At 36.8% G+C, this 133,431-nt stretch overlaps 5 protein-coding genes across 14 annotated transcripts; 3 read left to right on the top strand and 2 right to left on the bottom strand.

The window, feature by feature from the left end:
- Positions 1-1,333: 1,333 nt before the first annotated feature.
- shisa9a (shisa family member 9a) lies at positions 1,334-35,336 on the bottom strand. The gene is made up of 4 exons (XM_058794369.1): positions 34,509-35,336; positions 33,199-33,305; positions 9,220-9,345; positions 1,334-2,883 (listed from the first exon to the last, which is right to left on the bottom strand). The coding sequence occupies exons 1-4, from the start codon at positions 35,024-35,026 to the stop codon at positions 2,480-2,482; spliced, it is 1,155 nt and encodes a 384-aa protein (XP_058650352.1). The 5' UTR covers positions 35,027-35,336; the 3' UTR covers positions 1,334-2,479.
- Positions 35,337-36,876: 1,540 nt separating this feature from the next.
- On the top strand, positions 36,877-65,505 carry cpped1 (calcineurin-like phosphoesterase domain containing 1). The gene is given in 5 exon segments (XM_058794370.1): positions 36,877-37,223; positions 41,402-41,620; positions 50,102-50,395; positions 50,398-50,523; positions 62,006-65,505. Coding segments are annotated over 5 exon segments (927 nt in total). The 5' UTR covers positions 36,877-37,159; the 3' UTR covers positions 62,230-65,505.
- An 8,050-nt stretch (positions 65,506-73,555) lies between these two features.
- On the top strand, positions 73,556-79,792 carry ercc4 (excision repair cross-complementation group 4). Its single transcript, XM_058793587.1, has 11 exons — positions 73,556-74,032; positions 75,046-75,226; positions 75,319-75,514; positions 75,614-75,821; positions 76,756-76,936; positions 77,049-77,168; positions 77,282-77,389; positions 77,459-78,023; positions 78,482-78,574; positions 78,683-78,795; positions 78,891-79,792. The coding sequence occupies exons 1-11, from the start codon at positions 73,856-73,858 to the stop codon at positions 79,628-79,630; spliced, it is 2,682 nt and encodes an 893-aa protein (XP_058649570.1). The 5' UTR covers positions 73,556-73,855; the 3' UTR covers positions 79,631-79,792.
- Positions 79,793-79,941: 149 nt separating this feature from the next.
- Positions 79,942-112,681, top strand: mrtfba (myocardin related transcription factor Ba). 5 transcript variants are annotated; one of them, XM_058793584.1, is made up of 16 exons: positions 79,942-81,114; positions 91,049-91,262; positions 100,076-100,141; positions 101,546-101,601; positions 101,868-101,943; positions 103,075-103,236; positions 103,534-103,703; positions 103,819-103,956; positions 104,044-104,294; positions 104,776-104,944; positions 105,756-106,544; positions 106,625-106,744; positions 108,598-108,765; positions 108,850-108,966; positions 110,684-110,744; positions 111,234-112,679. In XM_058793584.1, exons 2-16 carry the CDS (start codon positions 91,127-91,129, stop codon positions 111,725-111,727), a joined length of 2,973 nt encoding a protein of 990 aa, XP_058649567.1. In that variant the 5' UTR covers positions 79,942-81,114; positions 91,049-91,126; the 3' UTR covers positions 111,728-112,679. The 5 variants fall into 5 exon arrangements, with proteins under 5 accessions (XP_058649567.1, XP_058649566.1, XP_058649568.1 ...); XM_058793583.1 differs by having other exon boundaries at positions 103,075-103,272; positions 111,234-112,678; XM_058793581.1 differs by lacking the exons at positions 79,942-81,114; positions 91,049-91,262 and adding an exon at positions 94,032-95,660 and having other exon boundaries at positions 103,075-103,272.
- Positions 112,682-112,965: 284 nt separating this feature from the next.
- LOC131550739 (uncharacterized) lies at positions 112,966-124,869 on the bottom strand. 6 transcript variants are annotated; one of them, XM_058793112.1, is made up of 9 exons: positions 124,734-124,869; positions 124,300-124,450; positions 123,630-123,761; positions 122,832-122,915; positions 120,154-120,246; positions 120,012-120,038; positions 119,863-119,904; positions 119,572-119,713; positions 112,966-117,832 (listed from the first exon to the last, which is right to left on the bottom strand). In XM_058793112.1, the coding sequence occupies exons 2-9, from the start codon at positions 124,436-124,438 to the stop codon at positions 117,724-117,726; spliced, it is 768 nt and encodes a 255-aa protein (XP_058649095.1). In that variant the 5' UTR covers positions 124,439-124,450; positions 124,734-124,869; the 3' UTR covers positions 112,966-117,723. The 6 variants fall into 6 exon arrangements, with proteins under 6 accessions (XP_058649095.1, XP_058649096.1, XP_058649091.1 ...); XM_058793113.1 differs by having other exon boundaries at positions 124,713-124,769; XM_058793108.1 differs by lacking the exon at positions 124,734-124,869 and adding an exon at positions 124,532-124,703.
- Positions 124,870-133,431: the final 8,562 nt, after the last annotated feature.

The raw sequence follows: 133,431 nt of genomic DNA on the forward strand, positions 1-133,431 counted from the left end.
CCTAATCCTACCCAATACCAAATTCAACAACTACCTTACTAACTATTAATAAGCAGCAAATTAAGAGTTTATTAAGGCAAAAGTCATAGTTAATGGTTTGTTAGTAGCAGAAATTGGACCTTAAAATAAAGTGTGACCCTGTATTGTATTGCAGCACATATATTTGTCACCTTTTTTATGTTTTAACATTCCTCATTATAAGTCACTTTACTAAATGAATACAGTTAATCTAGCATATATATACTAGTCACTGGTTTTGTGTAATGTTTAATTCATGTGATGGGGTAACCTGGAATACATGACAATACTGTACATCCTATACATAGAGCCAGATAAGCCATATAAAGTAAATTTTCTGTAGAATAATATCTTTTTCTGTCCAGTTAAAGCCTTGGAAAAATTCAAGGCTCAGCCTGAGACCCCAGCAAACAAATGCAATCGACCACCCGCTCTCCTAATACTTTGTGCCTGTATGCCGAGCAGGCCGGTGCTGATTCGGTTAACTAGGTCACTCGCACCCTCGATCTTAATTCGCCGAGCAGAACTTTGATTTCTGGCAGCTCAACAAGGCCCCCACAGAAACGGGCTCATTCAGTCGCTGGCTGGAGATTTCCAGGCACCTGTTCAGAGGTGAATGCGTGCAGCTGAAGATTGGATTAGCTGACTTATTCTTGCTCAAAGTGCCTGAATCAAATCAATCAGAGCCCTTTCCTTCCCTGCTCCTCATCTGGGACTTCCTCGGAATTGCAGCAGATGAAAGACTTGCCTGCCTGTTCCCTGGCTATTTCTAACAAAACACCACAACAGCCTTTGATGGACCTCAGAATTTGGCAAGAGAGAGTGTGTTATCGGATGTTTAAATACTTTTCAGTGTATAGTTATACTCTATACTTCATTTATTCACATGATTCTCTTTATTTCAGCTTTAATGCATGATGGAAAAAAATGAAAACATAAAATTACCATGAATAAATCTGCAAAGGTGCAATTAGATTTCATGATGCACGAACAAGCAGTTATGGAACTGCTTACTGCTAATGCACACTACATACAACAAAATAAGCATGGAATAGATAGACATATTAACAGGCAGTGAGGCTGACAGGATCTGTCCTAGACTAGAGTTATTCCACATGATCTGGTTCCTCTGCAATCAGACGGAAGTGCAGGAGCGGGTCAAGTTCTTTGGGTTGATATTTCCAGGTTTACGCATTGCTGAATTAACTCAATTGGATACAACAAAGTTCATCGACCTGTTTACGAAAACCTCACAATGCAACATCCTGTTAGCATCAAAGACAGCAATGGAAGGGGAAAATAAAGATGAAGAGAATGAGGAAAGAAAAAGCTTGTTTTATTCCAGTTTAAAGTACATCTTCATCTCCAGAACTACCACTCCATTAGATAATGATGTTGCAACAGAAACATTTTCTCTCAAATACAGAAAATAAAGAAATATATTTAAATAAATAATGCTGAACACAACAACTTCAACCAGCTACTTCTTGGCACAATGTACTGTATAATTTGCATACATATATTGGCAATGGTATAAATATAGCCTACTTTATGGTCTTTTTTCATCATAAGTCGCATCGGTTTGGGGGGAAATAAATAAATAAATAAATAAATAAATAAAATGTACCTTCCACACGATACATTTGTAAAAGTGCAAAAAACCTTACAGTACATGTGGCAGCAGATACACCTACAGATGACATTTTGACAAATATTTCAACATGCTCGTATGCGTTTGAGAGTACACGTAAAAAAGTAATGCCGAATGTACGCAAATAGAGACCAAACACGTATTTCCAAAGACACAAGTTGTGCCCAAGTTTCCATGTTCTTTAACAGTGTTGCTCATGGCATGGCAATGCTACCTTCACTTGAAATATTCAGTACATGTGACCACCGCTGCTAATACTCCATATTTGAACTGATATCAGTTGTTTAGTTGCTTGACCGTGGTGCTTTATAATGACAAAACGAAAGGCACAGCCTCAGACCCAGTGTCTTTTACGCTGTCCTCATCAAATCAATATCACATCCGACAAAATTTCTGTATATTATTTCAGATAAGAGCATCACCCACTGTTTCATACTCCACGCCAGCCCTTTAATATCTGGGATCGATAATGCAGTATGTTTCATTTCTATAATGTCTCATCTCTTCATAGCCGTCTCTTTCGTACACGTTTATTAGATCTTATTGCTATTGATCTGAAACTTTTCATGTACCAATTCTTTACATCTGTTTACTTTTACCTTTTCATTGACGGAACACAAACACATCATTGTTACAGTGGATATAAATAGTGGTGAACATTTCCAAGTATCCCTGGCCTGACTGCCAGCTGACATGACATGCTCACCCCTGTTGTGCCTCCAGTCCACTAGGGGCAGAGTCTGGAGAGTCCTCTCATGACGATAATCACTTTTGGCTCTCTGCCGCTTGCTTCGAAACGTATTCAGCCTCTTACACAGTCACCTCTGTCTTACTGTTGGTTACAAAGTAGGGTTGCGTGGGTAGGTAATGATGGCTGCGGGCAGTGTGTAGCTCATTAACCTGCTCCACCGTGCACATCTTCCTAGGGCCGTAGGTTTTGCGTCGGCCCGCAGTGTCTGCAGCCTCCCAGCTCCTCAGCATGCCAGGGTTTGCGATGGTATTGGAGCTGTAGGCCATTGCGGGATGGGCCACGCTGGGTTTAATGCTCTTGGGCTTCTGTCCATTTTGCTTGAGGCATGGGACCTCTGTGACGTAGGAAGCTGTCGGCTCCACGCGCTCCATTCTGACTGGATGAAGTGGCAGGCTTCCCTTAGCCGCCAACTCGACCAAGTGGCGGTGTTGCTTGTTGAGGAAATCACCGTTGGCTTTGGCCGCTGATGGCAAGAAAGAGAGGAAGAGTGTTGAGATATCATGAGAAATAAATTTGTTTTTAGATACAAGAGGTTGATTTATACTCTATGCAGACCAAAAAATGCATTAATTGAAATTATGCTGCACAAATAAGCAGTCACTGGGAGGTATTGAGGAAGAAGTAATATAGATGCTATTATTCCTTAATGAAAAAAAAAAAAAAAATGAAATGAAACAGGACTGTTTTGATGCAACAAAACTGTATTTAAGGTGGACACTGTGTGCCAACTGTAATGGCTGTTTTTGGCTGAAAGAAAAACAATTCTAAAACAAAAACTATTGTGATGTCAATGAAGTCATGGCAATTATGATACAGATAAAAGTCATATCATAATTTGTAATTATTTATTAATAATGTGATAATAACTGTGTAACGCGTCATACCCAACTCTGGACATGATATATTAAAATTGCAATGTAAACGGAAGTAGCCACAGACATTTCTTTCCCATATTGTGACGAAAAAAATTATTATCTGTCATTTGTTGATTGGATAGTCAAATTTAAGAAAGCTTTTTATAATGATATAGTATATAGATTAGCCTATATAGAAAATATAGTAGGTCTCCTGTTTCAATGAAAGATAGAATTATGACATTTTTATGACAAATTATGAGCTTAAAACGTGTTCCATTGATGTGTTTTATTTTTTTAAAAGATCTATCTTTCTATTGTTCCCTGCTGGTGGAATGACCTGCCAAACTTGATTCGAGCAGCTGAGACTTTAGCCATCTTCACGAAATGGCTAAAAACACCATCTCTTCCATCTATACTTGACCCTCTCACACTAGCATTCTCTATTCTATTTCTATTCTATCTACTTGTTTTCTTTTTATTAATAAATAAAAATGGACCCCCTAACCCTAGCAAAAAAGTAATATATTTAAAATACATTTACAGTATTTCATATTAAGTATAGTTCAAATCTATTAACACATGTACTGACATATAGCTCAAGACTTACTGATATAAAAATTATAATTAAACTTTATTTGGAGTACTACTTGTGCACAATGCACATTTCATAATATAGAGCCTAAAATGTGTTTTAATGTCACTATTGATCAGGATTATATGATCTTTGAGTAATATCAGTCTATAAATGCAAGATATTTAAAGTGTATCTGAATTATAATTGCAATAGTTCCACTGTAGCACAATCAAATATACTTCAGTATATCTTTAGTTGGACTTCAGCACTACTTCCGCACAATTGAAGTGCATTAAGCACAAAATTAGCTGTTCCAATTTAGCGGACATCAGGTATACCAGGTTAGTATACTAAAAGTACAATTACAGGGTATTTTCATTAAGTACATAAATAGAATACTTAGCATGAAATAAATAAATTTTAGTATATTTATTTTTCACTAGGGAACACTAGCATTCTCTATTCTTTTTCTATTCTATCTACCTGTTTTCTTTTTATTTTATTATATAAAAATTGACCATCTAACACTAGCATTCTGTATTCTTTTTCTATTCTATCTACTTGTTTTCTTTTTATTTATTATTTTAAAACTTGGTGTGTGCACTGCATTAGTCACAGCACTTATACATTGTTGCTATTATGTTGGTTTGATTGCTTCTATTGTCCTCATTAGTAAGTCGCTTTGGATAAAAGCATCTGCTAAATGACTGAATGTAAATTAAAACGTAAAAAATAGAAATAAAACATATGCATGGATGAATCGTTCGCAATAAAAAACAGCTGGTACACAGTGCACTAATAAGGTCAGTGACCCACATTTCCTTCAGAAACATTAACAACTGAACGCATGTGTTTAGCACACAAGCAGTTAAGGTTTTCAATCTGTGGTCAGTTTGGCCTGTCACGCTCCTTTAGGAGATGCTTCCTTTTACCAGGTGATTCATGTTTGTAAAGGAATCATTACTCTTAGAGTACCAGGCATCCTAGTGTGACTTCCTCAGTCTGCTTTTGATGGTTGGCCGCTTTGACAACCTTGAAGATAAACTTTTCATGCTTAAAATGAGTTTGGTCTTCGGTGTGATAATAAATCTTATTTATCGCTCATCTGCCCCTGTGGGAGAAGACGAAGACGTCATGCACAGTGGACATTTTTCCACTGTTGCGCCACTCACTATATCAGATACACGGATCATCACAACAGACGGGTGAATCAATTACAGTGCCCAACAGTGCACATCCTCAAGAGCCATAATCAAGATGAATCGTGGTTTTGTAACTAGTGCCCCCAGACAGAGTTCAAATATCTATCGGCTCGCAACTCCACGCATGGAGTTAGTGCCACCAGGATCTCAAAGGTGTTTGGTGGGAGGATATTCTAGTACAGGCCTTTATTAGACGCTCCACTTCTCTATGTCGGGTGTAAATCCAATTCTGTGACCTTAGAGATGTGTTTGGGGACTGAGAGAGAAGTATTGATTTGCAGAATTGGGACTTATCAGCTCTAACAATTCTATACCTTTGAGAATTTTCATGGAGGAGGCAATTAAATAAGAAAAAATAACCATGACGCCAGAGGGTGAGTTTTTCTTAGTTCAATGATCTCATATGGTATATGTCATCCATGATGAGGTGAAATTAGAACATTTGGTCCCACTTTATATTAAGTGGCCTTAATTACTATGTACTTACATTTATATTAATAATTTGGTACAATGCACTTATTGTGTACATACATGTTTTTACATTGTACTTACATTTTTAAAAATACCTGCATGTAATTTCATCTGTAATTACATTTATAATTACACTGTTGACCCATCCCTTACACCTTAACCCACACTTAAACCTACCCGTACCACTAAACCTGTCCCTAGCCTAACCCATATCCCACCGCAATAGCAGCAAAAGTGTTTTGCAATACAATATGAACACAATAAGTACATTGTACTTATTTTTTGATGTAAGTACATAGTAATTAATGCCACTTAATATAAAGTGGGACCGAACATTTGGTAGGGGCAGGAAGGAAGCTTGAAGTTACTTCATAAATAGATCTCTATTTAATAATATTTAGTAATCCCTCAACCAGTTGAAAATCGATACAAATATGTGACGGATCAATTGGGTTGAGATTTTAAACAAATCGCAATGAAGTTGGGTGTGGAAGTTTATATGAATGTATCTCTGAGGGGAACTGACTGTCTTTAGAAAAGTTTAGATTGTATTTTCTTTTGGATTTGAATGAGTTTTTCTGAGTTTTCTATTTTGTTTAAATGTTAAAATATTTTATAGTTAAATTAATTTAGAATTTCACAGTCTAGTGCTATTGCTATCTGATGAAATGGTTAGGTTTAATTCAAGTGGGTTGCAAAGATTTCAAGTTAATACAAAAAGAAAATAATTTTTTTTCAATCAAATGTATTAGTATGATTTCAGTTTTTCATAGTTATGTTTTTTTTTCAGTAGCCTGTATACACTGTTTAAGTTTGGAGTCAGTAAGTTTTATTTTAATTTATTTTATCCAGCAATGACACATTAAATTGCTCAATAATGGCAGTAAAGACATTTATTGTTACAAAATATTTCTATTTCAAAAACATTTTGTTCTTTTTAACTTTGTATTTCCACAAAAAAAATATTAAGCGCATAATTTTAACACTGATAATACAACCCAAATTCTGGAAATGTTGGGACGTTTGTTTTTTTTATTTGAAAAAAATGAAAACTAAAAGAATTTCAAATCACATGAAATGTTTTTATTCACAATAAAACATAGATAACATAACAAATTTACAATTTTATGCACAAAATTTGCTCATTTCAAGTTTGATGCCTGCTACAGGTCTCAAAATAGTTGGGACGGGGGCATGTTTACCATGGTGTAGCATCTCCTCTTCTTTTCAAAACAGTTTGAAGATGTCTGGGCATCGAAGTTTCTGGACTTTTGGTGTTGGAATTTGGTCCCATTCTTACCTGATATAGGTTTCCAGCTGCTGAAAAGTTCATGTTCGTCTTTTGACGTATTTTTCATTTAATGATGTGCCAAATGTTTTCTATAGGTGAAAGATCTGGACTGCAGGCCAATTCAGCACCTGGACTCTTCTACTACGAAGCCATGCTGTTGTAATAGCTGCAGTGTGTGGTTTTGCATTATCCTGCTGAAATACACAAGGCCTTCCCTGAAATAGACGTCGTCTGGAGGGGAGCATATGTTGCTCTAAAACCTTTATATACCTTTCAGCATTCATAGTGCCTTCCAAAACATGCAAGGTGCCCATACCATATGCACTTATGCACCCCCATACCATCAGAGATGCTGGCTTTTGAACTGAACGCTGATAACATGCTGGAAGGGCTCCCTCCTCTTTAGCCTGGAGAACACGCCGTCCGTGATTTTCAACAAGAATGTCAAATTTGGACTCGTCTGACCATAGAACACTTTTCCACTTTGAAACAGTCCATTTTAAATGAGGCCCACAGGACACAACGGCTTTTCTGGACCATGTTCACATATGGCTTCCTGGTAACACTTTACTTGAAGGGGTGTGCATAAGACTGTCATGACACCTTCATAATCATGACATGACACATGTCATGAATATGAAGGAGGTTTTATGCATGTTTATGACAACTGTCATTAAGTGTCATTTGCTCAGTTATGTCATTTTTAATGCAAAGATGACATTATTTGACCTAACCCTAACCTACCCCTACCCCTACCCCTACCCTTACCCCTAACCCGAACCCTAACCCTAGCCCATAACAAAGACATCTCAAACAATGTCATCTTTGCATTAACTGAGCGAATGACACTTAATGACAATTGTCATAAACATGCATGAAACCCCTTCATATTCATGACATGTGTCATGTCATGATTATGAAGGTGTCATGTCAGTCTTATGCACACCCCTTCAAGTAAAGTGTAACCGGCTTCCTTTTTGCATGATAGAGCTTTAGTTGGCATCTGCAGATGGCACGGCGGATTGTGTTTATCGACAGTGGTTTCTGGAAGTATTCCTGGGCCCATTTAGCAATGTCAATGACAGAATCATGCCGATGAGTGATGCAGTGTCGTTTGAGGACCCGAAGAACACGGGCATCCAACAAATGTCTTGTCCCTTACGCACAGAGATTTCTCCAGTTTCTCTGAATCTTTTAAAGGTGTTATGCACTGTAGATGATGAGACTGGAAAAGCCTTTGCAATTTTACGTTGAGGAACGTTGTTTTTAAAGTATTCCACAATTTTTTCACGCACTCTTTCACAGATTGGAGAGCCTCTGCCCATCTTTACTTCTCAGAGACTCTGCCTCTCTAAGACATCCCTTTTATAGCTAATCATGTTACAGACCTGGGGCTAGTTGCATAAACTTCTCTATGTTCTAAACTTCTCTAAGTCCCTATGTTAAGACAGAGTCTTAAAAACTAATCTGACCAACTAGCAGTTAGCCAAGGGGTAATCTGTCTTACTTTTTGGATTCAATTTAGACTAATCTGTGTGTTTACGTAACTAAATAAAAAAATTATGACCATTCTTAAAGAAAGAAAATAGATGACTAACTTTTAAGACTAGTCTAAACCTTTATGTTAAACGCAACTGGCCCCTGATGTCAATTAACTTAATTAATTGCTAGATGTTCTCCCAGCTGAATCTTTTCAAAATTTCTTGCTTTTTCAGCCCTTTGTTGCCCCCGTGCCAACTTTTTTGAGACCTGTAGCAGGCATCAAATTTGAAATGAGCTCATTTGGTGGATATAAGTGTAAAATTTCTCAGTTTAAACATTTGTTATGTTCTCTATGTTCTATTGTGAATAAAATATTGGCTCATGTGATTTGAAAGTCTTTTAGTTTTTATTTTATTCAAATAAAAAAATAAAAAAAACGTCCTAACATTTCCGGAATTCAGGTTGTAATAAGAAATGTTTCTTGAACACCAATCATCATATTAAAATGATTTCTGAAGGATAATGTGACACTGAAGACTGGAGCAATGGCTGTTAAAATTAGATTTTAAGATGTATTCAAATAGAAAACCGTTTTATATATATATATATATATATATATATACACACACACACACACACACACACACATATGTTGAGTTTTGCTAATGAGATATTTTTTAAAGCTCCCAAGTGAATGCAGGTCAACTGTAACGAAGTACAGTGACTCCCCTTCAATACAAATCCAGTGATAAAACATCTCTCAAAGCCTCTCATTCTGGGATTCATTAATCATTTGTAAAATATTCTGCGGTAAATGCTATGTTCAATAAGAGGAATAATTTATGAGTTTTGCACAGGAAAGATCCACACGAGAGTATAACACCGTCATGCTAAAATTATCCTTTTGAGTGTACATCCTTACCCACAGCCTTCAGTGAGGCGTATTTGTTGAGCTCTTTTGCCGATTGCTGTTGCTCATAGACATGGGACAGCTGGCTGAGGGCTGGATACGGGTGCGTTTGCATCATGTTGTTTATCTGGCCGCCTTCTGCAAACAAAACAAAATATTGTTAAAGGGTTGCATCATTATTTTGTCTTAATTTACAGCATTTTCTTAGTCATCCCTAATAATATGTCTTGCTTGCTGCTGACTAACATTACTTGGGATTCGCTTGCCACTGATAACAAAAGAGAAACAGACAACTAAAGGCTCTAAAACTTTCTGTACATACAGGCAGATGAAAAAAGAATCAGACTGAACGGATCCAATAACGAGCTGTTTGATATGTGTATGCGGCTAGTGTCACAACCCGGTCCAATCTGCCTCCTGTGATGTGACAGTCAAAGAATAAGCAATGGTATGTATATACAACCGGTCCCATTGATTTCCTCCCTTGACTTCCTCTGGTTCATAGAGATGAATTGTCAGCGGTGAATGACGATCAAAGAGGTGTAACCTGCGTGGCAGAGCTGTCAGCGCAGAGCTCCTGTTGTGACTAATTAATCACTTAGCCCTGCAGCAGGGTTGCTGACACACGTCTGTACTGAGCGCGTGCAGTGAGTCATACCACACCAGACATCGCACAGATTACTGCTCAACAGAGCTTCAGAAAACACTATAGACTACTGTACACGCATTAGTGCTTGTGTTCTCTAATGTTTTTGTCAAATAAAAACAGATTATTTGTCTTTGTTTTGCCAAAGCGTGTGGAAAATATTGTTTATTTGCTAATAGTACATCATTATTTTCAGTTATGTAATGTTCAAAATTGGATGACTCGGGGAAAGAGATACTAAACGCTTTGAGTGCAAAGACTCGTACTGTGCAAACTTCACATGAAAGTCTTGACTGATGTACACTACAGTTCAAAAGATTTTTAAAAATAAAATTAATACTTTTATTCATAAAGCATGAATTTTTCTTGCTCAAATGATTTCAAAGTAATGTTTTAGATAAATGTTCTTTTAAACTTTCTATTCATCAAAGAATCCTGAAAAAAAAGATTATCATGGTTTCCACAAACATATTAAGCCGAACAACTGTTTTCAACATAATAAAAGCAGACCAGCATATTAGAATCATTGGTCACACTTTATATTAGGTGGCCTTAACTACTATGTACTTGTATCAAAAAATAAGTACAATGCATTTATTGTGGTCATATTGTATTGTAAAACACTTTTTCTGCTATTGCGGTGGGATAGGGGTAAGGTTAGGGGCAAGTTTGGTGATACGGGTAGGTTTAAGGATGGGTTAAGGTGTGAGGGATGGGTCAACAGTGTAATTATAAATGTAATTACAGAAATTAATTACAGATGTACTTACATAAAGGTATTTTTAAAAATATAAAGTACAATGTAAAAACATGTATGTACACAATAAGTGCATTGTACCAAATGATTAATTTAAATGTATGTACACAGTAGTTAAGGCCACCTAATATAAAGTGGGACCGAATCATTTCTGAAGGATCATATTACATCAGAGGAATAATTTGCATTGAAAAATATTTACATTAAGTGGCCTTAACTATTATGTACTTACATCAAAAAAATAAATAAATAAATAAGGTAACACTTTATTTTAAGGTGTCCTTGTTACACATTTTATATGTACTTACTATTATAATAACACTAAATTATGTGTAATTACATGCTAGTAACCCTAATCCTAACCCTAACCATATAGTAAGTACATGTAGTTAATTAATATTACTCAGTACTTAAATGCATAATTACACTGTAACAGGAATAAAGTGTAACCAAAATTAAAAAAATTAAAAAAGTATGATGTGCTTATTGTGTTCATATTGTATTGCAAAACACTTTTGCTGCTATTGAGTTGGGATACGGTTAGGGAGAGGTTTGGTGGTTATCTGAAACTAATTACGGATGTAATTACATTTAGGTATTTTTAAAATATATGTACAATGTAATGTATGTACACGATAATTACATTGTATCAAATGATTCATTTAAATGTAAGTACATAGAAGTTAAGGCCACTTAATATAAAATGGGACCAAATAAATTTAGCCTTGGTGAGCATAAGAGACTTATTTGAAAAACATGAAACTTTTGAACATTTATGTGATTCTTCAATTAGAGTCCCAATTCTGTCCACTTAAAATTATTTATCATTTAATTTTAATCTAGTTTTAAAAGACAGTTAGCTATAAACTTTTTTTTATCCAGTCTCTTTTAATTATAAATTTTCAATTACTGATTTGATTACTTTTTCTACTTTTTTTTATTAGTGTTACATTTGCCTGAATTTTGTTTCATTATTACTCTAAAAAAAGTCATATTGTCATTCATTTGGAATATATACAGTGAGGAAAATAAGTATTTGAACACCCTGCTATTTTGCAAGTTCTCCCACTTAGAAATCATGGAGGGGTCTGAAATTGTCATCGTAGGTGCATGTCCACTGTGAGAGACATAATCTAAAAAAAATCCAGAAATCACAATGTATGATTTTTAACTATTTATTTGTATGATACAGCTGCAAATAAGTATTTGAACACCTGTCTGTCAGCTAGAATTCTGACCCTCAAAGACCTGTTAGTCTGCCTTTAAAATGTCCACCTCCACTCCATTTATTATCCTAAATTAGATGCACCTGTTTGAGGTCGTTAGCTGCATAAAGACACCTGTCCACCCCATACAATCAGTAAGAATCCAACTACTAACATGGCCAAGACCAAAGAGCTGTCCAAAGACACTAGAGACAAAATTGTACACCTCCACAAGGCTGGAAAGGGCTATGGGAAATTGCCAAGCAGCTTGGTGAAAAAAGGTCCACTGTTGGAGCAATCATTAGAAAATGGAAGAAGCTAAACATGACTGTCAATCTCCCTCGGACTGGGGCTCCATGCAAGATCTCACCTCGTGGGGTCTCAATGATCCTAAGAAAGGTGAGAAATCAGCCCAGAACTACACGGGAGGAGCTGGTCAATGACCTGAAAAGAGCTGGGACCACCGCTTCCAAGGTTACTGTTGGTAATACACTAAGACGTCATGGTTTGAAATCATGCATGGCACGGAAGGTTCCCCTGCTTAAACCAGCACATGTCCAGGCCTGACTTAAGTTTGCCAATGACCATTTGGATGATCCAGAGGAGTCATGGGAGAAAGTCATGTGGTCAGATGAGACCAAAATAGAACTTTTTGGTCATAATTCCACTAAACGTGTTTGGAGGAAGAAGAATGATGAGTACCATCCCAAGAACACCATCCCTACTGTGAAGCATGGGGTGGTAGCATCATGCTTTGGGGTGTTTTTCTGCACATGGGACAGGGCGACTGCACTGTATTAAGGAGAGGATGACCGGGGCCATGTATTGCGAGATTTTGGGGAACAACCTCCTTCCCTCAGTTAGAGCATTGAAGATGGGTTGACCCGAAGCACACAGCCAGGATAACCAAGGAGTGGCTCTGTAAGAAGCATATCAAGGTTCTGGCGTGGCCAAGCCAGTCTCCAGACCTAAACCCAATAGAGAATCTTTGGAGGGAGCTCAAACTCCGTGTTTCTCAGCGACAGGCCAGAAACCTGACTGATCTAGAGAAGATCTGTGTGGAGGAGTGGGCCAAAATCCCTCCTGCAGTGTGTGCAAACCTGGTGAAAAACTACAGGAAACGTTTGACCTCTGTAATTGCAAACAAAGGCTACTGTACCAAATATTAACATTGATTTTCTCAGGTGTTCAAATACTTATTTGCAGCTGTATCATACAAATAAATAGTTAAAAAATCATACATTGTGATTTCTGGATTTTTATTTTTAGATTATGTCTCTCACAGTGGACATGCACCTACGATGACAATTTCAGACCCCTCCATGATTTCTAAGTGGGAGAACTTGCAAAATAGCAGGGTGTTCAAATACTTATTTTCCTCACTGTATATGTGTGTGTGTGTGTTTTGGCCATGTCTTAAAGTCTTACACTGCTACCATTAACATTTAATCTCTAACAGGCAAAGGTCAGTTGGACATTATTAAGTGGGCTAAGTGTCCTCGTCCCGGTCCTCAGATCTGTGACCTCTCACAGATCTGAGGTGGCAAGATCTGTGTGGCAAGATGAGCACATAATAGTGTCAGCAGTGGGCCATAGCACACCAAGTATGTATTTCAAGTTTGGTGAGGTCAAAAAACCAAATAAACTTCACAAACCCAGAAGAAGCACATATACAATAATAAAAACTGCATAAACACCTTTTTTTTGAACATTTGTTGGATTTTAGGCCAAAACGTTCCTGTTAACCATACATGCTGTTCATTTTGTACACCACAGATTTTGCGGCCTACTCTTTTGAAAATTTGACAGAAGTAGCAGATAAGTGGGAGTGATCCCATGCTTGGTTCTATTCAATTTCCTGGGTATCTTAGTGTTTGTTTTGTTTTGTGTAAGAAGCTGACTCATCTCCACTGGGAGAACTTCCTCCCAAGTGTTTGGTTGCAAATTGCCTTTACACCATCTTCTCCTTGTGCTATCGCTCTCGTCATGGCAACACAAGTGTTTGTGCTCTGTTTGCGGTGCATGCAGCCAGCCTCTTGTATGGTTTCCACCACCCACGTGCTATGAAAGCTCAGTGTTTGCAATTGATGGACCTTCGGTGTTTGTTCTTGTGTTTTTGAATACCCCATCTTTACTAGCCCGCCGAACGAGGAAACATTAACACGCATTAATTAGCAATTGTTATCTGCTGCTGAGGAGAAAGATGGTTTTGTTGGGATCGCATCCAACTTTGCAATTAGTGGACTGCAGTGTGATGGAGCGGGTTTAAATACAGGCATGTAAACGGCCTATCACAGCCCACAGAGGATAATCCCTGTCAAGTGGATCTAATACAGACCTGTAGGGGCGATTCTAAGATTTTAGTCTAAGTGCACTCAGCCTCCGACCTGAACATGAGCTCATGTAGCTCAGAGGAACTTTTCTCTCTTGAGGTTTGAGAGGTTGCGAGCATGAATCTTGCTCAACAATATGACAATATGTCAGCCAGTGTTTATGGGAGTATTTGTTTGTATTTTATTTTATTTTCTGTGACACATCACTAACAGCTGTATGATGTCACCTATATATCCAGGTCTGCTTTGACTGGAGGGAAGGAGGCTGGTGTGAAGTTTCATCCTGAAGAAAAGATTCAGCGAAATGACAGCTTACAGCAGTTGCTGTTTTCAGCAAATTTGAAGAGAGATAACAGATTTTTATAAGTGGTGACAGCTGAGTTTGTCACAGTTTTTGAGTGAGGTAATGAGTTAAAAGAATAAATATAGTCTATGCAAACTTGCCTGCTATATTTATCTAGTGGAAATGTATGCATGTATATAAATAATGCATACAACAATAAGACTAGTGTGCTGGCCCTGGAGAGTGTTTATGAATTTCTAATTAGATTTTGTATAATTTCTAGCTTTTGCTAATTTATTTTTTACAACTTTTTAAAAATAATTTAGAATTTCAGGAAGCTATTTTTTTTTTTTTAAAGAAAAATAAGTTAATACTTTACTATAGGGGCCAATTCTCACTATTAACAAGCTGTTGTCATGAATCCTGTCCGTGTTCTTCTGTCTGCTTTCCACCAGAGGTCGCCTTCCGATTACACTGATTCTCACACTACACAAACTGTTACACCTTGCCCTGGACTACATTTCCCATGCTCCATTGCACTGATTGCAGTCTCACCTGCAGGCAATCTCACACACTTTAAATAGGAGGCCCTAATCACTATTTTAGGGCTGAGTATTGTTTAGTGTTTATCGCCTATTGATAGTTACTTTACGGAGCCAGTTCCCTGTTCTAGTTTCTAGTTCTAATCTTAGTCTATGTAACTGGTCCTACTCGCCCCGTTCCGAGCAGGTTTCGAAACGGTCTCCGGCGTGGGAGGCGGGCACTCTAACAAGGAGGCTAAAGACCACGGCCACTAGCATTAGCTTTACACGCACAGCTCTTACTGGCCTACGACAGTTACATCTAGTCACATTGTGTTGCCTGATTGCCTGTTTCCTGATCATCTGCCTGTCTTGGATTAGTCTTTGTCTTGCCGTTTCGGACTCTGGTTGCCCCTCGTCTGGACTATAGTCCGTCTGTTGGATTTACCGTTTGCCTCACCCTTTGGATTACATTTGCCGTCGATTGACCCTTGCCTGTTTTCCGGACTACTCTTTGTCTTGTCTTCAACATACCTGTTTGTCATTGTCTGATCCATGCCTGTTTTTGACCACATCTTTTAATAAAAGCTTTGCATATGGATCCGCACGTCTCTCTCAGTCATTCCGTTACAGTTGTTTATAAGAATGCCTGTTATTAACATATTGGCTGTTTATTAGTACTTATAAAGCACATATTCTTCATGACCATATTCTACATCCCTAATAACAACTACCTTACCAACTATTAATAAGCAGCAAATTAGAAATTTGTTAATGGCGAGAATTGAACCTTAAAATAAAGTGTGACCAAAAATTGTAGAATCTGAAAAATGTTAATAATTTTACCAAAATAACAGATGTTTACATTAGCCCACAAAGGCAATATAATATAGCTGAATTTACACAGATGACCCCATTCAAAGGTTACCCATCTGTTATCTGGAAGTACTTTGGCCTACTGTTCTTCAGAAAATCTTCCAGATCCTGTACTGTCTTTGGTTGTCCAGCATATTCTGCATATTTAAACCCTTTCCAGCAGAGACTGCATGATTTAAAAAATCTTTTCACACTGAGAACAACATAGGGGACACAACTATTACAAAAAGTTGTAAACATTTACTGATGCTCAAGAAGGCAACACTGTGCATTAAAAGCTGGGGGTGAAAACTATTGAACAGGATGTATGTGTGTCATTTTGTTTAGTAAAAAGTAGTTTAAAATGTACTGTATTTCAATGACTGCATTTCAGAAGCTAAATAAGATGGATGTTTCCCAGAAGACAAATTAAGTACAATTTGCCCTGATCATTAAAAAAGGTTTCAGTCCTCTCCTCAGCTCTTAATGCATCATGTTGCTTTCTTGAGTATCAGTGAATGTTTGCTCCTTTTGTTAACAATAGATGTGTATGAATCAAACATATTTGAACTTTTCAATTGGTTTATTTGTATAAATTCAGTTATTTTGTCTTGTGGACTATATGTAAACATATGTTATGTGAAATAGCTTATGTGCAGTACTAAATAAAAAAAACAAACATGCTAAATTTTTTGATCCCTCTTAATTTCTTGAAATTATTAACATTTTGCAGAATCTGAACATATGACCACAACTATACTCTGTTTAAGTGGCAGGGGCACAATTTATTAAATTTATTTTGTGTTTTAACTGACTTGATTAACTTGACCAGCACTGTTTGGCACTATTAATAACACCCATTCAAACAGACAGATAGCAGCAGAGGTAGAATAGAAGTATAAGCTGCTCAGAGAAAGTTAGGTCACAATTCATTTTAAATGTGAGAAGATGGCACAATCCTGTGAAACTGCTGCGGATGAGCGATAGAGAAGCAGAGTGTGTGTATGAAAGCTGTTTGCTTCTATCAGGATCCGCTATTGTGCTCTAAATGGGCTGGCCTGAGGATGGCAGAACGTTTGCTTTCTTTAAAAATTAGGTCAAAGTGCACTTGATCATATAGGTTTGCTTTTAGTGCTGGACCTCTTGCCTTCTGTGTACAGCTACTCCACACTACCTGACACATGACAAGAGGAGAATGATAGTGTGTAATTTTATGTACACTTACTGGTCAAAAGTTTGGAATAATTAAGTCAATAAATGTCAATAAAATGAAGTCACTTATACTCACAAAGGCTGCATTTGATGAAAAATAAAGTAAAAATAGCATTACTGTGAAATGTCATTACAATTTAAATCAACCATTTTCTTTTTCAATATACATTAATTTATTTATTTTTAAATCTTAATTATTCCAAATTAATTTTTTTATATTTTGCTTTTTTTTTTTAATATGATGGCAAAGCTGAATTTTCATCAGCCATTACTCTAGTCTTCAGTATCTCATGAATACTGCAAAAAGAATCATGGTTTCCCAACATATTTGGCAAACAATAATAATAAGAACCATAATTAATAATTGAGCAACACTAAAAAATTCATAACTGAGCACCAAATCAACATATCAGAATAATTTCTGAAGGATCATATGAGACTAAAGACTGAAGTAATGACTGCTGAAAATTCTGCTTTGCTATCACAGAAAAAAATTACATTTTAAATTATATCAAAATAGAAAACGGTTATCAAGTTGTAATAATATTTCACAATATTGCCATTTTTTACATTTTGATCAAATAAATAAAAAAAAGACTTCTTTTAAAAACATTAAAAATGTATACATTGACATGATTCCACTTGACTATGACTGGAGGTTTAATTAACACGATCAAATAGATAAATACTGATAAAAAGAGATCAGTTTTTGCACAAAGGGTAAGACGACAATTCAGTATACAGTATAAACCTTATTAAATATCCATAAATTTGCCAACACTTTTAGAGCGTGTGAGATTGGACTGCTTGGTGTTATAAACACTGATGTCCTCATTATCCACTCCATATGTTTATTTGTTCACTAGTGCTCATTAGACATGCAGGATGCTGCCTCTCATGAGAGAACGCCACAGAAATCCACACAGAGTCATTACCAACAACCTACAAATGTCACCGTATTGTTGCATTTCAAACTGACAAAAGATGAAGCACGATATATTTCAGATCCACAGAGCTGATATGAGAAAAAGTGTGAATTAAAATTGAGAGACAGGCGGGCACTCAAAATGAGAAAAGCATGTGAAAATCTGATTGTAAATTTTTTCCTGCAAACTCACCACAAAAATGAAAAACAGTAGCAATTTATCAATATTTATTGTTATAATTATATTTATGTAAGTGAGTTTTTTCATTAAAAAAATATGTAACTGTAATTAGAAGTCCATTCTTATTCTGTGAAAATAATTCAGATCCATTGAAATTAAAACAAACGAATAAAACAACTTGTTTTGCACTTACTTGGAAAAAAAAAGAGATCCAAAATGTTTCAGGGTGCCTAACCCTTGAAAACATAATATCTTAATAAAATAAATGAATATATGCCTCTATAAACATCTGTCTAGATTTCAAGCAGACAAATGATCATTTTGATGGATGCTATGAGTGAAACAACATTGGATTTTGTCTTTACATACTGTATGTTCAAGGCCACATAATGGACGTAGGTTCTGAAGGTAATCTATTACAGGTTCAAAAAACAACTCCTCATATTATGAAAGGAAACATCCAGGCAACACCTGAACACCACTGATAGTCTAAATGCTCCACTGAGTCAGATAAAGAACCACCCAAATATCATTCAGCTAACTAAATCCCCTTGAAAATCACCCGTCTCTTTTGTAAGAATGCAAAGGTTTGCAGAACAGCGTTTGCCTCAGTCATGTCACCCTGTCTCGTTCCAGCACCCTAGTTAATACTTTATTGGCCTGAAAAATAAGGCTTTTATTAGATGTAGCACCTGAAGTTATGCATGGGTGTTTTCCTTCTCGTATCTGGGTCAGCAGCCTCTTGTGTGTCTAAAACAGCAGATAAACACTGCTAGACTTTCACTGCTGGACAGTGCTGTTATAATAGGCCTGAGGATATTAAAGAAAATGATTACACTTTCGTTTGGCAGCTTCTGCTATGCAATTTCTGATGAGAAAAGTCAAAATTGCTCTGCTCTCCAGGAAACACTTGAATCAAGAGGATAGCCATCAACTGAATGGGACAGCAGACACGTTGTATACATGCCCTATGTTCACTGCAGCTGTTGATTGGTAAAATGTCACCAGTTTGATTGGAGAGATCCATCAGTCCTTGTTAGATGCATGATGGATGGATTTGATCGCCCTTCCACCTTTGATTTGGGGTTTTGTGATAAAGGCGATGTTAAATGACACTCACAGAGGTAATGGGGGATCTATCTATCTATCTATCTATCTATCTATCTATCTATCTATCTATCTATCTATCTATCTATCTATCTATCTATCTATCTATCTATCTATCTATCTATCTATCTATCTATCTATCTGTCCATCTGTCTGTCTGTCTGTCTGTCTGTCTGTCTATCTACCTTTCTAGCCTTTCATTATGCTGGGGGTGCAAGCCCACTCCAATGAAATTGTGTCCATATTTTGACAGTCTTTTTTAATACTGTTTTGGATAAAAAAATCATCTTTACCTGCAGCATTGAGTCTTTCACAAGCTTTTTAAATGTTTTTAAAAACTTTCAAACAAGCTTTTGTCAGCATTCAAAGGTTTCATTGAATAATTTATTTGAGTTTATTTGAATTTTAGTTCATTTTAAATGCTTTTCCTTACATTTAAATTTGAACGGCAATTCTGCATCCGGTTCAGTTCAGTAAATCAGAGTTTAAAAGGCATTCTCAATTAATGTACACAAATATCCCTTACTCTGCCATCTGTGGGCATTGCTGACGTTAATAGCATCAGGCAAATAGTGCAGAATTTTGTGAATAAGATGCAATCTTATGCTTAATTTACATAGAAAGCGCGAGTTTTTTTCTGCTGAATAGAATGACAGTTTTTCAATTTAAATACTCACACCACAGCACTATTTAATAGAGCAGAGTATTTAATGGTTGGTTAAACTCTGTTGCACTGAAATGCCGTAAGTGATGCAAATGTGACGCAACAGTGACTTCGCCCCAGGATCTTGTTTACATTGCTAGACCAGAGTGAAAACCACAAAAATAGAAGATTTTGGGATTTCTGCAGGTGAAGAAAAAGGTGTTTGCATCTGCTTTACCATCTGTCTGTCAATCAAACCTATGCCATCTGTTTGATACCCCCATTTATTACTATTAATAAATTTACTAAGATTTATTTTTGTGTAGCCATCCGCTGCGTCTGCATCTGTCTGAATATCCCCAGACTCCTCGGAGTGTTTTGAGGTTAAATATGTCAAGGTTATCACAAAGCGCATAGACTGAGAACAAGTCAACAATGTGACTATAAGATACCTTTCGAGTTTCTCATTAAAGATGCAGGAGGGTATTTCGGGAGCTGCACATCCCTCTGGGATGGAAGCGGCAGAAGGGCATCTGAGCTTGCAAGTGATATCTTCTGCAAATCAGAGAGGACTATTCTCTGCGTGTCTCCCTCTTGCTCTTGACATTAGCAAAATGCAGCCATGGCAGGAAGAGGGAAGCACAGTGATTGCCAGATGTCAAGTATCGTTGCCTGTGAGGCACTCATTGCCCTTGCTGTGACACCAATGTTTTGGCGCTTTTGTTGTATGCTTTGGGTATGACTGAGGATGTGGACAGTGAGGTCATATAAGGCTATTGTTAATTAAGTCAAACTTTGCTTTTATCTTCAGGTGTTTGGGAAACTAGAAACATGACAATTAGAATGTGATGGATAAAGAATGCAGAAAATATTCTGGAATATAAAGCAATTTGGGCATGAAATAAACAACTGCATGTCAGATATTAAGAAAGTTCTGTTAACTGTTTATTTGCAATGTATGTTTTTGAAACTTTTTTATTTGCAATGGTCTTGGGTGAAATCTACAGTAAGAGTAAATATAGACAATTGTTACTCTAAGGTGATATTTCTAACTGATCTTACTCTTAAAAATGACTTTCATTGGTTTAAACTACTGCCTGATTTTTTTTTAAACTAAATAAATAAAATAAAAGGGCTGTGGCGCACTCTACTGTTTGCGAAATGGAGCTTTGTGCTCGTGTATCCTACCTCTTGTCATTTGGCACAAATCCAAATATTCCATAATATTTCCATATTTGCGATGTATCCGAATGCTAAACTATTATTTATTATGTAAATTATAGGCTTTGTACTTCAGTCGTGTTCCAACAGTGACACAGAGGTGGGAGCGCTGATGTTTGGTTCACTGTATTTTATTTTGATAAAGTACCAACTGTGCTGTCAAGTTAGCTATGCTGGAACTGATATGTTTTGTGTTTGTGTGAGTCGGTGCGATCACTTCAACTGTTTCCTTATACCAGCAGAATAATGCATCACTGTAAAAGGTCTACTTTTATTTATGTATACTCACAATGAAAACAAAACATTGTGCTTTTGTAAAATAATAAAAACAAATAGGATGCCGCTTTCTGCCATTTGAGTTTCCTATCTGTAAACAAATTAAGTCACAAAAATGAACTGAAACTCAGCATATAGGCTACGTTACATGTCACACTGTTTTTTCCCTTGTTTATCTGTAACTAAATCAAATATATTTCAAGTATTTATTCCTCTTATGTATATATGTACTGCAGATTTTATATATAGAACATTATAATTTAATATAATATTTAGTATTTTCACATTTAGGTGGAAAAATGGTCATTTCTACTACTGTCTGCTCAAAATAAATGAAAAGAAACCTAGCATAGTAGATTTGTTTTTTGTTTTTTCCTGTTGTAATGTAATCGTATTGAACTGTGACCCCCGAACCGAGGTAAGTACTGAACCGTGACATCTGTGTACCGTTACACCCCTAATATATATATTTATATTAGTGGTGGGCCGTTATCGGCATTAACGTGCTGCGTTAACGTGAGACTCTTATCGGGCGATAAAAAAAAATATCGCCGTTAATCTATCCTCAAAGTTGGGTTGGGAGCTGGGTCTATACTACGCAAGCTATGATGACTTTCACCTTGATATTTTAGCGCGGATGTATACCTAGCCGAATTGCACTGTAGGGGGCGAGAGCGAGTCTTCGAACCTGTGTGTATGTCTAATTACCACATCAAACGTGACGTGCTAACATGGATGCAGCTATGAAGCCGCCGGGTTTGCTTCAGGGAAAATTTATTTTTAAGAAACTTCCCAATGGAAATCGGCAAGTCATTTCTGTCTCTACGTTACATGGTCGCGCTCTCTGTATCGCGCGCACAGCGGAGTTCCGCCCCGGTTCGCCCCGGTTCGCACACACACACACACACACAAACGTAAGCGCACACACAAGTGAACACACTCCCACTCCTATTTGTAAATATTAAGCCGCAAAACGTCTATTTAAATATGACTTCTGTGTGTCTCTGTGTTAATGTATGGCGCAGACGCATGGGTTTGTTCACTACTCATACAGAAGCCCACGTGACGCTTGCAGCGATATTAACGTCTGTCGTCTCACTAAATGAGGACATAAATACATGAACAACATCTCAAGAACTGCTCTGAGAGTCACTTCATGAGCATTCGAGCGTTTCATTTGAGAAAAATTATCCTCACGGCAACCCGTCAAAATAAAAGTTCGGTTTCACTTGAAGACATTGGGCAGAACGTAATAGGCTACTACTACTAAAACTATTAAAACCTTATCTTTAAAGAATAATCATACAATGTCTTCAATGTTATTATCAATATTAAATTCTTGATGACTGCTAGTTGTTTACTACTAGTAGTGAATTTATTCTGATCTACTTGGCAGAATTCAAATGAGCCATTTTAATCTAGATTAATTCCAAGATTACAGTGAGATTAATCTAGATTAAAAAAATTAATCTATGCCCACCACTAATTTATATAAATTTTTTATCAAATATATTGTCGTGATCACATATTCACAAAGTCCAAAGTGCTCTATATATGCCTCTTCCAGACCTCGTCTCTTGGTCTCTCTTTATTTGGCATTATTTTCCAATAGAAGGATCATTCCCCGGAATGAGAAGAGGTGACAACAGCACTATTGAAGAAACGGTGCTGCAAGGCAATGGATCTCGTGCCGTTAAATGAAAAAAAACTGATGCCAAGGCACGTTGTTCTTCCAAGGGTGAAAAATCCTTGTAAAAGGTAATCTCATATGGAACCTCAATATCCCTTTGAGTAAAGTTTGAAGCTCTTTTGCCAATGGAGAGCACGAGAACATGAGAGTTCAAGAGATGAGAAGCTTATGAATATCATACATCACAGCAGGATTACAGTGAAACACACTGTCAGAAATAGCTTTACAAAAATCATCTGTTAATTGCATATATTAAAAAAATGTTATATGGAAATGTCATGTGACCTTGTGTTGGAAAAACATATAGTTTATGCTTAACTTTGTTTGCTGAGATAAGTTATACCAGTGGTGAGTCTCAACCCAAAAACTGGACATGGCATGTTATGTTCGCATGCCCTCATTAATTTTTTTTTAATTTTCTTTATTCCCTTTTGGTGTTTTTAAAAAGAAGTAGGACAGGAAACAAGCACAACAACTTAGGGGATATCCTAACTAATAGTGGACAGAGACTCGACCCTGATCGCAGGTCTGTTCTGAAAGCAATGCTATATTGAACATGCATAGTTAGGACAGCAAAATAAATGTGCTTTTAAAAAGGAAAATAAAATGCTTCACATATCTGTTGTTTTTAGCGTCAAAGGCTGTGTGTCCAATCAAACTCGGCACAGTATTTTGGCACAAATTAATTTGTCACTTGGCAACATGCTCTCATCCTTGGAAAAACAAGATCAAAACCCATGTAAAGAGAAACAAAAACATCAGATAAATCATTGCTTTTTTTTTGCATTTACAAAATTGTAATTTTTTCTGTTTTACACTGCTGCTCTAAAGTTTGGGATCAATAAGATATTTTTTAAATGTTTTTGCAATCTCTTATGCTCACCAAAGCTGCATTTATTTGATAAAAATACAGTAAAAACAGTAATATTGTGAAATATTATTACAATTTAAAATAACTAATTTCTATTTAAATATATTTTCAAATTTAATTTATTCCTGTGATGCAAAATTGAATTTTCAGCAGCCATTACTCCAGTCTTCAGTGTCACATGATCCTTCAGAAATCATAGTTTAGTTCCTGTTTGTCTTTATTTGGTTTAGTTCCTGTTCTAATCATTAGTTAATCATCGTTCATTCAGATCACCTGTGTTGTATCATTTATCTCGTTTGCTCATTAGTTTGCCGGTCTTTATAAGCCTTCTGTTTCTGTTCAGTCTTTGTCTCGGATTAATGTTGTTTAATGACAGAATCCGAGACCCAATAAAGAGAGTGTAAGCGGCGTTCCCTCTCCCCCGTGTTTAGTTTCCGTTTTTTGAAAAGTCTTTTGTTTTCCCATTTTGTTCATCCCTGCGGCGATGGAAATAGCCACGCGCTTTTCCGCCCTTGCCCGCTGAGATCTCCCGCTCATGGAGTATGCGCGGGAGTTCTGCGGGCTCACCATGATTACGCCGCTGGTCTAGATCGCCCCATGGACCTCCTAGACCTCCCATTGCCAAGGTGGCCAGGCCAAAGCCAAGGCCACGGAGGTTGCTCCGCCATGGCCTCTCGAGCTCCCTGCTCCGCCATGGTCCCCTGAACTCCCAGATCCGCCCTGGAGGCGCCCGCCCCCCTTCCCCCCTCCCCGGTGTAACTGTTACGGGGGGAGTACTGTCACATGTATGTTCCCGTTTAGTTCCAGTTTAGTTCACCTGTGTTGCATCATTCATCTTGTTTGCTCCTTAGTTTGCCGGTCTTTATAAGCCTTCTTTTTTCTGTTTTTACAAATATTTTACAAATATCTGTAATCCAATGAGTATCTGTAAATCTTTTGTAATGTGATACAATGTGATTTACTGTCACTTTTGATCAATTTAATCCATCCTTACTCAACTCAGTGACCCAAAACTTTTTAACAGTGGTGTATATTTGATTTTAAGTGAATTTTTATATTTACTTTTGTTCAGTTTTAATACTTTCAGTGCCCCATTTTAAAATATGGGTCCTGAAGCAAAACTAGTTGAAAGTCGCTGAGTTATACTGATTGAATGCATAATGATGCAGCTATAATGAACTTTGTTTAACTTATTATGCTCCTGAGACGACTGTGGGTCTCCGATCTCTCACACACACATCTACCCACAGGAGGTTATTAACAGCACTGTTTCAAACCGGCGATCATCAGATCCATAACACCTGTTTTACAATTAATGCCAGTCATTGCCTTCGGGGGAAATTTGCCATTACTATAATATTGGAATAACAATCGCTCATTATAAATTCCAACCTGGGTCCTGCCCCTGCTGTCTGGAATTACATTTAATGAGGGAGAAATCAATCATAAACACATCCTCGTTTTCACTGTGGCGTTTGATGGAGTGGCACTCATCCATGTTCACTGCATTAAACAAGCACATTCAATTTATCCTAACTTAATCTTGCCTGTAAAACTGCATTTGGATCTCACTTTGCCCTCTTGGGGAGCTGATTATTCGTTAGGGTCTCTACCGTGATAATGAAAGCTGGCTGTCCACTTAAAGCTGAAGTTGAACAGACAGAGGATGGAAATGATTCCCGTTTCTGTCATGTCAAGTGATAAACAGTCTGGAGTTGCTAAATGTTCTGCAGAAAATACATTAATCTGTCATTTCCCCTTGCTGCTGCGCGCTACATGAAATGAATTATGCATCGTTTTTGGGCAGTGGTGTGTTGATCTAAGGATTGGGGACTGTGTGTTTTTGTGCTAGCATGAGCGTGTCCACCATGACAACAGACCCAATCAGTCATGTAGGCAAAGAAGAGCCACAAGGAAGGATTCAAATCAATGCATACATGAATGACATATATAGGTGACAAAGGCAGTCTGGGATTGATGCGGCTCAATAGGCGCTAACAGGGGAAAACCCGTTCCAATGGAGCTACTGTCAACCCATGTGGGTTTTTGATTAAAAATGTTCTGTAACAGCAGAATTCAATTCTCTTTGGTGTCATTTCAGCATCTTCCACGTGTGTGTCATCTGTCCTAAACGGTGGCAGCTATCAGTTTGAAACAGGAGTGGGTTTTTTCTAGGCCGATGGACATCTCGGCAATGGCTATGGTGCAGTAAAGTGAAAAAGCAAAAGTGTTTTCTCCAGATTTCCTGCGTTGCTTGACCAGTGAGCAGATCAATAGCATTCGGACTGCTTTCCTTCCTGTCCATCCGTTTTCACTTCTTTAAATCTGCCCTTCACAAAAGCCTTCAGGATCAGCAAATCAAATTCTTGAGGTGTTCATAAGCCACTAAGTAACTGATAAGCTCTTGGTGTGATGCACAATACATGTTTTTAGATACTGACGTTTTAGATATCGAGTGTATTGCGATACCGAAATGGTACATTTGCATTTAGGTGCAAATATGAATAAGAATATCCACACCAGGATTAAAAATAAGAAAAAAACGTTGTGCCAAGTAGAAATGTACTGCTTTGAAAAACTTTTATGCCATTTTGAAGAAACATTTGAATATGCGTATACACATCTTAATCTTTAGTCTTTCAAACATTTAAAAAAATATAAAAATAAACATATATTTAGTCAAAATGTAAAACCAGTCTGCAGATATTAGGCAGTCTGAGTTGACACATTTTGCAGAAAATGTATGTGTTTGTATGATAGGTGCAGTTCTTCTGACAATTATTCTATTCAGTCGGAGGATATCAAACATGTTTGAAATTTTTAATAGATTTTAGAACATTGTTTTAATTTGTCCTGCATCTCCTAGCAATAAGGCTCATATTTCTGCATGAGTTTGTTATGTTCTGAATGACTTGAAAGTCGGGTTAGTGTGTAATCCTCAGTTGTTTAGATACCCAGGTTTTCTCTGCAACCAAGTCGACAACTGTATGATGCTTTGTATTTTAAAATCCATTCAGATTTTGCACCACTTAACAATTTATGTTTCTGCATGTTGGTAGCACCACAAAACTTCAAAATATGATAGGGATGAGTAACATGCAGACAAGTAATAAACATTGAACCAGTTTTGTATTTTTCTTTTCTTAGAAATTTAAAGATTTTGCCTCCCCCCTCCACCTAAATTTCTTTGTATCCATCCCAGTCGGCACCAAGCCTCAAACCCACAACCTTTGGGTTATAAGTCTGACTCTATAACCATTAGGCCATACAGCTGTCCCTTTTCCCCCAGTGTGCTGGAAGAAATAGGCTGCCAGCCTGTCCTCTGGGTGTGAAATCAGAGCCAAATCAATATGAATTTTAATTAGGGTTGCAAAAATGTGGAAAATTTCCAGTAAATTTGAGAAATATTTTTTAGTTTTTTTGGAATATTCCAGGGATTTTTGGAAAGTTTCCGGAAATTTACCGAAAAATTTTCCACCCCTTTGCAACCCTAATTTTAATACAGAAATAAAAAATATGCTGGTCATAGAAGAGGAGCATTCTAAAATGTATTGTGAGCAATACTTTCCATTTAGACCACCTTATGCCGCCCACACACTGCACGATTTTAGCACTGATTTTCACTCTACAACAGTTAATGGAGATTGTCGAAAAAGCACAAAATCTGAGGCAAAATGGTGCTTATTCACATGACTAACGATGTTTTTTTAATTACCAAAGACCTGAGAGAAGCGCTGATTTTTCACTGGCAAAAATTCAGTTATTTACAATCCATACGATCAGGAATTTAACATCAGGGTGAAAGATTTCAGGTTTATCAGGTAGGTTTCAGTTTGTCCCGCATTTGTTGCGTTGTCCAACAGACATCTGCTTGATTTGTGACTGACCTCTGTGTGCTTTATACATCACTGTTGACAACAGACCCATTTTTCCCACAAAATCTCTAATTTGACCGCACCTTACTATACAGTGGTGAGCCAAGCAAAGATTCAATTAACTTAATCTATTTCAATAATAAAACTATTCAGGAGATTCGCCATTTCCTTAGAATGAATTTTCCTTTTCTATTTTCTCTTGCAAAAAAGTATCTATTTTTATAATGCAAGCAGAGGCGTCATGTCCATTCAAAGTAAGGGGGCATGTTCCCCTCAGATTTTTGAGCCAAGTGGATTTTGAATGCAGCTTCCAAAAGACAAAAAAATAGCCGAATAATATTTTCTATATTTAATACAATCACACAGGCATGATTAGAACATTCAGTGCGTCATATCATCAGCTGCTAAATTCAAATCTGCGTTCGCTGGCTGGCGCTGAGCCAGAGACAGACGCGTTTTTACAGTGCTGCGCATTATAACCAATCACACACTATGCTGTTGAGCTTATGAATGCAATGACCAATCAGAGGCGTTCAGATGAGTCATCGCTAAAATGCCGGTGTTTTCTTCACTTGCTCGCTGACTGAATACCTCGTTCTGAAAAAAATGATTCATTGAATTTACTCAATTTTTTTAAGGTAAGTGGTTGCAATCAATTTATTTTAGCTACATTTAAATAAACAAATTTAGTTGACTAACTTTCAACATATTTTTTTTAATTAAATGTAGCTAAAATAAATTGTTTGCGACCACTTACCTTAAAAATTTTTTTTCAGTGTGGTGAATTCTCTCATAAGAAACAACAAAGTGCAAATGTGTGAACAAATCTGTAAGTAAGATATTCATTTCTTAGTGTAAACAGCTTCAGGGATTTTAATTGGAGTTTTTGAGAGTGCTTGAACTCTAGACTGTCAGTGAAAATGTCCTTTGATAATTTAAATGTTCTTTGCTTTCTTTCTGTACAATGAAAGTGTTATGATTAGTAGCCTAACTTACAATGTTTTTATTCACATTAACTTTGAATGTTAAATTCACATTAAGTATAAAGTCAGTCGTATTAAAAATATTATGGCATGACACCCATATCTGTTAATTACGTAAACAGACAGGTTTTTATGCATAGTTAATAGATTACGTTATTAGGTTACTTTGACCATCGCCCACTATAGATCTACTATAATCTATAAAGGTGAGAATCAAGATAATTTCATGATATAGACATAGGTAATGCGTTTGGGAATGTTTCGAATAAAAAGGAAAAAATAAATAAAACATAAGTGCTGTTGTGGCTGCTGTGTCACATGATGACCCCCCCACCCAACTCGTGCCCCCTCGAAAATAACGAGTGCATGACACCCCTGAATGCAAGAATTAAATCTCACATTTATTCTTTTTTTATTTTTTAAAAAATTTTAGGATTGGAGCATCAAAGGTGGTATTTACTTGTGACAATGGGCACCGTAGTTCTGCATGTGAAGCAAAATTAGCATTGGCATCAAGTAGCGGACCTGTATGAGCCTCGTTTCAGTGACGCACATCAGATGGCCACATGTCCCTCTTCCCCCAATGTGCTGGAAGAAATAGGCTGCCAGCCTGTCCTCTGGGTGTGAAATCAGAGCCAGTTCTCCTTGGTGGAGTTCTCTGAGCGTGGGGAGACCATGCTGACCTGAATGCAATCCTGGTGGGGGTTTCTGCCATTGTAGCATGGCAGCAATGGTGGCTATGGTCTCTGAGCCAACAGAAATATGCTGCTTGCCTCAAGGAGCGTGAACCGTGGCCCAGTAAATGGGATGGGATGGTGCCTCAGGTGGGGGGGCCGATATGTTGCACACACTCTTTTTCTTACACATAGCCAATACTTGCATCAGTCCAGAGAATGAAAAGGATGAAAAAGATTGCAAAAAACGTGGAGAAAATGGCTAACAACATAATTGTAATTTTAATATTTAATTATATTATCAAATTAATTTTGTGTAATTGCCATTAGAAAACACTGCACAATAAGACAAATTACTGAAGAAAAAAAAATACAACAAATGAACTAAAATTCAATTTGAAAATATAAAAATAAAAGCTAATTAAAAATATATTTTTTAAAAATGTAATAGTATATAAATTAAACTAAAATAACACTGTCTCCGAGCAACAGAGTAGCTGTTCCATTCCCAATTGAATCAGCATTTTTAATGAATCAGTTGAATAAATTATTCACTGACTCACTTATTAAGACCCCTTAGTGGTGTAATGTTGTAGCATGCAGAAAGAGTTACTGTTATTTTGTTTAAAGATTTAGGAGACAACAGAAGGAATAGACTCTTTATGTGTTTTAAAAGAATATTACATAAAGAGTTGGTTTTATATGGTTGTGGAGAGTTATGCTGGCTGTTTTAGCACTTCTGGTGGTGGCAAGAATAATGTGAACTTGTCAAATGAAAGTTTTAACTTTGGTAACACACTAGCATATGTGTTTCAGCATTTTAAAGGGCATTAGTGATATTCTCACACAACAAAATTTAATAATAGAATTTCAAAGAGTGATGATGAATCGCCCTGTCATATATAAAAAAGATTTCAGTATATTTTTTAGACATAAGTCTTTGGCTTTTATCAAAATAAAGCAGGAGTGAAATTAAAAGTTAGAGATCTATTTGATGGCTTAAAAGTTAACATGCCTCTAGACATCAAATCATCAGATTTTTTGCACTGAGAGAATCCTAGTACAAAGACATGCTTGAACTAGCAATGAACTAGGACAATTCGCTGTAAATGGACTTATTGCAAGTATATAGTGCCGACGGCAAGAATAATCACACAGATGAAGAATGCAATAGGTGAGCAGAAATTCATTCTGTTCTCTCCACTTTTTATTTTTTATTTAAAGTTACAGTGAGTTTGTTAAGGACAACAGACGGGTTTTACTCTCACTGATCTTTTAAGCCCATACAGCACATGCAGATGTGTCTTTAGCACCTGCGTATTTGCAAGCAGATCTTTGTTTCAGGTGTTTGCGATGGCACAAGGCTTAAAATAAATACAGCATAATAGATTTCTGCTGTTTCTTTTGGGAAACCCCATCAAGGCAATTAGTTTTAGCTGTGGCACTGGAAAAAGCTCCACTTCATCTGCAAGGTTCAGTTGCTCAGTGCGCTGTGGGAGGAAATGCTTTTGTTCCTCAATTCAGGTCACTGACATGCAGAATTTAACATCCTGTACTGTACAATGATTGAAATCACACTGGGCTAAAGTCTTAATTATTTCATGCCATGACCAAAAAAAGTACCATTCTGTATTCAATACTTCTTTTTTTCTATTTCTTTTTAAAGCCATGGGTACTCTCGTAATGCCAAACTGTGATGGTAATGGAGCACAGTATTGTATTCTCCAGAATCCTGGATCATTGTGAAAAAAAGGTCTAGTAATTTTGCACTTTCAGTGAGGTAACTAGACCTCTTTGATGGGATCATTCAGCACACGGTGGGTGAGCATCTGGATTGTCTGCGTCTTAGAGGAGGAATATCAAGAGATGAGAATACCAGAATACAGTTACTGCTTGATCGGTTTATGGGAAAAAATAATTTTCCACAAAGTCCATATGAGCATGAGCGAATCTGAATATGACAAGAATACAAAATAAGGAATGTATAACATATTTTCATCTTGTATGCCCTTAAATCTTTGAAACGTATCACATATGAGTGATTAGGTGGGAATCCAGTAGTGTAATCTAACTAGCTTTACATATTGAAATAATAACAGCAGTTAACCTACAGCACATGCAGAGTCTTTCTGTCGTCTCATGTTGAAAGAAATAATCGCACATCTGTCATTTAAGAGTGTATGAACTTCTATTATGACACATAAAGCAGATTTGATAATCTTCTGTGTTACAGCGTTCAAAAGACAGGAATCTTTATCAATAGACTTATGACCTGCCGCTCAGGTGTCAATACAGAAAACTCTCATATTAAGGTCCTCTGCATAATTGCTGGAATGACTTGCTCTTAGGTCTTGTTCTCTTGATTTCGGTTCAAATCATTATCTCATATGGAGTAACTCGGTGGACTGTGTATTAAATCGTTGGGGCCAGAGGTTAAAAGCAGTCCACGTAATTACACTCAGGTTTATGGATTAAAAGCCAGTACTGCAAGAATCATGATCGGGGAATAAGAGGTTAGCCAAAACGACTCTTTGAATGTCTTTTTGTGTAATAGAGGACAGAACTGACATTGTATTGATTTCATAGTTACATTTCTAAATCAAGCTTGTTAATGGTTGGTGTGACATTCCATATATAATGGTTGCCTGCATGTGAAACAAAACTTTCATCATCCACACACTATTAAAAATCTTTCTTTTTTGTTTTACTTGATTTTTTTTTTCTTTTTCAGTGCATCTTTTAAATTTAAGACACTACAGTGCAAGTGTAGAACAGGTGGATAAATAAAAAATAAAGTAAAACCCCTCCAGGCTCATATGAAAAGGCTCTTTCACAGCACCATTGAGGTTCTGTATAGCACTTTCAAAGCATAATTCTTCGTGCAACCAAAAAAAAGAGTTCTATTTAGCACCAAAAAGGGTTGTGCTACCGTTAAAACCAAAAAACCCTCACAAGTCTAGTGCTCTTACCATTTTCCTGAAACATATCTACATATTATTGCTCTTAGTCTTTGTTCATAATAAAGAAATGTAACATAAAAGTAATCTGAGTTTTCAAAAACTTCTGATGGAGATATCTACAATATGCATGGCAGTGAAGAAAGAGTGACATTATCTTTGCAATTAGATGAAAGGAAAATTTCTCGAGCTACTGACTCACATCCTCAGTGTCAACCAAAATGGATCCCTCTGAGGGGGGCTTTGATATTCTCACAGTATTTTGTGTTATTTCAACACAGATATATTTAGGGAGTTGATAACCACAGAAGGGGTGATGTAATCAGAATCGCAACAAATGAGAGTTTAAACATTTATGATAGGGCCATTCATTTCGAGCGGTACACACAACTGCAGCAGCAGCCCACGGCAGTGACCATAAATAGGCTTATTTCACAACAGCATTGTGCTCACAGCATCTCCTTTCTCTTACACATATCTGTATATGCTAAGCATAGAATAAGAAAATCAAAAATTGGTGCAGAACCAACAAAGTTTTGCACCGCAAGCAAAACTTTGAATACTTAATATGGTATATGTATCATTTATATCTACATGTGTAATTCAGTACACAAATGCATTGTATTGTGTAGATATTATGGTATATTGAGCACTCGAGCCAGAAGAAACATGCTTTTAGACTGTTTCAGACTATTTTCATACAAGCATAAATGTAGTGCATAGTTTATGCTGAGCTCGTGGGAAAAGAGAGGAAGTATAGTCTACAATCAACTTACGCATGTTGTTTGCTCTCGCCTGCACAGTGTCATAATGCTGTGTGTGCATTCCGATGGCCTCCTCGTGCTGACCCTGACGGGCGCCTTGCATGACACTCGCAACAGCTCTGTTGAGGAACAAGCATTTGTTAGCTTAGTATTCCATTGAATTGCCTTGCATTGTGTAATCGGCCTTTATTTAGATATCAAAGAACGGCACACAGTGATATAATGTCAGTAGACTGACATCTATTCAGTGCTATAGCTGCCGCTGTCCAGAGTGCTGATTCAAAGAGAGCAGGTTTTTCTGTGAGCTGCTCTTTCAGCAACCTGCACACTGTGGGCTGTGAAGCTCTCATCAGAGGTTTTGACCCACAGAATCAGTAGGAACAAGAGATTTCCACCTCCACCATTCAAGCTGAGTAACCAAAGGGTAAAAAACTGACAGCCGGATGTTATGCAATATAATGTAATATCTAAAATGGTTTGTACAGTTCTTGTGGTTTACATGTGCAAGTTAACCGTGTTTTCATGTGGATCTCTTGAGGTCTGTGATTCAAGAAAGCCTTTAAAAAGAGAGCTTGCATAACACAAATCCATGAATTTAGAAAGCTTAATGAAGATTCAAGGGATTGTTTTTGCTCTAATTAAGCATGAATATGCATGGAAAGAATAGGCACAACGGTAAATGCAGAGCTTTGACAACCAACACTCAAAAGCCACAAAAGATTGGGTTAGAGAGAAAATTCTTGGTTGGAGATTTTTTAATCCTTTCTTGCATGGAGTTATCAATTTTCACCCTTTTACTGTTTTTAAATTGCTTTTAATTGTTGGTCTACACACATGCATCAAACGGATATCTTTCACTGTTGCCATGCTGTTTTTCAGTGTCTCGCACCATGAGCGTTTTCCCTCTTTCTCCCTTTTATTTTCTCTGTCAAAGTTTAGTTAAATAATAAAATCTTTACAACAAAACGAAACATCGGAGATCTGTTGCATTCAGTTATGTCTAGCTATTTTTTTTTTTTTTTTTTTTTTTTTGAAGGACCTAGCAGGCAGTCACACACACACTGGAACGTTCTTACGTTCAAAAACAGAGAGATGCGTTTTAAAAAGTTAAAAACTTCTCTTAACTTGACAGCGACGAGTAAACGCAGAGCTCATGGCATAAGACGCGTGCAACATCAAAGACATCCATATAAGCAGGCATATTTACAAAAACCAAAAACGAATCAATGGCAAAGCACGCTGTTCTTACCATAAGCATTTTTGGTCAGATTCAAAAAGAAAATGAAGACTTCGTCAAGACATCATAACTATGAGTTACTCACCGAGACATGCTTTCTCTGTGAGGTCTGTGAGCCTTTTCTAGTCCAAGTTTGGTAAATATCCCGACCAGTGCCATGATTGCCACTACTCCACATATTATATACACAATCAAGTTTGTTTTATCCTTGGTTGGATCGTGTCTAGGGTCTAGGGTTTTCTTATAGGGTGTCTGTCCTGTTAGCCATACTGGTGTATCGTAATTTTTGCAGGTGCTCTGATCCAAACGAGAGTTTTTATAAGCGCAGCAAAATCTGAAGCCACAAGTGCCGCAACAGTATAAATAATTGCCAGTTTGGCAAACGAACGGCGGGTCCCACTGTCCCATGACATCATAGTAACCCCGACATCTGTCCTCAGTGTGTGGAGGTTCAGAAACGCTCTCCTCATCCCGGGACCCATTGGATCCTGAGAGCATTATAAAGCCCTCGAGCTGCTGCTGCTGCGCTTCCCCGACCGCGCTGCACAACAGCACCAGAACTTTGACCAAGAAGTATTCTAACAGCAAGACTGTCCATTTCATCCTGTAGTCTCCTGGAGGCTTTGTTTGGAGGACAAACTGAGACAGAGAAACGACTTGGTACTACCACTGACAGCAGGGCATAAATCCACACGAGTGAACAAAGCCATTCGGAGAGGTTTGCATTTTAAAAGAGGTAAATTAAGACCGTAGATATTTGTGAAGTCCACTCTGACAGCTGTTGATCTCAATCCCAATTGTTCTGTTGATTCTCAAGTACTTTTAGCGCTCTGAAAGCACTGCGCCAACTACCCTGAAGGCTGTCTTTGTTTGCGATGATGACAGGAGAGCTGAGGCAGAACTGTGGAGCGCGCGCGCTGAGAGTGGGAGAGACAGTGCGTAAGGGGAAGGAGGAGACATGGGAGGGATTGGACAAGAAAAAAGTGTTCTGAAGTAAAGAACCACCGGAAAAGTTGCCGTCTGACCTATGTTACTATATGCAACTTGCAAACGAATATCATTTCTTGGCGTGTAAAATACCTAGGCCTACTAAAGGCTCCTGTCTTAAAAAAAATATAATTGCAAAATAGCTACTGCAATCCTATACAGATCGCAAACCAGTTCAGTTAAGTGTCACTTGACTATACATGAGAAAACACCAATGCTAAATGGTTTGTGGTTTCTTTGCGCAGTGCGTGGGTCTGCGCAACCCCTTTGCGAGCGTCTCCAGTGCCTCTATTGTATAAAATCATCTAATTTAAATGTTCATGGTACTAGTAATTCATTTTCTGCTCGTTCAGTGAATAGAAAAGAGTTTGGTGAGAAGAGATACTTCATGCGTTTGGATATCAGCGAAAGGATTTGTCATTCGTCTAAAAGTAAAAGTAAGGTTTAAAACTTAGGGCTTTATTTTATAACCTTTTACAACATATTATTTTACAATCAGTACACTGGTAGAATAGGGAGCAGTGAGATCCATTGTGCCATTCCGTAGACTATAACAGATTTTGGATAGCATATGGTTTGTCTTTCCTTCTTTCTGCATTTTATTTTATTTATCTTAGCCTATTTTATTTTACAGCCGATCCCAATCCATTTTAATTGATAGAGAGCCACAGAGTAGGCTATGCAGGATACAATGTTCCCTATATGGTGTGAGAAATAATTAAGCTTTTTATATTACAGACATAGCCTACATATTTTTTTATGCCAAATAAGGTGGCCGAGAGAACTCAACGCGCTGCAACTTCAGAAAACACATGCAAATAGAAAAAGCATCAGCAAATCAAGAACGTCTTCATCAGATTCACAGCAGGTGGTGAAAATGCTCACAACGCAAACAAATAAAGAAACGCGCTGCAAATGCTCACAACACAACCAAATAAAGAATTTTATTTGCAGCGCTTTTCTTTGTTTGGTTGTGCTGTGAGTATTTGCAGCGCTTGTGTTGTCAAACTGATGAAGTTGTTTTCTTAATTTGCAGGTGTTTTTTTCTATTTGCAGCGCTTTGCGCTCTCTTGGCCACCTTAAAATGCGTCTTACCATATTTAGGACCACATTTACCTAATTTGATATGAACCTATTTTAAACTATAGGTTACCTGATTGATTTACAGTGGGGGTTCTATGTAGATAGGCATAAACATTGCATTGATATGCAAAAAAAAAAAAAAGCAACTTGAGAAAAACTAGAATTATTATAGAAAAAAAAAATTAAATTTCGACACTGCTAACACTATCAATCATCAAATATCACATTTATCGCGAAGGACGTGATCTCTATCGATTAAAATTCTGTCGAGTTAGCCCTACTGTATTTCACATTTTAATTTTGTTTTAGGCTACCTTGAAGTTTTTTTGGATGCTTGTTTTTATAAAAACTAGTGTAATATTGGTAGGCTACTGTGCATTTTGAAAGCAGTGTCATTGTCTTTCATTTTGTAAATCGTAAAATATATCCATATTGAGCATTAGAGCGACGACTTTTGATTCAGTCAGCCTGCCGTTGTCCACTTTGAACATTCCCAGACATTGCTAATACATCACCAAACGCATCGATTCACAAACACACTCATTAAGTAACCAATGACTTTGTCAGATTTCACAACGAACGTCCAAAACACGAAAAGGAAACGTACGAAATATAGGTTGAACGATTTAGTATCTTATACTAGGTAACGTTAGTGTACGCGTTTCAATGGCAGTGGACGAAAGTGTCTTTCTGAGAGCAAAGGATCGGAGTTATAAGGGGCTGACAGAAGGTACGGTTAGCTGAGGCTAGCTAGCGTCGATTTACATTATAGATAATGCTGTAACGCTTTGAATTATGACAATATGTTTTGGTTCAAGGTCTTGCGTGTGTTTTATGAACTCTGCTTGTAATCTAAGTTTACAGTCCTTTGTAAACTCGTTAGATGTTGACTGGTGTAGTATTCCAACAAGTCTTTGACAAGCACAGATTATCGACTTTACAGCTAAGTATTTGCTATGCCAGGAATAACAAACCACTTTGGCATTGAGCTGTAGATAGTTGCAATGTAGTTTAGATAGAAACTGACATGTCACATGACGTACACAAAACAAAGATAACCTAATAGGCCTATATTACAGCAAATAGGATAAAATGTGCTAAATCAGTAATTCAAACCCCTCTGATTTCATTTGGGTGGCAAATGGTCATCTAAGACCAAACCTATGTCCTTAAAACCAAAACCAGAAATAGTATGCAATATGCCCAATAATATGCAACTAAGTATGTGACTGGACAACAGCCTCTGACATTAACTGCAAATAATATGGGTAGCATGTCCTCTCTCTCTCTCTAAAAAAGTGAATGAAATAAATGAAATAAAAACAAACAAAAATTGTTACAATCCTGTAAGGTGCAATTAAATGTTTAAGTATGTAGCATTGTTTTTCCCTACTGTCCATGACCCTTCTATCAGAACAAAAGCCTCAGATGATTGCTCAGCTTAAATTCGCAGTGAATGTTGTGATGTAAATCATAGTGAAATGGATTAAAATAGCATTTTTGATGGAAAATTATGAAACCAAAATTATAAATAAACATTCATAGATAAATTGTTCACAATAACTTCAAAAAGATGCATTTAGAAAATAGATTTATAATTTTCAATTTGTGCCGAATTTAACCTTTGATTTAGTGTTTTTCATTGTGTAAGTGTTTTGTGTCCCTGTGTGCTTCCTCAGCTTGACTGTTTATGTAAATCCAGTCTGAAATCTTCATCTCAGACTAATTTCTTGCTTATTCTTTGCTTTGCACTGGCAGTGTTGACATCTGCAACTTTTTTCCTTTTTTTGTGTGTGAAAAACCTACAGCAGTGATTGTTAGTGGATGCTGTGAGTTGAGTTGATATTTTAATGCTTTATCACAGGAGGCTTTTATCTTGACTTATGATTAGGTTAGCAGTATTTGAAAGCTCTGGGAGTCATCTGAGATATCCCTCTGATTTATGTTTGCTGAAAGAGGCTTGTGCTTATCGGCTGTCATGGGAGCTTTGTCTGCTCCTCTCAATTCATGTTGTTTAAAGTTGCCTGAAAATAGTTTCCAGTCTCTGGGGACTGCACATGAAAGAGTTAGACAACAAACAAGATTCCCGGCAGCAGATGGTACATTTTAAATGCTTTCTGAGTTGGTCAGAAATCATGTGTTTTTATTTTATTTATTTATTTTAACCAGGTTTTGTGCTTTCCCAAAGAGATGCTCGAAGCATAGCAAACACTTCTTATTGTTAGAATGACAAAACGATCGGAACAACATGGTTGCTCCATAGGGACTGATGTTGAAACTTTGTGGGCTGCATTACTAATTAAAATGCAGCTCATTTGGAAATTAAAAAGGTTTTTAATAAAATGACACAATAGGTTTGGTATCTGAGAACTGATTCTTATTCAGAATTCCGTTTACAATTCTGATACATGGATTCTTCGACAATGCCAATGAAATACCATGCTGAAATACGCTGACAGAGTTTCTTGCGTTTTGTATTAAATGGTGCTGCAACATCACAGTGTAGTCCGATTATTGAACAAATGACACTTATGAGCCAGTTCTTTTAGTAAATCGGAAACATATATGCATCCAGTGTAGTCTGACTCCCTAACAAATGACATGTGGTAAACTTTTAATAAATCAAAAAGCATACACCACAACCAGTGTAGCCTGGCCACAGAATGAATGACTCTTATGAGCCACTTCTTTTTAGTGAATCAAAAAACATACACCACAGTCAGTGTAGCCCAGTCACCAAATGAATGAATCTTGAAACTGTTCTCTTTCAGTGAATCACAAACATACACCGCAAAAAAAAGCGTAGCCTGGCCTGATTGAAGACTCTAATGAGCCGGTTATATTAAGTGAATCTAAAACGTACTGTGTGCAACCAAGTCTGACTCCCCAACAAATGACTTTTAAGAGCCAGCTCTTTTAGTGAATCAAAAACACACTGCACAACCGGTGTTGTCTAACCCCCCAATGAATGACTCCTATAAGCCGGCTCTTTTTAATGAATCAAAAGCTCAGCATAAGCTGTGTAGTCTTAACTCCCCTATAAACTCCTGGGCCCGTATTCATGAAAAATCTTAGCGCTAAGAGTTTCTCCTAGTAACAAAATTCTAAGAAAATTCTTAGAAATGTGGGTGTTTCCCCTTAAAATTAAAGAAAAGATCCTAGTAAAGAAAAAAGTAATTCAGAAAGCATCTTAACCCTTAAAAGAGGTCTTAAGGTCCAAAACAGTTAGGAGTACGGACAAGGACTTTTAAGTGGCTTTAGAGTTTCTTTAGCAGAGGAGAAAATGGACGAAACATGAAGAGAGAGAAGAAATGTGTTGCACACAATGCATGACAGTGAGTTAATAAGACACTACACATTAGATGGTGCAGGGATCATGATCATGCAGCAGTGATGATCTGGGTCTGTCACAACCTTCTATAAGCAAAGTGATCACACAAACAATTACAGCACTTTCAGAACCTTATTGTGTGGATGTTCATTTCCTATAAAATATGTTAAGTATGTCAGCATGATGAATAAAAAATAAGAATATATATATATATATATATATATATATATACATATATAATGTGTGTGTGTGTGTGAGAGAGAGAGAGAGAGAGGATACGGTAAAACAGGAAAAAATACGCCTGTAATTTCAAAATGAAGGCTTTTAGTAGACCCTACTCTTAAAAGCGCTTTTATTTCCTTCTTGGACAACCAACCAATCACAGTCTTCAAAAGACTGTGTCATAGCTAGCAACGGGGTCAGCCCCGCCTCCTCACTGAGATAAAAGTTTTTGTCTTTTCCTCGCTCAGAGTTGCTCTCAGATTGGTCCTGAATCACTTTTAAGCTAAATTAGGAGCTCTCTGAGAGGATTCTTAGAATCTTTAAGAATACGGGCCCTGCTTCTTTTTAGTGAATCTAAACATATACTGCACAACCAGTGTAGTGTAGTCTGACTCCCCAGCAAATGAGTCTTAAGAGACAGTTCTTTTAGTGAATCAAAAACATACCGTGCAACCGAAGTAGTCTAATTCCCCAACATATGACTCCTATGAGCCAGTGCTTTTTAGTGAATCAGAAATCTATAGGACAAGCAGTGTAGTCCAACAGCCAATAAATGACTTTTTTTGCCGGTTCTTTTTAGTAATCAAAAACGTACTGCCCAACTGGCATAGCCCAACTCCACAACGATCAACTCTTACGGGCCAGTTCTTTTTAGTGAACCATACAATTTACAATTAATTGTGAGACATAAATCTTTGTGGTTACTGACTAGCTGTTCATATGACAATGTGTAGCTAAGGATAAATCAGAATCATAAAATTCTTTTCCCTACTAGGATGCACTGTCAGGATCAGATAGAAATTCTCTATTTTTCTTCTAGCTCTTGAGGCTTGCTGCTCTGTCAAAATCCTCTTCACACACTCGGTGTAAGTGAGTATAGTGGAAAGCAAAGACAAGACTTGTATGATGTTCCCAGCAGGGGTATCTTCTTCATTTATATTTTGACCAAGTTTTAATGCTGGAAGTTTCTCAAAGAATCATGGGTAAAAACTGATTCTGAGCTGTATTTGTGCTGTAAACCCTGAGGTGTGAAATTCGACTTTTTTCCTGCCGTTTTTGTTTCCTTGTAACACAAGAACTGCTGTGAAGGTGTTATATACAGCTGAAGTTTCTATACGACAAGCTAGACGAACGTTTCCACACGTTCCAGGTGTTTGAGCTGTGCCCTTAACTGACTCTCTCACTTGAGATAAAGATTTATATAAATACTTTAAACAGTTTGATTGTTAGCGTCTTATGTTATGTTTAAATATGCAAAACATTGTATGCATTTTCCACAAACACAGCATTAATAATTTAGATTTTTACAGTAGATGGTTTGTCAGCCTCAGGTTATTTTCTCCTGTCCTTCCCAGATGAACAGAAGGAGTGGAACGGGCCCTTTTACTTCATCCAGGCTGCAGACCCCCAGCTTGGCCTGATGAAGGCGTGGAGGATTGGTGACTGTGATTCAGGAGGGGATGAGTGGACTGAGGAGGTCCAGCTAACAAGACAAGCAGTCCAGGCAATCAACAAACTACAGCTTAGACCTCGCTTCCTGGTCCTGTGTGGAGACCTAGTCCATGCTATGCCTGGTAAGACATCTGTTCCTGTAATGGTGCCGATGGAATGCTAAAGGATATATTTCTCTTTGAATAATCTGAAGAACCATTTATTTTTTTATTTTTTTGTGCAATGGAAAGGTTCCATGGACGTTAAAGGGATAGTTCACCCAAAAATGTAAATTTGATGTTTATCTGCTTACCCCCAGGGCATCCAAGTTGTAGGTGACTTTGTTTCTTCAGTAGAACACAAACGAAGATTTTTAACTCAAACCTTTGCAGTCTGTCGGTCCTATAATGCAAGTCAATGGGCACACAATCTTTGAGAATAAAAAAAACATGCACAGACAAATCCAAATTAAACCCTGCGGCTCGTGACGATACATCGATGTCCTAAGACACGAAACGATCGGTTTGTGCGAGAAACTGAACAGTATTTTTATCATTTTTTACCTCTAATACACCACTATGTCCAACTGCCCTGAGCGCGTGCACGGCATCCGGTGTGTGACGTCTGTATGTGCTCTGGCGTAGTTTACGCAATTTGAAAAGTCAACACTCCCGGATGAGTTCGCGCGAGCAAACGTAATCTTTTAGGTTTAAGTCGGTTTGAACAATCAGGATAAGCCCAAGTAATTACCATTTTGATTAGCCGTCATACCCACAATCTCTGCGCACTGTGTAAACAATGAGTGACGTATACGCGCGACAGATCGCTTCCGGCACTTGCGTAAACTACGCCAGAGCACATACAGACGTCACGCACCGAATGCCGTGCACACACTCAGGGCAGTTGGACAAAATACCGTTCAGTTTCTCGCACAAACCGATCGTTTCGTGTCTTAGGACATCAATGTATCGTCACGAGCCGCAGGGTTTAATTTGGATTTGTCTGTGCATGTTTTTTTTATTCTCAAAGATTGTGTGCCCATTGACTTGCATTATAGGACTGACAGACTGCAACGGTTTGAGTTAAAAATCTTCGTTTGTGTTCTACTGAAGAAACGAAGTCACCTACATCTTGGATGCCCTGGGGGTAAGCAGATAAACATCAAATTTTCATTTTTGGGTGAACTATCCCTTTAAAGGTTCTTCATGGAACTCTCGATGCCATTAAAGAACCTTTATTTTACAGAGTCTTGGCAAAGTATTAATAGTAAACACAGTCTGTTGGGGTTTAAAGGGTTACTCCACCCCAAAATGAAAATTTTGTCATTAATCACTTCCAAACCTGTAAAAGCTTCGTTCGTCTTCGGAACACAATTTAAGATATTTTGGATGAAAACCAGGATGCTTGTGACTGTCCCATTGACTGCCAAGTAAATGACACTGTCAAGGCCCAGGAAAGTATGAAAAACATCGCCAAAATAGCCCATCTGCCATCAGTGGTTCAATCTGACTGTTATGAAGCGACTTTTTGAATACTTTTTGTACGCAAAGAAAATAAAAATAACGACTTTATTCAACAATTTGTCTCCTCTGCGTCAGCGTAGTGCCATTTTGGAGAATATCCGCTGGACGCAAACTGCACTGTAAACAAAAAAAAAGTTGAACTTAAAAAAAAATTTTTTTTACCAGCTTCAGCAGATTTTTGAGTTTGCTCAACTTATTTTTGTGGGAGATTCTCAAATTTTTGCTGTATAAACTTAAAACGACAAGTTGAGAAAACTCAAAAATCTGCTGAAGCTGGTTGCCTTAAAATTTTAAGTTGGGTCAACTTTTTTTGTGTGCACGCTGTTCTGTGTCAGCCACACCACACCGATACGCTGTTTTCGTTCAAATCAAAGCATAGAAAACGTATCCTTGTGGTGTAGCTGACACAGAATAGCATACGCTATTTGCAGTCGCTATCTTGAAAAAAATACTGTTTATTTAATTTCTACCTTTGTTTTTATTTGTTGTTGCTTAAAATTTGTTTCTATATTTCAAGTAATTATTCATCTAATAATTGTTTGATACACTTGTTTAATTTTTACTTGTGAAATGTTTGGATGTTACAATACATTGCATTTATTTAAATAATATTTAATTTAATACTTTTAACATTTGAAAAACGAAATACTATATTTTATATTACTATTTATATATGTTTTTATTATTAATATGATTATGATATTATTATTATTATTATTAATATAATATGAAGTGTGTTGAGTTGCATATTAATTATTTGAAATAAACATTGTGCAATGTAACTGGTATTGCTGTTGACTACTAACATTTTTGAATATAGGTAGATACTAGATCAATATAAAAGATTAGATTCAGGCTATAAATAAGATACAGGTTCACTTGAAGAACAAAAAGGATTGAATTTATTAGAGAAAAAGCACACCTTAAGGTTCATTTATTTTATTTGCTTCGAGTGTCTCGTTATTCTTCTGTCATCTCTAATCTTTGAGGTGGCTGTTATGAATTGGAGCTTGTGGAGCTGTGGACCACCTGCAATCTCGGCACTTATCTAATTGCCTCAGCTCAAAGCACACAGGGAAATAAAAAAATAACCTCTGAAGGCCAGGCAGCAGTTATTCTGCACATATGAATGTGTTGACTGGAAGTCATCTGTGAAGGTGACGAGAGTGTTTGTACATTAGGTTTCAAGTGTCGGGTCTCAATGTTTCTTGCGCTTGAATGTCTTGCACATGAGTGCTAGAATCAAAGTGACAGTGCATTTAAAGCTGTCATAAATGTTTCTCACCAAGTGAATTTAAATCACTCAAATGTTGACAGTAACTGGTTTTCCAATGGCTGACTTATCAGATTATCCCCTTTTAGGATCCGAGGGAACTCTGAAGTGTCATATTTGAATGATTTAATATGAGCCCAGGTTTGTGGCTTCCCTGCTGGATGTAATTTACAGGTCAGGTTATGATAAGCTGCCTGTAAAAGCACAGCTATGGAACTTTATGAGGTTTGGAGACCTTTAAACGGCCTGGCATCAACACCCATTAGTGTCAGGCCAGAAGAGCAGGCAGAGGATGCCATATGCATTACACGCCATGTCTGTCATACGGTGCGTTTTCCCTCTCTGCTCCGCACAGGCTTCACCAGACCTACGCCACTTCCTCCTCACCACTTCTTCATTAAGCGTTAGGGTTTGATTGCAGAAGTCAGTGAAAGAGTACAGCTCTCTCAAAGTTTTATTTGCCTTTTGCTCATCTTTGATCTTCAATCACAATAAAAATCACAGAAAAATAACAACACCCCAGCAGACAAATAAAAGAAAAGCAGGGGTGTGACTCTGATTTGACACTCTGTTGGGTGATGGTTGATTATATCTAGACAAGGCTGCAAACACATGTTTTGACAAAACTACTATAGCAATTTTCATTGTTGACTCAAAGAATGAATTTTTCATTTTTGATTCAAAAGTCCACTTTTCTTAGTACTTGTTTTCTCTAGAAATGGCTTTGTTAAATGTCAAGAATTTTAATATAGAGAATTTTCATTTAAAGTTTATTGCCAGTTTCCACCTCAGAGTAAATATATAAAATAAAATAAGGTGATGTTATTGTGAGATAAAAAAAGAAGAAATAAATACACATTTTTTAAGATGCAGTTACTAGTCTAAAATTGCAATTTGTGAGAAACATGACACATTGTGGGATATATAGGATAGTCACAATTCCAAGAAACAAAGTCGCAACTATTATTCTTTGTAAACAGGTGGCTTTCATATTATTATTATTATTATTATTATTTTTAGTTAGCACCTTACCTTTCACCTTAACATCTCCTAATTGTCATATTATTGATTATTTATTGTTAAATATCAAATCGGATACATGTACAAACTTTTACAGTAGATTTTTCTTTTTAAAATTTAATGACATTTTATACTGTATGCAAGCCAGTTTTTGCCTCAGAGAAAACAAACAAAAAAGTAAAGGGTTACCAATAAAATTTGAAAATTAAAACTCATATTTTAAGACGCAATTACAAAATATATAAAATCACAACTGCGAGTTATATGTCATACAATGAGATATTAAGTCACAATTAAGTCACAATGTTTACTTGTGAAATGCTTAGATGCTACAATACATTGCATTTATTCAAATAATATATTAAATAATATATAAATAATTTTTACATTTTAAAAAACAAAATACTATATTCTATATTCCTATTTGTATGTTTCTATTATTAATATGATTATTATGACTATTAAACTTACCACTCTATCCTGTCCCTTAAAATGTGCACAAAAATCACCCTATTATTCATTGTTTATTGAAGTTATACTTAAAATAATTACTCATTCAGCTGATGCACTGCCGAAAAGATGTTCTTGCCTACCCTGGTGTTAACAGCAGGTGCTGTTTTATAACCACTTGTAAACATTGCATAACCTACGGTTGGTGTCTTTTTAAAGTTATACACATGGCTGGGTGCTAAATAAACTCGTTGCCATGTCAAAAACAAACAAAAAATATAGTTAAAAATGAGAAGGTAGCAAATAAGTGTTAAAATTCTTCCACTACATGCAAAAGTGCAAGTGAAAATGATGTGGGTGTGCAAAGGAGAAATGATTATTGTATGATATTCTTCATCTGAGCGACCATAATAGCAATATGTATGTGTGATAAAGATCATATGTGCATTATAAAGTTTTCTGCTGTGTTGTTAGTGTTGCAGGCCCCTGGCAGAGTCCTCATTAAGTGTCTGCATAGCTTGGGTGTAGGAGCTCCTCCAAGAACCCCTCAGTATTGACCCCAAGGCTTTGCTAGGCTTTTCTGACTGCAGCAGTGAGAAGAAGCTGTTGTTTGGATGGCAGGGATCCGTAATGATTTTTTTGGCCTTAGTCTTGCTCTGCCTGGTGTGGTTATCCTGCAGGCTGGGCAGTATACCCTCTGTGATTCATTCAGACCATCACACCTTGTGCAGGTCTGGTGTGGTGCAGCTCACACAATAGACAGTAATACTGGCTGACAGGAGGCTATCAATAGTGCACCTGTAAAAGAATATCTGTATCTTGGGGGACATCCTGAACTTCTCCGGGGAATAGAGGCGTTGCTGTGTCTTTGTGATCGATTTTTTTTCTTTCGACTCACATGGAGCCGAAGCAGTCATCCTTGAATTCTGCAGTTTCGACTGGCTGGAAGCTTGCTGTATATTTTTGACTGAGCTTGTGGAGACATTCCACCATATTCCCCGATGGTGGAACATGTCAATGTGATATTTGCCATCTTTAAAGGGACATTTCACCCCAAAATGAAAATTCTGTCATCATTTACTTTGTCATTAAAGGCCATATGACCTACTTTATTCTGTGGAATGCAAAATGAGTTCTTTACACAGTGAAAGTGGATGGTGACCAAATGATTAAAGGTTAAACAAAAGTAGCACAAACAAAGTCTTCTCAAACCATATGTTAGCTTTGTGTGAGCAACATGTTTGTTAAATAAAAAATGTCATTCGCAAAGAAATCTACACAATTCTGAAAACCCTTTCGCATTCACATATGGTACTGTTTCAAAGAGGTTGGTAAGAGTTTTGTTTTTATGGTTTTGTCAAAAATACAATAAAAAATACAATAAAAGCAGTAATATTGTGAAATCATAATACAATTTAAAATAGCTATTTAAAAGTATTTTAGTATATTCTAAAATATAATGTGATGGCAAAACTGAATTTTCAGCAGCCATTACTTCTGTTACTAGTCTTCAGTGTCACATGATCCTTCAGAAATCATTCTAATGCTGATTTGGAGCTCAATGTTGATAACAGTTGTTACTTAATATCTTTATGGAAACTTTTTGTATCATTATGACTTAATTGTCATTTTTGATTAATGTATCCTTGCTCAAAAAAAGTATTATATTCTAAAAAAAAAAAATCTTATTGACCCCAAAATTTACAATGTACATTATGTCCTGTAACCGTTTGTGAGTTTAAATATGTGCATATTTACAGTAAATCACACTAATTAATCACTCAATTAATAATTGATGAATTTTCTCTTCTTTATGGCACTGGTCACCATGTACTTACATTAAATAGAAATGAGCAGCTGAAACATTCTGCCTAATATCTCTTTTTTGGTTTGTGGAAGAAAAATCACGACATGAGGTGTTAGTGAAAGAATTGTAATTCTTAGGTGAAGTATCCTTTTTTATGACCATTGTATTGGCAATCTCAGGGTTTAGGACAACCCTGTCAGTCAATATTTCCTTCATTAAACACGTGCTATGACTCTTCAAGCCTCATTGGCGACCAAATCTGATTTTATTTCAGCCGTTCTACCTCCTGCGTTCTGCCTGCTATAATGAACAGTGAGCGGCAGCGTGTTGGACAAGCAAAGTTCGGCTCGGTAATTGAAGGGCCGCTCCATGATATCGGCACAGAATCCTTGTGAGCTTTCCGGTTCAAGGACTTCTCCTGACTGGCAGCAGGAGAGATCATCGAGGGAGGTGATTAGATTTGGAGAGCACTGAACCTGATGCTTTCCTTATGGGGACTATAAAAACGTTTGCCTGCTGCCTGTTGCCTTGTGTGTGCTGTGGTAGGGGACATCTCAGAAGGTGAGGCGGCGGTTTTCTTATCCTTCTGTTTCCTCTTCCACATACGTTAGGCTTTTAATTGCTGTTGAAAGCGGATAAAAGTGAAGTTCTCTGAGGAGCAGCTGCACATCAGTGGGCTGACCAGAGGGAAATCAGCTCTGGAAGAGCCCTCTTTTCTCTGTATGTTTAGCTGATAGAGATCTCTTTTGGGAGAGATTTTAATAGGTTTCTGTGGGATTTGGCACTGCTGGGAGAAATTGGGGACCTGTTGAAATTGAATGTTACATAACTTGGAGAGAAAGTCAAAGTGAGGCTCAGATTCACAAATTGGGAAATGGCATTGATCACAAAGTAAGAGCAGTAATTGGCCTATTCACACCAAGAACACTTGCTTTTTTTTCAAAGAACAAAAAAGAAGTTGCTTATATAAATTTGATTCATTTATTTGAAAGCATAATAAAAAAATAATTTATTAATAAGTATTATTTATCATATATATATATATATATATATATTATTTTTGTATTTTTTTAAATTATATTAATCTATTTTTAAACCAGTTGTATGGACAATTTTTTTTGTTATTGTTGCCTTTTTTTTTTTTACTGTGGCTATAGAAATTATTAATCATTGTCACTTTGTCTAATGGAAAAGTTCTGTGTGACAATTACCTCTTTGTTTTGTGTAAACAGCTAAAATAATACATTATTCCAAACAATCGCCATAATGACACACTGTAAGAAAAAAAAAGTTGAGCCAACTTAACATTTTAAGGAATCAGAAGATTTTTGAGTTTGCTCAACTTGTTGTATAAACTTAAAACGACAAGTTGAGAAAACTCAAAAATCTGCTGAAGCTTTTTTTTTTTTTTTTTACAGTGCAGGAATTACCATTTGTATCTATAACATTTAAAATAACATTTACATCTAGCATACCAATTCTTTATGTTATCTCAGATTCTCTTGCATTCTGTCTTTGCATGTGTGTGAGAGAAAACAGTCATAGGGCACAACATACAGTAAAAATATATTTACTACTAAGACTATTCTTAGCCTCTAACTCAATCAATGGCAATGAAATATAACAATTTACTAGCCAGTGGCTAATGACAGCCATTCTTTATCCTCCTGGCGTGCAATTTGCTTGTATATGTGAGTGATTTGCTCGAATTGTAGAGGGTTGCTTGATAATAATCTACAAAAAATGTATCCGAATTTTTAGTAAGGTTAATTCTCTCTGTAGACTAGAATCATGGTCTGTTGGTTTAGTTTTCTTTGTCTAGCATTCACAACACCACAGTCACTAATGCCAACTCTAATTTCAGCTCCGCTACTCATTGAGTTTCAAATTCACAGCAGGCAATTAGCAAGATGCCCTGCTTGTCATATTAGAGGTAACCTAAGGCTGTTATTAACGAGCTTCAAAACTCAACGCTTGACAGTCTGCCTTTACTTTAGAGAAATGCGGTTAGACCCAATGCTTCCCTATGTTCTGTATGAAACAGAAACTTTATTCTGAATCCTCCACATATTGCCTGCTTCAGTATTCTTTTGAAGATGGAAGGAGCCATTGAAGATAGTATTTATATACTATCACATGCTCGTCTGGCGCTGCATCTTATTTTCCACTGAAAACCGACTGTTCCTGCTGTGTTCATTGCTGCTGTGCTCCATATTTCTCCGGGGGATTTAACTGTAGTTTTTTGTTATGTATATAGTCTTTTCTGCTCCTGTTATGCACAAATCATCTGTGCATATTATTCCACAAAAAAATCTAAATATATTGTGTGTGAGTATATGTATAGTTTGAGATAATGTGTGCAAATATTTAAAAATCAAATATTAAAATTAAAAAAAATAAATAGATACAGCTTGCTCTGCCTAAAACCAAACCCCAAATATCCTGTTGTGGAAATGGTTCTCATTGCAGAATTAAATTGGGTTGCAGATGCTGTTTTTGGACTTTTTGAAATGAGGCTTTTCAACCAAGAAAAATCTCTTTTTATTTTCAGGATGTCCGTTCAGAGAAGAACAGGTTAAGGACCTCAAAGAAGCACTGAGAGGCACTGACCCCGACATTCCTCTTGTGTTCGTCAGCGGCAACCACGATCTTGGCAACACACCCACTCCGGAGAGCGTGGAGCAGTTCTGCCGTGACTGGGGCGATGATTACTTCAGTTTTTGGGTGGGTGGGGTATTGTGTTTGGTGTTGAACTCTCAGTTCTTCTTCGACTCATCAGGCTGCCCTGAGTTAATGGAGGCCCATGAGGTCTGGCTGGAGAGCCAGCTGCAGAGAGCCATCCAGACCCCTCTCGCCACGTGCTTGTCTTCCAGCACATTCCGCTCTTCCTCCGTACACCCGATGAAGAGGATGACTACTTCAACCTGCAGAGGGGAATCAGAGAGCGCTTGATCCAGAGATTCAAACAAGCAGGTGAGAAGAAAGCACTTGAGCCTTACACATCAAACAAGACAAGTGGCAAGTGTTCATACCTCATAGCGTAAAGTATCGAAGAGTGCTCTCTCATTTAGCCTTTTCCCAAAAATGTGCTAAATAGTAATCAAAAATGTTATGAAAACTTATTTTATGCATGTATCTTCTTGTTCCCTTAAGAACAGCAGTACTTAAATTATATTGATTTGCATTTTTTGCATTGCTTTCACAAGGCATAAATAAACAGTTTTAGTTCTCAGTCAGTGATTCAGAACAATGACTTATGGTTTGTTTCTGACTGATTTGCCAAACGGTTTGATTAATTAAAAGAAAAAAGCAAAGCACCAATTGATTGATTTGTTTGTGAATTAGACAGAAAGGATAACATATCAGTAGCATATATGTTAACTAGTCTACATAATGGATCAATGTACAGTAGGCCTACAAACAAAATAATTCATTCAGTTAGTTTTGTTTTTTTCAGTGAAGAGTGAACTTTTCATATTAAACAAAACAAGTTTTCTTTGTTTTGATTCAGTAGAATTGCTTTTCATTCTTTAAAAAATAAAAAAAGTGTATATATATATATATATATAAACTTTGAACTGAGATTATTGTAGGCTTCTGTTTTATCATTTGTAATGTCAACAAAAAGATTGGAATTATGTGTTTAAGTCACTTTTCATTACTCATTTTTAAAGTGTTGAATATGCAATCATTTAACCTTTATTTAACCAGGTAATTAGAGAGATTTTTCCCTAAATAATAATCAGGGTTTCTAAGACCCAGAAATTATTGATGCAAGAATGCTGCAGTAAATGGCATATTTATGGTCACATGATGGAATAGTGCCTTTGTCTTGCCTATGGCTCTTTAATTATGCTGTGAGTGCCCTGGAGTGCTTTTACAGGATACATACTAAAAGCTTTACAGACAAGAAATATGCAGGTTGTTCATACACCAGATTCTATTATGAGTGTAGACTCTATAAGAGGCATGTTGTGTATAGGTTAATTATTGATCATAGAACTCTGAGCAGGTCGAATCAGAGCGGATGTTGTTTTATTTAACAGCTGGGTGGACATACACAGCATACATTACTCGATACTCTATTCTCATGTTGATATCTAATGAGCATTTTTAGAGCAAAGGGACTGCCCTTTGCTTAAATAAAGATTTCCACTATTAACAGGCGACTCAGATTTTCAGCCTGAAAAGATTGAATCTGGTTGTTGCTCAAATTTCAAAGTCCTAAACAAGGATGTTATTATGTGGCTACAAGGAAAGAGAAACTGCAATGTTATTGTTACAGCTATCAAATGTTATGCATATTTGAACTTGTCAGATTAATTCACTCTCCGTTTATTTTCAGTTATACATAGTAGTTCTGACACCAGAAACCATTAAATGAGCTGCTGTTGGAAAAGTAACAAGTAAATCCAAAAATACAAAATACAGATCTTTCTTTGTTCCAAAGGTTAGTGTTCTAAAGAAACAATATATATTGATCTTTGTATGGTCAGAGATGCATAATGGTGCATTGATACTGAAAGAAATTTTTTAAAATGGGCAAAACAGAAAGATTCACTCTCTCTAGTCATGAAAAGTGACATCTTTAATATTAGATTCAAACTTTCAACTCTCGTTTAATATATATTCTGTGTGTTCATGGAAATTGAGTAGAGTGTAATGTAAATGAGTCGGGCGCCAGAGACACTCCACAGATACCTTCCGAACACCACTTTTACTATTTCATTTCCACTTTCTAATTTCTCAATGATCAAAACATGAAGGATGCAAATATGAGGAATTTGCTTGGAAAAAATAAACCAATCCTCTTGAGATCAGAGATCACTGTCAGAGGAAAACACAGCCACTGCCCACAAACTCATTTTCCCGGGGCTCCTGCTGCAAATTATATTTGTATGATTTAAACCGCATTTTCTAAAAGGCAGCGAGGCTGTGAGAAGATGATCTTTTTTTTTTTTGAGACATCTGCCTTAGGGGAAAACATGCTGATCACTCCAGATGTCTGTTAGCTTTGAGGTTTGTACAGTGGGTGGCATTTGTAATGAATACATATAATAATATACAGTTCCTGATATCACTAGCTGTTCATAGCCCTATATTCCTTTGCTGCACTAACATATATTAGTAGAATATTGTTCATCTCTAATGTCCGTCAGGTTCTCTGATAAGCTTTGTGTTAATAATAAAAATGACTGTGAAGCAGCACAGTTGAATTGTAGTGTCGGTAGTAATACACTTAAAGTGTTTGCATTGATTCTGATTTGAAGTTTTTAGTCAAGTTTCTTCGTAATTTAACAAGATAATCTGCATTGCGATGTTAAGAATGATATCCAATCATCAGACATTATAAGCATATTTTATTGATATCAGGCTGTTCCTCAATATATCCCATTCTCAGCCTCTTGTATGTTCATTTTGAATTATTTTTTGACTAATCTTACATTTACAGCTACCAACAAGAGAGTGGAACTTATATCTGTTTTGTTTTTCCTCACTGTATAAATACACAAATACACACACACACATTTTCTCTCAAAATCAGCACGGATATATGTGGGTATGGTTATAGGGTGTTTTGAACACCTGAATACTGGGATGCATTTTTTCACTGATATGCACTAATAAACCCATAAGACATTTTTCTGATTTACTTTCAAGTCTATATCCTAATGGCATCTTTTATAAGGCTGCAATTTTAGTGCTGAAGAGCCACTGTTAAGCAAAATTTATATGTTTGTGTGCTTTGTAAATACCCTAGATTGCATCTTATTGGTAAATCTACAATAGTACTCTTGACAACAGCACTAAAAAATAAGAAATAAAATTTAAAAAAAATAATAAGAACTAAACACACAAGCAGAAGGAGAGCTTGTGCTATCTTAAAAGGCAACTTATGTTATAAATGCAAAACCATTTCATTTTAAATTGCCATTCAACGTTTCTGACACTGCCAGTGGTGCTATCTTGTAGTGTGTTAATTAGCAGTGATAAGCCAAGTGTTTCCTCTGCTATTTCAGCTGTCTTAAGGCTCTCATTCAGCACACGCCAGTAGAAATGAACGCGGGATTTGGTTAATCAACAGAACGCTTGTCATCTGCTGAGAATTGTAGGTAAGCTGGCAAGCGTGTTGTTTTAGGCAGACATTGAAGAATTGTGTGTTCTGTGGAGGTTACAGTGTGATGGAATGCCTATTGTTATCAGATATCCTTTAGGAGAGGCTTGGCTGTGTTTTTGTGTATCTCAAGGTCTTGCATCATTGTACGGAGTGTTTCGGGGGCTTTAAAAGATAACTAGCATCATTTGGCAAAATGGACTTAACAGGGTCAGTCTACAAGCCCTGGATTGCATTTGGGGCATATTGGTAATTTGGTTTAAAGTAATTGTTCACCCAAAAATTTTCTGAAAATGTACTCACTTGTTTTTCATTGGAAAAGAAATTTAGCAAATTTTTTTTGGGGGGGGGCATTTGTGCCCCCTCAGTTTTCTTAACAAACTTATTTATTTAAACCGTTGATGGATAACTAATTGGAGGAGCATAGGCACACTGTCTGCAGCGCGCATAAAATTGTGTTCGATTTGAGCAGATCAATCAGCATCTGACTTGAAGCAGTATAGCCTATCAAAGGTTGTGGGTTGGGGATGCATCCCTTTCCATCCTCTCCCCTCCTTGCGGAACATGTTCGAAAGTTAAGTGAAAGTGAAATCGGAAAAAATAGTGCGCATAAGAAAGTCATTGCATGCGATCACAGATCCACAATACATTATGGACTGGAGTCAAATGGATTACTGTGGTGTTTTTATCAGCGGTCTGGCGTCTCATTCTGACTGCACCCATTCACTGCAGACTCTGCAGAGGATCCATTGTGAGCAAGTGATGTAATGCTAAATTTCTCCAAATCTGTTCCAAAGAAGAAACAAACTCCTCTACATCTTGGAAGGCCTGAGGGTGAATGTTCAGCAAAGTTTTTTGTTTTTGGGTGAACTATTCTTTAAGGTAAACTGCAGATTGTAGAAACTTAATTTACTTTGTTTTTCATCAAACTTTGTACTGATTAATGTGGTCATATACCACCTTTGTTTTTTATTTTGTACTGTTCTCTGAGGTTAAAACTGTTACTCACATTTGTGTGGTGCGACATTACTGTCAGATCCAATCGGCACAGCATCATCTTTTATTTTCAATCTTCCTGAAAATCCTGTGTGGAATTGTGCCTAGTTTGTAAACGAATTTGCGATAAAATGAAGTGAACAAAGGACCAAGTTCTTACATATGTGGTCTGGAACTTCTTTAAAAATCCACTATTTCCTAATTTTAGGATCAGAACGAAGGCAATGCAAAGACTGTGTTTTTCCACATCTTGGCAATGCGCAGTCTTTGGATCCAACCTTATCTCTCGGTTTCTGCATAGACCTGCGTTTCCCTCTCTCGTTATTTACACTCCATGCGTGAATCGGTGGGCGGGGCTAAACAGGCAGTGATGTAGAAGCAGGCGTTGATCTTCTGAGGAGCCGGTGCTTATCCATACTATTATACAGAACATTCTACAAACTGTTGTTTTGGCAGACTGATTTTTAACACTTAAAAACTAAAATTAATCATTTTAAATGCAGCAGTGAATTGTCACAACATTATAAATGTACAGTACAGTATGAAAACTGTATATTCATTTTTTACATTTACTAAAGTTGAACAGTTTTGTTAAATTATTAGTGTCTTTAAAGTTTGCGTAAGCATTAGATGACAGCAAAAATAATCTAAATGTAAAACTTGAGGAAATGAACAATTAAATCTCCAATATCAATCTACAGTGGTGTGAAAAAGTGTTGGCCCCCTTCCTGATTTTTTATTCTTTTGCATGTTTGTCACACTTTAATGTTTCAGATCATCAAACAAATTTAAATATTAAACAAAGATAACACAAGTAAACACAACATGCAGTTTTTAAATGGAGTTTTTTATTATGAAGGGAAAATAAAATCCAAACCCACATGGCCCTGTGTGAAAAAGTGCTTTTCCCCTCCTATTAAATCATGAAAGAACTGTGATTAACCACATTATTTTAGAAAGCTGAGTTAAATTTCACCAGTCCAAAATCTTAATTTAGTTTTTCTTGAGTCATTCAGAGGTGGACTTGCTGCTGTGTTTGGAATCATTGTCCTGCTGCAGAACCCAAGAGCACTTGAGCCTTCAGGATTTTCTGATAGAGTGCAGAATTCATGGTTCCATCAATTATGGCAAGTCATCCAGGTTCTGAAGCTGCAAAGCAGCCTCAGACCATCACACTACCACCACCATGTTTGACTGTTGGTATGATGTTCTTTTTATGAAATGCTGTGTTGGTTTTACGCCAGATGTAACGGGACACACACCTTCCAAAAAGTTCAACTTTTGTTGCATCAGTCCACAGAATATTTGCCCAAAAGTCTTGGGGATAATCAAGATATTTTTTGGCAAATGTGAGACAAGCCTTTGTGTTCTTTTTGGTCAGCAATGGCTTTTGCCTTGGAACTCTCCCATGGATGCCGTTTTTGCCCGGTCTCTTTCTTATTGTTGAATCATGAACACTGACCTTAATTGAGGCAAGTGAGGCCTGCAGTTCTTTAGATGTTGTTCTGGGTTCTTTTATGACCTCCTGGATGAGTCGTCTTTGTGCTCTTGGAGTAATTTTGGTAGGCCGGTCACTCCTGGGAAGGTTCACCACTGTTCCGAGTTTTCTCCATTTGTGGAAGATGGCTCTGACCATGGTTTGCTGGAGTCCCAAAGCCTTAGAAATGGCTTTATAACCCTTTCCAGACTGAGACATGTAAACTATTTTGTTTCTCATCTGTTTATGAATTTCTTAAGATCGCGGAATGATGTGTTGCTCTTTAAACATGCTTCACTTTGTCAGACAGGTTCTATTTAAGTGATTTCTTGATTCAACAGGTCTGGCAGTAATCAGGCCTGGGTTTGGCTAGTGAAATTTAACTCGGCTTTCTAAAATAATGTGGTTAATCACAGTTCTTTCATGATTTAATAGGAGAGGGCAAGCACTTTTTCACACAGGGCCATGTGGATTTGGATTTTATTTTCCCTTCATAATAAAAAACTTCATTTAAAAACTGCATGTTGTGTTTACTTGTGTTATCTTTGATTAATATTTAAATTAGTTTGATGATCTGAAACATTAAAGTGTGACAAACATGCAAAAAATTTAATAAAAAACACAAACGTCTTCAAGCACTTTTTGCAAGTGACAGTCATTTAATGTATGCCTTTTAAATGTTTTTTCAGATAAGAAACAGCTGCGCTGTGTATAGGAATCAGCTTGACTGAAATTGCCAAGCACTATGCCAGTTGCCTTTCATGCATATTTGGATTAAATCATAATTACACATTTAGAGGATCTACAGTGATAAATGGGTGCCATATATGACCAGCATAAGCAATGCTCTCCTTGCACAAAATCATTTTGTACTTTCTTCTGTCTTGCTAATTATTTCTGGCAGAATTTTGTGAATAATGTATCCCAGTGGCCTAATGTCAGCACACACAAACAGGCAGAAACACACACACAACCCTCAAACTAAACCGTTAATGCAGTCTGAGTAGTTTGAATAGACGAGACTTAGGATTTACATATCATCCAAATCTGGCAGATCCGTTAGTTCTGTGGCTGGGAATAGAGACTCTAGAAGCGCGTTTAGTGTGTCTCCAGAGAACTGAACGCAGAACGGCGTCATACTTCCTTATTGGACTAGATCTCTGGCTTATTTTATGTGAATGTTTATTTTTAGTACGTACTATTCTCTTACATTCTCAGCAAATTTCACCTTTCTCGACCAAAAGGCATGTTGATCCCTAGATACTACTATTCTTGCAGTAATGAGCCCATTAATTAACGGGTAGATAAATGGGATTTTCTCAAATGTATCTACAAGATGTGAAATAAAAAGCAATTCATGAGATGGAAATAAGTCGCTGCAAGCAGTGGCCAAAATTCTGGAGGAATTTACTGTGAAAGCAGTACAGAAGGTTGCTGCCATATTCTGTTCATAGCACTGCTGTTGGCATTAGTGTAGGATCCCAGAATTCCCAGCGGAATGGCATTTTTTGATCATCTTTACATGGATATCTTCTTATAAACATACAGAAACTTCTGACTTTACAGCAAATCTCCACAACAAAATCCATCCCAGCACTGTTTGTTGTTAAGAGATCACAGCTTATTAATCAGCCTGATTACAGAACTGGTGGGAGTATGGACACACTGATATGTTCACAGCCAAAAATCACAACCGAGAAAAGAAGCAACTGCAAGCGTGCTGAGACACTGTCGCAAAAATGCAGAAACTTTTATGAATACAAAGCAAAACAATGTCCAAACAGAGAGACACATATTAATGCGACTACATGAACAGAGAACAGGTTTTATATATATATATAATTTTTTTTTTTTTTTTTTTTGATAAAGCCCTCTTTAACATGATGTTTTTGGCCTGTTACACCTATCTTAACCTACCTTGAAGTGGGTCTTGATATTTTTTACTTTATCCAGCAATTAACATATAACAGTGTCATCATTTTGACATAATCTGTTGAACTGATATTAAATTACTTCATTAATGCATTCCTACAACATAATGGGAAAACAACTAAATAATCTCATTCCATCTTTTCAATTTTTACAAACTAGCTAGACAGCTTAATTTAAGCTATATTTTTAACCCTGTTACTTTTGTCCTTTTACCCTTTTTCTGTAGTAGTTTCATTGATTGATTTATTTATTCATGCGTTTGTTTGTTTGTTTATTTACTTTATAAATTTGGTCTATTGACCCCAGGTTTCACAGACAAGGCTTAGGCCCCCTTTACACTAGTGCGTTTTCGTTTTAAAACGGCGTTTTAGAATGAAAACGATCCCCGTTTACACTGGTGTTTCCGCTGCGTTTGAGAAACGATCTCTGTTTACACTACACAACTGAAAACGCATGCCACGTGACCATTCATACAGGTACAACCATAGATTTGTATAGGTAGATCCCTATTATTTAGATGGTGGACGCGTCTGTGTGCTTGGAGCGGTCGAATGGGGAATCTACCCATACATATCTATGGGTACAACAACGAGCATAATGTTATTGTTTACCTGGTCGTCAAGGATACGCAGAGCGAATGTGAGCAGCCACGCCATTGTTTTTAAAAGTCTCTGTTTTGGTCCGTTTACACTGAAACGCTACCCCTGAGTTTTCAAAACTAAAATGAGGTCTGCAGCGTTTTCAAAAGTCTCCATTTTCGATCCTCGAAAACGCCGGAGTAGTGTAAACGATAGGCGTTTAAAACGAAAACGCACTAGTGTAAACGGGGCCTAAGTCTAGTCCCAGACTAAAATGCATGACTTGAGTTTAAACTGAAAGAAACATGCACTGACTGATTTTTAAAGGATGTCAGTGCTTTTATTTTGTCTCAAGATGCACACCAGTATTGTTATTTTCTTTTATAAAACTATGGCCTAATCCTGGCTTAACCTAAGCCCTGTCTGTGAAACCAGGGGGCTGTTTCATAAAACAAGTTTACCAAACAAGCCAGGCGTATTTCAGTTACTTTCTTTGAACCAAATCAACGGACAATAAGTCAGACTAACTAAAATAAAGTTATTTGTTAGTCTTATTTGGTAAACTTGTTTTATGAAACAGGCCCCAGGCCTTAAAGTTTATTATTCTATGTAATTTCTAGGAACTTTTATTTCTAGAAAATAACAGAACAACACAAGTCAGGTTTTTATACTGTTTATCCATGCCTCAAATATTGCTATCAAGTTTACAAAAATGGCAAAACCAACATAATATTAATAAAAAATAAAACCTCATATTTTGAATTTGCCGTCCTGTGGTTGGCAGGCCACGTTGTCTAAATGTGAAGCACTTACTTTTGCAGATTGTTCATAGCAAATAACACAAACAAATCCTTTTTTTTATTATTTTTTTTTTTATAGTTTCAGGCCTGTTTTGTGCAGTGTTTGTGGGAAGTATCTCCTATTTTATAGCAGGTTTCAGGCTGATGTGTAGTTACAGTAGATGTGTGCAGTCATTAACAGTATTGAATGTCTAATTATTCTATCCGGTAGTGCAGTAGAGAGAGTGTCCTTAGAGTAAATGACTTGTTTAAGAAGTGCTTTGATTTTTCTTCCCCCTCCTCAGTTTCACATCTGACTTCTCCAGATAATTGGACACTCTTTTTTTTTTTTTTTTATCCGTCATGTTTCTGTTGCTTGTTTCCATCGAGTGGATTAGAGGTTATGATATGTGAAAGATGCTTGAAATGTGCATAATCTTCCGATTAAAGTCATTTAAATGCAGTTATAATTCATCATAATGTTTTGTTCCCGTTGTTTTAATTGGTTTTTAATTTTTGGGAAGGTTTATGCTTTATGAGCTGCATTGTGTAAGTCTTCAAGTGTCAAGGTATTTGTAATTGTGTTTGTTTGTGTGGTTTCATTAGCAGTGTCCAACAGAGCATGCAGATAGCTGTCATGTGCATGTGGAACAAGAACAACTTGTGAAATTTAGATGAACTCTGACAGCAAGCAGCAGTCTGTAATTATACCTCTCAACGTTGTGTTCTGTCATGATCATTTTCTCCCTTCTTCTTCTATGTATTTTGGTGTGCCATCTCCTGTCTTGCCATCATCCCTGTGGTTTTTGGCACCTTTGCGCTGTCTGAATGAGAAATTCATGTGAAATTTCGTTTCCTGTATCCAAATGCATCCATTACGTCGGTATGGGGGTACCACCTTTTCAGAATTCTCTTCAGAAAAGAAACCTTGGCTGAACTGTGGACCTCCAGCATCACGTCTTTCACAAAAGAGAGAGCTCATTTGTGTCTCTCACTCTCGGTGACTTGTTTGATGAACTATATAGTGATTCTGCATTCGGTCCATTGCTTTAAATTCCTGAAAGGCAGAGCCTGTGCCACTGCTGCAAAGGAGAGGTGAGAAGCCTCACAATGGTTATGCAGATGGAAGGGAAACTGCCCATGCCCATGTGGATTTGCAATCGGGTCTACCAGCATGGAGACAGTCAATCAGACAGGAAATGCAGATGATTCAGTGGCAGTGTTGAGCTCATAGCCTCAAAATGTTGGTTTGATTATAGTCTTTTGCATAAATGTGCTCCACATTGCAGCTCATGCTGGTCAAGACTACTTAGAATGGAACAGACTATCTGACTAACATCTATGCTACACTTTTCAAAAGTGTGAGGTCGGAAAGATTTGTTAATATTTTTGAAAGAAGTCTCTTATGCTCATTGCTGAATGAAGTATTAATTTCATTTTAACTTGTCCTAAACTTGACCAAAGTGTAACCTCTTGTTGGTTTTGTCTTTAAGTGTTATTTAAGGGTGGTTTATCTAAAATAGTCTGTCACAATAAATGATGTGTGGAAGAAATGAATTAAAAAAACAAAAAAAAACAAAAAGCATTGGTGGTTTGCAGTACGCACCTGATTTAAGTTAAACTGGGTGTCTCCCAACACCAAACATTATCCTCGGGTGTCTCTGACTGCATCAACAATAGCTCTGACTGCACTGGACAAGCAGGCCTTAGACATTTCAGTTAAGAATTATAGTTACCCAACACCTAAGAGTGTCACACGGAGTCGGATGTCTCACCCCCATAAAAACTATCACTTTGGAATAAGATTTCTAGTGTTCCACTCCACCTGCTGTGCAGCAGTAACCAGACAGACTCCAGACGATGCCTTTGAATGCTTTAATTAGGGTAGGGTATCTCATTCCAATCACAGAGAAACCCTCCAGCAAAAATAGATACAACAGTTTTGATTATTTCAGACAGACATCTAGCTGTCTTGTCCATATGCATCAGTTACTGCAACACACTAACAAAAATGTTGGCACATTTTGTTCTCAAAAGTATACAAATGTTAGGCACGCAAGGAAAAGACAAATGTTAAGCCTGCAAAGAAGAGAAATGTTAGTTTTATATATTTTTTTAAATGAATAATTCAAAAAAAAAAAATCCTTCACATTTGACACACAAGGACCTGTGGGAGGGATTGGATTTCTACCCATCCAACAGTAACAAGTACACAGACAAACTCAGAAAACAAAGTGAAAATTGATATGTAGTATACTTAAGTACCTCAACTGACTTTCTTTCAAGGATTTTATGTCCACTAACCTTTCAAAAGTTGGCAAGTCCAGTGATTATTTCATCCTCAAAATGACCTTGTATCAACCTGGCAAGCACACCCTGGTTGTTGAATTTATTCAATTTTATCTAAAGAGACTTGCATTTGGATTCAAGGTATACATGTACCAGTTTTGTAAGCAATATGCATCAAATGAATGGTCTGTGTGCATCTGTAAGACTAATGTGGTCATGAATTGACGATTTCACTGGAGAAACATTTGATTTTTAACTAGACTTTAACTATATATATCTCTCATTTCAGGGGTGAAAGCTGTGTTCTCCGGTCACTACCATAGAAATGCAGGGGGCTGCTATGATGGGCTGGACATGGTGGTGAGCTCCGCTGTTGGTTGTCAGTTGGGAGATGACACTCATGGTGTGCGAGTGGTGGTAGTTACTGAAAATGACATCATCCATCGCTACCATAGTCTGGACCGATTAACCGAAAGAGGAATGGACGAAGACCTGAAGAAATTGTTGGTTTGAATCCACCTGCAGATCACTAATCATGTGGTTGTATCTTCATCTTCAGCATTCATTATAGAACCTGAGCCACTGTTTGTACATTTAGAGCTTTCGGGTGTGTTTTTTTTTTTTTTATAGGAACAAAAAGAGCATTACATTTGGAATATATTAGCAAGCATTAAAAATGTGAACCAGTGGCTCTTTTGATCTTTGATACTCACTCCATACTTTAATCATGCAAATGCGTCTGAGAATTCCTTAAACACTGAAGTTAAATCACCTCATCATACTAATGGAGTGAGGAGATGCTAGGGTACAATGGTAGTTTAATAGTGCTGAACATTTTGGATGACAGTTTGATGAGTTCACTCCTTGCTCCTCTCTGCTCATTACTCTGAGAGGAGGAAAGAGGCAATCTCCATGGTAACTATTGAAAGACGTGGCTGCGGTGACCGGGACATCGAGTCACTTGTTCTGTGGGTGGATCACCAAAAACATAATTGCTGACCTCACCTCACACTTATAAGCTCCAGAAAACAGCCGGGTGTGACTGAATGAATTTGGCGGCGTGTATGCAGCAAGAAAGACATCTTAAAATGACCAAGATCTTTTCTGAATCTGTGACCTCGTAGCTTCCTCACTGGTGTCATACATGCTATGATTAAACTAGATATTTTCCAGTTTTCTCTGAATATTTCCATGTAATATTTATGTGTAATATCTAATGCTATCATTCAGAGGGGTTCAGAAGTTTTCTTTATAAATTATGTAATCGGCATTCGGCTTGAGTGAAAAGTTTAAGTGAAAAATGAACATGATTGTCAGAATGTTCCAGTATTTGATTTGTGCCCCTTTTGCTTTAATGGCGGTGGCACACGAGCTGCATGAACATCTGAATGACTTAACGTCCTGCACAATAGAGTTCACATGATCAATGTTGCAAATGTACAGTAACACTTAACAGTAAGGTCCCATTTGTTAACTAACATGAACTAGCAGTGACCAATACAATTTTATAACGTTTATTAATTGCTGAAAATAATTTGTTCATTGTGCATGTTAGTTCAGCTTTTGATTAAAAAAATATTAGTAAATGTTGAACATTAACCAAATGCTGTAGTAGTATTGGCTCATTGTTATTTCTTAACTAATGTGGTTAATAATGTTAACAAATGAAACCTTATTGTACTGGAGATTGTTACCAAATTTACTTCTTTGATTAATGACTTGGGAATACAGTAAGTGCAGAATCTGATACATTCTTATACTTTTTATATTATGTTTCTTTATTGTATTTTTTCAGAATCTTATAACTGTGATCATTTCAAGGTTTAATAGAATAAAAAATTAGATTTTGAATTCTATACAGTACATGGTCATATTTTGTATTATACTTCAAATGACAGCAAAATTAATTTAAAAAATGTAGCCTAATGCTTTGTCTCTATTTTCATAAATTAGCTTTTCATTTGAAGATCTTTAGGTTATAAATTCAGGGCTCCAGACTGCAAATAAAATTAATTTGCAGGAATCATTTAAAATACAGTCGCCATTGGCAAGAGTTGGAAAAACTTTGTTTGTGTGTTTTAATCTGACAGTCAAAAAGATTCACAATCAGCAGTTTGAATCAGACTCGTTAGCTACGTTTACATGCAACCAAATAAACCGTTTGTAATCGGATTGACGGCTCAATCGGACTGAAAATGCTTCATGTAAACACCTTAATCGATCCGATTGAGCTCGATCGGAATGAAATTTCGATCGGATTGAAGGGGGTGGTTTATTCCTTTTCTAATCCGATTGAGAGTGCATGTAAACACTCGATCGGATTGAAAACCGAAACTGAAAGGACTGCGCATGTGCAATAACGCAGAAATAGCGTAATGTCGTATGACGCGAGGAACCAGCCGGTCATTCTTTTGAATAAAGTGTTGTATAAATGCGTGTCCTGTCATTATAAAACTCTCCTTTCACTCAGAAACTTTGAAGTGGAGCAGGACAAACTCTCACCAGTCCTTGTTTCTCTCATCCACAGGCAACCCGTTTTGTCCATTTTTCTGCATGATCGATATGAGCAGCACTACTGCGGTTTATATGTATATTTGTCCAGAAATGGAAAAATATTAATTCTGCTGTTAAAAACAAATAAAGAAACCGAGAGTAGTTATTATGTGCAAACAGTGTGAGAAACTCTATATTTGTGCAGTGTGCTCATGTCCAGAAAAAAAACAATTACGATTTGAAGCTTGTGACATATAAACGCGCACATCAACCCGATCACTTTATTTCAATCGGAATCCGATTGAACCAAAAATTGTGCATGTAAATGTAGCCACAACAGTGAATCCTTAGAGCTGTTACTGAACTGTAAGACATTTTGGGGTTATGTTTAATGTAAGTGAACCAGAAACTGTAACTGTCGAGGTTTGTGACACTTAAAGGGTTACTCCACCCCAAAATGGAAGTTTTGTCATTAATCACTTACCCCCATGTCGTTCCAAACCCGTAAAAGCTTTGTTCGTCTTCGGAACACAATTTAAGATATTTTGGATGAAAACCGGGAGGCTTAGTGACTGTCACCGACTGTTATCTTTCCCTCACAACCAAAAACACACTTCTTTAGAGACATTCTTCCCGAGCGAGTCCCGTGCAGTGCAGCCGAATGAAGCGTGTTGATGGGCGCGCTCTCGCTCTGGTCGACGATGAGTGCACGGGCGCTTTCTTCCGGGTGAAATGCCCATATAAGGAGTCCCACCGTCGTTTACGTCAGCAAGAGCCACGATCGACAAAAAACAAACAAACAAAAAAGCTTGTACGAACCTGAAGTGAGATTTTTTGGCACAAAAAGTTTTTTGAAACTATGTCCATGCTTAGCAAGAGAATCCAACTCTAACAGTGTAAACAACTCTGAATGCATGAAACGGCATTGTACCGTTAAATAATACAGTTATGAATCAGTGACACAAAAAAATACCAAACCAATATTTCAACTGGCAATAAGAACTTTTTTTTTCAAACAAGCAAAAACATTCTCACAATAGATGATTATATTTATAATGATATTTACAGTCAAGATAACTAAAGTGACAGCATGAAATGGTAAAAAAAGAAAAAGAAATCACTAAACGAATCAGCGACAGAAAAAAAAAAAGCCACACCAAGTTTTCCTCCATTACACAAAACAATCTTTCCCATTGCTATCAGCTCACTGCACAGACCTGACTCAGTGAACCTAGGTATAAGATGTCCCTTGTCATGTTACCTTATTTTCTCTCCAGCTTCTTCCTCTTGTATATTGAAAGCATCTTCCTGTGCTTTTTGTTCTGATCTCAAGCCCGAGGGCAAGTAATCAGCATGTCACTCTAAGATAGCATGCAGTACTCAAGGATGTACAACGTAATACGATTTGTCCAGGTCAGTGACTACACCGTAGTAATGGCCTCTGTTCTTACATTGATAATTTGGATATGTCACAGTAAGTCAGCTGTAAAGAGATACACAGGTTTGATATAGACCATTGGTCAGTTTGTAAAGCACAATTTTTCTTGCCCATCCCGGTTGATTCTCACATGGACAGGCAGCATAGCATGTAGATGAATTCAGTCTTGGAACAGGAGGACATTTGACATTTAGCAGGTTGGTTTTCTTCACACAGCAGAATGAACTCCTACACTGAGTAAATCACAGGACATCAACAGCCTGACATATAAACCACCAATAATAACCACCTGCCGAACAGCCAAAACTGTCTTTATCTTAGCTGCTATATTGAAGTGTAAACTATCTTTTATTCAACAGTTAATTCAGGTCTACTAGACCAATCAGAAAAGTAGGAAGAATTTAATTTAATATGAAATAAGTCAGTTTGTCTGAATCTGTGATGGGGAATTTTTCTGCAGGTTACATCTACACAGCAGTAGGTGGCGGCAAGTGAATGTCTTTATGAGTGATTCATTCAACTAATTAATTCTAAACATTGATTCATGACTGAGTGAATCACTGATTAATTCACTCACAGATTCATTCAAAAATGCGGATTCATTTACAATCTCAGAAAAACGATACACTGTCATTGTCACAATAGAGCTTGGCAACCGACGTCACTGCGCAGTGCATTCTGGGACGTAAACAAGAGGGTGCCGCCATATTGTGAGGCCACATCGGGCGAGACTTAAAATGAAAAACAATGTTGGAAAGTTGATTAAAAGAACGAAATGTACTATACAGAGACAAACTTCTACCGGACGCAAGAAAACGGTAACGTTACCTGGAAAAGATGGCCAACCACCCGCACCTATATTTTTGCCTGATTTTGATTTAGATAACCGCACCCGATCGTCCCATTCAGGGTTCATATACGGTCATGAAAAACCTGGAAAAGTCATGGAATTTTAAAACGGCAATTTCCAGGCCTGGGAAGTTTTGGAAAAATAAATAAACCCAGAAAGTTTTGGAAAAGTCATGTTTCACAATTCTATGTACAGTAGAATTATGCTTAATCAGGTCCTGAATTTCGGTGTGGGATTGCGCATATTCCCGCAGCTTTCAACTTTAAAATGAGGGAAATGCCTGCAAAACATTTATTCAATATAGCGTGTAGGTTAGATGAGTAAATAAATTCACACAACCAGTCATTTGAAAACAGCGTGAGTGATTCAGCTGCACCGCGTTTTCTCTCTTTGACCTTCTCTTCACATCTGCTGCACGCTGCGATACAAGACTTTAGCTCGCGTTTCGGTACAGTTGACAGAATTGTCAATTGCCTAATCAGTCATTGTTGCATCGTCACAGAAATGTATTATTTGCACGTCTTTTTAAGTCTTTCTGTACTCGTGTGCTCCAGAGGTGCTTTTCTGTGCGCTGCAAACAAACAAACAAAGCTTGTTGCGCTTAAGTTGCCAAATACACACAAAATAACGTCAAAATGGTCGTCCTGGCAAGTATCCTCATAAGCATTGTCGGGTTTGTCTTATGTTGCGAACGCATATGTAAGTATTGGATCCGTGAAACAGGTCTTGTGACAGCAGCCTAAAGCTGTGCCGTCTGTCATTAATGTTAATCAAACAACAAAAGACAGAAGAAATCCCTCACTGCTCTTGACTAAATAATGTTTTGTTGAATAACTTTAATATGTTGATTTACAGTTTATTCAATTTCTGTATCCTATTTAAAACATTCATATTACAACTTCCTCGGCGTGTCGCAACCAGTGGCCTCATAAAATGGCGATTTTTCCCATCAGCCACCGCGGCGCTAGAGCAGTGACGCCACGCCCCCATCCCCTATAATCTTGGGTCCAAAAACTAAAAGGTACCTCTTTGTACCTTATTTACTGTTAAATTATACATATTAGTACCTTTTGAAAGGATACGATCCAGTGACATTTTTGTACCTTTTTTGAGGGTGTAGGGATAAAATGAGTGACTAATAAGTAATATGAGTGAGTCACTGAATTATTCACTTAATTGTTTAATTGAAAAATGCTGGTTCATTCAGGAATGAAACACCACCAACAGTTTTTCTAATGCTTTATTTTAATGCTTTATTGTGTTGGCAGTGCAAAACCAGACAAAGTTGACAATTATTTTATCTAAAATGTATGTCACGCAATATTAAATTGCGAAATGCAACAACTATGCATATGATTTAATGAAAAGGCGTCTTAAAACCTGGTTAAGGTCATCCATGAGCATTCCCATTCAGCCAACCCACGCCTAAAATTCTCTCATTTCCAATAAAAAAATAAAGGGTCCAAAAGTTTCTGAAGCAAGAACTTTCCACAAGCCAACACTTGAGGTTGTCAGTCAACCCTCACACAGACTTTGACAGATTGCTGTACAGTCTGCCCATCTGCGCAAGCTATTTTAGTGGAGTTGGACTGTAATAGAGTCATTTCCAGTATGCAGTGAGGTGGAGGGCACATTAGCAAAGAAACGCAGACACACACTACATCATTAAGATGCCTCATTGGCATTGCAAAATGACTTGGCCTATAAATACCTGTCTAAATAAGACTAGAAAACCCTATTCATTTTAGATGGATTGAGATGTTTCACTTAAAAACAAAATGTGCTTCTCATACATAATGCCATGGATCGTGTGACCTCACATATGACCTTGTCTTGTTTATACCTCTTTTGATTCTTTAATTAGAATTTCAAATACTTTTTTAACATAGAAATGACTTATTCTTGCAGACGGTTTCTATATTCTACAATGAACATTAATCCCTTTTTTACTGGTTCTTTTAAAATCCAGTAAGAATAATGCGGATAATCTGCCACCACATTTTCTCACACCGGGTAGCCTTGATTTTCATCCTCTGCTTCAATTAGATTATTACACATGATATTAATATTTGAATTAAAGGGAATTGCAAAATGGGGCTAATATTTTTATTAAAAGCACCTTTAGACTTATCAGCCACACTGCAGTTTGGTTTCAACAATAAGAGCTCCATTTTTAAATTCATTGGCACAAAAACTGTCTGATCAAATGGAGCAGCTGTAGTAATTTCGTAAAATATGAAATGTGTTTCCACTTTCAACCGCAAAGTATTTTCTGTTATTATTTGTTCTGTTGAAATGCATTTTCTGGTGACTCACAGCAATGCATTTTAAATGTGAGACCGCAGTGAAGTCGCAACTGTGATTTTCCCAAAACACTCTGTATTACTGAAAGATCATTTATCATGTAACTAGCCAGTTTATTTTGTATCCTTGAAGCTTAAAATTCCCACAAGAATGTTCCCTCAGTGGTTTTTGAGTTTACTTCATCAGGCTTACACTTTTCTCACTGTAACTTCATTTGGTGTTTGCAAACCAAATATCCTGCAGTGTTAGTCATGTACCTTGGTGACTTTAATCCAATTTGTGGTAGGCTCTGCCTTAAAGGTGCTGTATCCCTTCAACTAACTCACTGTAGTTATTATGTGCAAACAGTGAGAAACACTATATTTGTACAGCACATGTCAAAAATAAATAAATAAATCAATCAATTCCGATTTGAAGCCTGTGACATATAAACGCGCACATCAACCCGATCACTTCATTTAGCGTTCATGTAAACACTACATTCAGATTCATCAATCGGAGTGAATTCAGTCCGATTGAACCAAAAATTGTGCATGTAAACGTAGCTGTTTGCACATAAAAACTACTCTATATTTCTTTATTTGTTTTTAACAGCAGAATTAATATTTTTCCATTTCTGGATAAATATAAATGTAGGCTATACAGCAGTACCGTGCTGCTCATATTGATCATGCAGAAAAATGCCCCTCCCCGCGCACAAAACGGGTTTCCTGTGGATGAGAGTCCGAAACAAGGACTGGTGGGAGGTTGTCCTGCTCCGCTTCACAGTTGCCGAGTGAAAGGAGAGTTTTATAATGACAGGACCTGTTTTTATACAGTCTATGGACAAGACACGCACTTATACAACATTTTATTCGAAAGGATGAACTACTCGTTCCGCGGGTCATACGACATTACGCTATTTCTGCGTTATTGCACATGCGCAGTCCTTTCAGTTTCGGTTTTCAATCCGATCGAGTGTTTACATGCACTCTCAATCGGATTAGAAAAGGAATAAACCACCCCCTTCAATCCGATTGAAATTTCATTCCGATCGAGCTCAATCGGATCGATTAAATCCGTGTTTACATGAAGCCTTTTCAGTCCGATTGAGCCGTCAATCCGATTACAAACGGATTATTTGATTGCATGTAAACATGTGACCGCACAGCTGAACACTTCAAGTGAATGTTCACCCAAAAATGAAAAGTCTGTCATCATTTACTCACCCTCATGTCATTCCAAACCTGTATGACTTTTTCTTTTTGTGAAACAAGATGTTTTGAAAATGTGCCCTTATAATGAAAATTAACCACATCATTCTTCAAAATATCTTCTTATGTTTATCAGATAAAAGAAAGTCATACAGGTTTGCAACGACATGAAATGATGACAGAATGAACGATCCCTTAAAGGGATAGTTAATACACAAAAATGAAAATTACCACAAGATTAATTTACCCTCAAGCCATCCTAGGTGTATATGAGTTTCTTCTTTCAGAGTTATATTAAAAAAATGTCCTGGCTCTTCCAAGCTTTATAATGGCAGTGAAAAGCTGTTGAGATTCAATAGTCCAATAGAAGTCCAATAAAGTGCATAAATCCATCATAAAAGGTACTCCACATGGCTCCTGGAGGTTAATAAAGGCCTCCTGTAGTGAACCGATGCATTTGTGTAAGAAAAATCTCCATATTTAAACCTTTACCGTAACCTCTAGCTTTTGCTAACTGTCGTATGCGTGTTCCAGTGGATGACGGAGGATGTACATTTCTAAGGCCTCAAAATTATCAACATGATCAAAACTTGCTGAAACGCCTGTTGTACACAATCATACCTTCTATCGTCTGTTAATTTATACTTTTTTTTAGCAAGTAAAAGGCCTTTTAGTTTAATTCTAAAAATGTCTCCCTTTAGGTTGTGGTAAACAGAATCAATTTTATATTGTTATAGTAATATTTCAGGATGAAAACTGACTATCCATATCCATATCCATTTTTTAAATCATGTTAAAATAAGTGTCAAATATGATACATATGCTTTTATATGCTTTTGAGCAACGTTTATTTGTACATCTCATAATCATGGTGGTATTGCATTACATTATAAGTTTGCCCCCATAATAAAAACTACAGAGTGGCAACTGATATTTAAATGCATTTTGTGTGTGTAGTCTGCTATACTGTTGTAAAGATTTCATAGATTTACATTACAAGTTAATTGGGGGATATATATATATATATATATATATATATATATATATATATATATATAAATATTAGTGAATGCACCAAATTGCATACTTTTGCTCAGTTTGGTCCTCTGAATAAGTGTTTTTCCTTCTCATGCATGTGCTTCATATGCTCTTATATATCATATATAGGCAAAAATATGATACTCAAAAATAAAAAGGTTCAATAATGTGTTCCATTAAAAAAAAAAAAAAAAAGATTGTTATTTCAAATGTCAGCCTTCACAGGGTTAAAGATGCAGAGCAGGAGCCGTTTACAGTGAGTTGAACATTTGGACTTGTTTTAATGAGTCATTGACCTAACGCTGTTTAAGCAGTGCACCTCCTGTCACCCTTTGAAAAGACTGCTAAAATCCAGCTGCTCTCTGAGCCGGCGCCTTTTCCCGCCTCCATTAATCTCATATGCTTCTTGACATGCCCAGTCACTGCAATGCTCCACTACTGCTTGGGACGAGTGTTTGTTTGCTTCTTCTAGATCTCCCCCTAACCTCATCCTTCCTGACACGGTGGTGTTTGAGAAAGGCTCATATTAAACTTTGAACCAGGCGGAATAAAAGGTTCATCCTGCTTTCTTTTACTTCCACCATTAGGGCTTCCTCTCCTCAAGTGCTTAGTCAGTGACCTCAAAAAACAAAAGCTCTCTGAACAGCAGGTCTCTCGATTTTTATTTTTTTCCCCCTTTCAGCCACTCAGATATAATGAATGAACAAGTGGTGCTCTTTCATGTTATTTGAGGTAACTTGCGCTTAATTTCAAACAAGAAACCGGAGCACTTGATGAGTTAAGGGCTTCCTGAGATACACTCTGTACATGTTTTTCCCCTTTCTATTCGTTTTTAGCAAATAAGCAAAATAAATAATGAAAGCATCAGAGCGACAGAAGAATGCACTTAAGATTTTTGAACATAACCTTGAGAGATGCAGACCTGGAATCCACTATTTCTTCACTATGTCTTGACAAGGTGTCTATATTGAAAGCTAAAGTGCTGTAAGACCTTTACATTTAAAGAGTGGATAATGTACTGTGCATAGAGTCTGGTTTGGGTTTAAACAGCAGTGTCGTATAGCAGTTATACATATCACATTCATAAATGTGTCCTCGAGGCATGAAATCCTGAAAACAACTGTAGCTGTTTGATATGGTGAGTTTCCAACTAATTCATCTGTTTGCATAGATTTTGTGTATTTGCTACAGAATATTTTTGTATAATTATGTCGATAGCAATATGAAAATGTTTTTCTCTCTATTTTCTCTAAACGCAAAAAAAAAGAAAAGAAAAAAGATTATGCATAAAAACATCCTCTACATGTTGTATTCTTCATAATAGCTCTTTAAATCCATTTCCTATTTATTTTTAAGCATGCCCCACTTAAACTGTGATAAACACTCCTTCAGCAGCACTCCACGCAGAAGTGCTCTACTGCTCTCTCAAGGACACTAAGTAGCAGTGCACCCACTCATAGTGATTCATGGTTTCTGCAGCCTTCTGCACAGAATGGAGTAGGTTTGTATTAAATGTTGTATGTAGTCTTAGTACATATGAGTGTGTGTATGTGTAAATATGAGTGTGTGCAGTATGAGCAATATCAGAACAGTGTGCAATACAGTACAGAAACTGAACTGTGCTAAAATGTTATGTACTGGATAGATTTTTTTGGCCTGTAGTGAGAAATACAATAAATAGTCTACTAACTACACTCTTAAAAATAAAGGTGCTTAAAGGGTTCTTCACAGCAATGCCATAAAATAACCATTTTTGGTTCTATACAAAGAACCACTTAGTCAAAGGTTTTTTAAAGAACCATCTCTTTCTTACCCTTTTATAATCTGAAGAAACTTCTTTCACACAAAGAACCTTTTTTGAAACAGAAAAGTTCTTTAGATGTTAAAGGTTTTTTATGGAACCATTTAGACAAAAAGGTTCTTCTGGCATCATGAAGCATCTTTATTTTTAAGATTTTCTCCACATCTGGAGAATTGAAGAATATTTATTAGATGAAAATTAGCCCATCATGTGAAAATTAGGCTATAGGCTAACATAAAAGTAAGTTGAAATTCTAGATGAAAGTCATAATTATGTATCCTATCTAATATTTTCTACATCTCATAATGAGGATTTAATATGTCACAATTTTGACTTTTTTTACTTGGTATCTCAACTAATTTCAGCCTCCCTCAGAATTATGAAAATGAGGAAAATTGTTTTTTCTTATGTAGCAATAATGGGCCTCAATAGCCTACAACATTGCAGTTTAGGTGCCACTGAAGTTTTAAAAAATCCAAGAGTTAAAAAAAAATTCATTGTGTTTGTTGTAAAAACAGGAAGCCATAAGCAACTGAAGTGTTTCTCTTCATACACAAGTGTTTAACGTTCATGCATGGTTAGAGTACACTTTATGTGAAGTACACTCTCCATTTTTAATGACCTGAAAGAACGTACGAAATTACTACAGAAAGTGCGGTAGCTGGGGATTTTGTGTTCTACCTCCAGTGCAGCAGGTGGCGCCAATATAAACTAACGTTCTAAACTCCGCGGCGTCACGTGACACAATACGCCTTTTTGAAACAGTAACGAAGGCGAGCAAAACTTGTGTAATGCGAAGGAATATGATATAGCTCAAACAAAACAGGTTTTGCTCAGTTCTGTGATTTTGTGTGCACTACCGGCAAAATAAATAGACATTAAATGGAAGCGTTATTCTTTAGTTCGTCCTGATTAAAAGGCAGTAGAACTGCATGTCATCCAGCAAAGCAGACACAATGAACCGGTAACGTTATTTCAGTACGTAAAATCTAGGTGATTATTTTAATCAGTCGCTCGTGAAGATGGCGAGCCCGCTGCTGGAGTATGAGACGGAGATGTTTCTGAGTTTGTTCAGCTCAGACGGACTGCTGATCGCAGCCGAGGGGCTCGGGATCGACCGCATTCTCTTACACTTCATGAGAGTGTATTCAGAGGAGGGCAGTCTGGTGCTCCTGTTAAACACAACCACTCCTGAACAGGTGGGTCGGGCTGATTTATCCTGTTACACTGCAACTGATATACAGCAAGAGAGGACATGGCAAATCAAGCAGTGACATGTCTTACGAATTTTACATTTAGCTAATTCTTGTATAATTATGTTATGCATGTAGCTTGTATATGTTCATATGTGAACTGCAAATGACTTAAGAAAGTGATACAAATGGTAAACCTGAATGCATGGCTATAAAAGTTATAGCACATAGACCATAAATGAACATTTTCATTATATGCATTGCTTTGTTATGCTTAAGCCTGTAAAGCCTGACATATAAAATAAAAAAAATCAGTGTATTTAACCTTTAGACAAAATATTTATAATGAGAAGTGGGAATATGATACTCGAGGAGGGGAAAACACCTCAGTCTTAATTCAGAGGCTCAAACTGAGCAAAAATATGCAATTTTGATGCAGGTGTTGTTATTTATAAGGCCAAAAGGTAAGATGCAATTGTAATGTAAATCAATATAGCAGTCTACTTACATAAAATGCTTGTAAATATCATTTGTCAGTCTATATTTCCAAATAATATGTATTAATAATACATAAGATGATATTAAAATGCTTAGTTTCATGGCCAAGCTCTGTAGTTTTAATTGTGAGGGACAAGACGTGTAAATGTACGTATAAATATTAAATGCATTGCAATGATGAATCAGAGATACAAATAAACATTCCTTATATTTTTAAATGATTTTTCTAAATAAATAAAGTATGGATAATCAAGTAAGTTGCTTCAGTCCAATAAATGTGTATCTTGGAATATTTCAAACAATATCGTTTGCTTACCTTATACATTTTTTTTAAAAAGATGTACAGTGACCTGAAGGTGGACATTTTTAGAATTATATTTTACGTATGATCAAAACTTTTTACTTTTTTATGTTTATAATTTAGAGACCTTTGACATTTGTGTATCACATATAATACAGTAGTCTTTATAGGGATAAAGTGATTCAATAATAATAATGATGAATGTGTGTGCCTGTTGAAGGAGTATTTTACAGAGCAGCTCCGTGCTGAAGGGGTGAGCCATCTTCCCCAGACTGTGACCAGTGATGTGCATAATAATGAAAGATATAATGTGTACACTAAAGGAGGAGTTCTCTTTGTGACCAGCCGCATCCTAGTGGTGGACTTTCTTACGGACCGAATTCCTGCTAACCTCATAACAGGTCAGAGGAGGGCTGTTGGGAAAACAACTGAGCTATACAGAAGCTTTTCAATATGTTGTTGGACTAAATTGTCTTACTGCGTATTTGCACAGGAATCCTGGTGTATCGTGCACATAAGATCATTGAGTCTTGTCAGGAGGCTTTCATTCTGAGACTTTATCGGCAGAAAAACAAGACCGGGTTCATCAAGGCCTTTACGGACAAAGCCACATCCTTCTCTTCTGGCTTCTGTAAAGTCGAGCGTGTCATGAGAAACCTGTTTGTGAAGAAGCTCTTTCTTTGGCCAAGGTATGTCATTTTATTTTTTGTTTTACTCTGAGTATTTATGATTTTTGTAGGCGAATATTGTTTATAAATCCGGTGTATTTGCAACAATTTATCTGCTAGATTTCAAGCATCAGTAAACACAACGCTGGACAAACACAAGCCGGATGTGGTGGAGCTGCATGTGTCTCTGACTCCAGCGATGAGAGCCATTCAGAGCTCTATTCTGGACATCATGAACGCCTGCTTGAAAGAGCTGAAGCGCTACAATCCCACTCTGGAAGCAGAAGACCTCTCTCTGGAGAACAGCCTGGGCACTTCCTTTGAGAAAGTGAGAAAAGACATTTCATCATGCTATTGATAATACTGTACATGAGGGGAAAAAATCACTATAGCACACACACAAAAATAATAAAATAACACTGCATTTCATATTTAACTATTTAATTTACTTATTTATATTTTTTTCGTTTTTACTCTGTATTATTACTATTGGTTATAAATAAATGTTAGAAATAATATGGTAACACTTTAGTATAGGGACCAATTCTCACTATTAACTAGTTGTTAACATATTGGCTGTTTATTAGTACTTATAAATCACATATTCTGCATGGCCATATTCTACATCCCTAATCCTACCCAATACCTAAACTTAACAACTACCTTACTAACTATCAACAAGCAGCAAATTAGGAGTTTATTGGGGCAAATTCGTAGTTAATAGTTTGTTAATAGCGAGAAGTGGACCTTAAAATAAAGTGTGACCAATAATAAAATATAAATATGTATATATTTTATAATATATTTATTTATATGTAATATAAATAAAATATAATGCTGTTAAATAAATAAAATATACATTTTTTATTTATTTTAATAGTGTTTATTTATTTTTATGAAAATAACAGTGGACACTTCCACTTATTCATAGTATTGTACTATGTAAAAACAAATTCACAATAACACAAAAACAAATTTTAATGATTACTATTATTATCATTATTATTTTAAACGATTTTAATCAAAATAATTACATTATATATTTTATAAATGTTCTAAATGATAATTATATTAAATAATAGTTATAAATAAATTATTTTATTTATTTTTATATACATTTTTTTAAAAAGTGCTGTATTGCTGAGGCAAATATAAATAGGAAATTATTTCAAAACAATTTTTAAAAGTAAAACAAAAAAGAAAGATAAATGAAATTAAATTGTGAGTTGCTAAACATGTTTCTTTTTTTTTTTCAAATGTAGACAATTCGTCATTATCTCGACCCACTGTGGCATCAGCTGGGGTCCAGGACCAAATCTCTCGTTCAGGACCTGAAGATTTTAAGAACCCTTCTTCTCTACCTCACTCAGTACGACTGTGTCACCTTCCTCAATCTGCTGGAGTCTTTGAGAACCAGCCAGAAAAGCTTTGGTAGTAATTCAGGTACAGTCAGCTGATCTGTTCCTCTATTTGAACTCTTCAGAGATGGAGCAAATTATAGTCAGTAAAAGTCACCTGATTCTTTTTTTTTTTTTTTTTTCCTGTTCTGAATCAGGTTGGTTATTCTTGGACTCAAGCACATCAATGTTTGTAAATGCTCGCTGCCGTGTGTATCGCATTCAGGAGTCAAAGAAGAAACTAAAAGTTGGAGAGACTGAGCAGAAAAGTGCCCTAGGTACAATATGTTTGATGTGTAGTGTTTCTACTAAAAGGTGTTCACATACTTGTTTCAAATTTTTAATACACGTGCATACTAGTATCTTCTGTTCTATTTATGTATAAAACTAGCCCCTCCAATAAGAGAGCTTGTGCTTGAGAAAAATCCAAAGTGGGAAGCGCTAACAGAGGTACTACAGGAGATTGAGAAAGAAAATAGCAGCTCTGAGCATGAACCAGGTAAAACCATTTGACAGTAAAGCGTTTCATATGCAAAGCATCAAGTTAAATTTGTTGTCTGTACACCAGGCCGTGTGTTGATATGCGCCAGTGATGACAGAACATGCGCTCAGCTGAAGGAATTTATCCAAAAAGGAGCAGAGCACCTACTGAATCGCCTTTATTCACGCACCATTGGAAAAGAAGATCCTCAGCCTGATTTACTGAAGCTTGACAAAGGCTGGCCCAAGAAGGACTCCGCTAAGAGCAAAGGGAAGAATGGGCAGCCGAAAAAAAACAAAACCAACTCAAAGAGACCAAGAAAAAATGAGAGACCGTCAAGAGTCTCTCAGATGCAGGAAGATGGAGCTGAAAAGGACCTAATTGGAAACAGTGAAGATGAAGGAAGGTTGGCTGAGGAAGAGGAAGAGGAAGAAGAAGAGATTCTTCTTGATATTTCTTCCGATGACTACTATGGCATTCTTAAAGAGCCGTTAACTGTCATTCACCCATTGAAGGGATGCAGCGACCCCTACAGTTTGACACGGGTGTTGCACGAAGTTGACCCCATGTTTGTTGTTTTGTATGATGCAGAACTCAGTTTTGTGCGGCAACTTGAGATTTATAAAGCCAGCAGGCTAGGAAAACCTCTCCGGTGTGTATATTCTAAGAAACAATTAATAGTACTCAAAAGTTTGGGGTCGGTAAGATTGTAATATATTTTAAAATGCAAAATTTTGTGATAGCAAAGATGAACAGGCATTATGTCAGTCTTCAGTGCCACATGATCCTTCAGATATCATTATGCTGATTTGATGCTCAAGTTGTGCTGCTTAATATTTTTTAAACAAGATTCTTTGATGAATAGAAAGTTCAAAAGAACAGCATTCATTTGACATATATATTTTATAACATAAATGTCTTTATAATGTGACTTTTGAATTTAATACTTCTTAAGTAAATAAAAAAATATCATACTTACCCTAAACTTTTGAACGGTGTTGTATTCATTTATATATTCTTATATAAATAATTTATTTAGATAAAAAATATCCATATTTAGATTTAATATAATGCATTTAACATTCTTGATTGTTTTCCCCTTATGTTTAGTGTGTATTTTCTTATATATGGAGGCTCGACAGAAGAACAGAGGTATCTTACAGTCTTGAGCAAAGAAAAACAAGCATTCGAGTACCTCATAAGGTTAGCTCAATATTTCCTATTTATCAGAGTTTTAAAAAATTAGTTCAATTGCATTATCTTTTTGTGACGCTGCTTTTTTTAAAATGTATTCTTTTTTTTTTTAAATAGGGAAAAGGCCAGCATGGTTGTGCCAGAAGAGAGAGAGGGTAGGGAAGACACCAACCTAGATCTTGTCCGCAGTCAGGAACCTGCCAATGCCACCACCAACACCCGCAAAGCAGGTAAACCTTCATTGTTCCACCTGACGTATTCATACAATATGATATTGTCAGTTCAACATGTAATGTGCTGAATAATGGTTGATATGTTCAATTAGGGGGTTGTGAAGAGGTTAAAGAGCCTCAGCGAATCATAGTTGACATGCGGGAGTTCCGCAGTGAGCTTCCTTCCCTTCTGCATCAACGGGGTCTCGACATTGAACCCGTCACCTTAGAGGTTGGTGACTACATATTGACTTCAGAGATCTGCGTGGAGCGCAAAAGTGTCAGCGACCTCATTGGTTCCCTGCAGAGTGGGCGTCTTTACACACAGTGCCTCTCTATGACTCGATTCTATCGCCGTCCCGTGCTGCTTATTGAGTTTGACCCTGCAAAGCCTTTCTCCCTGGTGGCCCGCAGTGACTTTCGTCAGGAGATCTCTGCCAGTGACGTCACCTCCAAACTGACCCTCCTCACCCTCCATTTCCCCCGCCTGAGGCTGCTCTGGTGCCCGTCTCCCTATGTGACAGCAGAGCTGTTTCAGGAGCTCAAACACGGCCGCCCGGAGCCTGACGCTGCTACAGCTCAGGCCGTTACTGCCGAATCGGAGACGGTGACGGAATCCGCAGACCTGTACAACCCTGGACCTCACGACTTCTTGCTGCGTATGCCTGGAGTCAATGTGAAAAACTTCAAGAGCCTTATAAAACATGCTTCCTGTCTGGCTGATCTTGTAACATTTAGTCAGGAAAAGCTCAGTGAGATATTGGGCAGTAGTAGCAACGCCAGGCAGCTTTATGAATTCCTACACAATCCAATGGATGTGGTGCCTGTTCAGAAAAACAAGCAGACATCGTAAAGAAGAAAAGTGTTTGCATCGTAATCTCAGGTTTGGTAATTGTGCCTTGTCAAAAGGGATTTATATTCATATTTATTATGAAATTGTTGTATAAAATGTAGTGAGTGAAATATTGTATTTCTGAATATTTAAAGGGTTAGTTCACCCAAAAATGAAAATTCTGTCATTAATTACTCACCCTAATGTCGTTCCAAACCTGTAAGACACAAATTAAGATATTTTTGATGAATTCCAAGAGCTCTCTGACCCTCGCATAGACAGCAAGGGTCCTTACACAATCAAGGTCCAGAAACGTAGTTAGGACATCGGTAAAATAATCCATCAGTTGTTCAAAGATAACGACTTTATTCAACAATTCGTCTCCTCCGTGTCACCCTTTAGCGCCATTTTGGAGAGTATCACAAACGTAAACAGCATATGCAACGTTATGTATGCAGATACATTGTTTACCTTTGATCTGAATGTAAACAACGTATCTGCGTGCATACGTTGTTTACATATGTGATACTCTCCAAAATGGTGCCAGGGTGACAGAGGAGACGAATTGTTGAATAAAGTATTTTTTTTTTCCGTTTTCTTTGCACACAAAAAGTATTCTCGTAGCTTCGTAAAATTACAGTTGAACCACTGATGGATTATTTTACAGATGTCCTTACTACATTTCTGTACGTTGATCGTGTAAGGATCCTTGCTGTCTATGGGAGGGTCAGAGAGCTCTTGGAATTCATCAAAATATCTTAATTTGTGTTCCGAAGATGAACGAAATCTTACGGGTTTGGAACTACATGAAGGTGAGTAATTAATGATAGAATTTTCATTTTTGGGTGAACTATCCCTTTAAATACCTTGTTTGTTAGAATCAAACTTTGCAGTTTGTAATGACTTGTGACATTGCTGTGTATTGTAGACATTTAAATGCAGTTATTTGCTTATTTTAATATTTAATATTTTCATTGGCAAATTCCACTATTTTTGTCATGAATAAAATAAATTATTCCTGTAATTATCTCTGTGTATTCAACACAAAAATGAAATTCTGTAATTTACTCACCCTGATATTGTTCCAAAACTGCATGTTGTTCATTGACTACTTTCATAATGACTCACAATGAAGCTGAATGGTGACTGAGAAATAAAAGTAAAACAAAAATCTATATTTTTTGGGTTAACTGTACCTTTGAACAATTCTGTGTATATTAACAGTAATTTTATTAAAATTTTATTTTAATTAAGTTATAACGTATACAAAAAGACAGAGAAAACTGGCGCCCCCTGATGGTGACTGGCCTAACATCTCTGTTTGCGTCACAGAGTTCAGATGAACGGAGGAGTATCGGCCATCTTACTTCCTCAAAAAAAAACTTCAGTCCCAAAGAAAAACACAATCAATTCCTGGATACATGGGTGACCACATCAAGGACAGTTATGGAGCATTAAACCAAGGGGCTACGACAAGCAAGCTAGACACAGCTATAGGGAACAGGGTAAGAATCGACATTAACGTTATATGGCAGTAAGAGATTTTATGTGTATCGCTGTAGTTCTCGTGCTAGACTGTTTGCTGATGTGAGGATTGAGATATTGATGTACACTCAAGATATACACTCTAAAATAAAAACACAAACATGAAATAGTGAGTATTCTCGGATGGGGTTTACATTACTTGTATGTCGCGAAAAGATACTTAATGTAGGCTACTAGCATGCTAACTTACTGTATTATCTGTAAACATTGAGTTTTGATGTTTGTAGATCAACACTGCTGTTTCACATGATGTTTATGCTGAGACAGTGGGGTTTACATGTTGAGACCCTCAATGTCAGTTACTGTAGGCCGAGGAGGAAGGGTCTGTTGATGATTTAAGCATCTGTATGACAGAAAGGTTAAACGCTCTGGAAGTTTTTGCATCCTGTTTGTGTCTCATTGATTCTCCTGGTGAAACAAACTCCATGTGAATGAGAGTAAACAACCTAATAGAGCTGCAGTCTTCAAACAACTCGTGAGTCATACACAGGTGTAACTTTATATGGGAAGCTCTTAGACTAGACTCCTGGCATCTCCACTTCATGCCACCTTAAGTCATGAATGTCTGAAATCAAATTCTGTAGTGCCTGGATGCAAGATTTATGCTCTGTGGTGTGTTTTTGATTCGAAATGTATAGTTGGCAACCAAATCGAGATTTCACATGCTATTATTTGCTTGATTTGTTGGTTTCATGCAAATTTAGATTTTACCACATGTTATCCGCATATCTAGGTTTCTTATAAATACAGAAATCAGTATTTTTTACCAAGTGTATTCTGTAGTCTCAGCTACTGACTATGATCCCTATGTTTTGATTACTTAAACAGGGGGTCCTCAACCTTTTTCAGACAAAGGACCCCTAGGAGAGACATACTGCATAAAATTGAGTGATGTCTGTCCAATAATAGTGTATTTAGTATCACATTATTGCATAATTATTATACTTATCGTGTGAGAGAATGACACATTTAGCTCAGAGTTGTTATCATTCTTTAAATCTATGAAAGTTGTTAATTGAAACAAAGCTGAATATAACTAATAGAATATGATCTGTAATGTAAATATTAGATGAAAAAACTACATATGAAAATCAGAAATGTTGTAACTAACTGCAATAAAATAAGTTCACGTTTAAGTGCTAAAATTACTATAATTAAAACTGAAATACAAATAAAGCTAAATAGAAATATAAAAAACAGAAGTAATAAAATGACAACAGTACACAAAATTAAAATGAAAACTGAAAATATAAAATAAAAGCTAATTCAAGATATTAATTAATGCTTTATTATTAATACTAAAATAACACTAATTTTTAGCTGTACTTTAGATATAACTTTTAATTAGTTTGTTTTGGGAATTTTTTTAATTTTTTAAACATTGGCATACCATCCTGTTGTTCCATTGTGGACCCTCTGTTAAGGACCCTTATTTTACAACATGTCTTTTGATAACTCACTTGACTTTAGGATGTACACTGGTGGCTACATTAAAATGCAAAAATGTACATATGCACCAAATTCTTTAGTGTACATATCTAGATATTTTATTGATCCCCCACATGAAATCATTAATGGACCATTTGTAAAAAGTTAATCTTAAAGTTTATCATTAACCTCTGAGGAAGTTGAGCACAAGCGCTGGGCTGAAGTAAACTAAACATTTATTTTTTGTGCCAGCCCACCTTGTTACTCTCCTTTGATGAACACATGGAAATCATTGCTTGTGTTTCCAGCGCGACACATGAAAAGGATCAAGCATCTGGGTTTGCTGTTTAATTGGAGTTTGATATTTTCCAGAGTATTTAGTCATGGCTCATAGTATGCTGTCTCAGCAGAATCAGGTTCAGATCCCTGACATTAAAGCCACTTGAGACAGATTAAATGTTGGCCACTGTGAAGGAGAAGCTATTGTGCTAATGGGAATGGAGAACTAGAGCTTGAGGGCACACCTTCCTAAAGGAAAACCCAAGGGTGTTGTAACTTCCTTACTAGAACCATGCTTATTGCAACAGATATGGAACAAGAACTAGTTTAGATATTAAAGTCGCTTTGTGGCTGATTGATGTTTGATCAGTATATTGGTTCAATTAAAATGATCAAAGCGTGATCAAATACTGTATTTTGAAATGAAATGTTGAGTTGTAGCAATGCTTGATGCAGTTTTTTGGTTTGTAATATTTGAATGGTGCTTATTAGTCACTGAAAACGCAGACTTTATTCACACTTCCGTTGTTCCAAACCCAAGACTTCTGCTCATGCTTGGAACACAAATGAAGATATTTCGAGTATTCTCTAATCATTTTGTCCTTGCATTGAAAGTACACGCAACCAAAATTTCCAAGTATGGGTTTGTGTTGATTATCGTCTGCAATAATATCATAATTGTTGTTTTAATGATATGCAAGCTAACATTATCAAATATGTCCCTGACTTTACCAAAAAAACAAACAAAAAAATAAAAACAGGTCTTGAAAATCCAAAAGCATTCACTGTATGATGAAGTCTATTAGAATGCACCTATAATTCAAGTTATGGAAGCAAAAAATATCCCTGTATAGGTTTTTGATTTTTATATTTATGTAGTTAAGTAATATCCGTTTTCCGGTTAAAGAGTGTGTGTGATCGCAAATTAGATTTGTAATTTTTAAGTTAATGTTGAGTGAGTTAAATTCTAGGCACAATATTGTCTGTTTTTTTTTGTTGTTGTTTTGTTTCCCCTCAGATTCACCAATGAAAACAGTTCCAAACAAAGCTGAAGCAGAACATTTGTGCATGTCAGAGCAACACTGCTGTGTTTCATTCCTGAATTAATCTGTTTTTGAACTAATCATTTGAGTCAGTGATTCAATGATTTTTTAGATTTTTTGTCATTATTGCACACTCCCTATTTCCAAGCTTCAGAAAGTTTATAAAGACACTGTAAAAGTAATCCATATCTAGAAATTGGTTTAATACAAGTCGTCTGAAGAGGCACTATTGCTTTATATGTTGAACAGATATAATTTAGACTTTGATCAATGCACATAGAGCTCATCAAATATTGTAAGCACAGAAGATCCAGCGTGATTGCTTAACAAGCAAAACCTATTGAGATATTTTCTCCATGTCAAACATCTATGGTTGAGCGATGTCTATATGTGCTTTCTGAAGCATGGAAATATTGGTTTTGTGAACAAAAATTATGAAAGAATATTAAAAATATCTTCATTTGTGTTCTAAAGATGAATGAAAGTCTGGAATGACTTGAGGGTGAGTAATGATGACAGAATTTTTATTTTAAGGTGAACTGTCCCTTTAAGTAACTACGCTTTGACATCTCCTGACGTCAACATGAAGGCTGGTCATTTCTCAGTGTGGTGCCATTAGTTTACCTGCTTAGTTTTGAGCAAACCTTGCAGTTTCTATAGAAAACCAAGTGATTCTTTAGTTTTTTTCCTCGCTCCTTCTTAAGACGTGTTGATGTTTACTCTAATTGCCTTCAATAACTTAACTGAATCGATTGTGATAGATAGTTTGGCACTTACTGTTATAGTTTGAAGTGTATGTGGATTGAGGGTTGTATGGAAAATGGTTTAGCTATGAGCTCTAACAGTGAGGCATGCCAGAAACAGCAGACCACAGAAGCAGCACAGCCCCTCTGTTTTTCTTATGTAAGATATACATTGTTATTGTAACTGTCCTTAGAGTAGAGAGATATGTATCTCATAGGTCACTGTACCACATATTTAATGCGGTGTAAGCCAGAAGTGGACTGTTTAAACGCAGTGGATCCACATCAGGTGGCCGTCTTAAGCTTTGCTTGACTGTATGTGGTGGAGGACATGCATGTGTCTGGACTCTGGAGTGTTGACTTTTGTATAGTGTTGAAGTGTTATTATTGAATATATTGAATATTTTTATATCAATATTGCCATGGCAATTTCACAGTTTGTGGCCAGCTTATTGCTTCATGTTGCGTCACCATTGCTTGTGGCGGTGAGTATGCCACAAACTGAGCTAATTGCATGCAAATATTCACATGGTGTGTCATTAAATCATATGCTCCATAACTGTGTCCTTCCATAGAATATACATTTCTAAATAATAAACAATATTTAGTATGACATTGCAAATGAACATAGGGGAAATAGTTCATTTTATTGCTAATATATGTATGTATGTATATATATATATATATATATATATATAATATTATTATTATTATATATATTTTTTTTTTTTTTTTTTTTTACTTTTAGGCTTAAATTTTAAAATACATTCTTAAACTTTTCAGTGTACGTAAGTTTACATTTGACCTGTCCTATGTGAGTGATTACTAAACTGTACTTTTGAGAGAGCGAGAGCTCCAGCAGCTTGAATTTATTTGTGTGGGAGCCTGCTGTATCCTAGTAACAGTGACTATCAAGAAATAATAGCAGACTTCATTACACATACAGTGTTTTGGATGTTGGCACACCGCCCAAAACATAAACAATTTGTGTATTGTGTTGACTATCAACCAAAAGACCTTACAGTGAAGAGAATGTTAAAAATTCAAAAATAAAGAGGACGTGTAGATGACATTTGCTGGTTTGTTATGTAAGAATACAATGAGGCTTGGCCTGCTAGTATTGTAGCTGCATGCTTTTGTGCACGAGTGTTTGTTTGCAGTATGTCATGTTCAAATCCCTGATTGGTTATTGGTTTGCGTCATTACTTATTATAGATACTTAGGGTTGGGTTTCCTTTTTTATTATTTATATAGATAACATCCTGCTTTGTTGTATGGATGGGTTTGCAAATGCAAAAATGTATTTTGTTAGAAAACAAGAACAAAGCAGCAAATTACAAGCAATAAGACAAAAGCCCGATTCGGACGATAATTGTTTCTCATATGGATGTCTGTAAAAATAAATTGACATATCACCTCAGTGATAAAACTCATGGATTCGGATGGCGATTTATTCACAGTGGAGGAGTGAGTTCTGTGATCCTACGAACCCAGGAACGCGCGCTGCTCACGTGGCCAGTCACATGATTGTGAGAGAAAAACACTGACATCCTGGATTCGGACGGCATTAAAATCACCAACTACCTCCTGTAAATGGTGAAAATCACTTACTTCCCCCTGAGAAACAATTACCGTCTGAATAGGGCTTAAAGATAGAGATGAGTGCTTGAAGTTCAGGTACAAACAGTGCAAAATGCTTCAGGAAAAAAAAAAAAAAAGGGAATAGTTTCACTGTATTCAAAAATTCACTGGTCTTTATTAAAACTACTGTTTTTCAGTGTACAAGTTACAAGTTCTGTTAACAGCAGTGAGTGATTTTCTCTTTTTAAGACAAAACTGAATGTGTGTCCATAAATACTCGCCAAAACAGGCATTTTGTCATAACTTTAGTGCTCTCAAACAATTAATCGCGATTAATCATATCCAAAATAAATGTTTTTGTTTACATGTGTGTACTGTGTATGTTTATTATGTATATATAAATACACACACATTCATGTGTATATAGTAAAAAAAAAAAAAGGTTTTTATATATTAAATATATTTATACATAATATAAATTATATCAATATAAATATATACATTTAAATACATGTACATATTTTCAAAATATATACTGTATGTGTGTGTATTTATATATAAACCTAATAAATATACACAGTACACACATATATTACGTAAACAAAAATATTTATTTTGGATGTGATTAATCGTGATAAATCGTTTGACAGCACTACATAACTTTGTGTGTATTTGGCAGTTTAAACATGATGAACTGCACAAAAGAAGTGAATTCAGGATCGCACACTGATTGTGTTCTTTTTATTGATTGTTGAGCTTAATAATCATTTTAATATCAAGCATGCCATATAGGGGTGTAAACCTACACCAGTGGTTTTCAAACTTTTTTCAGAGCGACCCTATTTTTTTATTTTTAAATTGTCGCGACTAGGGCTGTCGCGGTTAAGGAATTTCCCTTGCGGTAATTTTGAGTGGCTCAATAGCGCGGTATGCGGTATTACCGCGCATATTACGATGTAAGGAGGTCATATTCAGAAACCAATAAAACCGAAACTAAATCGCGTTGAAACAGGAAGTGAAGTAAACAGAAGAGAATGACAAAATAACGGTCCACATAACTAAACTTAAACCTGACAATAAGATCATTAGTATATTGTTAGCCTATATATATATATAACAGTTAGTTCTGGTCCTCGAATCTGACTGACAAGATACTTTTTCTGTTGATATTTCACCTGCGTGTTCTAGATGTCAGTGCAGCTTCATTGTTTCGCCTCAAGGTGGCGTCAAGAGACTGTCTTTGAGTGAGCCTTTAATCCGTTCATTCAACTACACGTTCAAAAGCGCTGATTCATTCAGAGATTTGTAATGAAACACGCTGTTGAAATCATTTTAACTTTGAGCGTCACTTTTAAAGGCTCAGCTGACCAGCAGAGCGTTGATGCTATTTCACTTTCCTTGGACATGACAACCTGTTTTCACATATGACTCGGCCTGAAGGACAGACGCAGGTAATCGCACGCGATCAGTCGATCTCTCTCTCTCATTCGCTGTCTGTTTAGGCTTAAGTGCAAATCAGCATGATACACATTGTTATCATTAGTAATATTCAGTACACATGCACGAAGTGTAAAACAAGAAGGGCACAACCTTACAAAAAAGAAAACACTGAAATATCGCGGTTGCTGCGGTTGTTGCATTCCTCTGCGGTTATGCTCATCAATAGCGCGGTATTGCAATATTGCGGTTATCGCGACAGCCCTAGTCGCGACCCATATATATGTGACCCACTGCGCTACAGACTGGTCTCGAGTCCCACTGTAGAGCTCCGGAAGGATGCTCTGTTCCAAAATCAAATCACTGTCGGTGCTTCTGAAATTAGTGAGGGTGCTTGCCTTCATGCACACCTATTGTGACATATCATGTTTTGTCCAGTCCATAGTTATGATAATCACAATTGCAATTTCGAGAGAATATGAAATGAAAATTACATCGAAAAATTTTCTGAAGACAGTCGGTTTCCTTCAGAAATACCGTGATATAAAAACACCCGCGCCACGTTGTGATTTTGAAACGTGCAGTGCTTATTTATTCAACGCAGTCAAAGCCTTTTGGAAAATCTATTTGTGGTGGCCAGTTTTGATAGTGTGGCGGGCCACCACGAATAAATAAATAATATGAGAAACATTGCATCCCACAGCACAACAATCTGAGGCCAACGTCAGTCTACTCATCAACTTGGGTAAAGTTGGTTTTATATTCGCACATTCACAACATTCACAACATTTCCGCGTTCAATAACTTTCTAATTATTTGTGCAAAAAATTTTTCTTTTGCAAATTCTAATCAGCGACATCATTGTCAACCTACTACATTTTTTTCACAATCGATCAAAATGGCCAAGTATTGTTTTAATGTCATACTTACTTGCTGAATGTCCAATGTATTGTGGTTAACAAAGTAATTGAATGCAATAGTTCGAATGTGCGAATATAAAACCAACTTTACGCAAGTTACTCATCACCCACTAGCCAGGGCAGTGTTTCCAAAAAGCATCGTAAGCAATGGAGCAACGGTCAACTTAGGCTTACGATGCTTTTGGGAAACGCAGCCAAGACTGATAAACAAACACAGACCGGAAGTTAACTTTGGGCCAAACGCGTGCGCCCGATGAAACCGTACTTTCTTGTAAAACATTTAAATTAAAACAAATGTCTTCTCCAGGTCGTGCTTACCAGGTTGTTCATAAAACCCGAAATGTGCCCGGATGTAGGCTTTTAAAGTAGTTGGAGCATTTTTAATTACTCGCACTGGTGTCTCGCCTCCCTCTGCCATTGTATGCTACCGCGACAAAGCACATAAGTGACAAATGACGTCAGAAAAGCGTCAGTACATTATAATCGGTTATGGTCTATTACTGAACCGATCCCGAATCGTCCTCGTCTGCATCGCGATGCATCATAGAAACGAATAATTTCGACACCCCTAATGCCACACTTTACTTCCTCATTCAAACATGTTTCTTTATCACTGAGTTGTGTTTGTCTAACTTTTGGTAGTACTAGTATGATGCTTTTTGCAGTTATTATGTGTTAAAGTGCCCCTATTATGGGTTATGAAAGGTTCATATTTTGGTTTTGGGAGTCCCCAACAACAGGTTGACATGCATGCAAACTCAAAAAACACTTTCATTGTCTTATAATATGCATTTATTTTTACCTTGTTTGCTCAACGACTTCCAAACGATTCGTTCAACGATTCATTTTTCCATACCCCTACTTTGCCTGACGCTAATTTGCAGTGATTGGTTCCGATTGGTCTCATTTTCATTTCATCATGCCTGTAATGCCTGATAAAGCAGTTTTTGTGAGCTCAGTGCTGCTTTGTGTACAGCGTTACTGGGAAACCGTTATTTTACCTCCAAAAGCGGCACTTAGTGGCAAAGAATGAATTTGCATTTTCATTCAGACCAATGCGAAAAGACCAACAAGTGGGCGGGCAGTATGCTAATGTTTCATGTTGACGTCAACATGAAACAGCTTGGGATTTGTTTTAAAAACGACTCGTTTCAGTGATTCAGAGTCGACTCTTTCTTTTGAGAGACAATAACTTTATACACGGTGCACTTTCGGATTTAAATCTTTGCAGGATGTTTTTATTCACTTAGAGCTGTGTTACACACTGCATGAAAGGTAATTTTAAAAAATCCATAATAGGGGCACTTTAAAATGGCAAATTATGCATGTATACAAAAAATAAATAAAAAAATCAACATTAGTGATTTAGTGATCAAAGAATCGCAAATACCTGGAGGGAGTAGATGCTGCTAATGTTCTTTTTACTCAGCGGTCATGTCAGGCCATGCAGTTTTCCAATACTATCCGTCTCCATATCAAAACATGCTTTGGGATCTTTATTAGGTCAGTGACCGCATGTCCCACAATGTTTTACTCAATACATTTTTGTGTAAATGGCCTGAGTCATTGATAACCCAGTACAAACAGCTGGAATTCATATTTAAAACCTGCCCTTTTTTTGAAAGGCTGGATCCGATATTACAGGCAGCTAAAAGAGTCAATTTTTTGCCTTTTTTTTCGGGGGCCAGGGTGGTGTGTGGGGTGGCTCAGAGGTGGTTGAATGTGGAAAACCACAGGAAGAGGTTTTTTTTTAAGCAGAATGTGATGTTTTATTTGCTTTAATGTTTTAAGTTAGGAAACCAAATCCATCACTGGCAAAATTTAGTTTGTTAGTTAAACAAAATCCATCACCGTCCCCTTGTGCAGATTTTGTTTGAGATCAGTTGCTGAATTGATCCGCCACTGAAATTTGAATTGTAAAATTAGCAACAGAAAAATGAGCCTCTCAGTTCCCATGTGACAGGAGGTTTTCAATGGCAAGTGTTTCATGGGAATGAATGATTGTGGTTTGTGCTGATGTGGTCACAGTGTATTCTAGCATTTTACAGCACCATGGTGAGCGCTGTGTTTATGTTTTTATTGGTTTCACATCTAAACCACTGGGATGATGTAAAGTTGAGTAATGATAGGCTAGCAAACACAAAGTCTATTCATTCACCATCTGTGGAAAGGCTTGTTTTTATTATTTGTTAGCGCTTTGATAGATGTGCAACAGCAGCAACTGTATATGCCATAGATTCAACACATTCTCTGTGTTTCTGGTCGTTTTTCATGGCTAAAGTGATATTACAGACCTTATACCACATCCTTGAACAATTACATCATTCCCAAACTCCCCATTTCACTTATGATTTCAAGTATTACTAATACACAGTCTGCCTAACTTTGACCAAATTCCTTTCCTTATCTTTTGCTGTTTAATTTTTTCTTCACTTGAATCTATACCAACTTTGTCTTTTGCAGAAACTGAAGTGAGGAGCTTCCTGTGACCATATCGTCTGCTGATCACCAGCGAAACCCTTGACTCCTCATTGAGGAGACATGGAGGACCAGGGGGATGCTGGGATTGGGGGTTTGTTGGCTCCCAGCCCACAGAGTGAGGCTGTAACCCATGAGATGGGCGAACTGTCCCTGCACCCCAGCCAGAGGCTGCCCCCCCTCAACGAACGCAAAAATGGTACGTCGCTTGATATGATGCTGAATGAAAATGGTTGGATTTATAATTTTTATATCAGTAAGTCTTGAGTGACATGTCCGTAAATATGTTAATAGATCTCAACTAGGCCTGTACATAATATGAAATAAATGTATTTTAAATATATCACTTTTTTACTAGGGTGTATATTGGCTGATGTTGGATATTTCATTGTGTATAATGATTTTCACTTTTCGATTATTGTTGCCATCATCTAACCCTCTTACAATGTACTGTAAATTTCTTTAAAATTCAAAATGCTGTGAATGCCTAAATTCATTCACTTGTATAAATTCACTTTATTGTTTTATTTGTAATTAGTGGTGGGCCGTTATCGGCGTTAACGTGCTGCGTTAACGTGAGACTCATATCGGGCGATAAAAAAAATATCGCCGTTAATCTGTTCTCAAAGTTGGGTTGGGAGCTGGGTCTATACTACGCAAGCTATGATGACTTTCATCTTGATATTTTAGTGCGGATGTATACCTAGCCGAATTGCACTGTAGGGGCGAGCAGTCTTGAACCTGTGTGTATGCGTGCTAACATGGATGCAGCTATGAAGCCGCGGGTTTGCTTCAGGAAATTTATTTTAAGAAGCTTCCTAATGGAAATCGGCAAGTCATTTCTGTCTCGTTACATGGTTGCGCTCTCTGTATCGCGCGCACAGCGGAGTTCCGCCCCGGTTCGCACACACACACACACACACACACACACACACAAACAAACAAACAAGCGTGGCGCACACACAAGTGAGCACACTCCCACTCCTATTTGTAAATATTAAGCCGCAAAACGCCTATTTAAATATGACTTCTGTGTGTCTCTGTGTTAATGTATGGCGCAGACGCGCGGGTTTGTTCACTCATACAGAAGACCGCGTGACGCTTGCGGTGATATTAACGTCTGTCGTCTCACTAAATGAGGACATAAATACATGAACAACATCTCCAGAACTGCTCTGAGAGTCACTTCATGAGCATTCGAGCGTTTCATTTGAGAAAAACTATCCTCACGGCAACCCGTCAAAATAAAAGTTCGGTTTCACTTGAAGACATTGGGCAGAACGTAATAGACTACTACTACTGAAACTATTAAAACCTTATTTTTAAGGAATAATCATACAATGTCTTCGATGTTATTATCAATATTAAATTCTTGATGACTGCTAGTTGTTTACTACTAGTAGTAAACTTATTCTGATCTACTTGGCAGAATTCAAATGAGCCATTTTAATCTAGATTAATCTAGATTAATTCCAAGATTACAGTGAGATTAATCTAGATGAAAAAAATTAATCTATGCCCACCACTATTTGTAATACACTTGTTCAGAAGTTTGGGATCGATAGGATTTTTTAATGTTTTTAAAAGATGTCTCTTATGCTCATCAAGTCTTTGATCATACAGTAAAACCATCTATATACTGTGAAATATTATTATAATTTAAAATAACTGTTTTCTATTTTAGGATATTTAAAACAAATTGAATGTCACATAATCTTTCAGAAATCATTCTAATATGATGATTTGGTGCTCAAAAAATGTGTGTTCTTAATATTTTTTGTGATACATTTTCAGGCTTCTTTGAATAGAAAGTAAAAAAAAAAAAAAGCAGCATTTATTTAAAATATGAATCTTTTGTAAAATAATAAATGACTTTACTGTAACTTTTCATCAATTTAATACACTCTTGCTGAATAAAAGTATTTCTTAAAAAAAAAAAAACACTTTTACTGGCCCCATACTTTTAAACAGTAGTGTAGACAAAATAGTCAAGCATTTTTTGACAATATTGTGAATATAAAAATCAGCCGGCGAAGATTTTAGTAATTAACCTGCAGTTCAGACTAGGGATGCAACGATTATAGATTTTGTTGGTACGATTATAGTCTGAGGAATAATCACGGTTTCACGATTATTACGATTATTATGCATTTATTCATTTCACAACATAAAATCACATAAACACTCTTTAGATATTAAAGTGTTATTTATTGCTGCCTTTTGAAACAGAAATAACACAGTAACCAATAATACAGCACAAAATAATAATACTAAAGAAAAAAAAAGTCCATCTCTCCTATTGGAATTAAAAAAGGTGACCTCTGCTCTGTAAATATCCATGTCAGTATTTCCCTTTTGAAAATAAATGTATTTGGTGTTTTCATTTCATTCTTTCTACATTTCTTTTGGACCTGAGGTACAGAACTTGGAAAGATGGTGAAAAATAAATTGACTTATGAATAATACTATAACAGGGATGATAAATCACAATATTAATGAAGTATTATTAATATATGACTAATATTAACTTTATTTATCCCACAGAGGACACTGTTACTAATGAGGGGAATAAACTAAACTATTATTGTAATCAACTGTCATCAATACTTATTCATTTTAATAATCTTTATTCATCTGATTTTACATAAGGCCTGAGAAAATCATGTCTATTATTTTGGTTTGTGAGATCGAGATCGAGCTGCCCACAAACATTTAGGAGGACAGAAACGTGTTGTCAACGCTGCCCAGCGACTTTCATTAATAAAATAGCTTAGATACTGGATCGCTACATTATATTAATCAGCAAAGAGGGGGTAAAATGACTGTTTAAATAACTAAACTCAAATCTTCATTGTTTGTAGTGACGCAGATGCAGGTAGGCTAAAGCCTCGTTTATACTGGCTTGGCTCCGCCGCGAGCCTCCGCTGACTGCGCGCGCTTCACACACGCCGCCGCTCTCTCTCACTGCACTATTTCATCTCTGAAGCGGCAGAATGTTCGAGCTAACGAACGTCGCGTCAGGTGGTCCTTGCCTTCACGTCGTGCATTAAAATCGTTTATTGCACAGCCAGAACAGGTTGGCTAGCTGTGCATTATCCCTTATGTATTCACTCTTTAACAGCGATTTTTACGGCAATATTGATGTACCCAAATTTAAAATGGTCCCACACTATCGAATTCAGTCATTTCTCTGGTGGAAATAAAGGATCGCTGTTTGGTTCCTCTGTCATAGTTAATCTAGTAGCCTCCGTGTCTCTGATAAGCACGGCATTTTAAGCTGGTGCACCGCTAGTGTAACTTTGTTTTCGTTTTGCTCATGTTTCAACAGTTCCATTCCATACAACAGAAACACTCGGTGTAGCGGAGCCTTTACGATTAATTAACCGTGACGTTTTAAAGCGCGGTTAATCGTAAAACCGGTAAATCGCTGCATCCCTAGTTCAGACAAGCCTAGTTTATACTTGACACATCTGATGTGAGAAATGCCTGGCTTCTGAGACTTTGTCTAAAAAGTACAGAGTGGTACCAAGTTGTTTGTCCTTCAACAAAATCACAGACGATATCTGATTTAGATGTCTCTCTTGGCTAAATGTTCACCATCAGTCAGAATTTTTTTGCCCATTTTTGGTGAATTTATTGTGAGATTTCAAATTTGCCCATGTTCTGGAATGGTATTCATTTGCCCAGTTGTAATCACAGCCTGCATAAATTCAGCTATTTAATTTTGGTTCTCTCTCTTCGCTGCCTAGTTCAATTCACGCCACATCCTGATTAGTTTTGCCACTATTTCCAGGTGATTAAATAACATTTTATTTCTGTACACGACGATAATGAGAAGCTCTTTTTCCAAACTGTCTTGACGCACAGATGCAGCCTCCACAATCCTGACATTTCTTTGCCTCTTAGTTTGGGCGCAGTCTTTTGATTGACATGTGAAAGGTCACAGGACAGCGCTGTCTGCATGCGGTGGCTCACAGCTCTGTGAGGGCTGCTCCTCTAGGTCTCTAGCTATGCTGAGGTCACACCATCACAGCGAGTGGAAATGTAAACGACTTTGGCAGAGCATGGCCCGTGTCAGTTACTCATCCTCTGGCTGTCTGTCAAACAAGATGTTTACTGTGTTGATGAAGAGGAGGGTTATTTCAACTGAGAGCTATTTTATGTTTTTTGCTGCTCTCAGATCTCAAAAATAAAGCATCCGTGATGCACTCGTCCATACAGACGAGTTCTTCTAAACTATGAAAAGGAGCACTTTTTAATGATCTAGAATTGAACTTCCAATGGCAGGGAGGGGTTAACAATGGTCGGTCTGGTCTTTCTGCTCCCTCCTCTCTGTCTGCTGGTGGAGCAGAGATGTTGTCTTCTCTGAGGGAGTCCCAGTTTCACTGGAGCTGCTGATAGTGAATGGCCAGCCCTGAAGAACAAGGTCCTTGTGCTTTTTTCACAAAGCTCTGGTGCTGCCAGGAGCCCACTTTGAGATACTCTGAACGTGATGCAGGACGGACAGACGGCATGGCCTGCTTAGGACTGGAGACTCACAGCATCTGCAGAGGAAACTTCATACCAGGTTCTGCAGCTTGCTGCTCGACTCTGAGAGGTGGATATCATTCTATCGTTGAGCGGATATATAGGTTTAGCTTATTTTGAATTGCTTTTACTGGCTGCCTGAAGCTTTGTTTGCTAGGCTTAGGTTTAATGGAAAATTGGCATGACATCATTTGAAAAAAAGCTACTATTGATTGGCTTTTCATGAGAGAGCTATGTGCATTACTCCTTGGATAATCAGGGTAATATGCTGCAAATGGTTGAGATTGTCCATTAGATGCACAACAGGAAGGTCAGTGATTATTTAAGATAATAGCATTTCCATCTAAACAAAAGATACGGCATAGATTGGCACGATATTGATGAATAAAGCTACTTATTTTCAAAATTGGCTAGTTAGTTAATAGGTCTCAATGAAGTCTTTATAATTTGGCTGGGTTGATTAGATGCATTTCATAGGGGTTGTTTATAGAAGATGTGTTGCTGAATGGAACAGAATGCAAAGACTTGAGAGATAATTAAAAACTTACAGCCAGAGATGTCTGTGGCTTCACTAGCAGGTAAAGAACAGCTCATTGATTAGCCACACTAAAGGCATCAATGTCAGTATTATTATTTTTATTATTATTATTTAAATTATGTTACACTTTTGTTCAAAAGTTTGGGGTCTGTAAGATTTTTTAATGTTGTTGAAAGAAGTCTCTTATCCTTGACCAGCCTGCTTTTATTTGATCAAAAATATTTGCAAATTTGAAATAACTGCTTTCTGTTTTATATTAAAATATAATTTATTCCAGTGATTTCAAATTTTCAGAGTCTAAGAAAGAAACATTTTTATTATTTATGTTGAAAACAGTGCTGCATAATATATTTTTCTGAAACTGATGCATTTAATTAGCTTTTTTTTTTAAGAATAGAAAGTAAAAAATATATATATATTTATTTATAATAGAAAGCTTTTGTGTGTGTGTGTGATCAACTTTTTATTTTCTCCAAATCAACAAAATAACATCCACTCAAACAAACAACAGGGAGGGGGGAGCAACAGACACACCATCAACAATTTCAATTTCAATTTGTAGTAAAAAGGACAAAACTGAATTCACATGAGTCCATAGATTGACAACAATTGGACATTCCCAAAACATGTGGAGAAAAGTACCTGCTGACACAGTGTTACAGATATGACAGTTATAGGTTGATTGCAGTTTCATTTTAAACCTCTTGTAAGGAGTTATGTATGCTCTATGGATGACTTTGAAATGGATAAGACGATGAGCCAAGTTTTTAGAAGTTAAGATTAGATTAGACCACACCCTCTCCCAGTCGACGATAAATCAAAACCTGTTAATTCACGATTCCAGATAGATTTAATAGAAAGAGACTTTGCAGTGTGGTCATTAAGTTTACTATATATTAAAGAAACAGATGGCTGACCAGAGGGTGGTGCGATCCAATCCCATATAGGATGAGAGGAAATAGGGGATGCCCAGGGAACTCCATAGGCCTTGAGAGCAGAACGTAACTGAAAAAAGACAAAATATGATGATGCCGGTAAACAAAACTTAGTTCTTAGTTCTTGAAATGAGCAGAGTCCCTGGTTATCATATAAGTCACCGCATGTGTTTCTGCCCAATGTAGACCAAGAGGGCTGGACAAATGGCCGATTTCAACATAAAAAAATTAAAGTTGTGCCATAAAGGTGTGTTGTTTCAAAATTTGAAAGGTCCTCCCATCAGATGTTCCACCCTTTTTAGAAAAAAAAAAAAAAGTGAAGTCCTTAGATGTAGTATTCTGGATTCTCCAAAGATCGATTACATTAAGTTCAGTGATAAATTTATTCAATAACTTAGAGGATGGGTTAGCTGTAGTATCAGGGTGAGATTTATCCAGTGCAGGATTTAAAACAGCATTAAAATCACCACCCATCACTTAAGGACAATTAATCTGCTCAAGTAATATATTGGAAATATTTGTGAAAAATGCACTGTCTGCCTCATTTGGGCAGTAAATGGAGACCAGTGCTAACCTGTCATTATGTATTTTACAGCGTATAAAAACAAATCTACCTTCATCATCATTCCCGGTATGTTCAGTAGTTAAATGTAACTTCCTATCGACTAAGATAAGCACCCCCTTAGTTTTATTACGAGCACAAGAGAAGGCTGCCAGTTTGTAATACTTGTTTTGAAAACGTGCCACATGGCATTGTTTTAAATGAGACTCTTGTATCAGGGCACAGGAAATCAATTTACGGTGAAAATATTCTAATATCCGGGTACGCTTAATAGGAGAATTTAAGCCATTCACATTCAGTGATAAGATATTCAGAACATGCATTGTGTGCTCGCAATGCCAAGATTCTGTCTAAGTGAAGAGAAACAAAAGCAATGCCATACTGCCAGTGACATGTAAACATTAGTATGTATCCTAGATACCAATCCACCTAGATGCATAATCCTTTTAAAAGAAAAGCAGAATAAATAAAAGTATTGATGTCTCTTGAAGGGCATAGAAAAAAAACAAGAACAAGGAACGACAAACAACTGTGTATAAAAACCAAAGCAGACCGCACATTACCGAGAATGTAGGTCTGCATAAACAACAGAAACAAATGCTGATGCGTGACCAGTCCACTTCAACGCAAGACATGTCCCCAAAAAGCCCACTGAGCCAAAAGCATAGTGATTGAACCTGCTCTCCATCAGTCCGAAGAATAATAATAATAATAAATAAAAATAAATAAAATAAATCATTATTATTTACCAATCAGGGGACGAACGTACAGGGCAGGGACAAGATTCCAAAAAGAAATTAACAAGTGTCCATGGCCACCTTGTTATTGTCCTCTTCAGGGCAGTTAGGATCACCAACAGACCTCATCGTTAACTTTCCCTCATTGAGCTGAGAGGATAGAAACAGTAACCAACGCCTTCCCGCTGCTTTGTAGCACTGCAGAATATGTCTTCAGTGACAGTGAAGTAACAAAATCCTCCACCTTTTGAGGAGAGTCGAACATCATCTGCTCACCTTTGTGCCGTAGTTTAATTACTGCCGGATTGGTGAGGAAGGGCTGCATTAAACCTTTCAGGATTAAAGCTCTTTCTCTTGGTAGTTGTGGCTGAACTAAAGACTTAAATCTTACTGACCCCAAACTTTTGAATTGCAATGTGTGTAACAATAATATAATTATATAATATAAACTGTTATTATATAATTCTGTGATCCTCACAGCTAATTCAGTGTGTTTGCCATGTTTGAGCAGACTCTGATTGTCAAAAATCTTTGAAAGGATCTGAAAGAGTGTTGAGATCATATTGGCTTGAGGGTCACCAAGATGATTGAAGATGTTTTACTCATCATGTGGAATAACCCAACCTAAAAAGCTGCAATGTTATGTTGTGCAATCAAGGAGACCTAAACGATTTTTTCTTCTGTGCCCCAAGTAAAAAATTAACCTGATTAGGATCAAGGTCAATGTTGAGTCACGTGTAGTCAGGGCACCAGGAATGCATCTGTTATACTGTAGCAGAGGCCCCATTATTATCTCCTTCATGGTGCATTCATTCCTCTTCTCAGAGCTGAAGTAAGTCCTTTTTACAGTGTAAAATACTTTCCCATTCTTTCAAAAGTATTTATGATTATCAGTAGTAATTGTTCATACAGTTCTCTTCAGTGCCACAAGTGGTGCAGAAATTGCACACTGCAGCTTTAAGTGCACAGATTCATAGTGAAAACAATAAAATGCTAATCATGTGCCCTCAGCACCCTCCAGAGTTTCGTTTGCTCAACCTCAGCTGACTTCGTTAACAGTAAACTGACTCAGGTTTTAGTCAGATTAAACCTTTCTGTTTCTGCCTTTAAGCATGTAGAACATCATTGCATTTGACACTGGCAGACTGACAGTAAATGTTTTATTAATATGCATAAAATGAACTTAGCATTAACAACAAAAATTTAATAATCACCTCATGCAGATATTGGCATGTGTGACATGCAGCTGTGCGTTGAACTTGCCGTCATAGATTTATAAATTCCCAGCTAATAGAGCTCATGATTCTTGATAAATGTCAGACGTTATCATGTTGTCTTTCTGACCAATTTGAGCTGTTTTTATAATCAGCCAAGTAAATCCGGGAGGCTTAGCCAAGAGGGCAAAGAAAAATGTCTTGAGAATTTTCCCAGGAAGTCTTCCAAACAGCATGGTTCAAAAGGGTCGCTCAAGAGCCTGTTGTTTTGGTAGCAGGAAGAACGTCTAGTTTTTTGAATGGTGGCTCTTATGTAATTCTAGAGAGGAAATGTGTGTGATTTCAGTCGTGCTAAAGGTTAGATTTCCTTTTGTTGCGTGTGTGTGTGTGTGTAGGTGTGCTAATCAGGTGGAAAAGTTCCATTCTGTGTGTAGTGTTGACAAGCCTGACCTAGAGGTTGGGTAAAGAACATAACGCTGCTTCTGCTTCTCTCCACCAGTTCTCCAGCTGAGGCTACAGCAGAGACGCACCCGCGAGCAGCTCGTTGATCAGGGCATCATGCCACGTGAGTACAGCCCCTGCCATCTAATACTGCTGTGTGCCACCAGCATAGGAGGGAGAGGATGATTCATATTTATTCTTGTATGAAAACTGCTGATATTAACTAAATATGTAAATGTTTTAGTCATGAAATGGCATTTTGTGACCCATTTTTCCTTCATAATCTAAAAACAATGTATGGTAAGATTTGATTTTATCCATTATGAATCAACTGGATTGTGAAAAGTGGCACTACGTTAAAAAGTAAGAGAGACTAAAAAACAAGTTCCAAAATCTTGATAATATTAAAAAAACGTTTTTTACATTTTGAATAACTAACCAATAAATCATGCACAAAAAGAATAAGAAGCTGCTATAAATGTTATATTGACTTTACAGGGCTTTATTCGCATATCTAACTTATATTTAAGGAATAATAATTGTTCTGTGTCAATGAGAAAAATTATGTCACATTATTTAAAAGTGATCTTGCTCCCTATTTAATTTTGCACTACCGTTCAAATCTACCTGTTCCATCACAGGAATAAATTACATCTTAAAATATATTCAAATAGAACCTTTAAAATAAAGCCATTTTAAATTCTAATCGTTTTCACATTATTATTGTTTTAACTGTGTATTTTTTTAATCAAATATATGCAACTTGGTGAGCATAAGAAACTTTTCACAAAAGCAAAAACATTTGACCAACCCCAAACTGTTGAGTGGTAGTGTAACTTTTGTGTTCCACATTACATATGTTGTATTGTGACACATTTATAAAGTCTTTGACAGTCCCCTGAATTTTTGATGTCCCTAAACAAAACGAACCCTGCATTAAGTCTTGTAAACCTTCCTTTTTTATTTTTAAGAAATCAGTTGGTGCTGTGGTTTCTGTACCACATCTGCTTTTGAATCAGTTGTTTATTCTCACACTTCAGCATAGTTCACAAACAGGCATAGGTGACCAATTCACATGGTATTTTTCCAAAAGTTCACCTCTCGCCTCACCACCACTCATTCTGTTATTGCTCATAACCACTTTTCCGTTCAACCAAGTCACTGAGCAGTGTGTGAGATCGCTCACACTTATGTAAACGTACATTTTTTTATTTTTTTTTCCTCTGGCCATGTCTGAGCTGATTGATGGGATTACACTGCATGCTGTCTCATAGCTTTGTGTAATATCAGGCATAGATTCTGCTGGGATTAAGAGGTAGCTGTCTGGTCCTGAAGGGCACCGTGTAGTCTGTGTGCTAATCTCTGTGTGGGCCCACCATCTCCGCTCTGAGTAATATGTGAGACCAGGCGCTACAGCATTTAGAAAGACTGCAGGAGATGAAAGAGCCGTGTGTGTTTGAAGTGTGGGTGATGGCCTTGTGTCCTCATGAGACTGATGCTCTGCTTTTGTGTGTGTGTGACTTTACAGCCCTGAAGAGCCCTGCAGCGTTCCATGAACAGATCCGCAGCCTTGAGAGAGCCAGGGTAAGAGCAGGGCACCAAGCCCCAGACCTCCTGCACTTTCCTGAGCAATCTGGGCTCTCTGATCCTCCCTGAAACCTCTTCAGGGTTGCCCAGCTCTCTGTAATGGGACACATGTGAACCTCTCAGTTGATTTAATAGCTTAAGCCTTCTGTAAATGTGTTTGTTATTTGCAAAGCACAGTGGAGATCATTATAATGGTTACTTTCTGATCCCTGAATTACAGAGGGATTTCGTTTTCTGAAACTCTATATCCTTTCTCTCTATAGACTGAAAATTTCCTAAAGCACAAAATACGCAGCCGCCCAGAAAGGGCCGAGTTGGTCCGCATGCACATTTTACAAGGTAATCCTCCATTCACGATACATGTAATGGCTGCTAATCTGCCTGCTGGGAATTTTTTGTTTTTTGAATCTACTGTGTTTTTAAACAAAGCTGTAGCTGTAGCTCTCAAATCTCTCAAATCTTCCGTTGAAAGTCCATTCCACCAAAACTTTGACACATTAGATGATCAGAAAAAAATCAGAGACCGTAAAAGAAATCCATATAAAATACGCAGATTATTCCGTCTTCTGAAGAGATATGATCACTTTACATGATGAACAAATTTAATTTAGGCTTTTATTCACATATAAACATTGAGCAACGCACATATACATAGATCACAACAGATATGGTGAATGGAAGCTCAACCATACCAGTCAGGTTTGTTGTCTAAATAACTGTTGGTTTAGTGTATAAATCTAGTATGGTTGAACATATGTTGACCATATCTGATGTGCAATATATACTGATGTATGTACGATCAATGTTTATATATAAAAGCCTAAATTAAATCTGTTCATTATCAAATTGCATCTCTTCAGATGTTTTGGATTAAACAGCTTGAATCATATGAATTTCTATACAATTTCTATATTTTTGATGTATCACATTTTTGGTGGAATGGACTTTCAGTGGAGGGTCAGAAATCTCTCAGGTTTTAATTAAGTCTTCATTATTGTTTCAAAGAAAAAAACTAAAGTTTCATGGAAGAGTAATTGGTGACAGTTCACATTTCTGGGTAACCCTTTAAAAGAAAGACATTTCTTGACATCATTTTGCTGTGCACAGTCTTTTAATGAATTCAGATTCAATAAAGACTGCAAACTAATATTCACAAATGTGTTAAAACATTATTCATTTTGCCATGCCGCTGAAGATCCAGCAGCAGAGGCATACGTTCAGTTGCACTAAAAACACTAATACAGGCAGACTTCCCTTGGTACTTCCCAAATTATGCTATCAAGTTAGATAGTTCAGCAGAAAGAAGTGACAGCTGAACCAGTCAGAATAAAAAATTTTTTTCAAAAGAGTCATCCAGATGCTGTACTTATTTACTTCTGTGATTGAGTTGACCACTGTGGGATTGTTGTGGTGGTTCAGTAGGAGTGTGGATTGAAATGATTGCTGTTCTGGTTTCTGGTGGGTTGGCAGAGACGGTGGCGGTGCCTTCTCTGCAGGCCACCCAGCTGAAATTGAAGAGAGCTCGATTGGCTGATGACTTGAATGAGAAGATTGCTCAACGCCCTGGCCCCATGGAGCTGGTGGAGAAGAACATCCTGCCTGTGGACTCCAGCGTCAAGGAGGCCATCATTGGTGAAAATGCAAACTATATTAACGCAGTAAACTGGGGTAAATATGCACATGGAACATAAATTGAATGCAGAGCCGTAGTTCACTGACAAGCTAGGCAGTATCGCTTTCATTGTCTGCGATATTGCCCAGCTTGTCAGTGAACTACGGCTCTGTGTAGTAAATGCCGCTCCATCTGAAAGCAGGTGATGGAGATTTACGACTAATCACGGAACCGGCTTTACTGATGAGATGCGCATGACAATTGCATACGATTAATTGCACAGCCCTAATACATTGTCCATTGCTTTAATTGGGTAGATGGTCAGATGCAGTACCCTAGAACTCTAGAGGAACCAGCTGATGAGGACAGTGGAGATGCATTTTCACCAGAGCAGCCAGCCAGTCAGGAGTCCCAGGGTTCTGCAGCCTCACCTGGGGAGGTCCGGGCCATTGAAGTATCCTCACCATTGCCTAATAACTTCTTACAGGTATTCTTGCCACCTCCTTTTCACTTCAGAGCTCATGGTGCTAAAAAACTGAATTTAGTAATTTAGGTTTTGCAGAACACCTGAGATTCATAATGTGTTGTGTTGTTTTTCACAGCACTTTCCTGCAGTGACCACCACTTCAACAGATTTCCTCAAGCCTTTTTCCACCAATGAGCAATCAGTTTGCCCTCCAGCACCCATGCCTCAGCTAGTCACTGTGGCCCCTGTGAAGTCTGGGCCCACCCTTGTAAAGGTCAGTAAAGAACTGAAGAAACAACACAAATAATGAAATCCCCTTGGTTAGATGTAATACATAATGGAAAATCTGTTCAATTTACAGCAAAGTCAGCCTAAGTTACCTGGGGACAAGAGCCGCAGTAAGAAGAGTAAGGAGGCCAAGCCGCGTGTGAAAAAGTTAAAATATCATCAATACATTCCCCCAGACCAGAAACAAGAACCCAACCAAGCACCGATGGATTCCTCATATGCTCGTTTACTACAACAACAGCAGCTATTTTTGCAGCTACAGATCCTGAGCCAACAGCAACAGCAGCACTACAACTACCAGACCATCCTTCCTGCACCTCTCAAGTAAGCAAGGAGATCCGGATCTGTGTGTTTGTTATCTGTGTATTAGGCCCTGATGTTCTCGGTATGTACTGCTTTACCAATCCTGTCGTTGAGTTCGGTAGATGCAAACCATTTGGCCTTTGTCTTGCCTAATTTGGTAAAGGTCATATTTGCTTTTGAAGCTAGCCGTGTTTTGTCAATGGCTGCATATGAATGGTTTTAGGTGGAAAATGTCAAAACCGCTATTATTGTTGCCGTTGGCCATCAGGACCATTACCTATTTTCCAATAACACATCCTGTTTAGTGATTTTCATTAATGGCAGGAAGTCGATGAGGTTATTGCTCTGCTTCCTTTTCCATCTCTTGTGCAAGATTTATTTTAGCTGTCGTTGTATTCTGCCTCTGCATTGTTCAATGGTGTTTATTTATTGAGAATTGTTCCTTCTGTGATGTTAAGTGTTGTTTCTTCCCTTTATTCCCATCTGCTTCCCTACTCACCAGGCCTGTGATAGAAGGCCAAAACAGCAGTGCCACAGTGGCTATCAACAGCACCAGCAGCCTTCCTGCCTCTATTGTGGTGTCTCTGCCCACAGCAACACCTGTGCGGCCCAACAGCACCCTTTCCAACCGCAAGGCGGGCATACTACCTGCCAACCTGGAGGAGATGAAGGTACCAACAGATACTTATTTTCCACCGAATAAATGTAATCAATAATAGATACATGACTGTTCAAAAGTTTGGAGTTGGTAGGTTTTTCAATGCTTTTGAATGACATTTCTTATATTCATCAAGGCTGGATTTATTTTAAAATACAATAAAAAGTAATGTATATTGTTACACAATAAATGACGTTTTCCATGATAATTTATTCCTGTGATGGCAAAGCTGAATTTTTAGCAGTCATTACTTCAGTCTTCAGGACCACACGATCCTTCAGAAAATATATTGTAAAATAATATGATTCAACGTTCACAAAACATTTCTTATTATTATCATCGTTGAAAACAGATAGCAGCTTAATACTTTTGTACAAATCATGATACATTTATTTCAGGATTCTTTGATAAATAGAATGTTCAAAAGAATATAAGCATATATTTGAAATGGAAATCTTTAACATTATAAATGTCTTTTTTTTTGTCACTTTTGATCAATTTAATACATCCTTAATGAATAAAAATTTATTAATTTCAAATTTCCAATTCCAAACTTTAATACGCTTGTGTATACTAAATAAAAATAAATAAATAAATAAATTACTTTTCCATTATGTAAAATTTGGTTCACATGCTTTGTCTCCAGTAAAAATCCATCTTAATTATTAAATGTTGTAGAATCCAGATGATTTGTAGCTATTTTTATGGTGATATATATGTGGTAACCCAGAAATCACTCTATGATTTCTCTATTATTTATTTTCTCTATAGAGCTAATATTTATAGAGTTAATAATTTCACTAATAATGGGTTTATTTTGGCAGGTGGCAGAGCTGAAAATGGAGTTAAAGTTACGTGGTCTTCCAGTGTCAGGGACAAAAACAGACCTTATTGAACGGCTTAAGCCTTTCCAAGAAAACAATGCCTCTACTGCACCCAACAACTGCACAGGACCTAACACACAGCCCTGCAGCACACCTATGGAGGTGTCCAGCACCACTACAACCCTATCCCCCATCCAACAGCCCTCTGAAAATCTGAGCTCCACTCCACCTGTGTCTCCTGGTTCTTCAGAGCTTCACAGCAAAGAGGACGCATCCATGGAGGGACAGGCAGAGGGCCAAAACCGCAGTTTAGTAACGGTAGCGCCTGTTCCCGAGGAACGGGACCGGAGACTACACGAAAAGGAGCGACAAATTGAGGAACTGCTGCGTAAACTGGAGCAGGAGCAGAAACTGGTGGAAGAACTGAAGATGCAGCTAGAGGTGGAAAAAAGGAGTGGACAGGTTGTTCCACCTGCAGAATATAATAACACTTCCAGTCTAGCCACTATGTTGGCATCTGTCAAAACAGAAAACACTGTCCCTCCTAACTGCACACTGAGTCCACACACTACGCCAACGCTATTGAAGCTTGAGGAGGCCCATCCTAACCAGGTGACAGCTACTACTCTCCGTCAGTTCATTATCAGCCACCAAGGAGTCCCACAGGTCATAGGACAGCCCCAGACTCTTCTAACCACTCCGCATGGGGGCACTCAGATCCTTCTTCCAGTGCCCATGGCAAATAATACCACTACCATCCAGCTGCCCAACACTAATGTCAAACTACAGGTAACACAAAACTTGTGTATATATGTGTTAGGTATATACTTGTGCCAATACCTAAATTTAATCTTGATGTCTTTTTGTAGCCAGTTTTGCAGGCTGTCCCTCCATCAGTGCCAGGTATAATTCAGACCCCCCAAATACAGCCCACCAAAGCAGAGAGTCCTGCATCACAACAGCTGCTCAGTCATAACCACATAGTTCAGGTCAGTCGTATAACCAAATACAAATATGTTGCCGTATACTATAATTGAACACATATAATAGCATAAATATTTAAAAGAAAGTGATGTCCCATACTCGGAATTTGTGTCCTGCATTTAACCCATCCAAGTGCACACACACACCGTGAACACACACCCGGAGCAGTGGGCAGCCACGACCTTCAGGTTACAAGTCCGATTCTCTATCCATTAGGCCACCATTGGAGCACCATATGAACATAATATTATGTGATTGGATCTGCTTTCTTTACTCTGTGTAATTGAGCTGATATATATGGAAGCCCGTTTCCACCACTGAATTAAAAAAGGTAATTGCGACTTTTTTATCTCACAGTTCTGGCTTTTTCTCACAATTGCACGTTTGTATCTCGCAATTGTGACTTTTTTCTCTTAATTGCAATTGCGAGTTCAGTCAGAATTGTGAGATATAAACTCGCGATTCTGAGAACATCAGTCTTTTTCCCCCTCAGAACTGGACTTTATTACTCGCAATTGCAAGTTTATATCTCACAATTTTGAGGGAAAAAATGTCAGAATTCTGACTTTATTTCTCAGTTGCGAGTTTATATCCCACTATTATGACTATATCACCAGCAATTGTGAGTTTGTCATGCAACTCTGAGATTTCATATTGCAATTCTGAAGAAAAAAGTCAGAATAGCGAGATGTAAACTCACAATTGCGACAAAAATGTCAGTATTGTGAGATAAGTCGCAATGGACCTTTTTCACATTTCTAGGTTTCTCAGCAGCGGAAGCCATCATAGTTGGGTTAACTTGAAGAGCAGTGAATGGGAGAGTACCACAAATATATTTTTTTGCATTCCCATTTGCTCAAATAGCAAAAGAAAAACTCTATGATAGTGTATTCATGACTTTCAATAAAAGAAAAAAAAAATCGAGAGAGACTGATAACGGCAGTCAGAAGAGAGAACAATGTCAAATTTACCATCCCTCCCATAGACGCTGCATTAGAAACACCCTCGCATTAGCGTAAACTAGTTTTTTTTGTAATTTGATGCAAAGGTAATATAATACAAAGAATAGTGTTATAAATGTACATACGTTTTCTTAAAAATACAAATAACGTGTCATCACAGTCTTATGAAAAGAGTTCATTACCTTTTATTTAATTTTTTTTTATTCAGTGGCAGAAACGGTCTTCCAAAGATATATGTTAAAAATAAGTATGTTCAGCATAAAATATATCTGAAATGTAGATAAATCAAACAATTTTGTCTAACTGCTTACTATAAAAAATTTAGCACACAAAGTTGTCACTGATGTTGTTCTCAAGATGACCAAACGTCAGACCAGGCATATCACTTTTATCCACACTACAGAGGTTTTTTTTTTTTACAGAGTATTGAATGACTGTGGAATCTGAGTAAGAACAGGATCAGTGCAATCAGAACAAGTGAACATAATCTGTGAGCTCTGGGATCATCTAGGTTTGTCTGTCCAGCAGAGTCATTCATCAGTGAGATAGATGGTAGCTGTTGGTCTCATTTCTTTCTAGGCTTTCACTCTACTGTAATTGGCCTGTCCTGGCAGCAGGGCTCCATGCTAAGGTTTCCCAGCTAGATGGCCATTACTTTGGCATAGTGAACGAGCCTGGCCTGAGTCCTGGATGACTTGTGTAACTAGAGCTCATTGGTTGTGATGAGCCGATAACATTTTCATCGACGGCCGTGCCTGGTGGATCCTTGCCAGCGTGACCTGAAGAGACTTGTTCTCATACCAAGCAGAAAGATCATAACACAAAGACAAATGCTCTCTATGATGCTAGAGGGTGTTTCTGGATGCTCATGGTCTATTGGTTTACTCTTCACACAGACCCTGCCTGTGGGCACCACAGAGAGGTCAGGCTTCCAGCACAGTACCAATGAGAACCCAGCAGGCCTGGAGATACCTCAGTGCTTCCTCAGCAGCTCCCCAGATAACAGGATCTCACCTCAGATGTCCCTCGTCCCATCAACCCTTATCAATGGGCCACTAAACAAAGTAGAACATCCTACTTTTATTGAGATTTTTTTAATGTTGCTGTTCTGTTTTGAGTTGAGTGCACACTGAGTTTTTTATCCCTAGACATCCTTCATCCAGCAGTCCCCAGTTTTCAACCAGACGCCCAAGAACAGAGAACCGCCCCGCTATGAGGAGGCCGTCAAACAGACGCGCAGCCTACAGAATGCTGCTGTCTCAGAGGTGATGACTTTCTGTTTCCTATATATCTATGCTCATGCTCATACACATTCTGGGTTTAATAGTGGTTTGTTTCAGCAGTTGTCAATTTTTACCTCACCCAAAAATTAACTTCCAGTGTTTTTCCAATCCCTTTCTTTATTCTGTAAAACACAAAATGAGATCTTAAGCAATGAGCCTCTGTTTATCATACATGGAATGGGGATGGCGATCTATAATACCAATCCCCAAAACAGAAAAAAATGCACCAATTATGTGCAGTATTCCATGTGACTCATGTACAATAGGTCAGTCCATCTCAAGTGGTTGCTTGACCATTTTTAACCCTTTAATACAATATGTTTAAAATATTCCAGCTGAGTCATTAGTTTACACTGCAACGCAGAGAATCAGAGTCTGACGGATTTACAAAAAGTAAATTCATCCAATTCTCTTTAAAGACATGAACGTAAGTGGCCGGTGAACTGGGAGAAGAATAGAGTAAACTTTGGTTACTTACACAATGACGTAATTAAAATGTGTCAAATTACAGCAAATGACAATTAATTATGTTTAAGGTTTTGTTAGTACTTGCGTGTATTTTAATGTCTGAAACCTAAAATAAACATATGGTTGAAAACACTGAACGGTTGTGATGATATGAAAAGCGCTATGCAAGTTTCTCTCTAGCTCGGTGCTAGTCAAAGCCTGAAAGCATATTTAAATTTAGCAGTTTATCACAACGTGCTGGATGTACTGATCAAAATGGTGTGGTCCTACATGTCAAAGGGTTAAATTTGAGTTTTTAGTGATTACCTCTATATTGGTGTTTCAAAACATTTAGCATATTCTTGTTCCTTAGACTTCGAATTTTGCTCAAAGTTCCACTTTTAAGGTCAATTTACAATAGAAAAGAGTTTGATTCTCAGTCCTAAACCTTCTGCAGGGGCTACCGAGGTATGTATAATGTGCATGCAGAACAATTCAAGTTTGAGACTTATCTTTTGTGTGTGTGTGTCTGTGGAGGTGAGAATTTGCTTAAAAATACCACAGAATTCTTTTTAAAAAATACCACTCATTTACATGTTGGTTTATCTCTGGGACCAGAGGTTTTTTATCTTTTTTTTTTGGTCTCAGTGTTTTGTGGTACTAGTACATAAAGGTAACCACTCAAAATATTAGGAAACAAAAATGGACCATGTAAGATGGACTGACCCTATATTCCAAGTCCTCTGATGCCATATGATGACTGCAATTTAAGTTATTACATACTTACATAGTACATACTTATCAGACAAAAACAGACAAAAAAATCTATATTGGTCTCATAGTATTATCTCCAATTCCCCCATGAAAAAGAAAAATGAAATACTTGATGGTTCAATATCAATCAATTTCAATATTTCAATATACAATAAATGCACTCCGACACCTGTCACAAAAAAAGTCAGTGTACTATATCACTATTTTATTATATGACATTTTATGTTTTCTCCAAAGAATTCGGTAAACAGTGTTTTTTAAGGTGCTATAGAAATACTTTTGTATTTCATGAGAACTGTCTCTTAAGATTTTTGTTGCAGTTAACCAGAGGTAGTCCTTGTCCATAGTTTACTGCTGTGATAACTGTAGTTATTTTAGTTAGTTTAGTTTATTGCAATTATTGCTTCTTCTCATTTGCCTTTTTTTTCAATGCTGTTCTTGAACTAAAAAGTCATTTTTATTTTTTGTCGATTTGCAGATTCCTACAGCAACGAGTCAACAGATGGATGATCTCTTTGACATTTTAATAGAAAGTGGAGGTGAGTTTGTCATTTTGTTGCAGACTACTATAGATCACTTTCATTTGTCAACTCAAACTATAAATCCAAATACAGATGTTTATTTTCACACTTGACAATCATGAGTGTCTGTGTGGAGGCTGAGAATGTCAGGCTTATCCTGGCTACATTTCCCAGAATCCCCTTTTCCAGTGCTGACTGCGGTAACAGCCTGGCATCTGCTACCGTTCAAAAGTTTACCGTCTGTAAGATTTTCTTTTTGAAAGAAATGAATACTGTTGTTTGTGTTTCTTGAACTTGGTGTTCGAGAAACATGAATAATAGTATTAATTTCTTAATAGGCATATTGGAATGAAAAGACTCCTTACTTTTGGAGTAAAAGACTCCAAAAAAAGTCTTAACCCTAAACTTTTGAACTTTTAGTGTAGTTTGATGAAGAAAAAAAAAAAAATGTAAACTAAAATGTTAACTTTTTCATTTCTTGTGCCCACCCCCTTCTATATTCTGCAGAGATCACTCCCTTTAGTCAACAGGACCCATCTGTGCCTAAGATGATGCCTGTCACGGCCAGCATCACCACCCTGCCTATCAACACCGCCCTGTCCCGTCCACCCGCTCAGGTGCAGATGGCACCCCCGCCGGCACTCATGGTGGAGCCCATGCCCAGCCTGGCCTCCCTGGACTCCGACAACCAGTTGGAGGCTCTGCTGGAGGGCACGCTGGTTGGGGACACAGAGCCGGAGCAAAGGACTTTGGGCCTGCTGGAGGAGCTTCAAAACCAGATACTGGAGCAGGCAAACTCCCCAATGGACACATCAGAGCTGGGCTTCACCGACCCGCCTGCACCTTCCTCCTCCGCCCTGTCCTTTAGTCTCCAAGACACTGGCCTGGACAACATGGATTGGCTGGACATCACTATGCCTGGGTCCATCGGCGGACTCAATCCATTGGGCATCACCTCTGAATTCCTGGATGCTCATGATCTGCAGCTGCACTGGGACTGACAGGAATCGCTTCAAACACGGTTATACTTTCACTCGCACAACAAGCCGTCTGTCTATGGTGGAAGTATTGATCATCTGTGTGGCAGCGGTTCACGTCTGGCAGCTTTATGTGACTAGACTCCAGCTCAGCTGTACACTTCACTTATGCTGGTTCTAATCACCATCTGTTCTCGTTCACCTTTTGATCAGAAAAGACACAAGAGCCTTGTGGGTAATGCTGGCTAGGGCTCTCTTTGGTGTGCCATTCTGAAAGGGAGCTGCTTTTGGGCAGATTGAATTCTGCTGTGTTGCTATTTTGGTTTTTTCATTCATGTGCTATTGACATCGGATTGGTTGCAGTCAGGCCATAAATATCCTCACAGCTAGTTTCAGCGAAGGGTAAGCTGTCGGTTCCAAATGATGTGGCATCACAGTAGAGTTCACTCTGTTTGCACAAAATTGAAAATTGAGCCTTGAGCAATGACGCCATTAGCGCTCCAGTCCGTGATCATGAGTGTCTGTGTGGAGGATGAGAATGTCAGACTCAATCTGGCAGTCAAGTCATGTTTCCCAGAATCCCCTTTTCCAGCACTGACTGCAGTAACAGCCTGGTGTCTGCAAGATTCAGTGGCAAGTACACTACCATTCAAAAGTTTGGGGTCAGTAAGTTTTTATTTACTGATTGTTATTTAGCAAAGATATAATTGTTTGATCAAAGGGACATATAATATATATATATATATATATATATATATATATATATATATATATATATAGTGACGAGGTGGAAGAATCACGCGACAAGGAGAGCTCAAAATAAATACCCGGAGGGTGGATTTATTCAATTAAAGTGCAGTGCAATAGGTGCAAGGTGGCTGGTGGCTGGTGGCTGAGGTGCGGTGCTCTCCGTGTGTGATTCGTGCCGTGCGGTGACAATTCCGTGGCTCCTTTTGTCAGGGCTGGGTCGGTCGGTCAGTCGCTGGCCTCTGAAACGAGAGAAGAGTGCACATTAAGCCACAATCAGAGCGAAGTCCGTCTTCCCCTCTCACCCAGCCGTCCGGCTTATATGGTTGGGGACTGATGAGCTTCAGGTGCGACCGGCCCAGCCCTGATGAGGCGGTGCAGGTGTTTCGCCTTTGTCCCCAGGGCAACGCTGATGAGAACTCGTCACAATATATATATATATATATATATATATATATATATATATATATATATATATATATATATATATATATATATATATATATATATGTATATATATATATATATATATATATATATATATATATACATATGTTACAAAATATAATATACAATGTTACAAAAGGTTTCTATTCATCCTAAACTATTAAAAATATGAAATCTCAATTGCCATCAAATATTAAGCAGCACATTTCTGAAAGATCATGTGACACTGTAGACTGGAATAATGGCTGCTGAAAATTCAACTTTGTAATAAATTATATTTTAAAATATATTAAAATAGAAAACAGCTATTTTTTATTTGTATTTTTATTACATAAATACAGCCTAGTGAGCATAAAAGACTACATTCAAAAACAAACAAAAATAATCTTACAGACTCTAAACTTTTAAATGGTAGTATAGTTTGATGGAGAAGATCTAATTAACATATCATTTGTCAACTTTTTAGCAAATCTGCCTTGTTATGATACTGTTTGACTGGCTGTCGACTAGAGGAATTGATTCATGTTTTATAAAGTGGCTACAATTGCAAATTTCCTGTGAACGGCTGATCTTAGATGAGGTGGCAAAGAGCATTTGCATCTAAGAATTGCAGATGTAGGCTGTACATTTTGTTTTAGTCCTGGACATGGAAATTTGGTCTCAGTTCATTTGTCATCAATCAGCTCTCAATTTCAGCCAAAAAACATCCCATTTTGATTAATAGGCGATCGGTTTCACTATACCGGTTGGAAATGGTCTGAAATTAATTATGAAAGTTTATGTAAATAATCTATGAGAACAAATATTTGTATAGAAAAAAGCAAAAAGAAGAACTATTGGATCGTCCGACCCCTTGTCTGTGTGTATGTGAATTGTGAATCAGTGTGTCTGTGTGTGATTGTTCGTCACTTTGGTGGAATGTTGTGTGTTTGACTCGATTGATTTTCAGTGCAATATACTGTAAGGAAGTTCCAGTTTTTTTCCCACATTTTTCTCAGTTCGGTTCGCACAGTGGTTGCTATATTTTAAGTTCTTAGTTGCATATTTTTGATACCATGAAATAAAACTTCGTCAAAGACGCTGCTTTTAGAAAGAGATAATGTAAATGAAGCCATCAGAAGTTACAGCTGACACTAAATACAGTGATCTCAAACAGCACTATAACATATGAACACGGCATCTTTATCCTGTTTTGAAAATGCAAAGCTCTCTGTAGTTTCAGAAGCAAACCAACAGTTGAAGTGGTTAACTGACGACTTTACTGCATGTTAAATGTCACTGGCAGCTTAAGAATTAGTTTGTTGAGGGAATCATAGAACAAATGAATCCAGATTGGTCTGCTTTTGTTGTGCTGAAATTTTTAACAGGCCTGTTGTGTCAGGTTCCTATATTAAATATTTGCGTGTGGGTGCATGTGTTTGTATGGCTGAGGGCCTCTGTCTGTTTTCCTGCCTTTATGTTCGAGTTGTACTGTTTGAAATTGCTACAGACCATTCAAATGAAATATCTGTGTAAATGAACAACATTATATATATTTGCAAATATCTTGGCAGCATGTGAATAATCAAATTTATGTGATGTCTTTCAGAGAAACATCCTCTTGTTGTTTTTCCTTCTGTTTAGCCCTTTCTGTGCTTTTCTTTCATGATTTAATGTTGTCAGTCACCTTATGGATTATATATATATATATATATATATATATGCTCTGAAGTGACACCTTTTTATTCAGCGAGGCAATACGCGTCCACTGGCTTTGAACTCACGTCTTTCAGATTATGTAAAGCGAGTTGTGTTTGATCCAAAGGGACATAACATTATTTTTAAAAGATGTACAGCACTTTCCTGCTGCAGTGATGAACTGCTCGTCACAGTTAGATCAACGGCACAGCGTCAAAGCACCTTAACAGATGAGCTTTTATTAAAGAAAACCTTTATCAGCTTTTTATGCTTCAGTGTTTGTTACGTGTGTGTCGTCCGCTCACAAGTCAAACGATTAACTTTGCTCATCGGCTCTGTTTTTAAGGCATTGTACTGTTTGCTCTGCATACTGTCCAAATCGTGGCCTCTCCAGGGAAGAAAAAATGCCAAATACTAGTTTTAACTAGTAGAATCTTTAACTGCTTGTGTAGCTGTGGGGACAAACTTTGTCTAGTAAGGAATAATGCATGTCTCTGACTGTTCAGAGCAGTTTTTGGCATTAATGACTGCTGTTATAATGCAGCCTGGTGCAATATTTTATGTACACCTAGCAAACTATTACTCTGACAAGCAAGTGGAGGAGAAAGAATGACTAACTTTGGTAGGTTCTCTCTTGTGTTTTAGGGGTTTTGTGGCATTAAAACTTATAACCAAAGAGGCCAAATATTGTACTATGCCGCTTCACGTAGATACATACAGTACTGTTCAAAAGTTTGGGGTCAGTAAGGTTAAAAATGATACTTTTATTCAGCAAGGACACCTTAACTTGATTAAAAGTGACAGTAAAGACATTCATATGTTACAAACCATTTATATTTCAAAGAATTTGAGTTCATTTTCATCTTTCTATTCATTAAAGTAACCTGGAAAAAAAAAAAAGATCACAGTTTGAACAAAAATATTAACCGTTTTCCATATAGATAATGTTTCTTGAGCACCAAATCAGCATATTAGAATGATTTCTGAAGGATCATTTGACACTGAAGACTCGAGTGATGGCTGCTGAAAATTTTACTTTGCCATTACAGGAAAAAATTATTTTTATCTTTTTATAATTTTTGATGATTTACTGACTTCTAATTCGGCAAATTGATTCTGTTCCTTTCCAAACTGTATGTCTGGTGAGGAGGTACAATATTCAGCAAAAAGGGCAGATTGTTTTACGGCAGCAACAAATGCACGTGCTATCCACCGTAATAACAACAGTGGTATATTTACGACTAATTTCCACTAATTGCAAAGTACACAAAATACACAAAACCACATACAGTTGCTTTAAATTGTAATAATAATTCACAGTAGTAATGTTTCAGTGTATGTTTACTTGAATAAATGCAGCCTTGGTGAGAATAATAGATTTTCAAAAACATTCAAAATTATAAACATCCCAAATTTTTGAATGGTATTGTAGGTGAGAAAAATGTTATTTTGCATTGAATTTGCATTGAGTCAATATATAAATCCCATTTGCTGTTGGAGAGTAAAGCAATAACTTGCATTTTATACACAGTGCTGTATTGTATACAGTATATGCAGGAGATCAGATATCAGAGCATCATTTCAGTTTTATATTTGCATATTTGCGCCTATTCTGGGTGAGCTCTAGAAACCCGTGGCTTGTGTTTTTGCCATTTAGGACATCAAAGCTCAACTCTTGTTAAGCTTTATGTAGAGATTTAGGATCCCTAGCTCCTTGTTTTCAACATCATCTGCTGGACTCATCTAGATGTCATGCTCTTTATCAAATATTGATGTATATTATGTATCAGTGGTGATGACACTGGGCGATACTTACTGCCGCCAAAGCGGGAGATCAATCATCATTTGTATGCCATATGTTTTGCACATTGTGTATATATTTTAATGGATGTAATACATATTTTTATACATGTTTAGCGCATCCATGAGCTCTATTTTGTGAATAGTTTTGAAGATACAATTATATATATGCCATCACGTGTCAATGAAAATTTATGTATTGTGAAAATACTGTCGTAGAGGATGTTTTAGAGTCTCTTAAATATACCAGAGGAATGACATGCAAAACTTGTCTGTTTGTTTTTGTCATAAGAGATGCTGAAACTGTTGTTTTTATACTCTGAATATTTAATATTATACATATTTTCAAATGGTAACTGGGTAAAAGGGTTTTCCATATATAATAGAACGTTTCACATACAAACACAATCCATTGTTTTCATAATGACATTTGATACACTATCTCCTATAAACAGTTCTCCAGGCTCATTTACATGACTATTACATGAATGCAAACTAGTATTCATAGAATCACAAATGTCACACAAACTTGGTAATATCAATTTGGATATCGGTTTATTATACTGTTAAATAAGATGTTGCACTGATAAACATCTTTTGTTTCAGTGGCTTGGATTGTTATCCAAATCACTGTCACTGTCCACATTGACTGACTGCAGCAAATTATTATTATTATTTGGGTTTTTTTTTACTAAATATAATATATATAAAAAATAGTACTTATAGTTGTATATATAATATAGTAAGCCAACTATAAGTACTATTCCTCCATTTAGGAGAAACTTACATGTACTGAACTACATTTTAGAGAAATAGAGACCCACTTCAAGATGTGATCGTGATGTTCAGTTGATGAATAGATTCTTTTCAATGAACCGTTTAAATCCGTTCACACTGAATGAGTCATTAGTGATGCAGGATGCAACTGATCCAAATGCACGAGTTTACAGCTCTGATACAATCTGGTCATAGCGAGTCTAAACCACTGATTTGGTCATGTCTGACTCAAAATGAGCCAGTGGTACATGGTTTGTTTACTTCTACAACCACTAGTCATGACTATGATTCTATCACCCTAAAAACCTATTGGAAGTGGCTGATACACTCGTGGACTAGTGGCCACTTGCACAATATTAGATCCTCTTACTCTTAGTCAATTATTAATTGCTTAACTTGACTATAGTTGACTTCATTTGTACATATAGTTTGGCCACATCTCAAAGCCTACATACTAACTTCCCCAGCACAGAGACAAAAATTCTGACCTGACCCCTGTGCTCAGCTTTAAGCTCTTCTGGAGGTTTTCACAGTCATGTTATTGCAGATCAACATCTGTATTACTCCTTACTTCAAAATCTATTTACTGAACATATATCTTTGTGGCAGGATGGACACCTGTGGGCGACATCTTTGAAGCGATTCATGCAGAAGGGGACCAAGCAACATCCGGCCAGACACCTGCCCCAGAAACAACAGAAAGACAACATGTACATGTGACCAATACAACAGTTCTGCTTCTTGAATCTGATTTGCCGAGTGTATTAATGGAGCTTTTTGTTCGAAGCACTGATGCATTCAGCAACAAATAAAAGGTATAGTTAGTCCAAATATTATTTTTTCATTTATTCACTCTCTTGTCTTTCTAAGTTGGTGTGACTTTCTTTAGTGAGAAATGTGTCCGTTTTTTTTGTTGTTCATTTAATCCAATTGTCCCCAAAACTGTTTGGATACCCACATTCTTCAAAATATTTTCATTTGTGTTCGACAGAAGAAACTCACAGAGGTTTAGAATGACACGAGGGTGTTTAAATGATAACAAAATGTATTCCCATCTTTACGAGTGAGTCACTCGATTTGTTTAAAATCATTCAGTTATTCTGGAATGTGTTGCTGATAGATGCACAATGTGCAATTAGGTTTCGTCAAACTGTATGTTTTCAGCAATACTCTGGTTAAAAAGTAAGTTGTTAACTTCTTGTTTACAGTTGTATTAAAGGGATAGTTCACCCAAAAATGAAATTTGTCATCATTTACTCACCCTCAAGTAGTTCCAAACCTGTATGAATGTCTTTGGTCTGCTGAACACAAAGGAAGATATTCTGAAGAATGTGGGAAACAGAGCAGTTCTGGGGCACCATTGACTTCCATAGTATTTTTTTTTTCCTACTATGGAAGTCAGTGGTGCCCCAAAACAGCCTGGTTACAAACTTTCTTCAAAATATCTTCCTTTGTGTTCAGCAGAACAAAGACATTCATACCAGGTTTGGAACTACTTGAGGGTGATGACAGAATTATCATTTTTGCGTGAACTATCCCTTTAACTTCTTGTTTACAGTTGTATTAAAGGGATAGGTCACCCAAAAATGAAAATTATGTTATTAATTACTCACCCTCATGTCGTTACAAACCAGTAAGACCTTCGTTCATCTTCGGAACACAAATTAAGATATTTTGATGATCTCTGACCCTCCCATAGACAGCAAGGATATTACCACGATCAAGGCACAGAAACGTGGCAAGGACATCGGTAAAATAGTCCTTGTGACATCAGGGGTTCAACCGTAATTTTACAAAGCTACGAGAATACTTTTTGTGCGCAAAGAAAACAATAATAACACAATTTATTCAACAATTCTTCTCCCCGAGTTACCGTCTTCCGCTATTTTGGAGAGTACCCAAAACGTAATCAACGTAATCAGTGATGTTTACTTCAGCATGCGTGCGCTGATTACTTTGATTGCTGCGTTCTGGGGTACTTTCCAAAATAGCGGAAGACGGTAACTTGGAGAGAAGAATTGTTGAATAAATTGTTTTGTGTGTTTTCTTCTGCATATTCTCGTAACTGTAAATACGGTTGAACTGATGTCACAAGGACTATTTACCGATGTCCTGCTACTACTGCGTTGATCGTGGTAATATCCTGCTGTCTATGGGAGGTCGAAAACTCTCAATTTCATCAAAAATATCTTAATTTGTGTTCCGAAGATGAACGAAGGTCTTACGGGTTTGGAACGACATGAGGGTGAGTAATTAATAACAGAATTTTCATTTTTGGGCGAACTATCCCTTTAAAGCAATATTACACTTGCAATTGTTCTGTTGGTCTGAATATCAGCACGGCTGTGATTACTTGCAATATTTGGAACAACAGCACTTTTGCTTGCGTGCTTATTGATTATTCACTATAGAGTACTTACCCTATCACAGATAAGAGACAGCAAAAGAGGAAGGCATTGCTGCCCAGTTTATAGTAGATCTCAGTGATGACAGTCTTCTGGCAAGAAGGGCATTTTACTTTGGCAGGGGACATGGTGACATCGTCCAGGCTTACTGGTGTATCTGGGAAGGCGAAACGCGTTCATTTTATTTATTCATTCATCATATATCAGTTCTATGGCAATCTAACCTGGACATTTATCCATGGTTTTTGCCCTGCAACTTGTTGAGTTGTGAAGATGTGCCATGTATGTAACAAACTGTTATTTTACCTGTGTTTTCCTCTTGCCGAGCAATGGAAGGAGAAATTGCCTCTGTAAAAGAAATATGAAGAAGTCTTTGGATTGGAGCTTTTCCATTTGATATGAAGAGTATATTATGCAAGATAAATTGTTACGTTTGCAGCCTATCTATAATTTACCTGTGTTTTCCATTTGAGTAATGGTTTCTTTAATAGAAATGTGGAGAATTATAGAGTTTTCGGGTTGGATTTTTTTCCATTTAACATGGAACGTATATAAAACAAGATAATTAACATTGCATTTGCAACATTATTATTTCACCTGTGTTTTCCTCTTGCAGAGCAATGATAGGAGAAATAGTTTCTACAGAAACGGGGAGAATGTAGAGTCCTTGGATTGGAGCTTGGATTGGATCTGTCAAGGAAAGAATATCACACAGTATAACACAGGATAATTAATGTTACATTTGCACAATTATGAATGAGAATGTTCCATAAAAGCCACAGTATCACAAAAAATATGGTTTTGTGTTGGAGAGAGCAGGGCACAACCAAACACTTTTTGACTTTCTCAGTTTGTGTAAATCCATATGGGGTTCAGAGTATAATATTATAATATAATATAGTTATAGTATAATTTTTTCCCACATTAATTTCACACTTGTCTAGTACAAATATGTGGTTTTGTTTTATAATTACAATGTATACTTTTTTCTTTATTTATCACAAAAAATGGAAGTGAAATATGGGGCATGTTGTCACATGACCATATGACAGCTTAAAATTGTAATGAAAAAATATGCAAGTCAAACTATAATATTTTGTCAATAAAATTAAATTATTGACTTTTTCAAATAAAATAATGGCATTTAAAAAAATTAAAATAATGTAATTTTGGAGTTTGACAGTGAACACATTGTAACCAGGGCCACATGCTTGGGACGACCCTGATTGCAATGCACCGCAAAGTTCAAAACCATGTGAAAATTAAAACTAGTTATCATTAAAGGGGTCATGACATGAGAAATCAAATTTGCCTTGATGTTTTAGCATAAAAGAGGTATTTGTACAATTAAAACATCCTGCAAGTTTCATAGCTTAAAACGCCCTCCTCATTATGAACAAAGCACTTAATCAAGCTCCAAAAACGGCTCATTTTGGATCTGAGGTGCAAGGTGACGTCACCTAGGCACAGTCATTTGCGTAAACACCGTCTCCAGAGCAAGGTATCTTCTCACCATAGGCCCTGCCCACTGGCATTCAGTTGTTTAACGGCTGATACTTGATTACACTGAATGCGTGTCACATCGCATCAAAAGCAAAGAGAAATTACAATCACTGCTGCTATCTTGTCTACACTGGATACATTAAGGAGATGTGCATTCGCTTTCTGACACAGTGCACGTGCTTGAGTCTGTCAATCAGACAAATATAGTGAAAGAACGTTCGCTTTGACACGTTTGGTTTAAACAGCTCGTTGGTGTCTTTGTACAGATATCAGAAGGATCCCAGCGTAAGAAACAAGTGGATAGTTTATTTTTAATGCCGTCCCGGATCATGTCGGAGGATTGATCGCAGCATTTTGTTTTGTAAACGGGCCACAGTGTCATGGAGAGTTAAAAAAAAAAAAAATCTAAACTCCTAAAACAGATTGGAGATTCAAATAATAGCTGATTTGTCTCATTTTAAATTCACTTTAAAATTTACTTAAGCCATAAATTTACTTTTGCTATGGTAAAACAAATGTTATCGATATCTTCAAAAGATTTTTGAATTTTGGTACAATGTTTTTCTATATGGTGTTGATATGGCAGTAAATACTGTGTAAAAAATGTGTAATTCTAGCATGTATGGAAATATTTAAACCATGTGTTTTACAAATAACCCCACATTAGTTTGTGTCCCACACACCCCTACTTAAAGAAATAAGTGGTAATTAAAGTTCAGCTTTTTTGTGATTAAAAAAAGAGACACTTTTAATTACAGTAAATTATAACTGACATTTTATTTTTTTATTTAATTCATTTTAATAACTTTAATAAAATAAAATAAAATGTTTTATTTATCATTAAAAAGATTTACATCATTACAGTAAATCAAAATTGTTCTTAATGGAGAAAAATAAAGGACATCTAAATGAAATTGTAGATTTGAATGAAATGAATGAAATCTAAATGAAATTGTAAAATGTATGATTTTTTTTCCTTAGAAATGTAATTGACTAAATACTAATGTATCATTTTGTAGAATTTTGTTTATGTATTCACTATTTAGTAAAAGAAGTGCTCAACTGAGTAGTAGTAGTACATAGGGTGAAGTCAGCTAAAATGGGCCACGTTTTGGTAAATGACTTATAATACCATCAAATAAGCTATGCATGAGATCTAATGATATTTTTATAAATTTTATAAATATTTTTTAAATGTGAAAAATATAATTGTTTTAAAATTATAAGAGTTAGAGTATCAGCAGGTACCTTCTTGAGCCATGGCACAACATTCAGGTAAAATGGGCCAATATAAAAAGAGAACAACACAGGTAATTTCAGCTTAAATCATTTTGTTTTTAACAGTAAATTGACACTATTGTCTTTAGTGTGCCATACCAACAACACCATAAATGCATTTCATTAAATAGAAAGTTGAAGGAATATTTCATTAAACAATACAATTAAAAATAAACTGATCATGTTATAGGTGTGTGTTTCTGTGCATTGGTGTCTTTTGTGTGCATGTATGTGTGTATGCTTGTCAAATATTTGTCAAACGTTTTGTTAAAGATTAGGACATCTTTGTCAAAAAAACAAAACACAAAAACACTTTAATATTTCCTGTATACTGTCGGTCTTTACACTGCATCTAAGACCAGTTTTAATATATATATATATATATATATTAAAAGACTGTCAATATTTTGTATGGATACATATCTAGGCCTATAAACATATTTTCACCCTCAATTTCTGTGTAAAAGTGTGTATATGCAGTCCATTTTACTGACATCTTTCTTTCTTTCCCTTTCTGTTCTCTGTTTCTCTCTTTGTCTCTCTGTTTCCTTTCTTTGCTTGTCCTCCTCCCACACTGTCTGCAATGCAATAAAAAAAAAAAAAAAGACTTAATATTTTGTATGGATACATATCTAGGTCTATAAACCTGTTTTCACCCTCAATTTCTGTGGAAATGTGTGTGTGTGTGTAGCCCATTTCAGCTGAAAATCGTGGCCCATTTTAACTTAACCAGCCATTTCTACCTAAAATGACCTTTTTCACAAAAATCTAAGTTTTTTTTTTAAATTAAACTTTTTTTTTATTTGAAAGAGCATGTCAAAACATTGTTCATAAACATTTGCTTTGTTGGTAAGCTTACTTATAATTGCTTTAGTACGCTTATTAGTGATTAATGAAATTTTCTATGTCAGGCTCACTTAACTTACAATTTCTCTGACAAGTTTCATGTAAAACTCTGCCCTGCCCGCCTTAAAAAACTCAGACCAATCTAAATTTGCTACATATCAACAAGTGTTGAAGCAACAATGCAAGATCAGTTATTATGATTGTGTGTAAAAATTTAAAGCGATATGACGCTACAACATTTTTTGGCCCATTTTACCTGATAGCCCATTTTAGCTGACTTCACCCTACATAAATTATGTCATTTAAAATATGAAAAGAAAATTATATTTTATATTTTGCTCAAGCTTGTTTCTGCCTTTCTGTTTTGTTTTGTGTGTGTATATATGTATGGGTGTGTGTGTGTGTGTGTTTCTTAAGTTCGTGAAATTTATAATGTAGACACGTGCCTTTGTCTGTGGTCTGTGTTGTCAAACATTGTTTTTTTTTCTGAATAAGATCCTTCTCTTTTTGCTCCAGTAACTTCAACTCCTCCTTTATTCTATCCAGTTCTGTAGGGCCCTCTTCATTTGCAAGGTATCCTAAAAATAAAAAAATAAAATGTAAGGCAACCAAATTATTGTTTGTACTAACTAGTCAAATGTAAGCATGCAGATGGATCAAGAGCGGAGTCATTGCAATTTGAATGCTCATTTCCTGGTAAAGTAGGCAGGTCCTTTGGTATTAAGAGAGAAAGAGTAAATACATTACATTGTTTTGCATGTTTTATTGCGCAGTGAAATAACCAAATGTTGTTGCTCCTACTCTGAAGTCCATAGAGCCGACTGAGTCTAACATTATTTCCAGGGGCCAATTGCATAAGTCTTAACAACTAGTCTGACCAACTTGGGAGTTACCAAGGTGTAATAAGCATATTTTTGGGATTTAAATTAGACCCATCTACGTTTTTTGTAACCCATTACTATTACCAATCCTTAAAAAAAGACTAGTTTTAAGACTAGTTCAAACATTTTATGCAACCGGCTTTAGTAATATTTCAATTAAGGTAACTTTTAATGTTATTATTTAATTTAAGTCATTTCTTTAGCAATATCATTGTAGTTATATTGGTGTGTTTACCTTCTATTCTGTTGTTCTTCCTTTGGATCTCCTGTAGGAACTGAAGACGGTTTTGCAGCTGTTGTCGTCTGAAGAGGATGCTCCACAGTTCTGTGGTATCTTCATCCTGGTCAGAGCCCTGTGGCAGCACTGGGGTCATAGTACTGCTGCCCTATATACGACAAATTACAGTGATTTTACAACCTAATATGTAGACATATACATTTGGCTATGTAAATAAAGGTGCGGTCACATTCGTGAAATTTCGCGGGCAAAAATGGTCCGTTGTCAATGTGTAGCGGAAGTCACTTTCATACAAACAGCGGTGAATTTGCGTGACCAATTTGAACATGAGAGAAATCTGCATGGAGAACTATTGAAATGAATGAAATTCGCCGCGAAATTTCGCAGAGCAACTGTAAATGTGACCGTACTTTAAAACGGCAAAGCCCTACAGTTCTTCACGTGCAGCGGTCTGTGGGTTCAGTCGCAGGTTCGCGAAAGTGATCTGGATTTCCGCATTGCTTACCCATAAAATGTGGTTTGATCATTAAAAAAAAGAAAAAAAGAATTTAAGCACATTTAGCAAACACTATCTGCTTAAACAAATTTTTTTTTTTTTTTTTTTTTTTTTTTTATAAAGTACTTTGCGTATGGTCAGCACTAAGGACTTGTGTGCTTTGGGCCATTGTCTTGTTGCAACACCCAGCAACCTAAAGTCAAGTCAAGTGTCCTGGCAGGCTGGCTCTGAAGCAGCAAGGCAGTTTTATGATCGTTCTACCATTTTTCATATTTGGGATGAGGTTTTGAAGTCTTTTTCCTCTTAACAGTGTTGTGCATTTTTCCCATAAAGCTCAACTTTTGTCCGTATGTAAACAAAACATTTTCCCAGAAGCACTGTGAAAAATCCAGGTGGATCTGTTTTAGTAGTTTCTTGTTCAGTGCTTTCTGATAGTAGACACGTTCAGAAAGACCTCAGCAGTTTGTAGAGTTTTCTGAAGGTCTTTTGCTGTTGTCCTCTCACCTCTTGTCCATTGTGTTCTTAGAGATTTAATGGGCAGGTTACCTGTGTGACCCACACTTCCAGTCTCATTTCCTTAAAATTAACTCCAAGTAGCTTTTGGAGGTTACTTTTGGTTCTCTTACTTTCTACACCCTGCACTGAGAAAGATCACATAATGTGTGTTGTTAGTTTAGTCAGATTGTGTTTGTCTATAATGTGAGTTAAATTTAGATCAGACCACATTTTATGAGTAATCAATACAGAAATCCAAACATTTACAGGCACACATGCAGACACACTTTACTGAACTTTTTATCTTAAGGATTCTGCTTAAGTGCTTGAAATTTGTTTTTAGATAAATACAAATTGTGCCTGTGTAAGAAATTTTTTACAAAACTACAATTTTATGATCAGGACTAGAGAGTGAATAAAGCAGCCAACAGGTGCTGAACATGCATGTGAAGGCCTTTACTATAAAACTCTCATGAAGGTGACTGAAGATTTTATTTATTTATTTTTTGAGCAATGCATAATTGTTTTGTCTTAGTTTTCATTATTACTTTACTATTATTCTAAAATGTCGAAAAAAATACAGAATGTATAGGTGTGTCTAAACATTTGACCGGTAATGTAGTTTTTTCTATTACTGATATTGTTATAGTGATAGTTCACTTGAATATATCTTTGACTGCGCACATACATCCGACTAAGCAGACAAAGGTTTGGAATCTAGTGATATTGGGTTATTTTATTCAGGGAAAATTAGCTTTTGCCAAACAAATATACTGTGAGCTTCTTTATTCCAATTTACATTTAATTTCTCTTTGGCACTGTTGATAAAGATAATATTTAAATTCTGAAGTGTGCACATAATACAGGCTTGCTTATTATTGCACACATACCCAAATGGGCAAACTCCACTATTTCTCTAGAATTTGCTATTACAAAAAGATTGAAAAAGACAATTTGATCTTGTGGAAAATACACTGTGTTATGATTTTTAGATTATTGACATTCTACTGACCTCAGGGCTTACCATTAATGTCAGATACAATATTTGACATTTCACATTTAAATCAAGTTCAAACACAAATTTTCCCCACATTCTGTTAACTAAATAATATTAATGCATGATCTTGAATTTGCCTAAAGAAAACATGTGCCAGAGTTTCACTAGGTTTTAAGCAATCCAAAAGTATGAAAAGAATAAAAGTGTTTATGAATGTTTGGTCATATTCTGTGCATCATGGCATTGTGCATTTGTGTGTATTAATTATTCGGTTTTCAGTGTTTCAAACACCATTTATGATGGACATAAAACCCATTAAAATGATAGAAAAAAAAAAAACGGTAACACTTTAGAATAGGTAACACTTGTTAACTATTAACTACAACTTTTCCCTCAATAAATTCTTAATTTGCTGCTTATTAATAGTTAGTAAGGTAGTTGTTGAGTTTAGGTATTGGGTAGGATTAGAGATGTAGAATAAGGTAATGTAGAATAAGGCATTAATATGTGCTTAATTAGCACTAATACATGACTAATATTCTAGTGATATGCATGCTAATAAGCAACTAATAGGTGTGACCGTAAAATAAAGTGTTACCAAAAAAACATTGTCCATTAACAAACACTGTTTAATCTTTAAATGATGGGTAGATCACATTACCTATAGGCACTAGGATGCTGTTTGTTCGACGAGTCAGAGTCCAGCTCCAGTACTGGAAATGATGACAGTTTTGAAGAATTAGGGAGAATGATCAGTTTACTAAATTTTTTTTTTTTATTCCCTTAGCAGTCCATGCTTAGCAGTTCTCCTTATGCTGGAGTACTTAGCAGTCTTTGAATATTTCCCCATAATCTCTTATGTCGTCGTCTTCATATCGGTGTGAATGTCAATCAAAACATTAGATGACATAAAAAAAACACACACACACACAAAAATAAAAAGAATAATCATAAAAATGTAGAAAGCTCCACAGTAAATGCCACACAATCCTTCAGGTAATATTCACCGTCACCATCATCTTTCACTGTTTCTGTTTGTGGTAACTAAACAAGCCAAGATACAATTTCCATCTTGGTTTGAATGCATTTTCATAATCAAATTTGCAGTAAGGGGTGACGTTCTGACTGTACACTGGTTTGTATGTGTGTGTGTGTGTGTGTGTAGATGTTTAGTGCTTGTTTCAAAATGGAATATGAAGATGCTCAGAGATAAATACCACTTCCTTATTATAAGCTTTTTCAGTTGATAGGGAACAGCAAGAAAAATCATCAGCATCATGGCATTATTTATTTTTAGGTTATCACACTTATTTTTTAGCGTTTCATTTTTATATGTTAATTCATCTTTATTAGAAGAACACACTTCTTTAGATTCAGAAGTAAGTTGGCTAAAACACTTCTATCATCCTTTGCTGTCGGTCACCTCTAGAGGTCAGACTTGCACAGTGTCAGAGTGGACACTGTGGTGTGAGGAGCTGTTCTGGACCAAAGATGTCATTGATTTAACAAATTTGAATGTGCAAATTTGACCTTGAAGAATAAATGAAATTCATATACAATTAAGGTGTACTCTAGTGGCTGTTAATGGTGTTGCCAGATTTACTAGAATACCCAAGTTTAGAGAAATGTGTTTAAGAACAGTGTTATTTTATTATCATTGATGTACTATTATAGTTTTTGTTAATATTTTGGATTAAATATTTATTTTTTTGTTTTCATTTTGATTTTAGTTAAAGCTTTCATAATTTTGTTCTGAATTTTTGTTATTTTTATTAGTTTTTAATATGCCTATTTTGTAAGTTTTAGTAATATTATAGCAATAATTCTAAGTTTTAGTTATTTTAGTACTTCAACTAAAACGAAAATGGAAAATGTTGCTTTGGCAGCTAGCTGAAATAAAGTACTTATATTTCATTTTATTTAAGTTGAGGGATGTGTGTCCAAACATGTGTCCATTGGTGCTCATTGAGCATGTCTGTGAAACATTAAGAGGCACTTCCTGTTTGAGAGGAAGCAGCTGGAGTTGAGCTGTGAGTAATGAGAGGGGAGTGAAAGGCCTGATACATGAGAGTCGGACAGCACTGCTGCAAACCCTATAACCCTTCTCCCTCCATTTTTGCCATCCAAACCTCCTCCCACCTCCATTTTTTCTCTCCCTTTTGCTCTTTTTAACTTTGATCCATCGTTTAATTTCAACTCTCTCGCTCTCTGTTCTATCTATAGAATTGCACAATATGTCACAGACAGAATGGGACGTCCAGTCTCTGCTGCAGGCGCATGTGCCAAACTGATGACATCACTGGGGGGGCGGTGCTTGAACAGGCAATGGGATGAAGTGGGGTGGGCAGGGAAAAGGGGGCTAAAACAGTGAGCAAAGAAACAGAAAGCACATATTATGCAAATATTGTTACACTGCTCAAAGTTGCTGCAGGCTTAATCAGTCAGCCTTTGGTGTTGATAAAAATATAAATATTTCAGTGTCTGTTCTCCTTTAAAAAAAAAGCATAATGCTAAATTTATTTGTGATCTTTGACATTGAAATTCACATTTGATTTTTCATTGCAACGAATAGATTTTGCAGCTTAAAGATGGCAGAGAGTGTAGAATCACTGCAGAGAGTGCTGGTGAGGCAGCTGTGACGTTGCTTTAATCGGTTCTGACCCTCAGAATCCAGAGCAGGAGGGGGCATGTGCGTATGTGCACACGGGGAGGAAGAGAGCGGACAAATCAGATCTTTTATGAGCAGAGACATAAAGATATCTGCTTGTGTTTGCAGTCATTACCCCTGTCTGACCAAACACAAACTCATACCAGCTGGACTGTGTGTTTAGCAAGCAGACACTCTCGAGATGCACAATATAATAGTATATGCTCAAAAAGAATAGAAAATAGAAAATTCAATATCCTGTATAGCTCAAAAAGAAGAGCATATGGCACTAACAAAGCCAAGGTCATATGTTTGATTCCTAGTAAATGCATAAATTGATTAAAAACAATGTATTGAATGCAATGTGAGGCACTTTGTATAAAAGCACCTACCAATTACATAAATGTGACCCTGGACCACAAAACCAGTCTTAAGTTGCATGGGTATATTTGTAGCAATAGCCAACAATGCATTGTATGGGTCAAAATGATCAATTTTTTTCTTTTATGCCAAAAATATTAAGTAAAGATCATGTTCCATGAAGATATTTTGTCAATTTCCTACCGTAAATATGTCAAAGCTTAATTTTTGATTAGTAATATGCATTGCTAAGGACTTCATTTGGACAACTTTAAACGTCTAAAAAATAAAAAAATGTCTCAATATTTAGATTTTTTTGCACCCTCAGATTCCAGATTTTCAAATAGTTGTATCTCAGCCAAATATTGTCCTATCCTAACAAACCATGCATCAATGGAAAGATTATTTATTCATTATTCTTATTGATGTATAAATCTCAATTTTAAATTTTTTTTACCCTTATTACTGGTTTTGTGTTCCGGGTCATAAATGCAAATGCTATACACTATTATTTGTCACTTTTACATAATAGGAGAATGGCACTGTGGGTGTTTCTGTTCTTTTTCAATTTTCTGTTTTGGCTTCATTTTTACTGTTTATTTGCAGGACAGTAGTAAACCTCTTGGCTTGAGTTTTTGAAAAGTGAACTTATACATCCATTTGTGTGTCTTTCAAACATAAATGTTTGGGCTTCGGGGACTTATTCAGCATTGTTGTTAGTTTAGCTAACGCAGATGAAGTTTTGTTGAAACTGATTTACAAAAAATGACTTGAAAGCAGATAGACAGATAGATAGTTAGACAGACAGACAGATAGATAGATAGATACAGACAGAGATAGATAGATAGATAGATAGATAGATAGATAGATAGATAGATAGATAGACAGACAGACACAAATAGACAGACAGATAGACAGACAGACAGACAGAGAGATAGCTAGCTAGACAGACAGACAGACAGACAGACAGACAGACAGACAGACAGATAGATACAAATAGACAGACAGACAGATAGAAAAATGACAAAAATGACTTGAAAGCAGATAGACAGATAGATAGTTAGACAGACAGACAGATAGATAGATAGATAGATAGATAGATAGATAGATAGATAGATAGATAGATAGATAGATAGATAGATAGATAGATAGATAGATAGATAGATAGATAGATACAGACAGAGATAGATAGATAGATAGATAGATAGATAGACAGACAGACAGACAGACAGACAGACAGACAGACAGACAGACAGACAGACAGACAGACAGATAGATAGATAGATAGATAGATAGATAGATAGATAGATAGATAGATAGATAGATAGATAGATAGATAGATAGATAGAAAGACAGAGAGATAGATAGATACAGACAGAGAGATGGATAGATAGATAGATAGATAGATAGATAGATAGATAGATAGATAGATAGATAGATAGATAGATAGATAGATAGACAGACAGACAGACAGACAGACAGACAGACAGACAGAGAGATAGATACAGACAGAGAGATAGATAGATAGACAGATAGATACAAATAGACAGATAGACAGACAGACAGACAGACAGATAGATAGATAGACAGAGAGATAGACAGACAGACAGACAGAAAGAGAGATAGATACAGACAGACAGATGGATAGATAGATAGATAGATAGATAGATAGATAGATAGATAGATAGATAGATAGATAGATAGATAGATAGACAGACAGACAGACAGACAGACAGACAGACAGACAGACAGAGAGATAGATACAGACAGAGAGATAGATAGATAGACAGACAGACAGACAGACAGAAATAGAGATAGATACAGACAGAGAGATAGATAGATAGATAGATAGATAGATAGACAGACAGACAGACAGACAGACAGACAGACAGACAGACAGACAGAAATAGACAGACAAACAGACAGACAGACAGACAAAGAGATAGATACAGACAGAGAGATAGCTAGATAGACATACAGACAGATAGGTAGACAGACAGATAGATAGATAGACAGACAGACAGGTAGACAGACAGACAGATAGATAGATAGATGATAGATAGATAGATAGATAGATAGATAGATAGATAGATAGATAGATAGATAGATAGATAGATAGATAGATACAGACAGAGAGATAGCTAGATAGATAGACAGACAGACAGACAGACAGATACAAATAGACAGACAGACAGAGAGATAGACAGACAGACAGACAGACAGACAGACAGACAGACAGACAGACAGACAGACAGACAGATAGATAGATAGATAGATAGATAGATAGATAGATAGATAGATAGATAGATAGATAGATAGATAGATAGATAGATAGAGTGTTTATGTGTTAAACACTGGTATGAAATGTTCACATAGTAAGTTCTTATTTGTTACACTGTTTATTTAAATTTATATTGTTATAAGGTTTTTATTCTATTATTTTGATCTTTTCATTGTTATTATATTTCTCCACATATATTTCAAGCTTTGGCAATATTGTATTTTTACAGTCATGCCAATAAAGCAATATTGAGCTTGAACTTGAACTTGAACTTGATAGATAGATAGATAGATAGATAGATAGATAGATAGATAGATAGATAGATAGATAGATAGATAGATAGATAGATAGATAGATAGATAGATAGATAGCTAGACAGACAGACAGATAGATAGATAGATAGATAGATAGATAGATAGATAGATAGATAGATAGATAGATAGATAGATAGATAGACAGACAGACAGACAGACAGACAGACAGACAGACAGACAGACAGAGATAGATACAGATACAGTGGGGCAAAAAAGTATTTAGTCAGCCACCAATTGTGCAAGTTCTCCCACTTAAAAAGATGAGAGAGGCCTGTAATTTTCATCATAGGTATACCTCAACTATGAGAGACAAAATGAGAAAAAAAAATCCAGAAAATCACATTGTAGGATTTTTAAAGAATTTATTTGCAAATTATGTTGAAAAATAAGTATTTGGTCAATAACAAAATTTAATCTCAATACTTTGTTATAAACCCTTTGTTGGCAATGACAGAGGTCAAAAGTTTTCTGTAAGTCTTCACAAGGTTTTCACACAATGTTGCTGGTATTTTGGCCCATTCCTCCATGCAGATCTCCTCTAGAGCAGTAATGTTTTAGGGCTGTCGCTGGGCAACACGGACTCCAAAGATTTTCGATGGGGTTGAGATCTGGAGACTGGCTAGGCCACTCCAGGACCTTGAAATGCTTCTTACGAAGCCACTCCTTCGTTGCCCGGGCGGTGTGTTTGAGATCATTGTCATGCTGAAAGACCCAGCCACGTTTCATCTTCAGTGCCCTTGCTGATGGAAGGAGGTTTTCACTCAAAATCTCACGATACATGGCCCCATTCATTCTTTCGTTTACACGGATCAGTCGTCCTGGTCCCTTTGCAGAAAAACAGCCCCAAAGCATGATGTTTCCACCCCCATGCTTCACAGTAGGTATGGTGTTCTTTGGATGCAACTCAGCATTCTTTCTCCTCCAAACACGACAAGTTGAGTTTTTACCAAAAAGTTCTATTTTGGTTTCATCTGACCATATGATCATCCAAATGCTCTCTAGCAAACTTTAGACGGGCCCGGACATGTACTGGCTTAAGCAATTCAATATCCTGTATAGCTCAAAAAGAAGAGCATATGGCACTAACAAAGCCAAGGTCATATGTTTGATTCCTAGTAAATGCATAAATTGATTAAAAACAATGTATTGAATGCAATGTGAGGCACTTTGTATAAAAGCACCTACCAATTACATAAATGTGACCCTGGACCACAAAACCAGTCTTAAGTTGCATGGGTATATTTGTAGCAATAGCCAACAATGCATTGTATGGGTCAAAATGATCAATTTTTTTCTTTTATGCCAAAAATATTAAGTAAAGATCATGTTCCATGAAGATATTTTGTAAATGTCCTACCGTAAATATGTCAAAGCTTAATTTTTGATTAGTAATATGCATTGCTAAGGACTTCATTTGGACAACTTTAAACGTCTAAAAATTAAAAAAATGTCTCAATATTTAGATTTTTTTGCACCCTCAGATTCCAGATTTTCAAATAGTTGTATCTCAGCCAAATATTGTCCTATCCTAACAAACCA

This window comes from Onychostoma macrolepis, chromosome 12, assembly GCF_012432095.1.
Source record: "Onychostoma macrolepis isolate SWU-2019 chromosome 12, ASM1243209v1, whole genome shotgun sequence".
In the NCBI taxonomy this organism is placed as follows: Eukaryota; Metazoa; Chordata; class Actinopteri; order Cypriniformes; family Cyprinidae; genus Onychostoma; species Onychostoma macrolepis.

What these genes read in the sequence shown, in the direction of transcription:
- ercc4 (XM_058793587.1), top strand. Translation starts at nt 73,856, where the DNA reads ATGGCGAGCCCGCTGCTGGAGTATGAGACGGAGATGTTTCTGAGTTTG. An exon ending in TCCTGCTAACCTCATAACAG is followed by an intron (nt 75,227 to 75,318) that starts GTCAGAGGAGGG and finishes GTATTTGCACAG; the next exon opens with GAATCCTGGTGTATCGTGCA. An exon ending in AAGCTCTTTCTTTGGCCAAG is followed by an intron (nt 75,515 to 75,613) that starts GTATGTCATTTT and finishes TTTATCTGCTAG; the next exon opens with ATTTCAAGCATCAGTAAACA.
- shisa9a (XM_058794369.1), bottom strand. Translation starts at nt 35,026, where the DNA reads ATGAAATGGACAGTCTTGCTGTTAGAATACTTCTTGGTCAAAGTTCTG. An exon ending in CACAGAGAAAGCATGTCTCG is followed by an intron (nt 33,306 to 34,508) that starts GTGAGTAACTCA and finishes GTTCCTCAACAG; the next exon opens with AGCTGTTGCGAGTGTCATGC. An exon ending in CGCCTCACTGAAGGCTGTGG is followed by an intron (nt 2,884 to 9,219) that starts GTAAGGATGTAC and finishes TCTTGCCATCAG; the next exon opens with CGGCCAAAGCCAACGGTGAT.
- LOC131550739 (XM_058793108.1), bottom strand. Translation starts at nt 124,645, where the DNA reads ATGCAGATTTCTCTCATGTTCAAATTGGTCACGCAAATTCACCGCTGT. An exon ending in GCCCGCGAAATTTCACGAAT is followed by an intron (nt 124,451 to 124,531) that starts GTGACCGCACCT and finishes TGTCGTATATAG; the next exon opens with GGCAGCAGTACTATGACCCC. An exon ending in GAAGAACAACAGAATAGAAG is followed by an intron (nt 123,762 to 124,299) that starts GTAAACACACCA and finishes TTTTATTTTTAG; the next exon opens with GATACCTTGCAAATGAAGAG.
- mrtfba (XM_058793581.1), top strand. Translation starts at nt 95,468, where the DNA reads ATGGCCAGCCCTGAAGAACAAGGTCCTTGTGCTTTTTTCACAAAGCTC. An exon ending in TGCCTAATAACTTCTTACAG is followed by an intron (nt 103,704 to 103,818) that starts GTATTCTTGCCA and finishes TGTTTTTCACAG; the next exon opens with CACTTTCCTGCAGTGACCAC. An exon ending in ACACTAATGTCAAACTACAG is followed by an intron (nt 106,545 to 106,624) that starts GTAACACAAAAC and finishes GTCTTTTTGTAG; the next exon opens with CCAGTTTTGCAGGCTGTCCC.